This window comes from Oncorhynchus nerka, linkage group LG14 (genome assembly GCF_034236695.1).
Source record: "Oncorhynchus nerka isolate Pitt River linkage group LG14, Oner_Uvic_2.0, whole genome shotgun sequence".
NCBI lineage: Eukaryota > Metazoa > Chordata > Actinopteri > Salmoniformes > Salmonidae > Oncorhynchus > Oncorhynchus nerka.
In genome coordinates, this window is record NC_088409.1 from 19143105 (window position 1) to 19287283 (window position 144179).

The 144179-nt window shown below is 43.3% G+C and overlaps 5 protein-coding genes across 9 annotated transcripts; 3 read left to right on the forward strand and 2 right to left on the reverse strand.

Moving 5' to 3' along the window:
* The first annotated feature begins 572 nt into the window (after window positions 1-572).
* On the forward strand, window positions 573-72904 carry LOC115119385 (sodium bicarbonate cotransporter 3-like). 3 transcript variants are annotated; one of them, XR_010465730.1, is made up of 25 exons: window positions 573-743; window positions 26857-26938; window positions 34061-34207; window positions 34398-34536; window positions 34628-34788; window positions 34889-35077; window positions 41454-41563; window positions 46007-46164; window positions 46340-46427; window positions 46559-46705; window positions 46878-46978; window positions 48224-48398; window positions 48525-48658; window positions 53168-53413; window positions 54065-54170; window positions 54364-54525; window positions 54692-54805; window positions 60915-61076; window positions 66675-67047; window positions 67309-67377; window positions 67731-67904; window positions 68097-68228; window positions 68313-68395; window positions 69193-69300; window positions 70157-72904. XR_010465730.1 is itself a non-coding variant. In XM_065027681.1 (25 exons), the coding sequence occupies exons 1-25, from the start codon at window positions 597-599 to the stop codon at window positions 70236-70238; spliced, it is 3468 nt and encodes a 1155-aa protein (XP_064883753.1). In that variant the 5' UTR covers window positions 573-596; the 3' UTR covers window positions 70239-72904. The 3 variants fall into 3 exon arrangements, 1 of the variants encoding a protein (XP_064883753.1); XM_065027681.1 differs by having other exon boundaries at window positions 66796-67047; XR_010465731.1 differs by lacking the exon at window positions 573-743 and adding an exon at window positions 6026-6332.
* A 12358-nt stretch (window positions 72905-85262) lies between these two features.
* On the forward strand, window positions 85263-87981 carry LOC115115877 (IgGFc-binding protein). Its single transcript, XM_029644357.2, has 2 exons — window positions 85263-86940; window positions 87079-87981. Exons 1-2 carry the CDS (start codon window positions 85881-85883, stop codon window positions 87501-87503), a joined length of 1485 nt encoding a protein of 494 aa, XP_029500217.2. The 5' UTR covers window positions 85263-85880; the 3' UTR covers window positions 87504-87981.
* Window positions 87918-90053, reverse strand: si:dkey-11p23.7 (V-set and Ig domain-containing protein). Its single transcript, XM_029644358.2, has 3 exons — window positions 89928-90053; window positions 89134-89529; window positions 87918-88944 (listed from the first exon to the last, which is right to left on the reverse strand). Exons 1-3 carry the CDS (start codon window positions 89980-89982, stop codon window positions 88523-88525), a joined length of 873 nt encoding a protein of 290 aa, XP_029500218.1. The 5' UTR covers window positions 89983-90053; the 3' UTR covers window positions 87918-88522.
* A 5351-nt stretch (window positions 90054-95404) lies between these two features.
* Window positions 95405-107941, forward strand: siglec15l (sialic acid binding Ig-like lectin 15, like). 3 transcript variants are annotated; one of them, XM_065027683.1, is made up of 9 exons: window positions 95405-95539; window positions 96115-96510; window positions 96614-96967; window positions 97063-97131; window positions 97693-97737; window positions 97827-97925; window positions 98033-98071; window positions 98240-98308; window positions 107853-107941. In XM_065027683.1, exons 1-8 carry the CDS (start codon window positions 95497-95499, stop codon window positions 98269-98271), a joined length of 1077 nt encoding a protein of 358 aa, XP_064883755.1. In that variant the 5' UTR covers window positions 95405-95496; the 3' UTR covers window positions 98272-98308; window positions 107853-107941. The 3 variants fall into 3 exon arrangements, with proteins under 3 accessions (XP_064883755.1, XP_064883754.1, XP_064883756.1); XM_065027682.1 differs by lacking the exon at window positions 107853-107941 and adding an exon at window positions 101545-101881; XM_065027684.1 differs by lacking the exon at window positions 107853-107941 and adding an exon at window positions 100497-101213.
* Window positions 107942-120702: 12761 nt separating this feature from the next.
* cmtm6 (CKLF-like MARVEL transmembrane domain containing 6) lies at window positions 120703-133327 on the reverse strand. Its single transcript, XM_065027685.1, has 5 exons — window positions 133190-133327; window positions 132653-132782; window positions 124586-124762; window positions 122656-122754; window positions 120703-122465 (listed from the first exon to the last, which is right to left on the reverse strand). Exons 2-5 carry the CDS (start codon window positions 132773-132775, stop codon window positions 122301-122303), a joined length of 564 nt encoding a protein of 187 aa, XP_064883757.1. The 5' UTR covers window positions 132776-132782; window positions 133190-133327; the 3' UTR covers window positions 120703-122300.
* Window positions 133328-144179: the final 10852 nt, after the last annotated feature.

Consider the following 144179-nt stretch of genomic DNA (forward strand, 5'->3'; position numbering starts at 1 on the left):
ATAGGTAGGTAAAGATATAAAACAACAGTAAAAAATACAGGCTATATACAGTAGCGAGGCTAAAAAGTAGCGAGGCTACATACAGACACCGGTTAGTCAGATTGAGGTAGTATGTACATGTAGATATGGTGAAAGTGACATTACTTGTAATGTATATAAGAAAACCAATATGAGTTCACTATTTTGCTTACCTTCAGATAAACTCATGGGCCAAAAGGATTGACAGTAAAACCAGAGATAGGCTATATAGCTAAATCAATAGCCTTGGCATGGCTTTGGTAAAACAATGCTTTTGACCAAACAAGAAGACCATTTGTGGTTATTTGCTGGCAGAATTCCATTAATCTGTTGAAAGTTCACAGATACAGCATCATACCTTTGGCGCAAAGTAATGGCCAGACAATCAACACAGCATCCTTGCTCTTTCACCAGCCCCTCCGGAATAGGCGTGTCGTACACGCCCATTTCTCTTTTCTACTCTTATCATTGGTCAAAGGAAACCGGCTGCTTGGATATGAAAGGAGAACATAAACTGTCAATCAAAATAGGGCGGGTTATGCTCTGTATGTAAAAATCTCTACGTTAGGTTAGTGAAAATGCCAGTCAGTCGAGTTAGTGTCGGTGACACGTCAAAAAAGGTTATTTCGGTATTCGATATTCAAATTCTCCCAGAGGATAGGGGACAGAAATTTGGACAAATGGAAGAAGAGGCCAGTGAACAGATGCGACCCCTCTTGACATCCGTAAGTAACAAGTCGTGGTCACGTTTTTTGTTTTGTTCACCTTTTTTAAAGTTTCTGGAAATTACTTGTTAGCTTGGTGGCTAGCGGTTCATTTGAGGGCGCATTTCTCAAGAGAAAGGAATGGGTACGAAATGGGGGTGGGGGTTCATTTATGCTTTGCTACCAAGGCATATCGAGATGGAAGTGACAATAAACATGTAGTTAGCTAACTTACAATAGGAAACAACTTCATTGCTGTTACTTAATACGTGGTATAAACGTGAGACATAGGTATGCACATATGTTTTCCTTTGTAACTGTTGTTGGGTACCATGTGTGTGCCAGGAAGTAGCCTATATGTCGTCGGTCTCTCTAGTGATGATTCAGAGGGTGTTGAAACTGAGAGGAAAACCTTTTATTGTTAAGAGGACGTGCGCCCGCCCGGGGTGGTCAGAGGGTATCACCTCGTGGACTCTCAATGTCTCATGTCTCCCCCTCTCTACCGTAGCTACAGGACGTTTACTGTAGCTAAAACTTCTTATGGTACATTTCAATGATTAAATCCACAGTTTCATCACTATTGGATCCCTGATCCCTTATTTTATTGAAGATACTGAGATCTCTTGAATAGCAGTTTACCATTGTGTCACACGGGGGGTATTTCCCTGTTCTCCTGACATTCGAGTTTCAGCAGTGTCATATTCATGAATCGTTTTCTGTTGCAAAAACGTTTTGCTAGTGTGCCCTAACGAATAAGACCCTGACGATTGTGCAGTTGGGAGAGATGGTAGTCCATATCCGGGCCAGAACTTTGTTGAGCTGACTGGACCACATATGCGAGCCTCAAATGGATCATTGTCTGTGCCCTTCTTTTCTGTCCCCTCAATATCAAGGCTCAACATTTCCCAAACTCTGTCATGAGTCTGTCTGTCTGTGTGTGGTCATGAAGTTAACCTACCAAATACTATCTAGATTTACAGTTTTCTAACAGGGAACTAGTATTCCTTTAAGTCCTCTCCCTCTCGCTCAGCCTGTGTATGTTTATTGCTTGGCTGTATCACAAACTGATGTTGACATTCATAAAGCCTCTCATAGAACAACACATATAACATCTCCTTAACCTGTGTTTGCAACAGACCCTTCGGCGTTTATCCACAAACCCTCCAAAAACGCCATTAAATTCCCTTATAGGCTATGTTGAACAAACCAATGGCAGAGTTAGTTCCCACAGAAAGATGCAATAACCATTTTTCTAAGTACAGCCACATATGGGCTCTTTTTTTGGGCTATAGCCCACCTGGTAACATAACCCCACTTGTACTAAGTAAGCCTAGGCCTAGATTATTTCACCTTTATTTAACCAGGTAGGCAAGTTGAGAACAAGTTCTCATTTACAATTGCGACCTGGCCAAGATAAAGCAAAGCAGTTTGACAGATACAACGACACAGAGTTACACATGGAGTAAAACAAACATAGTCAATAATACAGTATAAACAAGTCTATATACAATGTGAGCAAATGAGGTGAGAAGGGAGGTAAAGGCAAAAAAGGCCATGGTGGCAAAGTAAATACAATATAGCAAGTAAAACACTGGAATGGTAGTTTTGCAATTATAGGGTCTGATGCAGAACAGGACCAGACTTGTTATAAACTTACAAATAGTCAACACTTGAGTAAAAAATACATAAAACAACATGTTTTATTTTCACATACAAGGTGCAATTGCAGTGAATTGTGTTACCAGGGTCAGCCATAGTAGTATGGCACCCTGGAGCAAATGTAGGTTAAGTGCCTTGCTCAAGGGCACGTCCGACAGATTTTTCATCTTGTTGGCTCGGGTATTTGAACTAGCGAGCTTTTCGGTTGTGGGACCAACCCTCTAAACGCTAGGCTAGCTGAGTGGGTGTGGTGGAAAATTATAATCCCATTTCCAACACTTTGCCATGTGAATGATGCAGCACCTTTCTTAGAGTATATATTCACCTGGTTTGAATATAGTATGCTATTGGTACAGTAGGCTGTTGTATGGGTGGCAGGTAGCCTAGTGGTTAGAGCGTTGGGCTAGTAACCGAAGGGTTGCTAGATTGAATTCCCAATAAAAATCTGTCGTTCTGCCCCTGAACAAGGCAGTTAACCCACTGTTCCTAGGCTGTCATTGTAAATAAGAATTTGTTCTTAACTGACTTTCCTAGTTAAATGAAGGTTAAATAAAAAACATTGCAGACATAGATAGTAAAACAATGCTGTAGAGTACAGGTAGTTGGTGAATAAGTATAGAAATCCACTGTGTTCTGCCTTCATGGTGATGCTTTCTGATTATGTTTGTGGGATGCTTCCTGGCTGTGTAGACTCTAGAGCGTCAAATCTTTCTTATTGCGTGTGGACCCTGACCTCTAAACAAAACACAATAACATGACAGCGTGTAGGGCATGTTATGTAGTATCACGGTGATTGTCTTTAAAGTTTGAAGTGCTCAATGCTGTCACGTGTAAGACAAGGTTCCATTACAGACACTGTCTGGACTAGACATTGAATTATCAGACTAACTCTGAGATTTGAAGTAGTCCATCTCTTGACATTGTTGATATGCTGACTAGTTACTAGCTAATTACCAGGCACAAGGCTGATTTATTGTAGTGGGCATAATCTGTGAATGCTAATCCTATACTACAAAATTGACCTTTTACACCTCTGCTTTGGGTCAAAGGTGTTGATGTAAGTGGGCACATGTCTAGCCCTTTCTAAAGGGAGCTTTGACACCAGGAAGCATCATTGTGTCTGTCTGGAGACTCAGCAGCTCTGGTGCTGGCAGGGCTGAGCAGACAAAGGCAGGGGTAAAGCCGGCTGACTGACACAGGCACATACTGGGAACGTCAGAACTCACTCCCACACACTGGGACTGGTGGACACAGTCATGAGCTCAGCAGGTTGAGGCCTACTGCAGTCTGGTACCCTGGGCTCTGGGACTGGGACCTCCCCTTGCAGCTTGTGGCTGCTAACAGGATAATAGCAAGGACCTCCCCCCTCCTGGTTCAGCTACACTCCTGACTGCACTGGAGCTGCTCTATTCGTCACCATGAGAGAGAGAGAGAGAGAGAGAACAGCGAGCCAGAAGCCTACCATTTGTGCATAAACTGTCATAACATAGGCTACACGCTCAGTCACAGACAAGTCATATTAGGGGTCAAGTCCTCTGTACTGAAAATGTATGCCATGAACCATTTGATAAGCATTTGTGTTCTTAGTCCACACTTCCATGTCAAGGAGCTAGCGAAATGTGAATGAGTTCTTAGTCCTGTGTGGAAATGGAATGATCATGACATCACCTGTTTACCATTTGAACAATTTGTTTTCCAAGCCTTCCAAGTTCCAACCCCTTCTGTGAGGACAGCCAGGGGTTCATGAACTTTGATTTCTTGTCCAGTCTTTTCTGCCTGAGAGCTTTCAGGAAGGACAGTAGAGCAGGGCTATCCAACCTTGTTCCTGGAGAGCTACCCTCCTGTATGTTTTTGCTCCAACCCTGTTCCTGGAGGGCTACCCTCCTGTAGGTTTTTGCTCCAACCCTGTTCCTGGAGGGCTACCCTCCTGTAGGTTTTTGCTCCAACCCTGTTCCTGGAGGGCTACCCTCCTGTAGGTTTTTGCTCCAACCCTGTTCCTGGAGGGCTACCCTCCTGTATGTTTTTGCTCCAACCCTGTTCCTGGAGGGCTACCCTCCTGTAGGTTTTTGCTCCAACCCTGTTCCTGGAGGGCTACCCTCCTGTATGTTTTTGCTCCAACCCTGTTCCTGGAGGGCTACCCTCCTGTAGGTTTTTGCTCCAACCCTGTTCCTGGAGGGCTACCCTCCTGTAGGTTTTTGCTCCAACCCCAGTTGTAACTACATTTACATTTAAGTCATTTAGCAGACGCTCTTATCCAGAGCGACTTACAAATTGGTGCGTTCACCTTAAGACATCCAGTGGAACAGCCACTTTACAATAGTGCATCTAAATCTTTTAAGGGGGGTGAGAAGGATTACTTTATCCTATCCTAGGTATTCCTGAAAGAGGTGGGGTTTCAGGTGTCTCCGGAAGGTGGTGATTGACTCCGCTGTCCTGGCGTCGTGAGGGAGTTTGTTCCACCATTGGGGGGCCAGAGCAGCGAACAGTTTTGACTGGGCTGCGCAGGAACTGTACTTCCTCAGTGGTAGGGAGGCGAAACTAACTAACTAACCTGATTCCTCTAATCAACCAGCTAATTATTAGAATCTCAGGTGCGCTAGATTAGGGTTGGAGAGCCCTGCTTTAGAGAACTTAACTGAGACAAATCAAAACCAAACGTTAGTCTACTAAAAGGTAATTTGTGTAAAAAAATAAAAAGCTTTTTCAGAAAAGTGAATGCACAGAATGATTTCTACAATTACATCTATCTTATCAGATGTAAATTGTCTCTAATGGAATTTCTCTGACTCACACAGACATGCCTCATTCAGGATGTCGCTGTGATCGGAGGCCCCTTGACCTGTTATCACACTGTAGTAGAGGGCTGAAGGGGACATGTTTGTCTTTTCAACGTCTATTGAGTTACGCCTGGTGTATTAAGGTTAGGCTATGTTTCCCACGGTGGAGGCTGATCTCCATTTGTCTCATTTGGTTTTTCATCTGACTGTTTTCACTTCCCTGTTGAGTACAGTGAGTCATGCAAATGAGTCTTACTGACTTCCCTCTCTCGCAGACGGCATACAAACACTTAGAACAGAGTGGGAGATCGGTAGCAATTGTATGGTTTTCTGTACGACTCATCAGCAAGTTACCGAACCTGCTAGAAGATGATTCACAGTATTTCTATTTTAATCAATTTTTTTGATGTGTTGGCAGTGTTTAGACAGGCAGCTAATTCTGACCTTTTTTTCCACTAATTGGTCTTTTGACTAATCAGATCAGCTCTGAAAACATGTGAAAAGATCTGTGATCGGTCAAAAGTGAATAAAATATCAGAATTGGGCTGCCTGTGATATCTTTTGCTCCTTTCAAAACACCAAAAAGAGCCGTTTCTGACTCTTTTTTTTTCTGCATCGTGTTGAACATCTCCCTCACACGTACTGTGTGTCTCTGCCGGTCGGTATTACCGTCCCTGCTATCAGGAACTGAATAATTAAGCTATTGAGACTGGACCCTGAGGAACTCCATCCCCCTCCCCTCTCTCTCGTGCGTTCTCTCCCTTTGACTTCCAAAGCCCCCCCTCTTTTCATCTACCTCTTTTTAATGGCCAACCCCCACCTTTATCTCTCCCTCTTTCTGGTGTGCCAGACCGACAGCGATTGGTTGACGGGGGACATTAGTAAATCATAGAGCCTGACTGGATTGGTTGCTGAGCGAGCAGCCGGTTAATAGTGTGCATCGGTCTGTCCCCTTTTTTCCATGCACCTCTCACTCTTTCTTTCTCCACCTCTTCTTCGCACTTGTGGGATGGTCTTTGGGAGATACATGGCTATCTGGAGATGCATAGATTCTGAAACGCACTGTGGAAGCTTAAAACCTAGGATACCCCTCCAGTAAGAACAGAAGTTACCCTGCCTGCAGTGATTCTTCCCAGTTATGGAGAAGGGGGAAGGAGAGCATGTGCTGCAGACGGTAAGTCTGTTTACATCTGTGAGGAGAGATGAAGAGCAATCGGGGGAGACAGGAAGTAAGAGGGGAAGATTAACAAGACGGAAAATAGTTTCTATTCAGCGTTTGGTAGGTTTTGCTACATCCTTGAGTCTGTTTCACTACCTTTTTTTAAATTTCACATTTTATACTCTGTGTGTGTCCTCACAAGGATAGTAAAACAAGGACATTTTTTTTTCAGTCCCTATGAGGGAAAATGCTAATTTAGGGTTAGGCATAGTGTTAAAGGTTAGTTAGGCATAGATTTAGGGCAAAAATGATTTTGGATGGGAATCAATTCTTTGATCCCCACAAGGATAGCAATACCAAACTGTGTGGCCTCAATGTATTACTTTATAGGTCTAGATTGCAATCTACAAGTAGCCAGGGGTTTAGTGGGTTCATGTTGCGTTTGTATCCATTTCTTTTCAGCTGGTTGTCCTAAAATGGAACAGGGGATTGAATGAGAACAAGAGAAGCAGTTTGAGGAACTTGGTTGGTTTACTGACTAGCGTGATACACCACTTGTTTCACTGTGAATGGTTCAATGTGAGAGTTTGAGGATATTACAGTAGAGATGACAGGTTGTGTGTTTGTGCTTGCCATTTGTTCATATTCTGATATCTCAGATGGCTTGGTGGTGATGGGGTTTTTCTTTGCATGCCTGTATATCATTATCCTGATCAAAACTAGATTAAGTGGCGGGTTCACAGAACGTTCAGATTAGGCATCAGGAGACTGTCATCAGAAAATGGAAGGGATAAGGACACCTAGTCAGTTGCACAACTGAATGCATTCAACCGAAATGTGTCTTCAGCATTTATCAGAGAGGTGAGGGGGAGCTGCCTTAATCAACGCCCATGTCATCAGCGCCCGGGGAGCAGTTGTTGGTTAATTGCCTTGCTCAAGGGCAAAACAGCAGATTTTTTTCCCAGTTTGCTGGCTCAGGGATTCAAACCAGCAACCTTTCTGTTACTGGCCCAACGCTCTTAACCATCAGCGTAGCAGTAGAGTAGAACGACTTTCCTGTTTTTTTCTGCTGTTATTTTTATCAGAGGGGTTTAGACCTACAGTTTTGTGTATAGGCCTCTTCAGTGTAATTGCGATATGGGTGTGTGTAGGCCTATGAGTCGTATATCACCCAGGCCTACCCAGAGCGGATTAAGTGTCAGCAATAGCAGCACCGGTGGGTTGTAGCCTGGAGACAGAGCTAAAGAAAGCCCCATGGGTTGTCCTCCTGACTACTTAACTGAAACAGAATAGAGGGATGTTACAGGGGCCAGTATCTCATTCATAGGATGTTACATACACTTTATAATCTCTCATTCGTATGGCACTACATACACTCATAATCTCTCATTCATAGGGCGCTGCATTCTCTCATTCATAGGGCGCTACATTCACTCATTCATAGGGCGCTACATTCACTCATTCATAGGGCGCTACATTCTCTCATTCATAGGGCGCTACATTCTCTCATTCATAGGGCGCTACATTCTCTCATTCATAGGGCGCTGCATTCTCTCATTCATAGGGCGCTACATTCTCTCAATCATAGGGCGCTACATTCACTCATTCATAGGGCGCTACATTCACTCATTCATAGGGTGCTACATTCACTCATTCATAGGGTGCTACATTCACTCATTCATAGGGTGCTACATTCACTCATTCATAGGGTGCTACATTCACTCATTCATAGGGCGCTACATTCACTCATTCATAGGGCGCTACATTCACTCATTCATAGGGCGCTACATTCTCTCATTCATAGGGCGCTACATTCTCTCATTCATAGGGCGCTACATTCTCTCATTCATAGGGCGCTACATTCACTCATTCATAGGGCGCTACATACACTCATAATCTCTCATTCATAGGGCGCTACATACACTCATAATCTCTCATTCATAGGGCGCTACATTCTCTCATTCATAGGGCGCTACATTCTCTCATTCATAGGGCGCTACATTCTCTCATTCATAGGGCGCTACATTCTCTCATTCATAGGGCGCTACATACACTCATTCATAGGGCGCTACATACACTCATAAGCTCTCATTCATAGGGCGCTACATACACCTCTCAGCACGAGGGACTTTACATAATATACGGGAACCAATGGGCACTAAAGTGACATTCATAGCAGCACATCAAATTTGGTGTCAAGTGGAAGCTGAGTAATTTATTAAGGTATACATTAATTGTTTGGCCATTTTCCATCCTGAAAATGTGGAATAGGCAAAGGATCTGATTTCTGGTGAAACAGTTGGAAAATGGGTCTTAGAAAACATCTTCCAGGAAGTCTTAAAAAGGTATTAAAATACTGTGTTGCATTCAAAAACTATTCAGACCCCTTGACTTTTTCCACATTTTGTTACGTTACAGCCTTATTCTAAAATGGATTAAATATATATATTTGTATCATCAATTTACACACTACTACATACTGACAAAGCAAAAACAGGTTTTTTGAAGTTCTTGCAAATGTATTCAGACCCTTTGCTATGAGACTTGAAATTGAGCTCATGTGCATCCTGTTTCCATTGATACATTTTTTTATTTAACCTTTATTTAACTAGGCATCATCCTTGATGTTTCTACAACTTGATTGGAGTCCACCTGTGGTAAATTCAATTGATTGGACATGATTTGGAAAGGCGCGCACACACCTGGTGTGTTTGCATACACACACACAGACAGAAGTATGTGGACACAACCCTTCAAATAAGTTGATTTGGCTATTTCAGCCACACCTGTTGCTGACGTGTGTATAAAATTGAGCACACAGCCATTAATTTCTCCATAGGCAAACATTGGCAATAGAATTGCCTTATTGAAGACCTCACTGACTTTCAACGTGGAACCGTCATAAGATGTCACCTTTCCAACAAGTCAGTTTGTTAAATTTTTGCCTTGCTAGAGCTGCCCTGGTCAACTGTAAGTGCTGTTATTGTGAAGTGGAAACGCCAAAGGAGCAACAATGTCTCAGCCGTGAAGTGGTAGGCCACACAAGCTCACAGAACGGGACCGCCGAGTGCTTAAGCACGTAGCGCATAAAAATCGTCTGTCCTCAGTTGCAACACTCACTACCGAGTTCCAAACTGCCTCTGGAAGCAACGTCTGCACAAGAACTGTTCCTCAGGAGCTTTATGAAATTGGTTTCCATGGCCAAGCACGAGCTAGCATGATCCCATTGTAGCATGTATTTGCATATTTCCGTTAGGGAGCGCCTCTGAAGCACGCGTGTGCACAGACTCAATTCGACCTTGCACTCCAATACGATGCCATTTTTTTATTACTTTGGCAAAGCGACAAGTCTATACAACTTAGTGCATTTTGTAACAGATTTTGGTTTTGGCAACAGAAAATGGTATTGTGATCGGATGTTTCATCAATGAGAATCTGCATACTGGCAGCCCAGTTTCACCTAGTTCCATCCTCTCCCACTACCTGCAACTGGACTTCCTCTCACTAACATTTGATGAGAAATGTTCTAAACGGATGCTTCAGCCTTATAGCCCCTGTGACATGTCTGTGGTTCCCCTTCTGTCTGTGCTGATGGTGTGTGTGGTTGCAGTCATGTCTTTACACGCAGGGGAGAGCGCATACATTTGCACATCCATATAATGGGAGTGAATTTGCTCGTTCCATATAATGTGGTAACGATGAGTCTCCTGGGCTAGACTTTTCAGTGTATTTTTGCATTCCAGTTAAACATTTACCTGCTCTGCTGCAGTCTACCATTGAAGACTAGACGTGTAAATGTCATGCTCTTTGTATTTGAACAATATGATTGGCTGTTCATTTCAAGCTCCAGCGAGTCACAACTTCTCGAGCAGTCGGCGTCTTGATTAGTACATGAGTACATTTCTCTACACTCACAATAACATCTGCAAACCATGTGTATGAACCAATAACATTTGAGTTGATGCCTTCACACAGCACATGCGTGCTCTCCAGAGCAAAAGAAGTGCCCATCAATCTACTAGCTGAGTTTATTTATTTTAAGGAAAGTGATTTACAAAAGTAAACCTTCAATAGTGAACATACTAGCGATACACTTGCCACTGAGTCTGCAAAAAGGAAGTTACAAAAAGACACCTAGCATTCGTCTTGGCTAGCCTACTGTCGACCTGTGGCGACATCTCTTCTGGAACATCTGTATTAAAGGGGTAGCGTCCTATTTTCAAATCTTCTCAATTACACTTCAGAAACAAATGCATGCAATTACTTCAATGCAATTATAAAGAATAGAGTAATGATTTGCATTGCTAAATTATACTACACAGCTTTTTAATACAGGTCTTAATAATCCCCAAAAGCCCAGTAATAGCTGTAATATAGAGAACATGCCAACCTACAGGCCCTGCATGACCTCAATGTATTGAACTACACCATGTCCAGGACAGTAGATGTTCTGTTCGGGACAGTAGATGTTCTGTTCGGGACAGTAGATGTTTGGCCAACAGGGGAAAAGTAAACGGCTGTTTACAGTGCTTTGATTGAAGAACAGCAAGCTTGACTAGTTTATAAAAGGTGACGAATTAACTGATTTAAAGTTGATCTTGTGTATATCCCTGCCATTTATAAATCCTATAACATAGTTCTATATCTATGGTATTGCATCGGGACAAGTCAACTAAACATCTTGTTTTTATTATCGATATGAAGTCCATTAGGACTTACCAGGCAGTGACGTTTAAAGTGAGTGACTCGTCAGTATCCTAACAAATTGCATTGTTAAGAGCGCTGCTCATTTGTCTCCCTAATTTGCATACTGGTATGCTTTTTTGAGATGTATGTTCAGATAAATTATGAAACATTAGATGGTGTATCCTCCTCACTGCAGGAACAATAGGCTAGTGGAGAAATGGCCTCACTCTAGTCCAAATCATAATAACATCAAATGTATTAAATGGTTTTAAAAGTGAATGATACCTAAATGGTATTTTCTAAGATTCATTATAGGTCTATTAATTTGTGTCAACAATGGAGTCGTCGACTGCTGCTTTCCGCTGCCCATGTTTAACACCTGTTTCATTCTCCAATCAGACCTGTATTGAAGATGGCTGGGAATTTTCTAAAAACCTGTTTTCGCTGTGTGTGTGTGTCTCTGTGTGAATATATAATCAACATTTGGAAAGTCGAGGGGTTTGAATACTTTCCGAATGCACAGTATATCCACCAATCCCCCACATGTCAATTACTAATGCTGACTAACTTTCACACAAAATACCCACCCCCAACAGACACCCATTAGTCACCCACACCAACCCCTCCTTACTAATAACTCTGCTTTTCTCCAATTTAGACTTCACAATCAACTAATCCTCCATAATACAGAGAACTACAGTAGAAGATGTAGCCTACTTGTAACACACCAACTATGACAACAAAACACAGACCATGTTTATGCCTAGCTCCAGTATATTTATTTTCCCATCATGGAGTCATGGAAAGATTTAGCAAAGGTGACTTACACTAGTTCCTTGTGCTGAGCTTGATGTTGATTCTGTTGTTGATGGGATTGGACTATATAAATAGAACACACAGTGCATTTGGAAAATATTCAGACCCCTTCACTTTAGCCAGATTTTGTTACATTACAGCCCATCTAAGATGGTTTAAATCTTTAAAAATATTCCTCAATCTATACACAATGCCCAATAATAACAAAGTGAAAACAGGTTTTTAGAAATGTTTGCAAATGTATTAAAAATATGAAGGATACCTTATTTACATAAGTATTTAGACCCTTTGCTATGTGACTCAAAATTGAGCTCTGGTGCATCCTGTTTCCATTGATCATCCTTGAGATGTTTCTACAACTTCATTGGAGTCAACCTGTGGTAAATTCAATTGGTTGGACATGATTTGGAACGGCGCACTCACACGTCTATATAAGGTCCCACAGATGACAGCGCATGTCAGAGCATTAAACTAAGCAATGAGGTTGACTGAATTGTCCGTAGACCTCCGAGTCAGGATTGTATCGAGGCATAGATCTGAGGAAGGGTACCTAAACATTTCTGCAGCATTGAAGGTCACCAAGAACACAGTGGCCTCCATCATTCTTAAATGAAAGAAGTTTGGAACCACCAAGACTCTTCCTAGAGCTGGCTGTTCAGCCAAACTGAGCAATCTGGGGAGAAGGGCCTTGGTCGGGGAGGTGACCACGAACCCGATGGTCACTCTGAAGGAGCTCTAGAGTTCCTCTGTGGGGATAAGAGAACCTTCCAGAAGGACAACCATCTCTGCAGCACTCCACCAATCAGGACTTTATGGTAGAGTGGCCAGACCGAAGCCACTCTTCAGTAAAAGGCACATAAAAGCCTGCCTAGAATTTGCCAAAAGTCACTTAAAGGACTCTGACCATGCGAAACAAGATTCTCTGGTCTGATGAAATCAAGATGTGACGCTTGGCATTCAGGCCAAAGAGTTCAATCTGGAGGAAACCAGGCACCCTTCTTCACCTGCGGTGAAGCGTAGTGGCAGCATCATGCTGTGGGGCTGTTTTCAAATCAAACAAACTAGTCAGGCTTATGGAGGTAATATGTACATGTAGGTATTGTTAAAGTTACTATGCATATATGATGAACAGAGTAGCAGAAGTGTAAAAAGAGGGGTTGGTGGGTGGTGGGACACAATGCAGATAGCCCGGTTAGCCAATGTGCGGGAGCACTGGTTGGTTGGGCCAATTAGGTAGTATGTACATGAATGTATAGTTAAAGTGACTGCATATAAGATAAACAGAGTAGCAGCAGCGTAAAAGAGGGCCTGGGGGAGGCACACAATGCAAATAGTCGGGGTAACGGCAGGGACTTCAGCGGCAGGGACTGGGAAACTAGTTAGGATCTGGGAAACTAGTTAGGATCTGGGAAACTAGTTAGGATCTGGGAAACTAGTTAGGATCTGGGAAACTAGTTAGGATCGAGGGAAACTTACCTTACAAAAGCTTACCTTGGAAGAGTTCCATTGTTGGATAGCCAGCTAGCTAACATAGCTCCTGTCTTTGTTTGTTTGAGTAGGCTTAACTAGCTAACTGCATTCGCTAGCTAACAAAATGAAAATGCAACAAAATATAGCTAGCTTACTCTCTCTTGCTTCTCCTTCATTTTTGAAGACATTCATTTGTTCAAATGTCAAACTACTGTCTTAATCTCTACTTGAGTCAACTGCTCACCTCCATTTTATGCACTGCTATGCTAGCTAGCTGTAGGCTATGCTTTCAGTTCTAAATTCTTTCTCTGATCCTTCGATTGGATGAACAACATGTCAGTTCATGCTGCTAGCACTCTGATGGGTTGGAGGATGTCTTCCGGAAGTTGTCACGATTACTGTGCAAGAACCATGAGCCTCCTAGGTGTTGTATTGAAGTCAATGTACCCAGAGGGGGATGGAAGCTAGCTGTCCTCTGGCTACACCATGGCACTACCCCAGAGTGCTGTTGAGGCTACTGTAGCCCTTCATTCACGTCATTTTGTGACGTGAATACATTTAGTATAGTTTTATCTAAAAAGGATAACTTAATGTTTCACTTTTTATTCTATCTTGACCCAAAACGTATAGCAGGTGAATAGCGTGCTATTGTCATGCTTAAGTTCAAGGTCAGAATACTCATAGAAAAAAGTGCATTAAATAGGGAATTGCATTCCATTTAAGCGCACTTCAGGTCGGAATCGGGCCCTAACGGAATGACTGCAATTGAATTGGCTACAATGGAAATTCATAGTAGTCACAAACCAACTGTGGGTCACCTGCCAACTGTCCTCCCTTCCACTGGCATACTGTTATGTTAAGCTCATAACTTTTTTTTCTGTCACTTGGTGTGAAAAACAGTCTGGACAACCTAACTCTCTCTCATTAATGCCACCTCTCCCAGCTCTTATTGACACCTACCCATAAGCCCCCCTTTCCATTCAATGTAACCAGCCGTCTCACCCACTGCGGACCGATGTCAATGGACGTTGAAAAGTTAATTTTTATTTTATTTGGTCAGTCTGAATCAATCATAGATATCTGTTTTACATGTTTATACAGTAGTGTACAATTTACTGTACTGAACTACACGGTGTACAAAACATTATGAACACCTGCTCTTTCCATGAGACTGACCAGGTGAATCCAGGTGAAAGCTATGATCCCTTATTGATGTCACTTATTAAATCCACGTCAATCAGTGTAGAGGGGGAGGAGACTGGTTTAAATATTTTTGTTAAGCCTTGAGACAATTGAGACGTGGCTTGTGTATGTGTGCCATTGAGAGTGTGAATGGCCAAGACCAAATATTTAAGTGCCTTTGAATGGGGTATGGTAGTAGGTGTCAGGCGCACCAGTTTGTGTCAAGAACTGCAAGGTTGCTGGGTATTTCACGCTCAATAGTTTCATGTTTGTATTAACAATGGTCCACCACCCAAAGGACATTCAGCCAATTTGACACAACTGTGGGAAGCTTTGGAGTCAACAGGGGCCAGCATCCCTGTGGAAAGCTTTGGACACCTCGTAGAGTCCATTCCCCAACTAACTGTTCTGAGGGCAAAAAGGGTGTGCAACTCAATATTATGGATGTGTTCTTAATGTTTTGTACACTAAGGTGTGTATACTGTACTGAACTATGCTGTGCTGTAGTGTAATGGCCAAACTTAGCCGTCTATGATTGGTACAGATTTGGGCCGGAACAACCAAATTTGGTCTTGTTTGGGGGCAGAGTTTATTAGAATAATAGTGTGTACAGTAATACCTAAACATGCTAAGGAGGATACTACATGTTTCTACCTTTTGGGGTACCTATTAATGATACATCACCATGAAGAGAATGGCAATTTATAATTATACATTTCTGTATAGTATAGATCAGGGACTGATCATTCTGTTCTTTCATTCTGTTGCCGGGTGTTATTCCACTTCACTTACTGTAGTTGAAACTCAATGTATCATCATAGCTGATAGCCCATTCTTTCTGCAGACATCTTTGAATATGAATTCTGAGGGGATATTTAATGTGAGTTTCTGGAAAACGTGGTAAAAATAAAGATTTTACTGTCATTCTGTTACCGCCCATTTGCACTTTTTTTTCTCTCACTGTGTTTTTGTCAAATTGTCAGTGGAGATTAGGGATGTACAGGTATTCTTATCAAACCGTTCGGTCCGCGCTGTGAACCCGAATTAATACATTATTTTTTTGTTTATTAATAAGTACATTGAGTAAATCTGAGCTCAAATTGTTTCAGGCTCTTCCATTAAAACAACTAGAGCCTATATGCATGTTGTAATCAAAATTCTAATCTTAATTGGCGCATTTCAAACTGTCCTTTTGTGAAGCGCAGTTGGGGACTAGTTCTGTATGATGAGTGGTGGGGTCAATTTAAACCTGAATCCTCCAGTTTGGGAACATTTTGGCTGTAAACGTTAAAGGTAAAATAATAAAGTTAACCGTATCTCACCACGCTCAACAAGAATAGCCTAGCTGCCAACACTTCATATGTTGACAAATGTATGCCTACATCATCACCCCAGTACACTGGAGCAAGACGGAAAAGGAAATAAACCACAACACAACATCGCTTCCCTTCTGTATTCAAGCAGCCCTTGGCAGCTGACTGACCAGGCTAAATAAATTAGAAGAGCCATAGGTAGGCTATGTTTATGTTGTCCACGGTTTATAGCTGTGAATATGCACCCATTCTTGGTGTTTGAGAATGGGGTGTTTCAGCACCTTGTTGACCAACTTCCTTTCTGCAAACTGGTAGGCCTAGTACCCTCTCTGTATAAGCAAGCCAAAGTTTTCAATGAATTGGCTAATGCATCGTGTGTTGCGCTTACTTAACAGTGACAGCCCATCACATTACCCGGAAAGGGTGCTTATCTGGCACTAATGGAGGCAGTGACATGGTGCATTTTGTAACCAAGATGGAAAATGAGAATACGACTGGGGGAAAAATACACTTAAATGGCGCCGGACAAGAAGGTAGACGTTTTACGTGCCCCCAACGTGTTTTTTTTTTTATATATAATTTTATTTGCGTTTAACTTATTTTTAAAAAACTTATTTTGTACATAATGTTGCTGCTACCGTCTCTTATGACCGAAAATACCTTTTGGCCATCAGGACTGAGATTACTCAACACTGACTAGCAGAATCCTTTTTTTCCTTTAACGAGTCTGACGATATATTGCTTTCTTGGGAACAGACCCAGATCCCCGTGATTTGTATGAAGAATAGGCAGAGAAAAAGGGGCCAGAGGGCGGGCTGCCTTCTGAGAATAAACTAAACCCCCACTTCCTTCCATTCTGCTAGCAAATGTGCAATCTTTGGACAATAAAATGGATGACCTAAGCAGGAGATTAAGCTACCAACGGAACATTCAAAACTGTAATATCTTATGCTTCACAGAGTCGTGGCTGAACGACGACACTATCAACATACAGCTGGCTGGTTAAAAGCTGCAGGATAGAACAGCGGCGTCTGGTAAGACCAGGGGCGACAGACTATTTTTGTAAATAACAGCTGGTGCACGATATCTAAGGAAGTCTCAAGCTATTGCTCGCCTGAGGTAGAGTATCTCATAATAAGCTATAGACCATACTATCTACCTAGACTTTTCATCTGCATTTTTCGGAGCTGACATACCACCACAGTCCGAGGCTTTGAATGAGCTGTATTCCGCCATAAGCAAACAAGAGAACGCTCACCCAGACGTGGCGCTCCTAGTAGTCGGGGACTTTAATGCAGGGAAATTTAAATATGTTTTAACAAATTTCTATTAGCATATTAAATGTGCAACCAGAGGGAAAACAACTCGGGACCACCTTTACTACAGAGACACAGACGAAGCTCGCTCTCCATTTGGAAAATCTGACCATTATTCTATCATCCTGATTGCTGCTTACAAGCAAAAATTAAAGCCGGAAGCACCAGTGACTAGATCAATAAAAAAGTGGTCAGATGAAGCAGATGCTAAACTACAGGACTGTTTTGCTAGCACAGACTGGAATATGTTCTGGGATTCCTCCGATGGCATTGAGTACCACGTCAGTCATTGGCTTCATCAATAAGTGCATCGACGACGTTGTCCCGACAGTGACCGTACGTACATACCAGAAGCCATGGATTACAAGGAACATCCGCACTGAGCTAAAGGCTAAAGCTGCCGCTTTCAAGGAGCGGGACTCTAATCCGGAAACTTATAAGAAATCCTGCTATGCCCTCCGACAAACCATCAAACAGGCAAAGTGTCAATATAGGATTAAGATCAACTCGTACCTCACCGGCTCTGACGTTCGTCGGATGTGGCAGAGCTTGCAAACCATTAGACTACAAAGGGAGGCACAGCTGAGCGCTGCCCGGTGATACGAGCCTACCAGACGATAAATGTGAGTAAGACCTTTCAACAGGTCAACGTTCACAAGGCCGCAGGGCCAGACGGATTACCAGGATGTGTACTGCACGCATGCGCTGATCAACTGGCAAGTGTCTTCACTGTCATTTTCAACCTCTTCCTGTCCGAGTCTGTAATACCAACATGTTTTAAGCAGACCACCATAGTGCCTGTGCCCAAGAACGCTAAGGTAACCTGCCTAAATGACTACCGACCCATAGCACTCACATCTGTAGCCATGAAGTGCTTTGAAAGGCTGGTCATGGCTCACGTCAACACCATCATCCCAGAAACCCTAAGCCCTCTCCAATTTGCATACCGCCCCTACAGAACCACAATCTCAATCTCTATTGCACTCAACATTGCCATTTCCCACCTGGACAAAAGGAACACCTATGTGAGAATGATATTCATTGACTGCAGCTCAGCGTTCAACACCATAGTGCCCTCAAAGCTCATCACTAAACTAAGGACTCTGGGACTAAACACCACTCTCTGCAACTCGATCCTGGACTTCCTGACGGGCCGCCCCCAGGTGGTAAGGGTAGGAAACAAGGATCAGCATGGCGGATGTGTTAACACAGGCCCCTCACTGGTGCGTGCTCAGTCCCCTCCTGTACTCCCTTTTCAATCATGACTGCACGACTCCAACACCATCATTAAGTTTGCCCGATGACACAACAGTGGTAGGCCTGATCAACGACGAGACGGCCTATAGGGAGGAGGTCAGAGACCTGGCCGTGTTGTGCCAGGACAACAACCTCTCCCTCAACGTGATCAAGACAAAGGAGATGACAACAGGAAAAACAGGACCGAGCACGCCCCCATTCTCAACGACGGTGCTGCAGTAGAGCAGGTTGAGAGATTCAAGTTCCTTGGTGTCCACGTCACCAACAAACTAACATGGTCCAAGCACACCAAGACAGTCGTGAAGAGGGCACGACAAAACCTATTCCCCCTCAGGAGACTGAAAAGATTTCGCATGGGTCCTCAGATCCTCAAAAGGTTCTACAGCTGCACCATCAAGAGCTGGTTGTAATCACTGCCTGGTATGGCAACTGCTCGGCCTCCGACCACAACGCACTACAGAGGGTAGTGCAAACGGCCCAGTACATCACTGAGGCCAAGCTCCCTGCCATCCAGGACCTATATACCAGGCAGTGTCAGAGAAAGTTCCTAAAAATGGTCAAAGACTCCAGCCACCCTAGTCATAGAACAGTCTATCTGCTAAAGCACGGAAAGTGGTACTGGAGCGCCAAGTCTAGCCCCTAGCCATAAGACTCCTCCACACCTAATCAAATGGCTATTCGCGTTTCCCCCTCTTTTACACCGTTGCTATACTCTGTTGTTATCATCTATGCATAGTCATTTTAATAACTCTACCTTCATGTACATATTACCTCAACTAACCGTTGTCTCCGCACATTGACTCTGTACCGGTACCCCCCTGTATATAGTCTCGCTATTGTTGTTTTACTGCTGCTCTTTAATTACTTGTTACTTTTGTTTCTTATTCTTCTTTTAAACTGCATTGTTGGTTAGGGACTCGTAAGTACGCATTTGTTCGGTGCATGTGACTAGTAAAATTAGATTCGAATGGCCCTCCAACTGGTAATTACTAGTGTGAAACTCGTCTTTAATCCGGAGCACCCACTTACATACATTTTTGTCATTTAGCAGGAGCTCTTATCCAGAGCAACTTACACTAGTTGACTCCATACATTTTTCTCCCACATGGTGACCTCTGATGTCACCCAGTAAGGAAATGGCCTCTAACAGCATTTTTGGCAGTTAAGTAGATTGCTTTTTATTTTTTTATAGTTTGGTTACAATCATAATAGCTGTAGTTTATGGTTGACGCAGCTTGTTAGCCAACCAGCTTTCTCAACCAGTTCAAATGACATGAATGCATTCAGCTGGTATTTACAACATCACAACTGATAAATTCCCCACCTCCCACATGGTTACAAACGCAGCATCACAGTGGAAACTTGAGGCCCAACATAACAGTCCTGTCACAAGAGACAATGCCAAGAACATTGTGTATGGCATTTCATTTTCCTGCTGTACTGAAACCGATCCAAACCGTGACCCCCAAAACCACAATACGTACCGAACCATGGGTTTGGTGAACCGTTTACAGCCCTTATTGGAAATTGTTAAAAGTAGTCCTTGTGCATAGAGTTGTATGGTTTGTTTAACTTTACAATCAATTTCATTTTTTGGCATACTTTTAAAGTAACATCCGAGTCTGTGTCACTATTACCGTGGCATTACCCAGACCCAGACGTGTCAGCCCTCCAGACATTATTCCCAGAAGAATGCTCTGCTTCCTGGGCCCTCGCCCTCCCATGGATTGTCTGACTGTTTGTTTTGTGCCACCATGGAGCCTAAAAATGTTTTTTTTTTTGTGAGATATTTAAAACCGTTGAATAGAGTCGCCTGTCTTGATAATCAAAGCCATCTGTTTCCTTCTACATTGTGTTATATAAAATAAAAATTTTTTTTTTATTTAACCTTCATTTAGCTAGGCAAGTCGGTTAAGAACAAATTCTTATTTACAATGACTGCCTACCTCGGCCAAACCTGGACAACGTTGGGCCAATTGTGTGCCGCGCTATGGAACTCCCAATCACAGCCGGATGTGATGCAGCCTGGATTCGAACCAGGGACTACAGTGACTCCTCTTGCACTGCGATGCAGTGCCTTGGACGGCTCTGTGTTTGGAGGATGGCAGATGTCAGCGTCGGGTCACAGGGCACTTGAGGACACTTTGGATTCTGACGGTAGCTCACTGTAGCTTATTGCTTTCACTTTCCTCCTAGGGTTGGGTGGTATCCAGATGTCCATACCTTCATGCCATGCCTGTGCCATCCCGGGATATATGGTATTACTGGTAGTGCACACAAGGGGCGTTATTTAAAAAATGTACGTAGAAAAAGACCCAAAACGTCACCAGAATGCTATAAGTACTAAGGAATTCTTATAGAGGATGCTAGGTAAGTGCTAATGAGCGCATGCAAACATTTACTACTAGGACAGACAACCCAGCTCATAAAGTTATGCAAGTATCTCAAAACACAGTTTTCAGCATGCACAAAACAAATGTTAGGGAGCAGGGATCTTAATCCCGGAGGAGATGTTCTCTGCTGCTCTTACCAAGAAGCTTGATCTTGCAAGCTAACATGTTAGCCACTTAGCTAACATTAGCAAGTTAGCCAATTAGCTAACATTAGCACGTTAGCAACGCCCAGCTGGAGAGAATTTATTTGGCACATATTAGTTAACTTCATAGTTATATATTGCACCAGTCAGTTTGGTCACACCTACTCATTCCAGGGTTTTTCTTTATTTATACTATTTTCTACATTGTAGAATAATAGTGAAGACAAGCTATGAAAAACATGTGGAATCATGTAGTAACCAAAAAAAGTGTTAAACTAAATATATTTGAGATTCTTCAAAGTAGCAACCCGTTGCCGTGATGACAGCTCTCCATATGTGTTATTTCATACTTGTGATGTCTTCTATTATTCTACAATGTAGAATAGTAAAAATAATGAAACATCCTTGAATGAGTAGTTGTCCAAACTTGACTGGCGGGATGTGTTTAGGCTGATTGACAGACCCACTTTTTTATTTGACTGGCTCGCTGGTGTTTCTTAGTTTACAGTGCCTTCAGAAAGTATTCAGACCCCTTTTTCAACATTCTGTTACAGCCTAATTCTAAATTGATTAAATAGTTTTTTCCCTCATCAATCTACACACAATACCCCATAATGACAAAGCAAAAACAAGTATTTAGATGTTTTAGTTAATTTTTAATAATTTATCAACCACATTTACATAAGTATTCATACCCTTTACTCAGTACTTTGGAGCACCTTTGGCAGTGATTACAGCCTTGTCTTCTTGGGTATGACACTACAAGTTGGCACACCTGTATTTTGTGAGTTTCTCCCATTCTTCTGGATGGGGAGCGTTCCTGCACAGCTATTTTTCAGGTCTCTCCAGAGATGTTAAAGTTCAGGCTCTGGCTGGGCCACTCAAGGACATTCAGAGACTTGTTCCGAAGCCACTCCTGCGTTGTCTTGGCTGTGTGCTTAGGGGTCATTGTCCTGTTGAAAGGTGAACCTTCTCCCCAGTCTGAGATCCTGAGTGCTGTGGAGCAGATTTTCATCAACGATCTCTCTGTACTTTGCTCCGTTCATCTTTCTCAAATCATCAAATTTTATTGGTCACCTATATATAGTTAGCAGATGTTCATGCGAGTGTAGCGAAATGCTTGTGCTTCTCGTTCCGACAATGCAGTTATCTCTAACAAGTAATCTAACAATTCCCCAACTACCTAATACACTCATCTAAAGGGGTGAATGAGAATATGAACATATAAGTATATGGATGAGCGATGGCCGAGCGGCATGGGCAAGGTGCAGTAGTTGGTATAAAATATGGTATATACATGTGATATGAGTAATGTAAACATTATTTAAAGTGGCATTGTTTAAAGTGACTAGTGATCCATTAAAGTGTCCAGTGATTGGGTCTCAATGTAGGCAGCAGCCTCTGAGTTCGGGATTGCTGTTTAGAAGTCTGATGACTTTGCTATAGAATATCGATCCTGACTAGTTTCTGTCTCTGCTGCTGAAAACCACCCCCACAGCATGATGCTGCCACCATCTTTCACCGTAGGGATGGTACCAGGTTTCCTCCAGACGTGACACTTGGCATTCAGGCCACAGAGTTCAATCTTGGTTTCATCAGACCAGAGAATCTTGTTTCTCATGGTGAGTCCTTTAGGTGCCTTTTGGCAAACTCAAAGCGGGCCGTCGTGCCTTTCTGAGGAGTGGCTTCCGTCTGGTCACTCTGCCATAAAGTCCTGATTGGTGGAGTGCTGCAGAGATGGTTGTCCTTCTGGAATCCCATCTCAACAGAGGAATTCTAGAGCTCTGCCAGAGTGACCATCGGGTTCTTGGTCACCTCCCTGACCAAAGCCCTTCTCCCCTGATTGCTCAGTTTGGCTGGGTGGGCAGCTCTAGGAAGAATCTTGGTGGTTCCAAACGTCTTCAATTTAAGAATGGAGGCCACTGTCTTCTTGGGGATCTTCAATGCTGCAGAAATATTTTGTTACCCTTCCCGAGATCTGTGCCTTGACACAATCCTGTCTCGAAGCTCTTCCGACAATTCCTTCGACCGCATGGCTTGGTTTTTGCTTTGACATGCACTGCCAACTGTGGGACCTTTATATAGACAGACGTGTGCTTTCCAAATCATGTCCAATCCACTGAAGTTGTAGAAATATCTCAAGGATGATTAATGAAAACCGGATGCACCTGAGCTCAATTTCGAGTCTCATAGCAAAGGGCCTAATACTTATGTAAAATAAGGTATTTCCTTTATTTCTAAAAACCTGTTTTCTCTTTGTCATGATGGGGTATTGTGTGTAAATTGCTGAGAAAAAAACTGAATTTAATCCATTTTAGAGTAAGGCTCTAACGTAACAAAATGTGGGTTAAGTCAAGGTGTCTGAATACTTTCCGAATGCGCTGTACATAAGTGCACACATTTTTTTATTCTGGCTAGTGGTCTAGCAAACTAGCATAAAACACCCTAAATATCCCTCCACGTTGGATTTGATATGTACAAAACAGTTAACAATATCCCATGTACAAATGCTTCAAGTGCAACAATCTATCTTCCCGACGAATGTCTTACATTTTGGGTGCAGAAACCTACATTTAGTATAACCTAATGTTCCAAATCCCATGTAGCCTAGCTTTTTAACCTCTAGTGACTCCCCATCCCGGGTCCGGGAGCGTAATCGACTGACACTAATTAGCATAACGCAACGGACATAAATATTCCTATTCATGAAAATCACAAGTGAAATCTATTGACACAGCTTAGCCTTTTGTTAATCACCCTGTCATTACCTAATGTTCCAAATCCCATGTAGCCTAGCTTTTTAACTGTAAAATAATTATGGATTGATTTTATTAGCACCCCAAATGTGGCACGTGGACTGATTTACATCTGACCGGCTGCCCCCCGTGCCCCACATGCTGTTTTTAATTTGTGTGGGTGCCCCCCACCCTTTTAAAGCAGCTCTCAGGACACACCCACAGCTAAAAATATATTTGGACCACACTCCTGAAAGCAGATGCAAATTGTGAACGCGTGTACTTACACACATTCAAGGACTATTTGGACACCCATCCAGACTGTCTGCTCAGACCTGTAGGACTATTTGGACACCCACCCAGACTGTCTGCTCAGACCTGTAGGACTATTTGGACACCCATCCAGACTGTCTGCTCAGACCTGCAGGACTATTTGGGCACCCATCCAGACTGTCTGCTCAGACCTGCAGGACTATTTGGGCACCCACCCAGACTGTCTGCTCAGACCTGCAGGACTATTTGGGCACCCACCCAGACTGTCTGCAGACCCACCCCCAGACTGTCTGCTCAGACCCTGACAGGACTCCAGACTGTCTTTATTTGGCACCCACCCAGACTGTCTGCTCAGACCTGCAGGACTAGCGTTTGCCACCTCGATTCCCCCACTCCAACCACCCATTCCCACCCAGACTGTCTGCTCAGACCTGACTATTTGCGTTCACTGCCACCTCGATCCCCCACTCCAACCACCCATTCACCATCCAGTGATTACAGCAGGACTTGGGTGCTCTTTTGTTGGAGGGGGTTCCACCACTCTGCGGAGTCTGCCAGCCATGGACTTCTGGGGTGATATTGTCAATTTGAAGACCACCACAGCAGCCAAAGCTCCATGTGTGTTCTGGTCTGTATTGGGAATAGGCATGTGCTTTTTTTCATAGCAGTGTGGTTTTTAATACTGTTTAGTTTGAGAGTCTATTACTGTACCAGTGATGGAAGAGGTAGGAACCCAAATAACAAGCAAACTATCTCCAAAAGTTAAGCCCACTGAATTAATCTGAAACCATTTAGCCTTTTAGCTATTTCAGTAGAAGCAGCACTTGCTAAATGGGTAGTTCTCTAGAAGTTCCTTCCATATTGTTTAACTAGCAGGCCCAGCAACCGTACTAGCTAAATCAATAACTTTCCCTTCATGAACATATTGCTTTATGTTCTAATGCAGCACATTCAAGCTGCCGTGGGGCAGACGTTCAGAGTGGTCGTCTAGGTAGTGGTGGTATTCTAGGTAGGCTCCTACTGACTGGATTGTTAGTGCTTTCCAGAGCAGTAGCACTGACTGGACCACATGGCTGATTTCATCATCAGGAGGTAGCCTATCTGTTTAACCCTTTGTGTCTAATTATATTTACGAGGCACACCTTGGTTCTAGAAAAAAGCTTGGCAGCCATTTTTAAACTCTGAACTCTGCTGTAGTGCCCTGAAATAGTGCACCACGCCTAGAATAGCCATGAAAATTACAGGTCAGTCAGTGGAATCTATCATATGTGACAGGAGGCTGATCTGCCTAGAAAGTTAGCAAAATGTTGTCAACTGCCACTTAGTTTAATATCTGTCTGTTGAGTTGGTCTCTAATAAATAGACCTAGAGTTTACTTCAATGAGTTCAATAAGTAGTAGACTAAACCCAACAGGTTGGACTTCTCTTGGGTTCATAGCTGTTACAGAACAATTGTCCCTTGTTAGGAGGAGAATGCAGAGTGATGTAGAGACCAAGAGGGAATGCAAGCTGGAGAGCTGGATAACACAACTTGTAAAGTATAAGTAACTCAAATCTAAACACTCTGTCTGTGTTGTGTGGCTAAGGCAGCCTGTCTTTGGACTCGGGGCGTGCTGGCTTGTGCCCAACACAAATATTTACCTCTGCGCTTACCCCCGCAGGTGGTGTCCAGCAGCCTAGGCTTTATTCAGCAGGGACATCCCTCTGAGTCATTCCCCTTGGCTATAGCGTTCAAAGGCCTTTCTCCTGTTTAGGCCGATACCGTAGGATACACTGTCTCTTATAATGAATCTAACCTCAGGCGTAAGAGAAACACCTGAAACTATATCCCCCTACATACTGGTCTGTCAGGAGGTTCTCTTCTGCACTGTTCAACCAATCCAGTAAATATGGAGGAGTTAAGATGGAGTGTCACCTCGTTAATGTCCAAAAGCTGAAGTCTCGTCACAGGCTCTTTTTCCAGTTCCCCTGAAAAGCAGTGATAATGGCATCTCCCATATCAACTGAACCATGACAGTTTGGAGTTGTTCTTGTACATGGTATAGTTGTATGGAAAATGCAGGGTCTTTCCCATGACTGTTTAAGAGCCGATCAGAATATAGCTATGATTTCTTTGTTGGGTCCAGTCTTGAAGCAGATGAAGCTCTACTATTCTACTATTGCCTGTGTGGTCTTAGTGAGATGGCTGGATTAAGTAGTCCTATTGAATTTGACTGCTGTGTTAAAAGGTGTAACCTAATAGGAAGTGGAAGACCAAGAACAGGAAGTAAACTTCACACAGCTCCAACTGTCACCCAATGTGACCTGTATTACTCTCTTCCATTGTGTATCTCTGGTGCTGTGCTGCGTCGTCAATAGGAGTGACTACGTAGGCCCACTTTTTAAAGTACCTCATTATTTCGTTCCTACCCACTAGTGTCTAGGTTGTTGTACAATTCTTTCAATGCTTAAAGATGCACTATGAAATCACTCCGCCATTTCCTGGTTGCTAAAATTCTAATAGTTTGCCTAATTTCAGTTTGTGATAAAACAAGCAAGTATAGTGTAGAGAATCATTGTACCATCTAAACTGCTGTGAAATATATATTTTCCATAACCAGAAGTATTGTTTGCAGCTGGTTTGCAGCTGGTGTGCAAAACCGAAAGCAAAAGATGCAAAAATGAACACTGAAGAACGGGAAGCATGGAGCACGTAGACAATATCTACCGCTTCTTAGACTAGACTTTTAGTGAGTGACAGATCGATAACTCACATTTCTATGTGAATTTTTGTCAGGTCTGTCAAACAGTTACATATTGCAGCTTTTAAAACAACTTGCTCTTTGGGAACTATGAAGATTTAGGCTATTGACTGAATAAATGTCCTTTCTCTCTGCATCTCCACCATATGTACATTCTGTTCTCTTTGTTTTGTTTCAATCTGCCCAATGAATTTGTATTTCTCCTTGTCTCCAGGGGAACGATGATGAGGCGGTGGTGGACCTGGGGAAGACTAGCTCCTCCATTCACACCAACTTTGAGAAAGAGGAGCTAGAGAGTAAGTCTGATTTTAGTATTTATATATACACACAAAGTATCACATGGGCCCGGATCCTACTCATGTTGACAGTATACACGGAGCAGTATCAAGGAGGCCCATGTGTAATGGCATTGTATGGCCATAGGACAGAGGGGATTCTACAAATGGATGCTCTCACTCTCACACACACACACACACACGTGTTTTTACTCATGCGCTGTAATGTCGTGAGAAATTCAGTCACGTTTGTCTGGCTTGGTCTGGTGATTGAGGTATGCATTGCTTCCACCCACATTCCACTGAGCTCTGACTGCAGGGGAAAAGCCCTGGCACAATTTCCAGACTTTATAGGATCCACAATGGAATTCTTAACAATTTATCTTCCACACACACACACACACACACACACACACAAGCTGTAGCTGCATCCCCTCCCAAGAAACTGTGTTTGAGGAGACCAGGCTTTGTGAGGTGAACTTGAACACTAATAACTTGTAACCCCTGGTTAATGAGCTAGAGAACCGTGTAACTTGGAACCCTGGTAACTTTGAACCCTGGTTAATGAGGTAGAGAACAGTGTAACTTGGAACCCTGGTTAATGAGGTAGAGAACAGTGTAACTTGGAACCCTGGTTAATGAGGTAGAGAACAGTGTAACTTGGAACCCTGGTTAATGAGGTAGAGAACAGTGTAACTTGGAACCCTGGTTAATGAGCTAGAGCACAGTGTAACCCTGGTTAATGAGCTAGAGCACAGTGTAACCCTGGTTAATGAGCTAGAGCACAGTGTAACCCTGGTTAATGAGCTAGAGCACAGTGTAACCCTGGTTAATGAGCTAGAGCACAGTGTAACCCTGGTTAATGAGGTAGAGCACAGTGTAACCCTGGTTAATGAGGTAGAGCACAGTGTAACCCTGGTTAATGAGCTAGAGCACAGTGTAACCCTGGTTAATGAGCTAGAGCACAGTGTAACCCTGGTTAATGAGGTAGAGCACAGTGTAACCCTGGTTAATGAGGTAGAGCACAGTGTAACCTTGGTTAATGAGGTAGAGCACAGTGTAACCCTGGTTAATGAGGTAGAGCACAGTGTAACCCTGGTTAATGAGGTAGAGCACAGTGTAACCCTGGTTAATGAGGTAGAGCACAGTGTAATTTGGAACCCTGGTTAATGAGGTAGAGAAGAGTGTGAGAATGTAATGTGTTAAGCTGCCCCACCCCCACCCTGGTTCTAGCTCTAACAGCATTACTGAGGATTAGCCTGCAGCTCTAGCCTCCACTAATTTAATAGAGCCTTCTCTTTCACTCCCCCCTTCATTCTTTCTCTCACTCATTCACTCATTCTCTCTAGAACACTACCACTCATTCACATAATCACACGGTTGGTACAGGCAGACCCAACCTCCATGTTCCCCTTCCGCTTCTCTGTCCCTCCTCTCTCCTAACCTCCATACTTCTCTAAAGTAATATTTACTTGTGTTTTGTTATACATCATGATCAATGTTCCCCCTAAGCTGTGTGTGGGTGCTCCACTCCCCAGGACTGCCTTGCAGAAGAAATACCAGCCCGCGCAGAGGCTCACGAGACTTCACTCTGCTAGTTTCCCTGTTAGTTTACACCAATGTTCCCCTTAAGCTGTGTGTGGGTGCTCCACTCCCCAGGACTGCCTTGCAGAAGAAATACCAGCCCGCGCAGAGGCTCACGAGACTTCACTCTGCTAGTTTCCCTGTTAGTTTACACCAATGTTCCCCTTAAGCTGTGTGTGGGTGCTCCACTCCCCAGGACTGCCTTGCAGAAGAAATACCAGCCCGCGCAGAGGCTCACGAGATTGAACTTCACTCTGCTAGTTTCCCTGTTAGTTTACACCAATGTTTCCCTCTACTGTAGGAATTGTGACCAAATCGACATTTTTAAATGCAACATAATGAAATAAACCGAACTATGCAAGACCGTCTGAGATTGTTCAAAGATCAAAGCGAAGAGCCGCATGTAGCCACGTGTGCACATTTGTTCATGTCCTTTGCTAATTAGTGCATTATTAGCCCAGTTGTAGCAATGTCTGCTGAGCAATGGGTAGTGATAAGTGATTGCTTCCTACAAGAGCACAAAACATACACTTCTAGCCATCTAGGGGCGGCAGGGTAGCCTAGTGGTTAGAGCGTTGGACTAGTAACCGAAAGGTTGCAAGTTCGAATCCCCGAGCTGACAAGGTACAAATCTGTCGTTTTGCCCCTGAACAGGCAGTTAACCCACTGTTCCTAGGCCGTCATTGAAAATAAGAATTTGTTCTTAACTGACTTGCCTAGTAAAATAAAAAAATTAAATCTTTGAAAAGCCAGTCAGGTAAAGAGCTTTTTTTATATCTTAAAGGGGCAGTGATGTATTTTGAGAAGGGCTTGAATAAGCAACGTAGTCAATAGGCAGATGGTAGCATACATTTTTTGTCTGACTCTCTGTGATAATGGTATGCAAATAATGATTTGTAAAGTGGTTTCCTCATCAAAAAGCACAATAAAACATTTTCGGTCACCTCCTCGTCTGAAGGACAAGTTGTTAAACAGGTTAATTTCCAACGCTGCACAAGTCTCATGGAATGTAGGCTGACATAGAACACCACACAGTGGCTGCTACTGTAGGCTGACATAGAACACCACACAGTGGCTGCTACTGTAGGCTGACATAGAACACCACACAGTGGCTGCTACTGTAGGCTGACATGGAACACCACACAGTGGCTCCTACTGTAGGCTGACATGGAACACCACACAGTGGCTGCTACTGTAGGCTGACATGGAACACCACACAGTGGCTGCTACTGTAGGCTGACATGGAACACCACACAGTGGCTCCTACTGTAGGCTGACATGGAACACCACAGTGGCTCCTACTGTAGGCTGACATGGAACACCACACAGTGGCTCCTACTGTAGGCTGACATAGAACACCACACAGTGGCTGCTACTGTAGGCTGACATAGAACACCACACAGTGGCTGCTACTGTAGGCTGACATAGAACACCACACAGTGGCTGCTACTGTAGGCTGACATGGAACACCACACAGTGGCTGCTACTGTAGGCTGACATGGAACACCACACAGTGGCTCCTACTGTAGGCTGACATGGAACACCACAGTGGCTGCTACTGTAGGCTGACATGGAACACCACACAGTGGCTGCTACTGTAGGCTGACATAGAACACCACACAGTGGCTGCTACTGTAGGCTGACATAGAACACCACACAGTGGCTGCTACTGTAGGCTGACATAGAACACCACACAGTGGCTGCTACTGTAGGCTGACATAGAACACCACACAGTGGCTGCTACTGTAGGCTGACATGGAACACCACACAGTGGCTGCTACTGTAGGCTGACATGGAACACCACACAGTGGCTGCTACTGTAGGCTGACATGGAACACCACACAGTGGCTCCTACTGTAGGCTGACATGGAACACCACAGTGGCTGCTACTGTAGGCTGACATGGAACACCACACAGTGGCTGCTACTGTAGGCTGACATAGAACACCACACAGTGGCTGCTACTGTAGGCTGACATAGAACACCACACAGTGGCTGCTACTGTAGGCTGACATAGAACACCACACAGTGGCTGCTACTGTAGGCTGACATAGAACACCACACAGTGGCTGCTACTGTAGGCTGCCATAGAACACCACACAGTGGCTGCTACTGTAGGCTGCCATAGAACACCACACAGTGACTGCTACTGAAGGCTGTATTGTAGAACACCACACAGTGACTGCTACTGTAGGCTGACGTAGAACACCACACTGTGGCTGCTACTGTAGGCTGTCGTAGAACACCACACTGTGGCTGCTACTGTAGGCTGTCGTAGAACACCACACAGTGGCTGCTACTGTAGGCTGTCGTAGAACACCACACAGTGGCTGCTACTGTAGGCTGACATAGAACACCACACAGTGACTGCTACTGAAGGCTGTATTGTAGAACACCACACAGTGGCTGCTACTGTAGGCTGGAACAACTATTTCAAAAGCTATTTCTATGTTAAAATGTTATGGGATGCATTTTCCCCATAATTCTAGGGCACTGTGACGATGGTCCTATGTACTCTGTCACATAAATCTAAAACCTTTGATAAAGGACTAGACATGGTTTATGAGAAGGACATTTATTGATGATAATGTTGGGCAGTGATGTTCTTTTTGTTGGTCGATCATCCGTGAATGAGAAGTAACAAGAGTTTTTAGTTTGGCGCACCAGGAATTGGTTTTTATTTTCTCCAGTTTTTTTATATATTTTTTTAATATAGGTTCTTTCTGGTCATACATTTTGGTGATACCAAGTTGTAGATACGATGTGATATTGTTTACTAATTAAAATGTGAAGGTAGATGGTCAGAAATGTGTATGATTACCTTGTATGTCCTCGTTTTGAAGAGGGTTCTGTTCATAGTTAATGAATGGTACGGGTGGCGCGGTAGGAGCTTAAACCCGGGGGACGCACATTTTTATATACTGATAGTATTTATGCTATGAGGCGGTGTTTCCCAGCCCGGGTCCTCCAGGACCCCCAACAGTAAACGTTGTTGTAACCCTAGACAAACGCCTCATTCAGCTCTTTGAGGGCTTGATGATTAGTTGACTAGTTGAATCAAGTGTGTTTGTCCGGTGTTATAATAAAAAAGTGTACTGTTGGGGGTAGTGGAGGACCGGGGTTGGTAAACACTGCTCTAAAGCATGGGTTTATCATAGTTACTGAGGTGTGCTGGTATAACTACATATGTTTATTATCTGACCGTGTATGTATGGCACTGTATTTAATGTGCTCTGAATGTCAATTGACCAGATACGTGTAAAGGTTTCCGTTTAGTTGCATCATGGGTATTGTGATACAGGCTGTATCACAACTGGCCGTGATTGGGAGTCCCATCGGGTGGTGCACAATTGTCCCAGCATCGTCCGGGTTTGGCCAGGGTAGTGTTCTTGCCTAGTTAAATAAAGGTTCCACCTAAGAAGCCTGTCCTCTCATTGTTTGTGGGACAGGACAGGGGACAGGTCAGCATGCTGCTGGGTTTTGTTTGAAGAGCTCTATTTGATCCAGTTTATTATTTTCTAAATACTTGTACATTTGGTCGGCTGTTATTATCTTCACTTGCAAATAGAAAGTGTCATTCTGGGCAAGAAATAATGTTCTTCCTTGTTGCCTCCTCACTGTAAAATCCTACCGCCGGTCTCACAGCCACTCTGGTAGGACTACATTATGATTGAATGGCCACGGTAGCCTACTTGGCCACGGTTAAAACTAACTTAAAGCGGGTACAGCCTCCGTGTTCACAGTAAACTCAAAACGTTCACGTTTGTGCTCAGCATAACTGAAATTTGTTCAGTGGCGGAAATAATTTGAGGCAGTGAACATTGATCATGAGCCTGCCTACAGGCCTAGTCTAACAAGTCAGACGATTGTTTCTGAAAAGTGAAAGACCGGAAATAGTGAGTTTTGGTCTCTAACTACTGGTTGTCTATAGTGGGAGGTAACAGGTGGGAGGTAACGTCAAACTGTATTGGTCACGTAGACCAGGTTTAGACTAACAGTGAAATGTTTAATTACAGGCCCTTCCTAACCACACAGAGAAAATAATAATAGAAAAGTAAAATACGTAATAATAAATCCACAATGAGTAACGATAACTTGTTTATATTCAAGAGGCAGCAGTTGTGAGTAGATATGCACGGGTACGGGGTAGGCCTACATAGTCATTGATGTGCACTGTGTCTCAGTGGAGACATTGGCAGCCTGCAGGAGACCTGACCCCAGCCAGCGGCAGGGTATTGGAGACCATTGTTTAACTACTGGCTGTGTGTGTGTGTGTGGCCCAGGGACTCCTCCTACTGCGCAGAACGTTACAGCTGACAACCCAGAGGTGCTAATGGAAACCACAGAGGAAAACCTCTGAATGTTATTTATTCATAGGAACGCCCAGAGATACAATAAAGATGTTAGCTGGAAGCCTGGAACAATAACGATTTTAGTTATATTATTAGGGCTGTTGTGTGTCTCTGTCATCCATGTAAATGGAACTAAGTACTTTTAGACAGGAAACCCTGCAGGGGTATCAGCTGAGTATCACAGACCTTTTTTAGCTGATCCAGACACCAGAGAGGAACTGGGGAGGGGGGGTAGGTAATGTTTCTCTCTATGCTATGCTTCCTATGCTAGGCTCACAGCTCACCTTTAAGCGTGGCACCCACAGCATGGGACACTTCATCTAGGGAGGTCACAACTGAAGTATGCAGAGATTTATTACTGCTAAAAACTCCCCGTGGCTCATAATAGGGAAAGCATTGGAAGACACAGCTTCCCACTCACAAATACTATGTTTTTAGTGTGATTTTAAAAAATTAAAAAAAGTTTTTAAATTGTAATATATTTTCCCCTCATTGAGCTTAGGCTATGACATTACATGTATGTGACAGGGCGTGATGAAGACCCACCATGCTGTAGTCCTCACCTCCCTCCTGGTCCATTTATCTGCTCTGTCCAGACTGACGTCAGTAGTATGCCATCCAGAACGGTTTAACGGTCCCAGCTCTCAAAAGATAGTGTGTTTATAAGCACAAAGAGCAGGCTACATGTCCTTCTCCTTTTTGAGCCTTCTCTCCTTTCCCCATGTCCTGACAACGAGCAGTGAGTAGAGAGCAGTGGGTCTTGGGCAGTGACGTCCTTTCTATCCATTCTTAGCTGCTGTCAGAACGGCACAGAACTCGTCCATTCATTTAACGCTTCTGGTATGGCCACTTGACACGTCAGAAATTGAGAGGAGGATAAGAGGGAAGGGTTACCATTGTGTGTGACGTACGTAAACAACAGACAGGAAGACTTGTGTAGGGGGGGGGCACAGTCTGTGATGGTAACTCCAGGGTGGCTGCAGTGTATGAAAACAACTGCATTTTTCTCATGCCATTTTGGGCCTGTAAAGAAAGTGGATCTAAAGATTGTAAAATGCTGAAATCAGACCATATGTATTACCAAGAACCGTATTGACAATTCAGATTTTTAAATGCACAGTGTATATATCCAGCCCAACTGCAGATAAGACTATTATACATGGTAGACCGTGATTGACCATGCCTCTCTCTCTCTACCCTGTTCCCAGGTCACAGAGCAGTCTATGTGGGTGTCCATGTTCCTCTGGGCAGAGAGACCAAACGGAGGCACCACCGCAGCCACCGCGGCCACAGACACCACCGCAAGAGGAGAGACCGCTCGGACCATGAAGATGGACGAGAGTCTCCTTCCTATGGTAGCTAAGACCAGTTCACTCTCCCACCTCAACATCTGCTTCATTCACTGTCCTCAGATCAGCTCTATTGCCAGATCTCCATTCTCCAGCCCTGTTTCCTATACCAAACCTTTTACTGTCCTTTTTCCACTAATATTCCCCTTGGTTGTACTACATTACCCATCTTCCACCTGTACCCCCTGTGTTTCAGACACCCCGTCCCAGCGTGTCCAGTTCATCCTGGGGACAGAGGATGATGATGAAGAGCACATGCCCCACGACCTGTTCACTGAGCTGGACGAGCTGTTCTTCCGGGACGGACACGTCTACGAGTGGAGGGAGACAGCCAGGCATGACGCACACCCTTCCTCACTACTCCTAGTGGATGTTTCCTCATCCAACCACATAATCAGCTCCTTTCATCTGTGTGTGTGTGTGTAGGTGGTTAAAGTTTGAGGAAGACGTGGAGGATGGAGGGGAGCGTTGGAGTAAGCCCTATGTAGCCACGCTGTCTCTCCACAGCCTCTTCGAGCTCCGCAGCTGCATCCTCAACGGCACTGTCATGTTGGACATGAGAGCTAACACCATTGAGGAGATCGCAGGTGAGTGTGTATGTATGTCTCTGCAGACATTTTACTGTGTGTGTGTGTCTGAAAGTGGAATGTGTTGAGTAAAGCATGCAGTCTACCCTGTACCCCATAGACATGGTGATAGACAGCATGGTGGCGTCAGCTCAGCTGGAGGAGGAGTTGAGGCAGAAGGTGAGGGAGGCCATGTTGAAGAGACACCACCACCAGAACGAGAAGAAGCTCAGCAACCGCATCCCTCTGGTGCGCTCCTTCGCTGACATCGGCAAGAAACAATCTGACCCACACCTGCTTGAGAGAAACGGTGAGGGCCCTCGCTGCACCTCTCCTTTTGCCTCTTCTGCTCTTCATCCCCTCATTTCAGCTCTTCTACAAAATAATGGTTTATTTACACCCCTTTTTGTTGTGTTTTGACAGATTGAATGAATGTACTATGCACATGTTGTTTTATGAAGTGGGTTGGGTCATTCAAAGAGGTGTCAATTGGCTGAGGTAACTGAGTGACAAGACGATGAGCAAGATCTGATCGGTGCATGAGCCTTACTGGCATGTGATTTTTCCCATCATGACTGTTCTTGAACACTGCAGTGAAGTCTGAGAGTTTGTTTTGTGTGCTGGATTGTGTTTTCTCCTGGAAAGATGTTTTTGTGATAAGGATTTTGTGTTGAAATGTTGTAATAGGCTAATAGTTAATAACTTAAAACCAAAGTAAATCTGTGCACATGCCATCATATGTAGCAATTAAATCACAGTTGAAGATTATTGGTCAGCTTCCCCTTGCTTGTGATTGGTCCGTTTGAGTGACCTATAGTATATCCTTATTAAAGTGTGATGTAACCACGGCATTTATTGTGTTTTTGTAACATTTTTGCAAAAGGTTGCTAAACAGTGTTTTTGTGTGTGTTCTGAACATGTTCGCTGCTGTTTGTGGGCAGTTGGCATTATGATAGATGTTAATTGATCTTGACTTAATCTCTCCTGGTTTACTGCGGCTCCATGTACGTTGTGCAAATGTTCCCTGTGACGTTTTGGGATGTACTGAATATGCCCCTGCTCTTTGTCTTTGACTTCCACTAACAAGACACTTCCAAGGCCTGGGCTTCGCAGCATGAAGAGCATTGTTCCCAACACACATTTAGTATTCTTACCCTTCCTGATGTATTTTTCCTCTCCCTCTTATCTTTTCCATCCTGTCTTCTCTGCTTTCCCAACTACCCTTGTCCCCTCCCATAGGAAGTCTATCCACCTCCCGCCCCTCCCTCCTCAAGGGAGTCCAGGGGGTCTCAGTTCCTCAGTCGCTTCCTGCTCAACGCCAGCACCCCCTCCTCCCCCCTTAGCACCCCCCAGAACACCCATCCCGTAGCCAGATGCAGATCCCCCACCCCTCCTTGCCTGTCCCCCACCCCTCCTCTGACTGACCCAGACCCACCCCTCCCTGCCTGTCCCCCACCCCTACTCTGATTGACCGGTGAGGGTAGGAGCTGGAGTATCCCCAGTGTGGAGGTCCATGCTTCAGATGGGGAGGAACTGAAGCTCCGGTCCGGTCTAGTCAAGGACCACAAGGAGGAGTCTGGGGTGCAGACCCTGCCTGTCTGGTGCAGCTCCTCCCCCCACCTCCAGCAGGTTAAATATCCTGCAAATAGCATGAACCCCCCCCCCCCTCCACACCTTCTTCACCTTACATAATCTGACCTCTCTCGGTCCTTAACATTGTATGTGTCTGTGTGCGTGATGACTTGTGAAGCACTTAAAGAGTACATTTCATCAACATAAACCAGATGTTTTAGACTTAGTGAAACACGTCAATTCTGGTCTTCATTTCCACGTTTGGTTGCGAAAGGGCTATATTTTGATTTACTATTAATCTCATTCCCCCCAGCGGTTACATCACACCTTGAGAAGGTTCCTCTACATCTCAAGCGAGCAGTTCGGTATGAAATGCACTCCCTTCTGGATGTGCTTGGTGGTACCACCTCGTGGCTTACTATAAAAACGGGTGACCGCACGCCTTATTTGGCAATGGTCTTGGTAAGTGGAGTGTGCCAATATATATTTTGCATGACGCTTCCTTGACCAGACTACTGGCGTTACACAAAATTCTAAAGGCAGGAAGGCACATGACCAAATTCAACGTTTTTGCTTACCGTTTCATGCATCTTTTACGAAGAAAAAAAACATGGAGGCTATGAGGATTATACATTTATTTGTAGCTACATCCATCGTTACAAGAAATAGATGGCTCATAGTTCAATGGTTTTGAGTTCTAATCCCACATGGGACAGTTGAAGTTGGAAGTTTACATACACTTAGGTTGGAGTCATTAAAACTAGTTTTTCAAACAGTCCACACATTTCTTAACAAACTATAGTTTTGGAAAGTCTGTTAGGACATTACTTTTTGCATGTAATTTTTCCAACAATTGTTTAAACACAGATTATTTCACTTATAATTCACTACCACAATTCCAGTGGGTCAGAAGTTTACAGTGCCGTGCGAAAGTATTCGGCCCCCGTGAACTTTGTGACATTTTGCCACATTTCAGGCTTCAAACATAAAGATATAAAACTGTATTTTTTTGTGAAGAATCAACAACAAGTGGGACACAATCATGAAGTGGAACGACATTTATTGGATATTTCAAACTTTTTTAACAAATCAAAAACTGAAAAGTTGGGCGTGCAAAATTATTCAGCCACCTTAAGTTAATACTTTGTAGCGCCACTTTTTGCTGCGATTACAGCTGTAAGTCGCTTGGGGTATGTCTCTATCAGTTTTGCACATCGAGAGACTGACATTTTTTCCCATTCCTCCTTGCAAAACAGCTCGAGCTCAGTGAGGTTGGATGGAGAGCATTTGTGAACAGCAGTTTTCAGTTCTTTCCACAGATTCTCGATTGGATTCAGGTCTGGACTTTGACTTGGCCATTCTAACACCTGGATATGTTTATTTTTGAACCATTCCATTGTAGATTTTGCTTTATGTTTTGGATCATTGTCTTGTTGGAAGACAAATCTCCGTCCCAGTCTCAGGTCTTTTGCAGACTCCATCAGGTTTTCTTCCAGAATGGTCCTGTATTTGGCTCCATCCATCCAGCTTCCCATCAATTTTAACCATCTTCCCTGTCACTGCTGAAGAAAAGCAGGCCCAAACCATGATGCCGCCACCACCATGTTTGACAGTGGGGATGGTGTGTTTAGGGTGATGAGCTGTGTTGCTTTTACGCCAAACATAACATTTCGCATTGTTGCCAAAAAGTTCAATTTTGGTTTCATCTGACCAGAGCACCTTCTTCCACATGTTTGGTGTCTCCCAGGTGGCTTGTGGCAAACTTTAAACGACACTTTTTATGGATATCTTTAAGAAATGGCTTTCTTCTTGCCACTCTTCCATAAAGGCCAGATTTGTGCAATATACGACTGATTGTTGTCCTATGGACAGAGTCTCCCACCTCAGCTGTAGATCTCTGCAGTTCATCCAGAGTGATCATGGGCCTCTTGGCTGCATCTCTGATCAGTCTTCTCCTTGTATGAGCTGAAAGTTTAGAGGGACGGCCAGGTCTTGGTAGATTTGCAGTGGTCTGATACTCCTTCCATTTCAATATTATCGCTTGCACAGTGCTCCTTGGGATGTTTAAAGCTTGGGAAATCTTTTTGTATCCAAATCCGGCTTTAAACTTCTTCACAACAGTATCTCGGACCTGCCTGGTGTGTTCCTTGTTCTTCATGATGCTCTCTGCGCTTTTAACGGACCTCAGACTATCACAGTGCAGGTGCATTTATACGGAGACTTGATTACACACAGGTGGATTGTATTTATCATCATTAGTCATTTAGGTCAACATTGGATCATTCAGAGATCCTCACTGAACTTCTGGAGAGAGTTTGCTGCACTGAAAGTAAAGGGGCTGAATAATTTTGCACGCCCAATTTTTCAGTTTTTGATTTGTGCAAGGCACTGTACAGGCACTAAGTTGACTGTGCCTTTAAACAGATTGGGAAATTCCAGAAAATGATGTCATGGCTTTAGAAGCATCTGAAGGGTTAATTGGCATAATTTGAGTCAATTGGAGGTGTACCTGTGGATGTATTTCAAGGCCTACCTTCAAACTCAGTGCCTCTTTGCTTGACATCATGGGAAAATCAAAAGAAATCAGCCAAGAAGACCTCCACAAGTCTGGTTCATCCTTGGGGGCAATTTCTAAATGCCTGAAGGTACCACGTTCATCTGTACAAACAATAGTATGCAAGTATAAACACCATGGGATCATACTGCTCGGGAAGGAAGGGAAGTTCTGTCTCCTAGAGATGAACATACTTTGGTGCTAAAAGTGCAAATCAATCCCAGAACAACAGCAAAGGACCTTGTGAAGATGCTGGAGGAAACGGGTACAAAAGTATCTATATCCACAGTAAAACAAGTCCTATATCGACATAACCTGAGAGGCCGCTTAGCAAGGAAGGAGGAAGAAGCCACTGCTCCAAAACCGCCATAGAAAAACCAGACTACGGTTTGCAACAGCACATAGGGACAAAGATTGAACTTTTTGGAGAAATGTCCTCTGGTCTGATGAAACAAAAATAGACTGTTAATGACCATTTATGTTTGGAGGAAAAGGGGGGAGTCTTGCAAGCCGACGAACACCATCCCAACAGTGAAGCACAGGGGTGGCAGCATCATGTTGTGGGGGTGCTTTGCTGCAGGAGGGACTGGTGCACTTCACAAAATAGATGGCAACATGAGGGAGGAAAATTGTGGATATATTGAAGCAACATCTCAAGACATCAGTCAGGAAGTTAAATCTTGTTTTCAAATGGGGCTTCCAAATGGACAATGACCACAAGCATACTTCCAAAGTTGTGGCAAAATGGCAACAAAGTCAAGGTATTGGAGTGGCCATCACAAAGCCCTGCCCTCAATCCTATAGAAGATGTGTGGGCAGAACTGAAAAAGCGTGTGCGAGCAAGGAGGCCTACAAACCTGACTCAGTTACACCAGCTCTGTCAGGAGGAATGGGCCAAAATTCACCCAACTTATTGTGGGAAGCTTGTGGAAGGCTACCCAAAACGTTTGACCCAAGTTAAAGGCAATGCTACCAAATACTAATTGAGTGTATGTAAACTTCTGACATACTGGGAATGTGATGAAAGAAATAAAAGCTGAAATAAATCATTCTCTCTACTATTATTCTGACATTTCACATTCTTAAAATAAAGTGACGATCCTAACTGACCTAAGACGGGACATTTTTACTTGGATTAAATGTCAGGAATTGTGAAACTGAGTTTAAATGTATTTGGCTTAGGTGTATGTAAACAGCCAACTTCAACTGTATATGGATGGATGGATGGATGGATGGATAGATAAACATTTTTATTTACAATATTCATCATGTGCCCACACACTTGTAATTCTGAAAAGTGAACACATACCTGTGAGAGGGGTGGCCCTGGTAGTAGTTGTAGGTTTTTATACAGTACCCAAGACTATTGAGTTAATTTGACCAAGAGCTATAGCATGAATACTGCAATGTGGGTTGGATTGAAATGAGCCCCTAATCTTCATTATCAAGGGGATGACTCACTTTTTTCTCCAACACAATACTGCAATAAATGTTAGTCCACATTTCATTTTTTTGCACCACATTGGGGATTTTAATTTACACTGGCAGTAGATGTCAGGAACTCATCACCTTTCCACTGAGAGTTAACTGTCCAGAGCCATATTTGCTTGAGATGCACATCATTTTATTATCAGCACGTGACAGTGGACTTCTAAGAATGCTTTAGTGTTGGGATCAGGTACTACCACAAAAATGTATATTTATGAGCAATTTCCCCGCTACCCACAACTTCTCACCTGAAAATGTGAGCAGTTTGGGCAAGGGTAGAGTTGAGCGTTACCCTTATACGAAGTTTGGTAACTGTTTACATTAAGTTGGCCCTATGTTATTGTAATCAGGCACTATTACCCCTGTTACCACTGTCTAATAAATTATATCAGGGTTTAATGTGAGGCGTGCTCGGGTTTCACCCCCATATGCACACAGACGCTGCACAGTATTACACAGAGTGAGTTCCATAGCAAGTCCTAGTTTCAATTGGCAAGGTTCATAGACCGTGAGATGATTGGTCAAAATACGTTTTTACAGCAAGAGGCTGAGGCCATGACGTGTGTAAATACCAACACGTGAGTGTGTTCTGTTTTTCCCAGCTTTAAATGTGCTGTCTTATTGGACCATATGGTGTATCTTGGCTGACTGGTTCAGTAAGAAGCAGGGGATTGACAGGCAGGGCCCCATTGGTGCACATTCCACCACTAATCTCCCTCTGAAACCTTTCTGTCCAACTTCAGCCTCCGTAGGGTCGGTCCTGTAAACACAGAGGATGCCTATGGGTGTCTATTGACCCCCCCCACTGTTTAGTTATTTCTCCCATCTCTGATTACTTTGTTGTGATACGTGGAGTTTCTCACCCAGCATGTACAGAGCAGCTGCATGTCTGAACAAACTCTCAAACTCACGGAGTCACACATGCATAGCCCCCCCGCTCTCCTTCTCAGACACATATTGTGTACGTCTACAAATTGTACCAATTCCCCATTCATATCGGCCATACAAACAGTTAATTTTTTACTGTTCAATTGACCACTGGTTTCTTCTACCCCTTCCACCCCTTGGGCAGGCCTCCTGGCATCCCCCCAGTCAGCTCCTGGGAACTTGGAGAACAGTAAACCGAGTGAGAGCCGCATCAACGGAGGAAGCAGAGAGAACAGCACTGTGGACTTCAGCAAGGTAACGTCTCTCCTCCCACTGCTGAGCAGTGTGTAGACCCACGGTCACGAGGACAGACAAGTAGAGCTCTGCTACCTGACCCGGGCCCGACATTATACATTGGGTCAGGGCCGAGTAGGGCCTTTTTTTATCAATATCTAGGGAACAGGCAGGGCTCGTGTATCACTAAATTGATCACAAACATTTTGAAGCTGAGCCATTTGCTCATGCTCTGCTGCGCAATAGTCATATCTGACAACGATCATAACATGGTGTCAGAAGTGCTTCAACATCGTCAAATATAAAACAGAGATTATTTCACAGAAAATAATGTTCCTTGAGTTTTGTTAGTGACAAAGTAGTTAACTGCTCTGTCATGTCTCGTCATTGAGCAGAGCAGCCCTAGCAGAGCCGTTGCTATGGATACTCGCTCAGAGCCGCCATGAGTAGAGTGCATGCAGAGCGAGCTGCGCGCAGGGTGAGACTGACAGAGCAGCTAATGGATTTACTAATGGAGGAAGTTATTTTTGGTTTCGGTCAGGGACGGGGCTTTCATTTGGTTGAAGCAATCGGGCCTGGGTAGGACCTGAACGTCACAGCATAGGTAGGGCTCGGGCTTAAAATTCATGCCCATGCAGGGCTCTACAGGGAAGTCAATATGGCAGCCGCTGGCTTCAAAGCCTCTGATTGGCCAATACATAGCATCAGAAATCCAGGGTTTATACAGTGCATTCAATAAGATTTCAGATCCCTTGAAATTTTCCACATTTTGTTACGTTACAACCTTATTCTACAATTATTATTTTTTTATCCCTCAATCTACACACAATACCCCATAATGACAAAGCAAAAACAGGTTTTTAGAAATAAAATAACTGAAATCACATTTTACTTAAGTATTCAGACCCTTTACTCTGTACTTTGTTAAAGCGCTTTTGGCATTGATTATAGCCTCAAGTCTTCTTGGGTATGACACTGCATATCCTGTCAAGCTCTATTTTCAGGTCTCTCCAGAGATGTTCGATCGGGTTCAAATCAGGGCTCTGGGTGGGCCACTCAAGGACATTCAGAGACTTCTCCCGAAGCCACTCCTGCATTGTCTTGGCTGTGTGCTTAGGGTCGTTGTCCTGTTGGAAGGTGAACCGTCACCCCAGTTCAAGGTCCAGAGCGCTTTGGAGCAGGTTTTCATCAAAGATCTCTTTCCTTCGATCCCGACTAGTCACCCAGTCCCTGCTGCTGAAAAACATCCCCACGGCATGATGCTGCCACTCATGCTTGACCGTAGGGGATGGTTCCAGGTTTCTTCCAGACGTGACACTTGGCATTCAGGCCAAAGAGTTCAATCTTGGTTTCATCAGACCAGAGAATCTTGTTTATCTTTGTCCTTTAGTTGTCTTTTGGCAAACTCCAAGCAGACTGTGATGCCTTTCACTGAGGAGTGGCTTCTGTCTGGCCACTCTACGATAAAGGCCTGATTGGTGGAGTGCTGCAGACATGGGAGAACCTTCCAGAAGGACAACCATCTCCACAGAGGAACTCTGGAGCTCTGTCAGGGTGACCATCGGGTTCTTGGTCACCTCCTTGACCAAGGCCCCCCCCCCGATTGCTCAGTTTTGGCCGGACAGCCAGCTCTAGGAAGAGTCTTGGTTCCAAACTCCTTCCATTTAAGAATGATGGAGGCCACTGTGTTCTTGGACCTTCAATGCTGCAGAAATTATTTGGTAAACTTCCCAAGATCTGTGTCTCGACACAATCCTGTCTCGGAGCTCTATAGACAATTTCTTCCACCTCATGGCTTGGTTTTTGCTCTGACATGCACTGCCAACTGTGAGACCTTCTATAGACAGGTGTTTGCCTTTCCAAATCATGTCCAATCAATTGAATTTACCACAGGTGGCCTCCAATCAAGTTGTAGAAACATTTCAAAGATGAATTTCTAAAAACATGTTTTCGCTTGGTCATTATGGGGTATTGTGTGTAGATTGAGGTAAATAATGAATTGAACGTGACAAGTGGAAAAAGTCAAAGGGTCAGATATACAATGCATTCTGAAAGTATTCAATGTCATTTGAAGTAACACATGCTGGATACTGAACACAGTGACTGGTTTCCGCTCCTTGGGGGACTGATGGGTATGAGAACAGTGTATTAAGAGGATGATATTATAATAAGAGGTGACATCATGGATCCAGATTGGACCCTAGCTGAGTGATCTGAGCGTATGGTGTGATCTGAATTAAGTTGTGCCCCTGTTTGTCCTGCTCTCAGCATGCTTGCCACTGTAGTTGTGGTTCCTGGGGCGGGGGTGCCAGGAGGCCTGCAGTAAGTCCTCTCTCCTGTCAATCACTGGCCCTGGCCAATCAGTGCTGTTGTGTTGATCCATGAGACTGTTGTTCCGTGACGTGACTGTACATAACATGTTACCTGCCAGTGCCGTGTGTGTGACCGTAGTGTTGTGACTGTGTTGATCTGTCTGTAGTGGTCCGACCGTGGTTCAGAGAATCTGATGTTTTCATTATCTTTTTTTGTGCAGCAGTACGGCTGTCAGCAGAACAGCAACCACACATATTCTATGTGATTTATTATTTATTGGGTGTCCTGTTTGAGGTCATCGCTTCTGACGGAAGCATCCATAGTACAGTGTAAGTGGGTAGTGTCCATGGTGTAGGGGTAGTGGGTAGCGTCCACGGTGTAGGGGTAGTGGGTAGCGTCCACGGTGTAGGGGTAGTGGGTAGCGTCCACGGTGTAGGGGTAGTGGGTAGTGTCCATGGTGTAGGGGTAGTGGGTAGTGTCCACGGTGTAGGGGTAGTGGGTAGTGTCCACGGTGTAGGGGTAGTGGGTAGTGTCCACGGTGTAGGGGTAGTGGGTAGTGTCCACGGTGTATGGGTAGTGGGTAGTGTCCACGGTGTAGGGGTAGTGGGTAGTGTCCACGGTGTAGGGGTAGTGGGTAGTGTCCACGGTGTAGGGGTAGTGGGTAGTGTCCACGGTGTAGGGGTAGTGGGTAGTGTCCACGGTGTAGTGGGTAGTGTCCACGGTGTAGGGGTAGTGGGTAGTGTCCACGGTGTAGGGGTAGTGTCCACGGTGTAGGGGTAGTGGGTAGTGTGTAGGGGTAGTGGGTAGGGTCCACGGGGTAGCGGGTAGGGGTAGCGGGTAGCGTCCACGAGGTAGTGGGTAGGGTCCATAATGTAGAAGATAAGGTACCCCGTCTCCTTGCCTGGTACATGTGATTGTAGGTGTACACGCGCTGGTTCTTTTTGGGGGGGGTAGTTCAACCCTCAAACTACCCATCTATACACACATTCTCAGTAACTGACCATGTTACCAAAACACACCTTATATTTTCCACAGTTTATAACAGTTGAGAATTTTGTAGAAATTTGGCAAACACATAATGTAGGGTTGGTACACGAGGTAGTGGGTAGGGTCCATAATGTAGAAGATAAGGTACCCCGTCTCCTTGCCTGGTACATGTGATTGTAGGTGTACACGCGCTGGTTCTTTTTGGGGAGGCCTTAAATAACAGTTGAGAATTTTGTAGAAATTTGGCAAACACATAATGTAGGGTTGGTACGGCCTTAAATCTTGGAAAAGTCTTGGAATTTTACAACGTTTTCCAGTCCTGGAAAAGTTTAGAAAATGGTCAGATCTGAAAAGAATACTTTTTCCCCCGTGTATTTGATTTGGGCACATATTCTTTACCAATCACATCAAAATCAACTTCAGTGCATCTGTGTGTCATCACCTGCATGTGTACCAGTGGGCCATTGCTCAAGGAGAGGCCTATAAAATATGATAGAGAACAGAGTAGGTAGCCAATTCAAATCTTGTATCCTGGCTAGTTCTCTCTCTCCCTCTAGTTAACTGTTCAGTGTTTCCTCTATGCGTTCCCCCTATATGATCTTTGATATATTGAATGAGCTAATTATTGGACAAAGCCAGAGCAACATTTCCACCACGCATGTTTTACATCCAGGGAGGTCAACCGTTCTCCAGGAGAGCTAATGAGTGTAGGCTTTTATTCCATTATTTTAGTCCTCTAACAAAACATTTTAGAAATGAGTTGCTCAACCGGACCTTGATAAACTGACTGCAACGTGTTTGAACAGGGCTGTATTAAAAGCCTGCACACCCATCAGCTCTCCAGACTGAGGGTTGACCACATGTGTTTATACAGTTGCCTAACAGGGATTCTACTTTGTGGGGGGTTAAGTGCCTTTCACAACGACAGGAGATGGTAGACTACATGGGATCAGCCTCCAGCCTCCAAGTGTTGATACCACATTTCTGCCAAAAAATATATACTTCTATTTAAACACCCAGTTGTTGTCATGGGAATTTAGTTTAAAGTCCTGAAATTCAATCTGTCTAAATGTCTATGAACCCTGCATGGCCAATACAATTCAACTTCAGGAACATCCAAGCATGTATACTTCCTGTTTAACCCTGTGACCTTCAACCTCCCAGGTGGACATGAACTTCATGAAGAAGATCCCACCTGGGGCGGAGGCGTCCAACGTGCTGGTGGGAGAGGTGGAATTCCTGGAGCGACCAATCATAGCATTCATCAGGCTGTCCCCCGCCGTGCTGCTCACTGGTCTCACTGAGGTGCCCGTACCCACCAGGTAAGTGTGTACACACACTTATCTGAATCGCATGACAGGCATTTAGTTAGTTTGACTGTGAAGGAGTTATTGCAATAGACAACCATTTTTGAAAAACATATTGTGTGTTGAGGGGGACGTGCGGTGGTGTGTGCTTGGATGGACTCTGATTCTATCCTGCTCTCCTATTGGTCAGGTTCCTGTTCCTGCTGCTGGGTCCGTTTGGGAAGGGTCCTCAGTACCACGAGATCGGCCGCTCCATCGCCACGCTGATGACAGACGAGGTGAGGAGCACTACAACACAGCTCTGGATTGGTCCAATTTCAACCTTGGCCAATCACCAATTGGTCCCATGCTGTGGCGTCAGAAGCAGCAACATGTCGTTTGAGAGACTGCTGTTGTCGTCCTGTGCCAGGTCTTCCATGATGTAGCGTACAAGGCCAAAGACCGGAACGATCTGCTGTCGGGGATAGATGAGTTTCTGGACCAGGTGACCGTCCTACCCCCAGGAGAGTGGGACCCTACGATACGAATCGAGCCCCCCAAGAGTGTCCCATCTCAGGTGAGGGATCTGGACCAAGATGTTGGTTGGCTGCTATTGAACGTGTGAGACATGCTGATGGGTAATATTGTAAGAGAACCGCTGTGGACACGGTGTGTGTACAGTACGGATGGTTAGAATGTTGAGGGCTGTGCAGTAACCTGGCCTGTGGGGGGCTTTTCTCTCTACACAGGACAAGAGGAAGATGCCCTCATTGCCCAACGGCTCTGCCCATAATGAGTCCTTCAAGGAAGACCAGCACCAAGCAGGACCAGAGCTACAGAGGACAGGGAGGTGGGTCTCTCTCACACAAACACACACAATGGGTTTTCTTTAAGTCCCTTTTGATGAAAAGGAGCTGCCAGACTGAGTGGTCACCTTGGCAGCTCATTATAAAAGCATTATAAACATGAAGAGAGCTGTTCACTAGAGGTCTGGAAAGTCTTTCATGAGTCTGATGTAGAAGCTGAAGAGGTCTACTGCAGCCTTTCATCTAGCAGCACTTCACCAGTACCTCACAACCCCCCACACACCGTCTACACGGTACCCCACACTCACCGTCTACACACCGCTACCCCACACACACACACACCGTCTACACACCGCTACCCCACACACACACACACCGTCTACACACCGCTACCCCACACACCGTCTACACACCGCTACCCCACACACACACCGTCTACACTCCGCTACCCCACACACACACAGTCTACACACCGCTACCCCACACACACACAGTCTACACACCGGTACCCCACACACACAGTCTACACACCGGTACCCCACACACACACACAGTCTACACACCGGTACCCCACACACACACACCGTCTACACACCGGTACCCCACACACACACACCGTCTACACACCGGTACCCCACACACACACCGTCTACACACCGGTACCCCACACACACCGTCTACACACCGCTACCACACACACACACCGTCTACACACCATTCACTCTCCAATAATACTGAAACCACACCATAGTGTATTTCTAGTTCATGAGAAAGACCAAAAATATACTAGATTTCTTTCTTACTTTTACTAGTCTTCAATTGTAGGTTATTTCATGGTAACTACTAAGTATAGTTGTATATTATTGAGCAGCAGTTACTGTGTAATGTTGAGTAATGACATTCTGCTCAGTGAAGAAGTTAGTTAATAACTATGGCATTAAGGGTGACATCACTTTAAAGAGTCTATGCAGGCTTTAGACATGCTGTTCTTGACCCCTCTCTGAAACATGACCTGAAGTGGCCTGTACAGGAGGTGTGTCTGTGTGACAATTATTTATGTCCCCTCAGCTGGCACGGTTTCCATTGCTGGCTATATTCCAACTGCCTACTACATTTAGTCTGTCCAGTTTTTTGAGTTGGCTCTGATTTAGAGTTGTCCCCAATACTAAAGGTGCAGAGATGATATCACATCTCTCTAGCAATTAAACTATTATTAAAACTCCCTCACTGGCTTCCCTGCTCTCTGATGTCCTCCCTCCTTCCCTCCCTCCCTCTCTCTCCTCTGTCAGGATCTTTGGGGGCCTGGTGATGGATGTAAGGAGGAAAGCTCCGTTCCTGTGGAGCGATATTAGGGATGCTCTGAGCCTGCAGTGCCTGGCCTCTGTGCTGTTCCTCTACTGCGCCTGCATGTCCCCTGTCATCACTTTCGGAGGCCTGCTGGGCGAGGCCACCAAGGGAAACATCGTGAGTGATGTCACCAGAAACTAATGGGAGATATTGTATTTGTCTACAGTTATTGATGACTTTGTGATAAAAATGTTTAATTGCTCACCGTCTTTGCCTAATCTCCCCTCACTCTCACTCACCCAGAGTGCGATCGAGTCGTTGTTCGGGGCGTCTCTGACGGGCGTGGCCTTCTCCATGTTTGCGGGCCAGCCACTCACCATCCTGGGCAGCACCGGACCAGTCCTGGTCTTTGAGAAGATCCTCTTCAAGTTCTGCAGGTGAGTGTGCAGGCTACTGCTGTAGCAGTGTCCCAACTGTCTCAAACACCTCCTCAGGGTTCGTATTGTCATGAAAGTCCTGGAATTTTATTTAACATTTATTTAACCTCCTCGTGCCTTTTTGCACACAATGTATATAGACTCCCCTTTTTTTTCTACTGTGTTATTGACTTGTTAATTGTTTACTCCATGTGTAACTCTGTGTTGTCTGTTCACACTGCTATGCTTTATCTTGGCCAGGTCGCAGTTGCAAATGAGAACTTGTTCTCAACTAGCCAACCTGGTTAAATAAAGGTGAAATAAATAAAAATTAAAAAACTAGGTAAGTAAGTTAAGAACAAATTCTTATTTACATTGATGACCTACCCCTGGCCAAACCCTAACCCGGACGACGCTGGGCCAATTGGGCACCGGCCTGTGGGATTCCCAATAACGTCCGGTTGTGATACAGCATGGAATCGAACCAGGTTCTGTAGTGACGCCTCTACCACTGAGATGCAGTGCCTTGGACTGCTACGCCACTCAGGAGCCTAATAAAAGTTGGAAAAGTTTTAGAAAATGATAAATTCCCAAAACGTTTTCGAAATGTCATGGAAATTCATTTAATAATTTCTGTTAATGTAATTTTTTAGGCACCGTTAAAATATTTGATCAATAAAATAAAAATCTACATATCAGCCAGGATCGGAATGACACTAGCGTATCGGTGTTTGCGAGCATCATCTGCGTAGTGCTATAGACTAGTGGGCCGTTGCTCAAGAAGAGCGAGACAGTCGGGACATTACAGCAGCAGGTAGGCCTAGCCTACTAAATATGATAGAACAAATGAACTAGGTAGCTAATGCAAAACATGTCTTTTATCCTCTAGTTAACTGTTTAGCTATTATTAGCATGTATGAATTATCTCCCCAAAAACTTTCCACCGATACTCGTGATTAAGGCCATACAAAGTTGATTTAACTTTTTTGAACAATTCATAATTCATTTAAACGATTCCAGTTTGGCTAAATAAATGATTCACTTTGCTATTGTATTAGTTGGGATTCGGTTCAATCGTGGTGAATTGGATCGTGTGAATCAAAGTAATTATTTGTGAATAGTGAATATTAATTTTAGGGAAAAAATTCTATGTAGCCTTTTTTTTCCCTGTTGATTTGGGCATCCAATGTATGAGACATTACAACTCAATAGATACCAGTCAGCCTGCAAAGTAAACACTTCTAAGATAAATATGACTGAACAGTTGAATAAAATATTTGTAGCCTACCATAGCCTTTTGATATATTGAATTAACGATTTCAAAAGGCATAACATTTATTTGGTGGTAATGTTGCAATGTTTTATTTAAGGGAGGTCAACCATCCTCCAGGATAGCTAATGAGAGTGCAGGCTTTTATTACAGTCCCCCTCTAACAAACCATTAGAAATGAGATGCTCCATCGGACCTTGATAAACTGGCTCGGATGTGTTTGAGCAGGGCTTGATCAAAAGCCTGCACTACCAGTAGCTCGCTTGTCCTAAGGGTTGACTACATGTTTTATACAGTTTCCTAATAGGTATTCTAAACTCAGCAAAAAAATTAACGTCCTCTAACTGTTAACTGGGTTTATTTTCAGCAAACTTAACGTGTAAATATTTGTATGAACATAACAAGATTTAACAACTGAGACATAAACTGAACAAGTTCCACAGACATGGAATAATGTCCACCATGAATGGGGGGGGGGGGGGAAGAATCAAAACTAACAGTCAGTATCTGCTGCATTAAGTACTGCAGTGAATCTCCTCATGAGCTGCGCCAGATTTGCCCGTTTTTGCTGTGAGATGTTACCCCACTCTTCCACCAAGGCACCTGCAAGTTCCCAGACTTTTCTGGGGGGGAATGGCCCTAGCCCTCACCCTCCGATCCAACAGGTCCCAGACGTGCTCAATGGGATTGAGATCCGGGCTCTTCGCTGGCCATGGCAGAACACTGACATTCCTGTCTTGCAGGAAATCACGCACAGAACGAGCAGTATAGCTGGTGGCATTGTCATGCTGGAGGGTCATGTCAGGATGAGCCTGCAGGAAGGGTACCACATGAGGGAGGAGGATGTCTTTCCTGTAACGCAGATTGCCTGCAATGACAACCGGCTCAGTCTGATGATGCTGTTACACACCGCCCCAGAACATGACTGCCCTTCCACCTCCAAATCACCAAGTCCTCGGTGTAACGCTATTCCTTCGACGATAAACGCCAATTCGACCATCACCCCTGGTGAGACAAAACCGCGACTCGTCATATGAAGAGCACTTTTTGCCAGTCCTGTCTGGTCCAGGGACGGTGGGTTTGTACCCATAGGTGCCATTGTTGCCGGTGAGGTCTGTTGAGGACCTGCCTAACAACAGGCCTACAAGCCCTCAGTCCAGCTTCTCTCAGCCTATTGCAGACAGTCTGAGCACTGATTGAGGGATTGTACGTTCCTGGTGTAACTCGGGCAGTTGTTGTTGCCATCCTGCACCTGTCCCGCAGGTGTGATGTTCGGAAATACCGATCCTGTGCAGGTGTTGTGGTCTGCCACTGCGAGGACGATCAGCTGTCTGTCCTGTCCTGTAGCGCTGTCTTAGGTGTCTCACAGTACGGACATTGCAATTTATTTCCCTGGCCACATCTGCAGTCCTCATGCCTCCTTGCAGCATGCTTAAGGAACATTCACACAGATCTTTCTTTTGGTGATTTTCAGAGTCAGTAGAAAGGCCTCTTTCGTGTCCTAAGTTTTCATAACTGTGACATTAATTGCCTATTGTCTGTAAGCTGTTAGTGTCTTAACGACCGTTCCACAGGTGCATGTTCGTTAATTGTTTATGGTTCATTGATCAAGCATGCGAAACAGGGTTTAAACCCTTTACAATGAAGATATGTGAAGTTATTTGGATTTCTACGAATTATCTTTGAAAGACCCGGTCCTGAAAAGGGGACGTGTCTTTTTTTGCTAAGTTAAGGCCTTGCTTAACTACAGGAGATGGTACATTTTTTATTTATTTTTTTATTTCACCTTTATTTAACCAGGTAGGCTAGTTGAGAACAAGTTCTCATTTGCAACTGCGACCTGGCCAAGATAAAGCATAGCAGTGTGAACAGACAACACAGAGTTACACATGGAGTAAACAATTAACAAGTCAATAACACAGTAGGAAAAAAAGGGGGGTGGGTCTATATCTGTCAGATCTGGAAATGGTGTTACTATAGCGCCATCTGCTGGTAAAGAGAAGACTGACACCTACACTCAACTGAAACAGAAGTGACCATCGTCTGTAATCAATTTGTGGTGTGTTATGGTATTAGCCCCAAGTACTCAATGAGAAAAGATCATGCCAGGGGTTAAGATAAATTATCTACTGGACAATAACTGATCTTCCCACTGGAGGTAAGAGGTATAAGCTAAAATCCCAGTCTAATATGCAGAATATTTTATTTTTTAATATATTTTTTAACGTTATTTTACCAGGTAAGTTGACTGAGAACACGTTCTCATTTACAGCAACGACCTGTGGAATAGTTACAGGGGAGAGGAGGGGGCTGAAGGAGCCAATTGTAAGCTGGGGATGATTAGGTGGTCATGATGGTAACGCCACACAACAGATGATGCTTTCTCACCTTTCAGTGCCTGCAGCTCTTTCTCCATGGATTCCATTCTCTCTTTCATAGCTAGAAACATGGAGAATACACAGCACTTTCACTGTAGTAACATCTATCTTTATACACAGCCCCACTCTCTCTTCCACTGCACATACACAGTGGCAATTCAGGCTTACACACACACACACACACACACACACACACAACCTAAATTGTCACAGCATAATGTTTTCCAGGTCCATCTTACCGAGCACGCTGGCTATTAGGTCAGACTTGGCCTTCAGCTCTGCCACAGTGTCCATGATCTGTCTGAACATGGGGGGGATTTCCTGGTCCCCCCAGGTGGGCTGAGCTGTGACCAACAGAGACAGGCAGGCCAGGGCCAGCAGTGGAAGGCTGCAGGGTGCCATTATCGCTCGCCTCTGTGTGTGTGATCAACAGGGTCGCAGAGAGAAGAGGAAGAATGTAACACGGCTCACACTCTCCTTAGCTCTTATAGAGACAGACACCCACTCTCTGTCATACATACACCCACACACACAGAGATGTTGCAAGCAAACAGGGATTCCCGGAGTCATTGCTTTTTCTAAACCTAGTTCTTCAATAAGGTAAATAGTGTATCTCCCATCCCCCCCCCAGTCTGGAAATCCAGACCTTGTGTACCTGGTCAGGGTCCAACAGGTGACCTGATCTAGTATTGCTTTTCAGGATGAGGGTTGTTGCTTATTCAGTTTTAGGATTCCTACTTCTGTAAGTTTGAAATGATTTCTCATTTTGTGACATATCGGGGTTGCATAGGACCAATGCCAGTACTTTAAGTTGTCCATATACATTTAGTATTGTGTGTGTGTTGTCTCCCTAACCCTCTGTCCCCATCTCCCCTTGTCCAGTGACTACGACCTGTCCTACCTGTCCTTGAGGACCAGCATCGGCCTGTGGACGGCCTTCCTGTGCCTCGTCCTGGTTGCCACGGACGCCAGCTCCCTGGTCTGTTACATCACCCGCTTCACGGAGGAAGCCTTCGCAGCGCTCATCTGCATCATCTTCATCTACGAGGCCCTGGAGAAGCTGGTTCACTTGGGGGAACTCTACCCCATCAACATGAACAACAAGCTGGACAACCTCACCTTCTACATGTAAGAACGCTGAGCTACGACCTTCTACATGTAAGAACGCTAAGCTACGACCTTCTACGTGTTAGAACGCTGAGCTACGACCTACGTGTTAGAACGCTGAGCTACGACCTTCTACTTGTAAGAACGCTAAGCTACGACCTTCTACGTGTTAGAACGCTAAGCTACGACCTTCTACGTGTTAGAGCGCTGAGCTACGACCTTCTACGTGTTAGAGCGCTGAGCTACGACCTTCTACGTGTTAGAACGCTGAGCTACGACCTTCTACGTGTTAGAACGCGGAGCTACGACCTTCTACGTGTTAGAACGCTGAGCTACGACCTTCTACGTGTTAGAACGCTGAGCTACGACCTTCTACATAGTTTAAAGGAAGTGTACTCTGCACATCCAAATTACCTCAGGTGTTTTGGTTAGGTCAGTTGTAGTAGGTGTTTTGGTTAGGTCAGTTGTAGTGGGCGTTTTGGTTAGGTCAGTTGTAGTGGGCGTTTTGGTTAGGTCAGTTGTAGTGGGCGTTTTGGTTAGGTCAGTTGTAGTGGGCGTTTTGGTTAGGTCAGTTGTAGTGGGCGTTTTGGTTAGGTCAGTTGTAGTGGGCGTTTTGGTTAGGTCAGTTGTAGTAGGTGAACGGTGTCGGTTAATGTTTAGTCTCTGTCTCAGATGTCAATGTTCTCCGCCGGTTAACGCCACGCCTGAGATCCAGCAGGTCTGGAACCACAGCGGGGTCACACCAGAATCCATATCTTGGACCCAACTGGATGTCAATGTAAGTTGTGTGTGTTTTTATGCGTGTCTGCTTGCATGTGTGTGCTTATGGGGCGTCCATGGTACCTTCTTATTGTTGTAATCTGTCTCGTACTGGTTTTCCATTTCAATAGTAAAATGACATTGATTTCATGCATGGACATGAAGTTGATTTTGACAACCCTCAACTGTCCTTCCCCCGGTCTGTGTTGTAGGAGTGTTCTAGGCTGCGTGGGGAGTTTATTGGGCCAGCTTGTGGCCACCATGGTCCCTACATCCCTGACGTCCTCTTCTGGTCCGTCATCCTCTTCTTCACTACCTTCTTCCTCTCCTCCTTCCTCAAGCAGTTCAAGACCAAGCTCTACTTTCCCACCAAGGTTTGGCATTAGAGTAGGAGTGATGTGTCTGTCAGGGTTATGTACTAGTGAGTTTAGGTCCTACCACTCTGCTCTCTCCCTTGGTTTGATCCTCTATACGTGAACCTTTACCTCTTTTCTTTTCAGCTGTGCACTCCTTCTCACTCTCTGTCCTTCTGTGTTCCAGGTACGGTCGACCATCAGTGACTTCGCGGTCTTCCTGACCATCATGATCATGGTCCTGGTGGACTACCTGGTGGGCATTCCCTCCCCCAAACTGAATGTGCCTGACCGCTTTCAGGTATGGATTGGTTTCAAACAGTTAACTCTGAATTTCGTTTAGTTTGGGCCTTTAAATTGTTTAACATTTTTTTTAAAGTCTAAATGATTATATCCGAATACATTATTATTATTGTTATTGTGTTGAGTGACACGAAATACAATGGACATTATGCGAGAATTGTAAAAATCTGTTTGACTCAATGTCAATAATGTGGTCATCAAAATACATATTAAATCATTTGGAAACATTAACGTGGCAATCACAATACTGAATGTGACATTGCGGGGTATAGTGCCATGCTAAGGATGTTCAAAGACCTTTTTGTGAAACCCGCGACATCGGTGTGTTCATATTTGCTCTTGGCGGAAGGTATTCCTCAACCGATCAGAGTACGATCGATGTGACATTGGAAAGTCCTGAGGTTGTTTCATGGTCATCAGACGTCTTTTCACTGAAATATCAGGTGAAACGTTTTTCCCTCACTTCTGTCATTCAGGTGTTTTCAGAGAAACAAAAAAAAAACACAGCCAGTTACAAAGTAGAGCTTCATAGCTACGTTCATGGGTTGTCAGGGATTGGTCCAAATGCCCGTTTCGCCACCCCCACTTCCATGATGGGTGCTAGCTGTGTGGGAGTGGCTGACACAGTTCGCTGAGGTAATAACCCAGGTGAGAGGCAGCGTTGCTCTGCAGTGGCTGACACAGTTCGCTGAGGTAATAACCCAGGTGAGAGGCAGCGTTGCTCTGCAGTGGCTGACACAGTTCGCTGAGGTAATAACCCAGGTGAGAGGCAGCGTTGCTCTGCAGTGGCTGACACAGTTCGCTGAGGTAATAACCCAGGTGAGAGGCAGCGTTGCTCTGCAGTGGCTGACACAGTTCGCTGAGGTAATAACCCAGGTGAGAGGCAGCGTTGCTCTGCAGTGGCTGTAATGTGCCAGCGGGGAATTTTGTGATGGATGGTTTTTATTCTTTCAAGTATAAACTACCAGAATTCAGTGGCAACAGCCTTACAATCAATTAGAAACAGGCTTAGTTCACTGTTATTTAGCTATGACTAGGCTAATAATTTGCTGCAGTTCATCCTCTCATCACCAAAGTAACTGAACATCAAAAATAACATGACTATTTAACCTAACTCCATTGTAGGCCTACCTTTTTTAAAAGTAAGCTATGTTATTACGCTAGTAGCCTTCTGTGTTACAGTTCAGTGTGTGTGATAAAGTACTGTCAAAAGTTATCATTTCATAAATGTTTTCAAATTGTTACTAAGTTTTGCATAAAGCATTAAAATGTGTTAATAATATGACCACCTTACCTGAAAACATTTTGGATAATTTGCTTAATACAGCATTTTAATTGAATCGATTTGACTTGTATTTGAATCATCTCAGTGTTCTCCATCAGTCCTGAAAGTTCCTTAACAGTAGCTAGGTTTCCATCCAATTAGCCACATAAAACCAATCTGCGTATTTTCCCAGCAGTGGTATTTTCACCAAACAGCGTGTGATGACGTAGTGCACACAAACTGATCTTTTTCGTGTACTGAATAAAAAAATCTAAAGTTCAATTTATTTCCATCGCATTGTCAACTCTACAAAAACTGTTGCGTAAAATAGCAAATGTGCTTACTCTGGTCTTGGCACCTGCGCTCCAGCTAACAGCTCTGATACAGTTGGGGAAGGCGATGTGGGGAGGCTAGTCTACATTTATAGATTCTGTAGAAGAACTAGTTTTTATTTGCAAGCGGCAGTCAAGGATTGACCATCATGTCGGCAGAATAAGACCCTCTATTTATTGGAAAGGAGCATAAAGGTCATCACTGAAGTTCATCAGAATGTATTTCATCTGTAGCCTAATAAACTGCATGTTTTCCTGAGTTGTAGTGGGAGGATAACACACCATCTCATCGAGACTCCCAAGTTTACTTTGATATGATGGTTATTATATCAATATTTGTGTATAAAGGCATTTCCACCACCATTACTTGCATAATTAATTTTAGACACAAAATGATCCCACCATGTCAAACGAACAGATTATCTGTCAGCATTTATAAAATTGTACTGAAGCGTCCTGTTTCCATGGCAGCTGTCATGGTAATTATTTTCAGACGTACTCTTTACTCGCATAAAACCTGTGGATGGAAATGTGGTTAATTTGACAAGCCTGAGACATTGAACAAAACGTGTTGAATCTAAGAATCCAGACAGGTGGTTTGTTGCCATTATTGACTAGGGATTAACATCGACCTGGCCAACATTTTTTACCTTTTCCGATAACTTGAAAATAAGATCTCAGCAATGGTCAGTCCTATCCTCATGAAATAGTGTTCTGTATAACGTTTCATTTAGTCCCCTAACACCCTACTATGATACTGTACATCAGATTGACAACAGAATCTCTCAGGTATGTGCCAAGTTCACTAAACTAGAACAGGCAGGAGGAGCCTGTGTCTTTGTGCTGATCTGGGTCAGAGTAGTTTGTTTAATGTATTTGTGTTGGGACTCGAACAAACCTTGACACTCTGAATAGATAAAGAATGTCCTATATAGATAAGATAACGAACCATGTCCTGATTATCAATGGATTTGATTGAATGAGATCAGGGTATGGAAAATATGAACTCATTTATTTAGTCAACTTCCAGTTATAAAGAGAGAAACCTGGATAGCACTGCCCTATTTTAGAGTATTATCAACCTACTATTTGAAACACTGGTTTACTGTGTGTTGTGACCTACTGGTTTACTGTGTGTGTTGTGACCTACTGGTTTACTGTGTGTGTTGTGACCTACTGGTTTACTGTGTGTGTTGTGACCTACTGGTTTACTGTATATGTTGTGACCTACTGGTTCACTGTATGTGTTGTGACCTACTGGTTTACTGTGTGTGTTGTGACCTACTGGTTCACTGTATATGTTGTGACCTACTGGTTCACTGTATATGTTGTGACCTACTGGTTTACTGTGTGTGTTGTGACCTACTGGTTTACTGTGTGTGTTGTGACCTACTGGTTTACTGTGTGTGTTGTGACCTACTGGTTTACTGTGTGTGTTGTGACGTTCTGGTTTACTGTGGGTGTTGTGACCTACTGGTTTACTGTGGGTGTTGTGACCTACTGGTTTACTGTGGGTGTTGTGACGTTCTGGTTTACTGTGTGTGTTGTGACCTACTGGTTTACTGTATGTGTTGTGATGTTCTGGTTTACTGTGTGTGTTGTGACGTTCTGGTTTACTGTGTGTGTTGTGACCTACTGGTTTACTGTATATGTTGTGACCTACTGGTTCACTGTATATGTTGTGACCTACTGGTTTACTGTGTGTGTTGTGACGTTCTGGTTCACTGTGTGTGTTGTGACGTTCTGGTTCACTGTGTGTGTTGTGACCTACTGGTTTACTGTGTGTGTTGTGACCTACTGGTTTACTGTGTGTGTTGTGACGTTCTGGTTTACTGTGGGTGTTGTAACCTACTGGTTTACTGTGGGTGTTGTGACCTACTGGTTTACTGTGGGTGTTGTGACCTACTGGTTTACTGTGGGTGTTGTGACGTTCTGGTTTACTGTGTGTGTTGTGACCTACTGGTTTACTGTGTGTGTTGTGACGTTCTGGTTTACTGTGTGTGTTGTGACGTTCTGGTTTACTGTGTGTGTTGTGACCTACTGGTTTACTGTGTGTGTTGTGACCTACTGGTTTACTGTGTGTGTTGTGACGTTCTGGTTTACTGTGTGTGTTGTGACGTTCTGGTTTACTGTGTGTGTTGTGACCTACTGGTTTACTGTGTGTGTTGTGACCTACTGGTTTACTGTGTGTGTTGTGACCTACTGGTTTACTGTATGTGTTGTGACATTCTGGTTTACTGTGTGTGTTGTGACCTACTGGTTTACCTACTGGTTTACTGTGTGTGTTGTGACGTTCTGGTTTACTGTGTGTGTTGTGACCTACTGGTTTACTGTGTGTGTTGTGACCTACTGGTTTACTGTGTGTGTTGTGACCTACTGGTTTACTGTGTGTGTTGTGACCTACTGGTTTACGTTCTGGTTTACTGTGTGTGTTGTGACTGGTTTACTGGTTTACTGTGTGTGTTGTGACCTACTGGTTTACTGTGTGTGTTGTGACCTACTGGTTTACTGTGTGTGTTGTGACCTACTGGTTTACTGTGTGTGTTGTGACCTACTGGTTTACTGTGTGTGTTGTGACCTACTGGTTTACTGTGTGTGTTGTGACCTACTGGTTTACTGTGTGTGTTGTGACATTCTGGTTTACTGTGTGTGTTGTGACCTACTGGTTTACTGTGTGTGTTGTGACCTACTGGTTTACTGTGTGTGTTGTGACCTACTGGTTTACTGTGTGTGTTGTGACCTACTGGTTTACTGTGTGTGTTGTGACATTCTGGTTTACTGTGTGTGTTGTGACATTCTGGTTTACTGTGTGTGTTGTGACATTCTGGTTTACTGTGTGTGTTGTGACCTACTGGTTTACTGTGTGTGTTGTGACCTACTGGTTTACTGTGTGTGTTGTGACCTACTGGTTTACTGTGTGTGTTGTGACCTACTGGTTTACTGTGTGTGTTGTGACCTACTGGTTTACTGTGTGTGTTGTGACATTCTGGTTTACTGTGTGTGTTGTGACATTCTGGTTTACTGTGTGTGTTGTGACATTCTGGTTTACTGTGTGTGTTGTGACCTACTGGTTTACTGTGTGTGTTGTGACCTACTGGTTTACTGTGTGTGTTGTGACCTACTGGTTTACTGTGTGTGTTGTGACCTACTGGTTTACTGTGTGTGTTGTGACCTACTGGTTTACTGTGTGTGTTGTGACCTACTGGTTTACTGTGTGTGTTGTGACGTTCTGGTTTACTGTGTGTGTTGTGACCTACTGGTTTACTGTGTGTGTTGTGACGTTCTGGTTTACTGTGTGTGTTGTGACGTTCTGGTTTACTGTGTGTGTTGTGACGTTCTGGTTTACTGTGTGTGTTGTGACGTTCTGGTTTACTGTGTGTGTTGTGACCTACTGGTTTACTGTGTGTGTTGTGACCTACTGGTTTACTGTGTGTGTTGTGACTAGAGGTCGACCGATTATTGGAGGACCAAAAAAGCCGCTACCGATTAATCGGACGGTTTTAAATAAACAAATAAAAATAATATTTTTTTTTTTAAACAATGTATTTGTAATGATGACAATTACAACAATACTGAATTAACACTTATTTTAACTTAATATAATACATCAATAAAATCAATTTAGCCTCAAGTAGATAATGAAACATGTTCAATTTGGTTTAAATGATGCAAGAAAAAAGTGTTGGAGAAGAAAGTAAAAGTGCAATATGTGCTATGTAAGAAAGCTGATATTTCAGTTCCTTGCTCAGAACATGAGAACATATGAAAGCTGGTGGTTCCTTTTAACATGAGTCTTCAACATTCCCAGGTAAGACGTTTTAGGTTGTAGTTATTATAGGACTATTTCCCTCTATACCATTTGTATTTCATTAACCTTTGACTATTGGATGTTCTTATAGGCACTATAGTATTGCCAGTGTAACAGTATAGCTTCCGTCCCTCTCCTCGCTCTTCCCTGGGCTCGAACCAGCAACACAACGACAACAGCCACCACATCGAAGCAGCGTTACCCATGCAGAGCAACACAGGACACGCTAGATAATATCTAGTAATATCATCAACCATGTGTAGTTGAGTAGTGATTATGATTTGTTTTTTTTTAAGAAAAGTTTAATGCTAGCTAGCAACTTACCTTGGCTTACTGCATTTGCGTAACAGGCAGTCTCCTTGTGGAGTGCAACGAGATAGAGGCAGGTCGTTATTGCGTTGGACTAGTTAACTGTAAGGTTGCAAGATTGGATCCCCGGGGCCGACAAGGTGAATCTGTCTTTCTGCCCCTGAACGGGGCAGTTAACCCACCGTTCCTAGGCCGTTATTGAAAATAAGAATGTGTTGTTAACTGACTTGCCTAGTTAAATAAAGGTGTAAAAAAAAAAAAATCAGATTGTTATGAACTTGAAATCGGCCCCAATTAATCGGCCATTCCGATTAATCGGTCGACCTCTAGTTGTGACCTTCTGGTTTACTGTGTGTATTGTGACGTTCTTTCCTGACCGTGCCTGCTCCTCTAGCCCACGTCTGAGAACCGTGGCTGGCTGATCTCCCCGCTGGGGACCAACCCCTGGTGGACCATGCTGGCTGCAGCCATCCCTGCCCTGCTCTGCACCATCCTCATCTTCATGGACCAGCAGATCACCGCCGTTATCATCAACAGGAAGGAGCACAAACTCAAGGTGAGAGACAGACTGGAAGACTGATATCTAGAGAGAGAGGCTGTGACTTGGAGGAAGACAGGCTGATATATATATAGAGAGGCTGTGACATGGAGGAAGACAGGCTGATATATATATAGAGAGGCTGTGACATGGAGGAAGACAGGCTGATATATATACAGAGAGGTTGTGACTTGGAGGAAGACAGGCTGATTTTTCGACAGAGAGCGGTTGTGACTTGGAGGAAGACAGGCTGATATATATATAGAGAGAGAGGTTGTGACTTGGAGGAAGACAGGCTGATATATATATATATATAGAGAGAGAGGTTGTGACTTGGAGGAAGACAGGCTGATATATATATATATAGAGAGAGAGGTTGTGACATGGAGGAAGACAGGCTGATATATATATATATATACTTGGAGGAAGACAGGCTGAGAGGTTGTGACATGGAGGAAGACAGGCTGATATATATATATGGAGGAAGACAGAGAGGTTGTGACTTGGAGGAAGACAGGCTGATATATATATATATATACAGAGGTTGTGACTTGGAGGAAGACAGGCTGATATATATACAGAGAGGTTGTGACATGAGGTTGTGACATGGAGGAAGACAGGCTGATATATATATACAGAGAGGTTGTGACTTGGAGGAAGACAGGCTGATATATATATAGAGAGGTTGTGACTTGGAGAAGAAGGCTGACAGGTTGTGACTTGGAGGAAGACAGGCTGATATATATATATATAGAGAGGTTGTGATATTTGAGGAAGACAGGCTGATATATATATATAGAGAGGTTGTGACTTGGAGGAAGACAGGCTGATATATATATATAGAGAGGTTGTGACTTGGAGGAAGACAGGCTGATATATATATAGAGAGGTTGTGACTTGGAGGAAGACAGGCTGATATATATATATAGAGAGGTTGTGACTTGGAGGAAGACAGGCTGATATATATATAGAGAGGTTGTGACTTGGAGGAAGACAGGCTGATATATATATAGAGAGGTTGTGACATGGAGGAAGACAGGCTGATATATATATATATAGAGAGGTTGTGACTTGGAGGAAGACAGGCTGATATATATATATATAGAGAGGTTGTGACTTGGAGGAAGACAGGCTGATATATATATATAGAGAGGTTGTGACTTGGAGGAAGACAGGCTGATATATATATATAGGTTGTGACTTGGAGGAAGACAGGCTGATATATATATATAGAGAGGTTGTGACTTGGAGGAAGACAGGCTGATGACTTAGAGAGGTTGTGACTTGGAGGAAGACAGGCTGATATATATATATAGAGAGGTTGTGACTTGGAGGAAGACAGGCTGATATATATAGAGAGAGAGGTTGTGACTTGGAGGAAGACAGGCTGATATATATATATAGAGAGGTTGTGACTTGGAGGAAGACAGGCTGATATATATATAGAGAGGTTGTGACTTGGAGGAAGACAGGCTGATATATATATATATATAGAGAGAGGCTGTGACATGGAGGAAGACAGGCTGATATATATATATATATATAGAGAGAGGTTGTGACTTGGAGGAAGACAGGCTGATATATATAGAGAGGTTGTGACATGGAGGAAGACAGGCTGTTGTGACATGGAGGAAGACAGGCTGATATATATAGAGGAGGTTGTGACTTGGAGGAAGACAGGCTGATTTTTCGACAGAGAGCGGTTGTGACTTGGAGGAAGACAGGCTGATATATATATAGAGAGGTTGTGACTTGGAGGAAGACAGGCTGATATATATAGAGAGGTTGTGACTTGGAGGAATATATATATATAGAGAGGTTGTGACTTGGAGGAAGACAGGCTGATATATATATACAGAGAGGTTGTGACTTGGAGGAAGACAGGCTGATATATATATACAGAGAGGTGTGACTTGACTTGGAGGAAGACAGGCTGATATATATATAGAGAGGTTGTGACTTGGAGGAAGACAGGCTGATATATATATATAGAGAGGTTGTGACTTGGAGGAAGACAGGCTGATATATATACAGAGAGGTTGTGACTTGGAGGAAGACAGGCTGATATATATATATATAGAGGTTGTGACTTGGAGGAAGACAGGCTGATATATATACAGAGAGGTTGTGACTTGGAGGAAGACAGGCTGATATATATACAGAGAGGTTGTGACTTGGAGGAAGACAGGCTGATATATATACAGAGAGGTTGTGACTTGGAGGAAGACAGGCTGATATATATATATAGAGAGAAGAGGCTGTGACATGGAGGAAGACAGGCTGATATATATATATACAGAGAGGTTGTGACTTGGAGGAAGACAGGCTGATATATATATATATAGAGAGGTTGTGACTTGGAGGAAGACAGGCTGATATATATACAGAGAGGTTGTGACTTGGAGGAAGACAGGCTGATTTTTCGACAGAGAGAGGTTGTGACTTGGAGGAAGACAGGCTGATATATATAGAGAGGTTGTGACTTGGAGGAAGACAGGCTGATATATATATAGAGAGGTTGTGACTTGGAGGAAGACAGGCTGATATATATATAGAGAGGTTGTGACTTGGAGGAAGACAGGCTGATATATATATACAGAGAGGTTGTGACTTGGAGGAAGACAGGCTGATATATATATATACAGAGAGGTTGTGACTTGGAGGAAGACAGGCTGATATATATACAGAGAGGTTGTGACTTGGAGGAAGACAGGCTGATATATATAGAGAGGTTGTGACTTGGAGGAAGACAGGCTGATATATATATATAGAGAGGTTGTGACTTGGAGGAAGACAGGCTGATATATATATACAGAGAGGTTGTGACTTGGAGGAAGACAGGCTGATATATATACAGAGAGGTTGTGACTTGGAGGAAGACAGGCTGATATATATACAGAGAGGTTGTGACTTGGAGGAAGACATGATATATATATATATATAGAGAGGTTGTGACTTGGAGGAAGACAGGCTGATATATATGATATAGAGAGGTTGTGACTTGGAGGAAGACAGGCTGATATATATATAGAGAGGTTGTGACTTGGAGGAAGACAGGCTGACTTGGAGGAAGACATATATATATAGAGAGGTTGTGACTTGGAGGAAGACAGGCTGATATATATATAGGTTGTGACTTGGAGGAAGAGGAGGTTGTGACTTGGAGGAAGACAGGCTGATATATATATAGAGAGGTTGTGACTTGGAGGAAGACAGGCTGATATATATATAGAGAGGTTGTGACTTGGAGGAAGACAGGCTGATATATATATATATATAGAGAGGTTGTGACTTGGAGGAAGACAGGCTGATATATATATATATATAGAGAGGTTGTGACTTGGAGGAAGACAGGCTGATATATATACAGAGAGGTTGTGACTTGGAGGAAGACAGGCTGATATATATATATACAGAGAGGTTGTGACTTGGAGGAAGACAGGCTGATATATATATATACAGAGAGGTTGTGACTTGGAGGAAGACAGGCTGATATATATATATAGAGAGGTTGTGACTTGGAGGAAGACAGGCTGATATATATATACAGAGAGGTTGTGACTTGGAGGAAGACAGGCTGATATATATACAGAGAGGTTGTGACTTGGAGGAAGACAGGCTGATATATATATACAGAGAGGTTGTGACTTGGAGGAAGACAGGCTGATATATATATAGAGAGGTTGTGACTTGGAGGAAGACAGGCTGATATATATATAGAGAGGTTGTGACTTGGAGGAAGACAGGCTGATATATATACAGAGAGGTTGTGACTTGGAGGAAGACAGGCTGATATATATATATATAGAGAGGTTGTGACATGGAGGAAGACAGGCTGACAGAGAGGTTGTGACATGGAGGAAGACAGGCTGATATATATATACAGAGAGGCTGTGACATGGAGGAAGACAGGCTGATATATATATAGAGGTTGTGACTTGGAGGAAGACAGGCTGATATATATATAGAGAGGTTGTGACTTGGAGGAAGACAGGCTGTGACATGGAGGAAGACAGGCTGATATATATATAGAGAGGTTGTGACTTGGAGGAAGACAGGCTGATATATATATATACAGAGAGGTTGTGACTTGGAGGAAGACAGGCTGATATATATATAGAGAGGTTGTGACTTGGAGGAAGACAGGCTGATATATATATAGAGAGGTTGTGACTTGGAGGAAGACAGGCTGATATATATATATAGAGAGGTTGTGACTTGGAGGAAGACAGGCTGATATATATATAGAGAGAGAGCGGTTGTGACTTGGAGGAAGACAGGCTGATATATATAGAGGTTGTGACTTACAGGAAGACAGGCTGATCTCTATAGCGAGAGAGGTTGTGACATGGAGGAAGACAGGCTGATATATATACAGAGAGGTTGTGACAGAGGAAGACAGGCTGATATATATACAGAGAGGTTGTGACATAGAGGACAGGCTGATATATATAGAGAGAGAAAGGTTGTGATATAGAGGAAGACAGGCTGATATATATAGAGAGAGGTTGTGACATAGAGGAAGACAGGCTGATATATATATAGAGAGAGAGGTTGTGATATAGAGGAAGACAGGCTGATATATAGAGAGAGAGAGGTTGTGACAAAGTAGAAAAGTGGCACTTGCATGTTGTGTAGCAATACTAGATCAGGTCACTACATGAACCCTGACCAGGTACACAAGTTCTGGATTTCCAGACTAAGGGAGACATCTATTTACCTTACATAACTATAGAACAACTGCAATAGGTTTATACAAATCTATGATTTACTTGCAACGTGTGCGTGTGCCTTTCCAGAGAGTTGGAGGTACTAGTATCAAGGACATCTCTGTTCTGTTGTATCCTGGTTGGCCTCTCATCTGACTCTCACCCCCTCACTGGTTGGCCTCTCATCTGACTCTCACCCCTTCCCTGGTTGGCCTCTCATCTGACTCTCACCCCTTCCCTGGTTGGCCTCTCTCCTGACTGACTCTCACCCCTTCCCTGGTTGGCCTCTCATCTGACTCTCACCCCTTCCCTAGTTGGCCTCTCTCCTGACTGACTCCCACCCCTTCCCTGGTTGGCCTCTCTCCTGACTGACTCTCACCCCTTCCCTGGTTGGCCTCTCTCCTGACTGACTCTCACCCCTTCCCTGGTTGGCCTCTCTCCTGACTGACTCTCACCCCTTCCCTGGTTGGCCTCTCTCCTGACTGACTCTCACCCCTTCCCTGGTTGGCCTCTCATCTGACTCTCACCCCTTCCCTGGTTGGCCTCTCTCCTGACTGACTCTCACCCCTTCCCTGGTTGGCCTCTCATCTGACTCTCACCCCTTCTCTGGTGGCCTCTCTCCTGACTGACTCCCACCCCTTCCCTGGTTGGCCTCTCTCCTGACTGACTCCCACCCCTTCCCTGGTTGGCCTCTCTCCTGACTGACTCTCACCCCTTCCCTGGTTGGCCTCTCTCCTGACTGACTCTCACCCCTTCCCTGGTTGGCCTCTCTCCTGACTGACTCTCACCCCTTCCCTGGTTGGCCTCTCTCCTGACTGACTCTCACCCCTTCCCTGGTTGGCCTCTCATCTGACTCTCACCCCTTCCCTGGTTGGCCTCTCTCCTGACTGTCCCCCCCCATCATCAGAAAGGCTGTGGCTACCACCTGGATCTTCTGGTGGTGTCTGTGATGCTGGGGGTGTGCTCCATCATGGGCCTGCCCTGGTTGGCCTCTCTCCTGACTGACTGTCTCCCCCCCCCCCCATCAGAAAGGCTGTGGCTACCACCTGGATCTTCTGGTGGTGTCTGTGATGCTGGGGGTGTGCTCCATCATGGGCCTGCCCTGGTTTGTAGCGGCCACTGTGCTCTCCATCTCCCACGTCAACAGTCTGAAGCTGGAGTCAGAGTGCTCGGCCCCCGGGGAACAGCCCAAGTTCCTGGGGATCAGAGAGCAGAGGTTCACCAGCTTCATGATCTTCATCCTCATGGGCTGCTCTGTCTTCATGACCTCGGTGCTCAAGGTGAGATGAGACTCTGTTAGACTGGAATGATGTTCCAAATCAAGAAGAGACGCTCTTATAGGATTGCAGGCTGGTTTCTTGATCAGATCCTCATCATCCTTTCACTGTTTTGGAACATTTCTTTTTGATACCAGAGTGATGAGGAAGGGGAAGTATTATTTGGCACACCCCAGTGGTTTGTGGGTAAAGAAATTAGAAAAGGGTGAGGACTATGATTAAATGACTAAAAAGTACCTTCTGTCCCCTGTGTTGTCTTTCTAGTTCATCCCTATGCCAGTCCTCTACGGGGTGTTTCTCTACATGGGTGTGTCCTCACTCAAAGGCATCCAGGTCAGTCTGTGTGGTGTGTTATGTCATGTGGTCAGTGCGGTAGGTTTACACTGCAGTGTTGCTCCCCCCCACACTTGCACAATGGTACATTTGAACCACAGGAGGTTGGTGGCACCTAATTAAAGATATAAGAATTTGTTCTTAACTGACTTGCCTAGTTAAATAAAGGGTAAAAGAGAACAGACTAGTGGTAATGGCTGGAGGGGAATGGTATCAAACACATGGTTTCCATGGTTTCCAGGTGTTTGATGCCATTCCAATTTCTCCGTTTGGGACATTATTATGAGCCGTCCTCCCCTCAGCAGCCTCCTGTGGTCTCAACATGGCTGTGTTGTGGTTGTCCTCTCCTGTAGTTCTTTGACCGTATCAAGCTGTTCTGCATGCCAGCTAAGCACCAGCCGGACCTGATCTACCTGCGCTACGTTCCCCTGTGGAAGGTCCATGTGTTCACCCTGGTGCAGCTCACCTGCCTGGTGCTGCTGTGGGTCATCAAGGCGTCTGCCGCCGCCGTCGTCTTCCCCATGATGGTAAGAATATGGAGATGCTGTTAGTATGGCCCTAGAAAGACATTTCACAGGCCATGTCTTCCAGAAACAGAAGTCTGAACTGAAGACAGAGAATACGTCAAGCAAAGAAATGGCACAGAATTGGATTGTCAGGATGCCATTTTAATGAAGAGTTAAAAGTACAAGTCACTGATTTTATTTTGGTGTCTCTAGGTGTTGGCCCTGGTGTTTATACGGAAGCTGCTGGACCTATGTTTCACCAACAGGGAGCTGAGCTGGTTGGACGACCTGATGCCTGAGAGCAAGAAGAAGAAGGAGGACGACAAGAAGAAGAAAGCCAAGGAGGTGTGTGTCCAACTGTTCTCACAGACTACTGCAGAGAGCTGTGACAGTCCCACTGACACTTTCCCTCTGTTTCCATGGTTACAGGAGGCCCAGCGCATGCTGGATGTGGAAGAGGGCATAGCACACCCCTGCGACGGGCCGGGCATCCTCAAGACCCTCAAAGTCAGGTTAGTGGTTGGGGACAATTTTGATGCAGTATATCCATGTCCATTATACTTGGAGGAAGTCACGGCCCTTTCACCATGGCCCATCAGTGCTGTTCCTCACGGGTTCTGTAATGCATTGTGAAGCACTTTGGAGAACTATGGACTAGTATATTCATGTAACAGGGAAGAGTAACCCCTTTTGAAGCACTGACCCGTCTCTCCCAAAGCAGGTGTGACAGCAGTGTTGAGTTGGACATGCCACACGACGCAGAGGAGAGAGCAGGGGTTGGTCTCAGTCTCAGGCCTGCTCTAGTCTCACCATGCACTCCTCATACAGCTGCTCTTCCACCTGGTTGATTAACTGCCCATGACCACCTCGGACCGGTTTCATTCCACACCGCAGTTTCCTCCCCTCCGAAGGGCCTATGGAAGTGGACAGCCTTGTGGAATGAAATTACAGCCCTCGTGTTTGATTTGTTGTTGAACATGACCCCCCCCCCCCCCCCCCGACCCTCAGCTCCATAACAACCACCAGAAAAACGACCAATCACAGACTGTCCTTGCAAACAAGCGACTATTTCATCCAACTATTATATTTGAAGTAATACTAAATAGCTAATTTCCCTTAGTATTGCAATTTATAATGGTTATGATAGTTTTCTAAGGGTCCTCTGTAATACTGTATGTTGACTGCAGCCAAGCAAAGATCATTCATGAGTTTGTTTCAGAAATGAGAACCACACTGGGGGGGGGTCTTTAAATGTGTGTTTGTGTACGCCAGCTTAGGGTGGTGTGTGTTTGTGTTTGTTCCCCTGCAGTTTGGACCCCTCTATGGTAAACATTTCTGATGAAATGGCCAAAACTGCCAATTGGAAGTCTGTCTCCATGAACTCTGACAGTGCCAAAGCTCTGAAGCATAGTGGCAGGTAGCTATAACTCCTCCTCGGTATGGTTCAGATGCTCACCCTTCCTCTTCCTGTCTGGCTTCTGGGGCCAAACCCAGAAGCATGCTCCCATCCCTCTCAGAAAATCACACCCTGATAATCATTGTGACTAAATATTTCAACCAATAAATAAATACTTTTCTATTTAAATATTTTGAAAATGAATTCTGAAACTATTTAAAAATGTACATTAATTTCATGCATGTCAATATGTGTCTCAATCACATGCTTTTACGTGTGGGGGAATGTTGATGAAACCTTGTATAAGGCTATTATTGCTTACTCTTAAGACTGAGGGCCAGAGAAGGGAGCAAGTGTTCCCTTTTGGAATCCAGCCTCGTGTTTCTATGTCTCCACCTTATTGTCCTATATAGTCCAGAAGTTGAACCCATACCTTTTTGAGCTTGACAGTATATTAACCTTTGAATAACCTTTCAATGCACTAAGAGAGCGTAAAGGCTAATTATAACACTCCCACCCACAATCGCGATACTATGATGCACCAACTTGCAAATAAATAGTACTGGATGTGTGGCAAATGTCTTAGAACTGCCAATATTTTCAAATAAACCAAAGATAAGAGCATTTGGGTCCACCTGGGGTACATTCAGTCTTTCATTTAAACATTTTTGCAACCTTGCACGTTGTGTGGTGAGTGGGTTCATACTCGCTGTATTGGGTTGTCATTTTTACAATGAGTTTGAAGGATTTAACTTACTAAAATTCAAGTTTAATTCATTAATTTTAAACAGCTATATTTAGATATAATTAAAAGATTTCTATGAATGAACTGAATTTTGGTGGTGGTGATGATGATGGTGTTATTCTCTGTTCCCAGCCAGACGAAGGTGTCCTGTGTGAAGATAAACTTGGAGAATGACCAGGGGGAGAAGTATGGGGATGCTGAGACCTCCTTATGAAGGAGGGACGGGAGGAGCAGGGAGGGTGCCACTTCAGCCTCTAGCCCACCAGGTGGCGTTGTCCTGTCCTCCCACACAGCAGGGGGCAGTGTCCTTCATGGCCCTGTCCGTTGCCCTAACAGCTGCTACCATACCAATGCCAAGGGGGCACACAAAGACACAACCACTTCTACTTAGCCATGTTTCTTTAGTTCTTATTGTGAAATTAGTCCAAGGGAAATTTGTCTTTTAATTTTATCATCGTTTTAAGGTGAAAAAACGTTAACTTTAGATTCAGGTGTGCCTTTTTTAAGGAACCACTTGGTCTTCTTGGAATGACTTTCATCAGGCTTTTTACCAACATATCCATAGTCTCTGTGATATGGTGTACAGTCTGTCCTCGTAACACTTACTTCGAGGGCAATGCATTATGAATGCATGTAGTGGCCTCTATCGCCCTTAGTGCATTATATTAGAAGAGTTGCTGTAAACATTTGAAACTTGTCAAGACTGTCCCCAGGTGGTTTCTAGGAAGCAGTAGGCCTAACAGCAGTCCAAGCACCCCGGGTGGCTTGACCACAACGACGGCTACTACTCACAGCACTCTATCTGGCTCACTCTGAACAATAGACACTTTCTGTTTGAGAAAGCAGGTGATGCTCAACAAAAGGTCCAAATACATTTGGAGCACATATTAGATTTAATCGTGCGTGTGTGTGTGTGCACATGGGTGTGTGTGTACAAGTGTAAGAAACTTAAGAGCAGCTTAAGATGTCTTTTCACAATATCAGTCATGTGTACGATGTGCTGTTGATTCAGATTATCAGTCACAGTAGGTTGAAAGACTGCGTATGTTCTGTCAAAGTGAACATGACAGACTACAGCATAGCCCATAGTTTGCAGAATATTTCTTGAATTAATTGGCAAACATCTCTTACTAATCTTAAACAATCCCAAATTGGAAACGGTCTATAATAAGATAACGTTTCAAAAACAAAATGTTCTCACATTTCTCGATTGAGCGGTCTTGTTATTTTGGAGTAATGGTGAGGGTATTGCCTGCAGTGTCCATACATACATAATGGTGAGGGTATTGCCTGCAGTGTCCATACATACATAATGGTGAGGGTATTGCCTGCAGTGTCCATACATACATAATGGTGAGGGTATTGCCTGCAGTGTCCATACATACATAATGGTGAGGGTATTGCCTGCAGTGTCCATACATACATAATGGTGAGGGTATTGCCTGCAGTGTCCATACATACATAATGGTGAGGGTATTGCCTGCAGTGTCCATACATACATAATGGTGAGGGTATTGCCTGCAGTGTCCATACATACATAATGGTGGACTTGAAAGGAAGAAAATATGTATAGATTAAGTCTATGGAGGCTTCTGAAACTGATGCCTTCTTTAGGGCAGGTTTAAAGCTGTTCAATAGTGTTACTGTACATGGCTGTGGTAGCCTGGGTTTAATCTAGTGTAGTGCACCTGCACCAAGGAAGTCTTACCAGAGCTGTAGCCTCCCCTTGGTTATGATGACGAGGGGAAACCCACTTTTATCCATTTAAACGGTTTACATCCAATGGAATATTTTCTGTTATGGGGTATATATTTTAGATTGTCTATATATATATTTTTTATCATTATTATCTATATCATTACAAAATGTAATGCATTTAATTTATTTTGAGTGTGTCAACATTGCAGAGTTTGGGGGGGAGAAGGGAGCAGTGTCGTTGTTTGTTGCTGGCCGGTAATTAATGTTCTTTATTTCCTGTCTTTATATCTGTGCACTTCAGATACGCCTGCCGCACAACGAGAGGGTTGGGCAGGCTATATGTACCTTTTTATATACATGTATCTATTTAGATCAGTCTCAGGAACCAATGGGCTCAATGAGGCCCTTGTCTCTCACCGTCTCTGTCAGTCTTTCTTTCTCCCCGTCACTCTCTTTCTGTGTCTTTTGTCTCTCTCTCGGCCTCTCCCTCTCTGTGTTGTCTCTCTCCCTCTTTCTCTCTGTGTTGTCTCCCTCTCTCTGTTGTCTCTCTCCCTCTCTGTGTTCTCTCTCTCTCCCTCTCTGTGTTCTCTCTCCCTCTCTCTGTGTTCTCCCTCTCTGTGTTCTCCCTCTCTCTGTGTTCTCTCTCTCCCTCTCTGTGTTGTCTCTCTCTCCCTCTCTGTGTTCTCTCTCTCTGTGTTTCTCTCTCTCCCTCTCTGTGTTGTCTCTCTCTCCCTCTCTGTGTTCTCTCTCTCTGTGTTGTCTCTCTCTCCCTCTCTGTGTTCTCTCTCTCTCTCTGTGTTGTTCTCTCTCTCTGTGTTGTCTCTCTCTCCCTCTCTGTGTTCTCTCTCTCTCTCTCTGTGTTCTCTCTCTCCCTCTCTGTGTTCTCCCTCTCTCTGTGTTCTCTCTCTCCCTCTCTGTGTTCTCTCTCTCCCTCTGTGTTCTCTCTCTCTGTGTTGTCTCTCTCTCCCTCTCTGTGTTCTCTCTCTCCCTCTCTGTGTTCTCTCTCTCTCTCTCTGTGTTCTCTCTCTCTCTGTGTTGTCTCTCTCTGTGTTGTCTCTTTCTGTGTTGTCTCCCTCTCTCTCTCTGTGTTGTCTCTCTCTCTGTGTTGTCTCTCTCCCTTTCTCTGTCTCTGTGTTGTCTCCCTCTCTCTCTCTGTGTTGTCTCTCTCTCTCTCTCTGTGTTGTCTCCTCTCTCTGTTCCCTCTCTGTGTTGTCTCCCTCTCTCTCTCTGTGTTGTCTCCCTCTCCCTCTCTGTGTTGTCTCTCTCTCTCTCTGTGTTGTCTCTCTCTCTGTGTTGTCTCTCTCCCTTTCTCTCTCTTTCTGTGTTGTCTCCCTCTCTCTCTGTTCTCTGTCTCTGTGTTGTCTCTCTCTGTCTCTGTGTTGTCTCTCTCTGTCTCTGTGTGTTGTCTCTCACTTTCACTCTGTTGCTCACTGACTGACTCCTTCATTGTCAATCCACTTGTGTTGCTAGAAGATGTTGCTGTGTGTTTCTCTGCCCCTCCCTTTCAGCTGTAAACCCTTTTGACCTATTTGACACTGGACAACACTGTGATAGGTGGGTTTCTCTGTGCTCTTCTTTTATTGGCTATTCTGTTGTAGGCAGTCTTGTAAAGAAAAATTCTTAATTAATTTTGTCCCGTGGATTTAGTGTTAATGAATAGCAATGCTTTTGGTTGATTATCCAATATGTATACTGTTACAGGAGTCCTACTGGGAAAGGCATCAGTCTGCTGTTCATGGCTCTGTGATTGAGTTTAATTCATGAGTTTGAATTATGTGATTTGAATTAGTTTTATTTAAATCTATAGTGTTATACAAATATGGAATGAAGGTTATGAAACATTGGGTGTAAGTCGTACGGGGGGCAAGAATTTGTTTTGACTTCAATAAAGAGGAGACTCTTCAAGTTCAATAACTGACTGACCGCTTCCATCTGAACACCTTGATGAAAACAAACAGTCTTCTGTTTTAGCAGCTGTTTTGTCCTCTGGGTCAATTATGGGCCCCATACTATGAATGTTGGAAATTAACGTACGTTCTCGTTCCTTCTGACTTTGTGCTTACCAGTGGTGTAAAAATACTTTTAAATATTACTTAAGTCATTTTTTGGGGTATCTGTACTTTTCTTTACTAGTTATATTTTTGACAACTTTTACTTCACTACATTCCTAAAGAAAATAATGTACTTTTTACTCCATACATTTTCCCTGACACCCAAAAGTACTTGCTACATTTTGAATGCTTAGCAGAACAGAAAAGGGTTAAATGCACGCACTTATCAAGAGAACATCCCTACTGCCTCTGATCTGGTGGACTCACTAAACACATTCTTAATTAGTAAATGATGTCTGAGTGTTGGCGTGTGGCCTGGCTATCCGTAAATTTAAAAAACAAGAATTGTACCGTCTGGTTTACTTTAATATAAGGAATTTTAAATTAGTCTTACTTTTGCTTTGATACTTAAATATATTTGAGCAATTACATTTACTTTTGATACTTAAGTATATTTTAAAACCAAAATTTAAACTTTTACTCAAGTAGTATTTTACTAGGTGACTTTTACTTGTCATTTTCTATTAAGGTAACTTTACTTTTACTCAAGTATGACATTTGGGTACTTTTTCCCATCATTGGCATTGCCTTGGTGTGCATTATCTCTTGGTAGTTGAGTACTTAAGCAGGCTGGGACTAGGAAACGTGGCCTACTGGGGAGCTTGTTAAGAGCAGTCCAAGGTGCATTTTCTCCGTATCTAACCTGCGCTGTACAACAATAGAACACAGAATAAACTGTCATAGTGCTGCTATGTGAAACTCCTAAACCAGTGACGATCACTGAGGACAGGCGATCTTTCAGCACCGTGTGACTAGACATTTCAGTCCCCTATAAAGTGGCTTGGATTGGCCTAATGTTGCCATTCAGTTTGATATCAGTGAAGTTTTTAATGAATTGTTCTTAAACTGTACAATGAATGGTATCTGTACTATTCTTATGAGGTTGGGATGGCGGGAACCGGGGGATAATGCAAATGCACCCTTGAATTTTTTTGTAATGGAAATGAAGTTGTTGAAGGAAAGCAATAAAGGTTACTACATTGTAGCTGTGTTGGTTGGCCTCCATCTTTGACAAGTTGTTGTAGCTACATTGCTTGGTGATGAACAGATAGTATTGTATCACTGATCTGCTAGTACACTAAAATACATACATACAAAACATACAGCTCACACTACAGACTGAAAGTCACTATTTTGATTTAAAGGGGCAATCTGCTGTTGCTTTATCCATTTTTAGACTTTAAATTCATTTCCATTGAGTCTTGAAGAATATACAGTGCGTTCAGAAAGTATTCAGACCCCTTGACTTTTTCCACATTTTGTTACATTACAGCCTTATTCTAAAATGGATTAAATTGTTTTTTTCCCCTCAATCTACACACAATGCCCCATAATGACAATGCAACAACAGGTTTAGAAATGTTTGCAAATGTATTACCAATAAAGAAAACTAACCACATTATACAATAGTATTTAGACCCTTTACTCAGTACTTTGTTGAAGCACCTTTGGCAGTGATTACCGCCTCGAGTCTTCTTGGGTATGACTCTACAAGCTTGGCACACCTGTATTTGGGGAGTTTCTCCCATTCTTCTCAAGCTCTGTCAAGTTGGATGAGGAGCGTTGCTGCACAGCTATTTTCAGGTCTCCAGAGATGTTAGATCGGGTTCAAATCCAGACACTGGCTGGGCCACTCAAGGACCTTGAGACTTGTCCCGAAGCCACTTCACTACAGGAAAAGGAGGACCGAGCACGCCCCATTCTCATCGACAGGGCTGTAGTGGAGCAGGTTGAGAGCTTCAAATTCCTTGGTGTCCACAACAACAAACTAGAATGGTCCAAACACACCAAGACAGTTGTGAAGAGGGCACGACAAAGCCTATTCACCCTCGGGGAAACAAAAGATTTTGCATGGGTCCTGAAATCCTCAAAAGTTCTACAGCTGCAACATCGAGAGCATCACTGCCTGGTACAGCAATTGCTCGGCCTCTGATCGCAAGGCACTACAGAGGGTAGTGTGTACGGCCCAGTACATCACTGGGGAAAAGCTGCCTGCCACCCAGGACCTCTACACCAGGCGGTGTCAGAGGAAGGCCCTAAAACAATTCTAAGACCCCAGCCATAGACTGTTCTTTCTACTACCCATGCGGTACCAGAGTGCCAAGTCTAGGACAAAAAGGCTTCTCAACAGTTTTTACCCCCAAGCCATAAGACTCCTGAACAGGTAACCAAATAGTTACATGGACTATGCATTGTGTGCCACCCCCCAAACCCTCTTTTACGATGCTGCTACTCTCTGTTTATTATATATGCATAGTCACTAACTATACATTCATGTACATACTACCTCAATTGGCTAACTGGGCTATCTGCATTGTCCCGCCAACCCCTCTTTTACGCTACTGCTACTCTCTGTTCATCATATATGCATAGTCCCTTTAACCATATCTACATGTACATACTACCTCAATCAGCCTGACTAACTGGTGTCTGTATGTAGCCTTGCTACTTTTATAGCCTCGCTACTGTGTATAGCCTGTCTTTTTACTGCTGTTTTATTTCTTTAACTACCTATTGTTCACCTAATACCCTTTTTTGCACTATTGGTTAGAGCCAGTAAGTAAGCATTTCACTGTAAGGTTGTATTTGGCGCATGTGACAAACTTTGATTTGATTTGCATTGTCTTGGCTGTGTGCCTGGGGTTGTTGTCCTGTTGGAAGGTGAACCTTCACCCCGTTCTGAGGTCCTGGGCGCTCTGGAGCAGGTTTTCATCAAGGATCTCTCTCTGTACTTTGTTCTGTTCATCTTTCCCTCAATTGTGACTAGTCTCTGTCCCTCCTGCTGAAAAGCAAACCCACAGCATGATGCTGCCACCACTATGCTTCACTGTAAGGATTGGTATTGCCCAGGTGATGAGCGGTGCCTAGTTTCCTCCAGACGTGATGCTTCATTAGACCAGAGAATCTTGTTTCTCGTAGTCGGACTCCTTTAGGTGCCTTTTGGCAAACTCCAAGCGGACTGTCATGCCTTTTACTGAGGAGTGTCTTCTGTCTGGCCACTCTAGCTTGATTAGTGGAGTGCTGCAGAAATGGTTGTCCTTCTGGAAGTGGTTGTCCTTCCTCTCCACAGAGGAACTCTGGAGCTCTATCAGAGTCACCATCGGGTTCTTGGTCACCTCCCTGAACAAGGCCCTTCTCCCCTGATTGCTCAGTTTGGTCTGGCGGCTGGCTCTAGAAAGAGTCTTGGTGGTTCCAAACTTCTTCCATTTAAGAATGATAGATGCCACTGTGTTCTTGGGGGACCTTCAATGCTGCAGAAATATTTTGGTACCCTTCCCCAGATCTGTGCATCGACACAATCCTGTCTCGGAAACTCTAGGGACAATTCCTTCAACCTCATGGCTTGGTGTTTGCTCTGACTTTTTATTTTTTATTTTTTTTTACCTTTATTTAACTAGGCAAGTCAGTTAAGAACAAATTCTTATTTTCAATGACAGCCTAGGAACAGTGGGTTATAACTGCCTGTTCAGGGGCAGAACGACAGATTTGTACCTTGTCAGCTCAGGGATTTGAACGTGCAATCTTTCAGTTACTAGTCCAACACTCTAACCACTAGGCTACCCTGCCGACATGCACTGTCATCTGTGGGACATTTATATAGACAGGTGTGTGTGTGTGTGTGTGCCTTTCCAAATCATGTCCAATTAATTGAATTTACAGTACCACAGGTGGACTCCAAGTTGTAGAGACATCTAAAGGATGATTAATGGAAACAGGATGCACCTGAGCTCAATTTTGAGTCTCATAGCAAAGGGTCTAAATACTTATGTAATTAAGGTATTTGTTTTTTATTTTTATTACATTTGCAAAAATGTCTACAAAACTGTTATCGCTTTGTCATTATGGATTTAAAAAATGGAATCAATTTTAGAATAAGTCTAACAAAATGTGTAAAAAATGAAGGGATCTGAATGCACTGTAACTTATAAATGCCTCAGAAAAATAAGAGGTCAAATCATGACATCCGTGATCTTCAGATCGGGAAGTTGGCGCTCTAGAAAGAGGCCCTACTTCCCGAGTTGGAATTCCAAGTTGAATGACCTTTCAAATCGATATTTCCCCGATGGAGCCCATTTTTTTTCCCCCAGAGTTCCCTGTTTTGAATGTGGCATTCATCATTTTATTATTTTAAATGTTTTACTTTTAAATATATCCATTGAGTCTTGAAGAATATAACTTATAAATACTTTGAGCTTAGTTAACCTGACGTTCCCCATCCGAACCCAAAAGCTTGTTTTAATTCCTTAGTAAACCATTTAAATGTAACCATGTTATAGCCTCAAAACATGGTAAAATTATTATTTTGATGTCATGGATGGTCAGTACTGGTATCATTGCTCTCTCCATTTGAGTGGTAACATTTATCCAGCCCCACCCCCTCAGTGGCAGGTGTCTGCTTTGTTATTGTTGGAGCTGCAGATTGCCACTTTAAAAGGAAGCAGCAGTCGGTGTTGAGTCCCTCTATTCTAGTGACTACATCTGGTTCCCTTATCAATACCAAATAGGCTTCTCTGCACAAACTCAGATTTAAGTGTTCAGATATTTCAGATGACTATTCAGTTTGGTTTGTGCTTCTATGGAAATCGTGTGCGCGATGATTTGAAAGCTCATTTACTATTCAAAGTGATTGTTTTTGGTACACACACACACACGTTTGGTGTTGATGATAAGAAACCCTTTAAAATAAAGCCCAATCACCCCCACCCCCTATATTATAAACTGGTTGGTTTGAGCCCTGAATGCTGATTTGTCTGAAAGCCATGGTATACCACAGGTATGACACCACTTTTATTTTTACATCTAATTACGTTGGTAGCCAGTTAATAATAGCAATAAGGCACCTCGGGGGTTTGTGGTACATATCCAATCTACCACGGCTAAGGGCCATATCCAGGCGCTCTGCGTGGCCATGTAGCATTTATATTAGGGGTCGACTGATTATGATTTTTCAACGCCGATACCGATTTATTGGAGGACCAAAAAAAGCCGATGCCGATTTTTATATATATATTTGTAATAATGACAATTACAACAATACTGTATGAACACTTATTTTAACTTAATATAATACGTAAATAAAATATATTTAGTCTCAAATAAATAATAAAACATGCTCAATTTGTTTTAAATATTGAATATTCCCAGTAAAGACGTTTTAGGTTGTAGTTAATATAGGAATTATGACGCGTCGACTATTTCTCTCTATACCATTTGTATTTCATATCTTTGACTATTGGATGTTCTAATAGGCACTTGAGTATTACCAGCCTAATCTCAGGAGTTGATAGGGTTGAAGTCATACACCGCGCTGTCAAGCATTGCTAAGAGCTGCTGACAAACGCAGTGAGTTTGAATGAACGTTTACGAGCCTGCTGCTGCCTACCACCGCTCAGTCAGACTGCTCTATCAAATATCAAATCATATACTTAATTATAATACAATAAACACAGAAATACGAGCCTTTGGGCATTAATATGGTCAAATCCGGAAACTATCATTTAGTGAAATACGGAACCGTTCCGTATTTTATCGAACGGGTTGCAACCCTAAGTCTAAATATTGCTGTTACATTACACAACCTTCAATGTTATGTCATAATTATGTCGAATTATGGCAAATTAGTTCGCAACGAGCCAGGCGGCCCAAACTGTTCCGTATACCCTGACTCTGCATGCAATAAACGCAAGAGAAGTGACACAATTTCCCTAGTTAATATTGCCTGCTAACATTCATTTATTTTAACTAAATATGCAGGTTTAAAAATATATACTTCTGTGTATTGATTTTAAGAAAGGCATTGATGTTTATGGTTAAGTACATTCCTGCAATGATTGTGCTTTTTTTGCGAATGCGCTTTTGTTAAAACATCACCTGTTTGGCAAAGTAGGCTGTGATTCGATGATAAATTAACAGGCGTCGTAGATGATAAATTAACAGGCGTCGTAGATGATAAATTGATTATATGCAACGCAGGACAAGCTAGTTAATCTAGTAATATCATCAACCATGTGTAGTTAACTAGTGATTGTGAAGATTGATTGTTTTTTTTACAAGGTAAGTTTAATGCTAGCTCGCAATTTACCTTGGCTTCTTGCTGCACTCGCGTAACAGATGCTCAGCCTGCCACGCAGTTTCCTCGTGGAATGCAATGTAATCGGCCATAATCATTAATCGGTTGACCTCTATTTCATATTACAACCAATGGCCATGTACCACACACCCCTCGGGCCTTATTGCTTTAATATACTTCAACCTGGTAGACTAGAGGCCAAAAAAGACAGTTGTGCCATGCACGATGCAGACAATGTTTTACAAACATTTTAAAGAACTGGGGTCGACTCCTTTTTCATTCATTTAAAATCATTTCAAACTGAATTTCAACATTACTTTCAAAAATATACAATTCAACATCAGAGTGCTGACATGTAGTAACATGGCAACAAGCTATTAAATGGAATTGGATGTGTCATAGTGCAGGTGCTATGACCATTTACTTAACCTTTTCCTTTGTCACATTTCACCCTCGCCCTCCCAGTCTTCCAGGCCTCTGTCTGCTTCTATGCAAAGAGTTGTCAAATGTCAAGAGTTTGACTGTCAAATGTGTCAGTGTTTCCAAGGAGGAAAAAGCAAGCCAGAGTCTAACTAGAGTCAGTTAACTGAGGGAAGGTGAAGAGAGTGTTTCTGCCCCAAGGTAAGAGGATACGGACTGTCTTTAAGCTTCTACAAATGTAGCATATCAATGTTTGATAGCTTTTTTTAAATGACTCAATCTTATTAAATAATTATTCTGTATAAATCTGTAATAATGCTTAAATAAAAACAAACAAAGGCAATACATGGAAAGTAATGAACAAGAGTGGTGTTAATGAAAAATGTATTTCTGAAGAGATCCCCAGGGCCGGCTCTAGGCATAAGCAACATAAGCGGGTACTTAGGGGCCCCGAACTCAGTCGGGGTCTCAACTTACTGTTGAGAGTTAGAATAGTAGAATACACAAGGTGCAAACTTGAAATTTGTTTGTGCATCAGTAGTTTATCACTTGTTTTGTCATTCACTGACAGTCACTCAATTAGCCATGTCAGGTAACAATTTTAGATTGGAAAGTTGGTCTAGCCAGTTATCTAAACTTGTAGTAATCATGGCCGAATACCAACCAGGCACGCAGGGCACATTCTCAGGGGTCCTGACCACCAGGGGGCCCCATTGATTTTGTTAGTCACTCTCACTCAGATATCATTAACATGGCATAAGTCGTGGGAAAATGTGTAGAATTGTATGAAATTAGCTTTAAAACTGAAAACAATTTTATCTCCACCCTAAGGTAAAATGGGAAGAATTGCAGGAAATGTGCTTTAAAACTACAAAATGTTTCTCATCCCCATGGCAAAATGTGTAGAATTGCAGGAAATGTACTTTAAAGCGTACATGTTTCTCCGGCATCAAAAGGGGGGCCATGAACTATTTTGCTCAATTGGAGATACCCAAATATACACAGTGTACAAGTAGTAGGACATGCAGCCAAATTGACATAATTGTGGGAAGTGTTGTAATCAACATAGTCCAGCATCCCTGTGGAATGCTTTTGACATCTTGTAGAGTCCATGCCTGTCGAAGTGAGGCTGTTCTGAGGGCAAAGGGGGTGCAACTCAATATAAGGAGGGTGTTTCTAATGTTTTGTACACTCAGTGTATTTACTGTTTTAACTTTAGTAAAAATCTGTATAATTGTCTGAGGAGTAAGGCTGGAATTCACTTGTCACAGATTTAGGCTCAATCGTTTTCACTCAAAGTATTTATGCTATTGCCTATTTATGTTGAAACTAGCCTTATCCATCAACTGGCTTTCTCAAATGACAGGACCTGTCAGAGATGCAAATGACTTCCTGTCCTCAAAGACCTGCCATGGCAACAACAGGAGTTGGCCTGTAGGCCTCCTGTTTCCAATGTTGTCTTTGCCAACTGGTCAAATTTGGGCTAAGGGAAATTGGTTGATATGTAAACAACCCACAGTGTGCCTAACCAAAGCTGCTACCTAAACAACCACAACCAACGGCCACATAAATATTAGATGACAGGACTGTTTTGCTATGTTTCTGAAATTGTAACAAATTAAACTATTTGCCTTCACAGCCCCGTTACCTGCCAACCTCGACGACCCATCTGACACCACCCCTGCTCCCTTCTGGCTTTAGCGGCCATGGCCCTCGTCACCACCATGGGAGTGGTGCCAGTCATTCTCCTGGTCCTGGCAGCCTTTGACTCAGGTGAACCAATCCCATACAGTATCTCTCTACATGACTGTGACCTGTTTTAGGACATTTTACAAAGTTACTCTGTCATTAGAGATGCTGTAAATGCTGAAGAAAATACAAACTGGGTTCATCTCAATAAATACATCTCATCATCTCCTTTGAAAAAGTGATTGAACAGGGTGGAAGCAAATTCATCCACCATATAGCTTTCAGCTATCCTGTCAATATACAGTACCAGTCCAAAGTTTAGACACACCTACTCATTCAAGGGTTTTTCTTCATTTTTACTATTTTCTACATTGTAGAATAATAGTGAAGACAATAAAACTATTAAATAACACATGGCATTGTGCAGTAACCAAAAATGTGTTAAACAAATCCAAATATATTTGAGATTTGAGATTCTTCAAAGTAGCCACCCTTTGCCTTGATGACAGCTTTGCACACTCTTGGCATTCTCTCAATCAGCTTCACTTGGAATGCTTTTCCTACATATGCTGAGCACTTGTTGGCTGCTTTTCCTTCTCTCTGTGGTCCAACTCATCCCAAACCATCTCAATTGGGTTGAGGATGGGTGATTGTGGAGGCCAGGTCATCTGATGCAGCACTACATCACTCTCCTTATTGGTCAAATAGCCATTACACAGCCTGGAGGTGTGTTGGGTCATTGTTCTGTTGAAAAACAAATGATAGTCCCTCTAAGCGCAAACCAGATGGGATGGTATATCGTTGCAGAATGCTGTGGTAGCCATGCTCGTTAAGTGTGCCTTGAATTCTAAATGAATCACTGACCGTGTCAGCAGCAAAGCACCCCCACACCATCACACCTCCTCCTCCATGCTTCACGGTGGGAACTACACATGCAGAGATCTGTTCACCTACTCTGCATCTCACAAAGACACGACGGTTGGAAACAAAAATCTCACATTTGGACTCATCAGACCAAAGGACACTGGGACTAAACACCTCCCTATGCAACTGGATCCTGGACATCCTGATGGGCCGCCCCCAGATGGTAAGGGTAAGCAACAACATGTCTGCCACACTGATCCTCAACACTGGAGCCCCTCAGGGGTGCGCGCTTAGTCCCCTCCTGTACTCCCTGTTCACCCATAACTGCATGGCCAAACACGACTCCAACACCATCATTACGTTTGCTGACGACACAACAGTGGTAGGCCTGATTACCAACAGAATGAGACTGCCTATAGGGAGGAGGTCAGAGATGTGGCAATGTGGTGCCAGGACAACAACCTCTCCCTCAATGTGAGCAAGACAAAGGAGCTGGTCGTGGACTACAGGAATAGGCGGGCTGAACAGGCCCCAATTAACATCAACAGAGCTGAAGTGGAGCGGGTCGAGAGTTAAGTTCCTTGGTGTCCACATCACCAACAAACTATCATGGTCCAAACACACCAAGACAGTTGTGAAGAGGGCACAACAACACCTTTTCCCCCCCAGGAGACTGAAAATATTTGCCATGGGTCCCCAGATCCTCAAAACGTTCTACAGCTGCACCATCGAGAGCATCCTGACCAGTTGAATCACCGCCTGGTATGGCAACTGCTCGTCATTTGACCATAAGGCGCTACAGAGGGTATTGCGTACGGCCCAGTACATCACTGGGGCCAAGCTTTCTTCCATCCAGGACCTATATACTAGGCGGTGTCAGAGGAAAGCCCCAGTCACCCAAGTCATAGACTGTTCGCACGGCAAGCGGTACCGGAGCGCCAAGTCTAGGACCAAAATGCTCCTTAACAGCTTCTACCCCTCAAGCCATAAAACTGCTGAACAATGAATCAAATGGCCACCCGGACTATTTACATTGACACTCCCCTTGGTACCGGTACCCCCTGTAAAAAGCCTCATTATTGTTATTTCTTTGTGTTATTTTTTACTTTAGTTTATTTGGTAAATATTTTCTTAACTATTTCTTGAACTGCATTGTTTGTTAAGGGCTTTGAATGAATAAGTAAGTATTTCACAGTTCCTGTTGTATTTGGCACATATGACGAAATAAAGTTTATTTTCCACTGGTCTAATGTCCATTGTTCATGTTTCTTGCCCCAAGCAAGTCTCTTGTTATTATTGGTGTCCTTTAGTAGTGGTTTCTTTGCAGCAATTCGATCATGAAGGCCTCATTCACGCAGTCTCCTCTGAACAGTTGATGTTGAGATGTGTCTGTTACTTGAACTCTGTGAAGCGTTTATTTGGGCTGCAATTTCTGAGGCTGGTAAATCTAATAAACTCTGCAGCAGAGGTAACTCTGGGTCTTTCTTTTTTTCTCCCCAATTTCGTGGTATCCAATTGTTGTAGTAGCTACTATCTTGTCTCATCGCTACAACTCCCGTACGGGCTCGGGAGAGACGAAGGTTGAAAGTCATGCATCCTCCGATACACGATCCAACCAGCCATACTGCTTCTTAACACAACGCGCATCCAACCCGGAAGCCAGCCGCACCAATGTGTCGGAGGGTACACCATGCACCTGGCAACCTTGGCTAGCGCTCACTGCACCCGGCCCGCCACAGGAGTCGCTGGTGCGTGATGAGACAAGGACATCCCTACCGACCAAGCCCTCCCTAACCCAGACGACGCTAAGCCAATTGTGCGTCGCCCCACGGACCTCCCGGTTACGACAGAGCCTGGGCGCGAACCCAGGGACTCTGATGGCACAGCTGGCACTGCAGTACAGCGCCCTTAACCACTGCGCCACCCGGGAGGCTGGGTCTTACTTTCCTGTGCCGGTCCTCACGAGAGCCAGTTTCATCATAGCGGTTGATGGTTTTTACGACTGCTCTTGAAGAAACTATCAAAGTTATTGACATTTTCCGTATTGACTGACCTTCATGTCTTAAAGTAATGATGGACTGTCGTTTCTCTTTGCTTATTTGAGCTGTTCTTGCCATAATATGGACTTGGTCTTTTACCAAATAGGGCAATCTTCTGTATACCAACCCTACCTTGTCACAACACAACTGATTGGCTAAAACGCATTAAGAAGGAAAGAAATTCCATGAAGCACACCTGTTAATTGAAATGCTTTCCAGGTGACTGCCTCATGAAGCTGGTTGAGAGAATGCCAAGAGTGTGCAAAGCTGTCATCAAGGCAAATGGTGGCTACTTTGAAGAATCTCAAATAATATGAAATATATTTTGATTTGTTTAACACTTTTTTTTGGTCATTACATTATTCCATATGTGTTATTTCATAGTTTTGATGTCTTCACTATTAGAAAATAAACCCTTGAATGAGTACAGTAGGTGTGTCCAAACTTTTGACTGGTGCTGTAGCTTTCACCTATCCTGTCCTTTCAGATGACTGGAGAAGAAGGAAAGGAAGCCACTTTACACTATTGAGATGAGCCTGTTGTGTTGAATGAAAGGAAAACAGGCTGATCAGGCCTGTAGTATGTCCCCCTCTGCTGGTATGACACTAGTAGTATTGGAGCGTTCTCCACCTCTATCATCAACAACACATAGTCACCTAAAATACAATTTCCTTTATTAGTTCAACAATATGGAACACAGACTCTTAAGTCTATCGACATGTTTGGGTATTTTTGTTGATTAAATCATCTCATCCTGGAGCAGAATTGTTTTGTTTGCATATGAAAATGGATGTTTTAGCAGTTTCTACCCCTCTTTAGTGTCCACAGCAAACTCTTTTCCTAATAGCTTTGGCAAAGAGTTCATCACTGCATTCCTGGAGAACATCGCCTTTTACCATCCCACTCAGCCTTACAACAGAATTGTAATCACAGCACTACACAGTGACACCACGGTAATTGTGAAAATGAGGGAACTGGGTTCCACAGATACCAGGAACCTGAATGCAGCACAGGAAGTTGTGATTCAGACAAGTGCAGAACTCAAGAGGTCAAAGTTCTCTAACAACACAATCCATGTGACCAGCAACAAAGACATCAGTGTCCTTGCCATCAGCCAAAGAGGTGAAAGCATCCAGGCCACGGTAGTCCCACCGGTGGAGAGCTTGGGTACAGAGTACCATGTCCCCCCTATACCTGAGATGAAGCATCCTCAGCCTCAAATAGACCCAGGGAACCATTTGTTTAGGCTCATCATCATAAACAATAAAGAAACTAACGAGGTCACCATCTCAGGGCCAGCAGGTGAGAACGAGACTGTCTCACTCCAGCCGTTCCAACTGGTTCAACTCGGGCTCAATAGATCGCTGCCAGAGCCACACGTATTGGCCGACCACCCCGTGGCGGTTCTGTACAGCCACCCATGTGCTGCCACAACTAACTGCACCTGTAGTTTTCTGTTCAGCCCTCTGTACCCCGTCACAGCTTGGGGGTCAGAATACCTCGTGCACCCCTCTTTGGAGAATGGAGCTTTGAATGAAACTACCTTCCTGCTGACGACCAACCAAAGTGTGAGTTTACTCAGCGAACCCCCCACAGAGCCCCTCCAACTGCAGTCTTCCCACGAGCTGCCCTTCTATCCCTTCCTCCCTGGTGGCTCCTCCCTGGTCAAGACCTCCAGTCTTGTCTCCCTGACCCTCCACAGGCCAGGCCTACTCCTCAGCCTCATCCCAACGCATAGCTTCTCCACCTGCTACCTCCTCCACTCCCTCAACGCCATGAGGAACCAGGCCCTGTTAGTAGCCCCCACAGCCCAGACAGAGGGGGTGCATCAGGGGAACACAGCCCTGGATGTCACATGGACTCCCATGATGGGGACTGAGTACTCCTGGGCACTCATTGACTTTGGAACAGAATACAGGAGGCATGTCATCTGGCATAGTTCCTCCAAAATGGCTGCTTACTACTTGGGAGAGACAAACGGCATGGTTTTTGGGAATCCGGCTGCCAGCATCAGCACAGATCCAGGTATGGGGTTGTAGAGGTTTCATAGTGTTGTATTGCTGTGAATTATGCATATCATTCATGTCTGTTGTATGCCAGTTTTTTATAGGAATATATTGATTGCTCTCTCGTGTGCGTGCACTTGTGCGTTTGTATGCACAGATTCTAAGGGCTGTTTGCTGAGGCCAGAGGTTGTGACACTTGGGGATGAGCAGGGTGGCTGGCCCGAGTCTCTGAAGTACTGCCAAGATCAGGGCTACAGTCTGGTCAGCCTGAACACAGAAGAGTTTCTACTTCACGTGACCAATAAACTGAGGGAGTCTGAGACCCAGATTCAGGGACAGACGCAGGGTCAGGTGTGGATAGGCCTCCGTCGGAGCTCACTGACAGGGCAGTGGTACTGGCTGAGCAAGGCTGCTGTGTCCTTCAGTCACTGGGCCCAGGGCGAGCCAGGGACCCCCATACAGGGCCAGTGTGCCATGATGACACTGGACCCCCAGGGAAACTATACCTGGAGCGACCAGAGCTGCTGTGAAGCTCTCCCAGCCGTCTGCTACAGAGAGCCACTACACTTCCCCCTCCAGTAGAGCTCTATACATGACCACGTCTCTTTCTGTAGTACCCTTCAGACATTATACGCACTAGATTCAAGCCCCTTTGTGAAGGGCATTTCATAAGATATATTCTCTAAACAGCTGTACTGTATGTCTCAATCCAGAATGATTGAAACCGACTGATGTCTCTGATCTAGGACTTCTTGACAAATAAGACTGTTTCTACTTGTTATTCATATTATAGGTCCAAACCTGATTGTATCAAATCAATGAAATATTATCTACTGTAGTCTTGTGTAAAGTCTTTGATAAGATGTAACATATGAATTGAAATACTGAGGAGTTAACTAGATAAATGTTTTCCTTTTGCAAATGATATAGACAGGTTGGTTGATTAGCTGCAAAACCGACACTTGTGCAATTATGGGGCGAAACACCTGGTTGGCTTAGACTATTGACAACATGTAAACTATATTTAATCTCAATGTTTATAAATAAAAATACATTTGCACAATGAGCACTTGTCTCTCAAATACATTGTTACAGTTATTGGTTAGCTAGATTAGCATAGATGTGAAATCAATCAAAATTCCTCAACAAGACAAGGTATCAAGAACGAGATAAAAACCTGCTGAAACGAGACACCTGGAGTACTATTCCCCACATGGCAGCGTCTTGTTATTACCTTAAATTACATTAAATGTGGCATATTTGTAGAACAAGCTATGCTTGTGCTCTATTCTTTAAACCACCACAACCATAATAAATATACCATCCTCACCTTTAAATGTACAGAGGTTTTGTGTGTAGCCCCCATTTTGAGGCTTGACATAGTTAGATGATCACAACATTTCAACCAATCAGTTAGATTCATAAACAATAAACTAATGATTTACACTCTATTCATTACATATAAACCCTTGGTAGGGAATGCGGTGGGATCGAATTATATACAAATAGGTCCATAATGTATTATTTATTGAAGACAAATGGAAAAATGTATGAGAAGTTAAAACATTTGGATTAGTGTGTATGCATATGCAAACAGTGTATCATTTGAACCAGCATCTGAGCCATGCTGGGCCTCCTCCCTGCGGCAGCCAGACTACCACCCCCAGCAGCAGGAGCACCTTGAACCCCAGGGAGAGGGAGAGCAGGAGCAGCAGCGGAGGGGCCTCCCCAGAGACCTGCACCTGCCTGGGGGGCAGCATGTACAGGGTGGCCTGGTCCTTCCCCAGGGGGTTGGAGGCACTACATGTGTACTGCTGCCCAGGGAGGACATCCCGGAGCTGACTGGTGGTGTAATGTTGCTCGAGGGACTCCTGGGAGAGGGGAGAGATGTCGGAGCCTTCCATGAGCTGGTCAGGCCCCAGCCACTGGACGTCAGGTAGGGGAGAGCCCTGGACACGACACTGAGCCCTGTAGCCAGCTTCCTCACTGCCCTCCACTGACAGGCCCAGGATTCGTGGGGCAGCTAACCATGAAAGGCAAACACAGACACCCCAAATCATTACAATCATGTCCATGAAATACGCATAAATCCATCTACAATTAGACAAAGACAAACCCATACAGAGTTGACATTAGATCGCTTTCAAGGTCTAAAACAAACTGTGTAGTACTACATTCTACAGTGTACTCATCATATACAGAATCCCCCTACCCTCCACTCTAAGCCGTGTGCCCATCTTATCCTCGTAGCTGGCGTGTGCGTGTCCGGGGACCTCCACACGGCAGTAGTAGCGTCCGTTGTCCTGCAGGGCGGCACTGTTGATGCGCAAGGAGAGGTCGTGCTCTCGGGGATTCCCCTCCAGGCGATAACGCTGGTCCTGCTGAGGGCCTGGCTGGCAGGTCCTGGCCCCAGTGGGAGAGGAGCAGTGGTAGAGCACCGTAGAGCCCTGGCCGTGGCCCAGCCGCCACACCACCTGCAGGGAGGAGTGCAGCGTGTGGTGGGGGTGGGTGAAGGAGCAAGGCAGCACCACTGGGTAGCCCTCCATGGCACGCACCTCCGCCTGAACCTTCATAGACCAGCCGTCATCGTTCGAAGCAGCGCCCAGGACTGGATGTGTCATAATATATGCTATTAATGCTCAGGACAAATGGAGAACTGGAGCTGATATATGATACAAACTTTATCACTGTGCAATTTAAAGTATGTTTAATCAAACTTCAACTATGGTATAAAAACACATTTTGAAAACAGGAATTGTTCCGGAGTCCTGTAAGCAAAATGTCAATCTGGTAGTGGTGTCCAAATCGGTCATGCTTTGAAAATGAGGAAGGATCAACAGACTTTAGAAAAAGTTCACTTTGATCTAACTTTGCTTTCTGTTTTCCATTTGCTTCTGAAAAAAGCAGTGCAAAATGATATCTCTGAATAGTGTGACCCCACAGTTTGTCTGACAAATATTTGATCCACATATGGTGTAGTCGTGAGTCCATCTGTAGCTTACTTACCTTCCATGAAACACAATAGGAGATTCACCATTCTGCAGAGTGACCGGGTGTCCATGCTGAGACTGCTGTGTTAAGGATAGAGTATGCAGGGAGGATTCTATGTTTGTCTCCTCACCTGACTCACTGTTTCTCAGACACTGTCCCGTGACTGCCAGTCATTCCAGTACAGATCATATGAGATTCTATAGCGTATTTCCCTCATCTAACACACTATCCTACACACAAAGTATTCACAACACTTGACTTTTTCACCATTTTGTTGTTACAAAGTGGGATTAAAATGGATTTAGTTGTTGGTCAACGATCGACACAAAATACTTGTCATAACGTTGGCTTGGGGGTAGGTTTATGACAGTCATAAATACCTCTTCCCCCCCTTTTTCCTCTCTCTACCCTGCTGATGTTACATTTGCAAACACCTTGGTTAACATAGAGGGAACATCAGAAGTTGGGAGGAAATTAACTATATTCTGGTAATCCGACCAATTGAACATATGCGGTGGTACTTTAATGAATATGTCAGTTCGGTTGTCATCTGAGACATTCTCATCAATGATAAGATAACATAAACTCTACTGTGGAAAGTCTACACATCAGAGTTATCGGATTCACATGTAATTGTTGTTCAATTTAAATGTTTGAATATGAAATTATTCATGATGGGATGAAATGTGATTGTAGCTTCTAAAATGTGAGATTTGGGTTTTCATAAGGTGCTCAATCAGTGGCCCGCCCCTGTGAAGGGACATGGGCTATAAAACTTTTCAAACACGTCCTCCTCTCCCTTCCCATATAAAACCTTGACGACAATGTAACCTCCTGTTCCGAGGATGACAATCCGATGTCAGAATGGTTCAGATAATAACTACAGAACGAAGCCAACATCGGTGTGAGCTTTGGTTGAGAATGGTATGAACTTTGAACTCTTATTCACTACAGAAGTGACCTCCTAGCCATGTAAATGGTTAGCAACAGCCGCTGCAAACAAGGAAGGAACAGACAGAGTATCCCACAACGACGTTATTACAGCCTTTTTTTAAATCTTTATTTAACTAGGCAAGTCAGTTAAGAACAAAATCTTATTTTCAATGACTGCCTAGGAACAGTGGGTTAACTGCCTGTTCAGGGGCAGAACGACAGATTCGTACCTTGTCAGCTTGCAACATTCCGGTTACTAGTCCAACGCTCTAACCACTAGGCTACCCTGCCGCCTTCCATCTACCACCAACCTACCGAAGCTCAGCTCAGAGTAAATATTTATTGCATTTTCCTTTTCCAAATGGGTGGTAATTTAGAATGCATAAGATACTGTATTTACGATAGCACAGCTTCTCCCTGTGTCCCTCAGTCTTCCTGCTCTTTCACTCAAACCCAGCCCCTTTTCTTTTGTGTAACCAGCTGTCATATCTCTTCCACCCTCTAGGGACGTTTTCCTTTATGACGTAATTTGTAATCAAGTTATGATTATTTATGTGTATATGTAATTTTTGTGATTAGTTAGGTATTTAGTAAATAAATAATTAAACCCAATATTGTATTGCTGATTCAACTTGTTAGCCAGGGTTCATGCAGATAACCAAGAATTTACAACTTTCAGATGAGACTGAATTAAGGTGACGCTTAATATTGACTGCTATTGATGTAAAATATTACTAGGTCTTTAAGAGTTTATTCGGAAGATAACGGTTCTATAAATATTATTATGTGGTGATTTACATGATTAGCTCAATCAGGTAATATTAATTACGGAGAAATTATTTCATAGAATTGCATGTCATATCACTTAATCCGGCATAGCCATGTCAAAGTGGAAGAATAATGTATGAAAAAAATGTATTCATAAAAATAAATAAACACTAATATATCTTGATCTGATAAGTATTCAAGCTATTACAGTTGTGAGTTTTTCTGGGTTTGAGTCTTTCTAAGAGCTTTGCACCCCTGGATTGAACAATATGTCCACATTTTTGTATTTAAAAAAAAATCTTTAAGTTCTGTCAAGTTGGTTGTTGATCATTGCTAGACAGCCATTTTCAAGTCGCCATACATTTTCAAGCCTATTTCAGTCCAAACTTTAACTAGGCCACTCAGTAACATTCAATGTCGTCTTGGTAAGCAACTCCAGTGTACATTTTGTCTTGTTTGAGTTTATTGTCCTGCTGAAAGGTGAATTTGTCTCCCAGTGTCTGGTGGAAAGGAGTTTAGAAAGGATTTTGCCTGTGTTTAACTCTCTTCATTTTGTTTTTATCATAAAAACTTCCTTGTCCTCATAACGTGATGCAGCCACCACCATGATTGAAAATATGAGGAGTGGTACTCCGTAATGGGTTGTGTTGGATTTTCCCCAAAATAATACTTTGTATTCAGGACAAAGTCAATTTCTTTGGCACATTTTTTTGCTGTTTTACTTTAGTACCTTACTGCAAATCGGATGCATGTTTTTGAAATATTTTTAATGTGTACAGGCTTCCTTTTCACTCTGTCAATTAGGTTAGTATTGAGGAGTAACTACAATGTTGTTGATCCATCCTCAGTTTTCTCCTATCAAATAGTTTTCTCCTATTTTATTATTATCTATTTGTTTACCTTTATTTAACTAGGCAAGTCCGTTAAGAACAAATTCTTATTTACAATGACGGCCTACACCGGCCAAACCATGACATCGCTGGGACAATTGTGTGCTGCCCTGTGGGACTCCCAATTATGGGTCACTTTAATAATGTATACATACTGCTTTACTAATTTCACGTGTATATACTGTATTCTATTCTACTCTATTTTAGTCTATGCCACTCTGACATTGCTCGTCTTAATATTTATATATTTCTTAATTCCATTATTTTACTTTTAGATTTGTAGTTGTAAATGAGAACTTGTTCTCAACTGGTCTACCTGGTGAAATAAAACAATTTGTGTGTATTGTTGTGAATTCTTAGATACTACTGCACTGTTGGAACACAAGCATTTTGCTACATCCACAATAACATCGGCTAAATATGTGCATGTGACCAATACTATTTTATTTTATTTGATGTAAACTCTGTTTTAAAATCCCCATTGGCCTCATGGTGAAATCCATGAGCGGTTTCCTTCCTCTCTGGCGACTGAGTTAGGAAGGACGTCTGTATCTTTTGTAGTAACTGGGTGTATTGGTACACCATCCAAAGTGTAATTAATAACTTCACCATGCTTTTTATTTATACCCATCTACCAATAGGTGCCCATCTTTGCAAGGCATTGGAAAACCTCCCTGGTCATTGTGGTTGAATCTGTTTGAAATTCACGGCTCAACTGAGTGAACTTACAGAGTATGTGTGGGTTACAGAGATCAGGTAGTCATTCAGAAATCACATTTTTACTCCTGAATTTATTTAGGCTTGTCATAACAAAGGAATTGAACACTTATTGACTCAAGATATTTCAGCTTTTCATTTAAAAAAAATACTGAACAAAAATATAAGATTTTACAGAATTACAGTTCATATAAGGGAATTGGTCAATTGAAATAAATTCATTAAACACTAATCTATGGATTTCACATGACTGGGAATACAGATACTGTATGCATCTGTTGGTCACAGATACCTTAAATAAAAACTAGGGGCGTGGATCACAAAACCAGTCAGTATCTGGCCTTGACCACTTGCCTCATGCAGCACGACACATCTCCTTCACGTAGAGTTGTTCAGGTTGTTGATTGTGGCCTGTGGAATGATGTCCCACTCCTCTTCCATGGCTGTGCCAAGTTACTGGATATTGGCGGGAACTGGAACATGCTGTCTAACATGTCGATCCAGAGTATCTCAAACATGGTCAATGGATGACATAACCCCACCACCACCATGGGCACTCTGATTCTAACAGGGATGCCTGCCCATACCATAACCCCACCACCACCATGGGGCACTCTGTTCACTAACAGGGATGCCTGCCCATACCATAACCCCACCACCACCATGGGGCCTACCCATACCCACCAACCCACCACCACTCAGGTGAGTATGGAAGAACTGGGAAATGTTCAGCTTCCAGGAATTGTGTACAGATCCTTGCAACATGGGGCAGTGCATTATCATGCTGGAACATGAGGTGATGGCAGATTATGAATGGCACAACAATGAGCCTCAGGATCTCATCACAGTATCTCTGTGCATTCAAATTGACATCAATAAAATACAATTGTATTCTCCGTCCATAGCTTATGCCTGCCCATACCATAACCCCACCACCACCATGGGGCTCTGTTCACTAACAGGGATGCCTGCCCATACCATAACCCCACCACCATGGGGCACTGTTCATAACAGGGATGGGCACCATAACCCCACCACCACCATGGGGCTCTGTTCACTAACAGGGATGCCTGCCCATACCATAACCCCACCACCACCATGGGGCTCTGTTCACTAACAGGGATGCCTGCCCATACCATAACCCCACCACCACCATGGGGCTCTGTTCACTAACAGGGATGCCTGCCCATACCATAACCCCACCACCACCATGGGGCACTCTGTTCACTAACAGGGATGCCTGCCCATACCATAACCCCACCACCACCATGGGGCTCTGTTCACTAACAGGGATGCCTGCCCATACCATAACCCCACCACCACCATGGGGCTCTGTTCACTAACAGGGATGCCTGCCCATACCATAACCCCACCACCACCATGGGGCTCTGTTCACTAACAGGGATGCCTGCCCATACCATAACCCCATCACCACCATGGGGCACTCTGTTCACTAACAGGGATGCCTGCCCATACCATAACCCCACCACCACCATGGGGCACTGTTCACTAACAGGGATGCCTGCCCATACCATAACCCCACCACCACCATGGGGCTCTGTTCACTAACAGGGATGCCTGCCCATACCATAACCCCACCACCACCATGGGGCTCTGTTCACTAACAGGGATGCCTGCCCATACCATAACCCCACCACCACCATGGGGCTCTGTTCACTAACAGGGATCTGCCCATACCATAACCCCACCACCACCATGGGGCTCTGTTCACTAACAGGGATGCCTGCCCATACCATAACCCCACCACCACCATGGGGCTCTGTTCACTAACAGGGATGCCTGCCCATACCATAACCCCACCACCACCATGGGGCACTCTGTTCACTAACAGGGATGCCTGCCCATACCATAACCCCACCACCACCATGGGCACTCTGTTCACTAACAGGGATGTAAACACATTTGTGCGTATGGAACATTTCTGTGATCTTTGATTGCGTCTCATGAAACATGGGAACAACACATTATATATTACGTTTTATATTGTTGTTCAGTGTAATTTGTTAAAAAAACATCTTAAATTCACATAATAGGCCTAAAGAAATAATACACTTCCATTGTTAATGCACTTATGCTCAGCCAAGCCCTCACTTGTTTCACAGTAAACACTAAACAGGAAATGGCTATTCTCATGTGGTACATTTCACAACTGTTTCCTGATTTGAGGCATTGTGTTGGTAGAACTTCTTCTCCGTGACTTGACTTTCTTTCTCCTCAGTGCTAAAGGGATATGTATATATTTGATTACCTTTAGGATGGTGCAGGCTCAACTCTTCTCTCTCTTCTCTGTCATTACAGGTAGGCCAAACTCCAGTTTTAGCTATTTCTATTCAGATTCAGTTTTGGTGAAACATTCCTATTTAAGCTTTAGCATTCTTGAATAATTTGGGAATAAAGGAATTATCCCTCTTTAGTGTTGTAATATTCATGAGTATGTGTTTATACAGTATCATAAGAGATGATTTGTTGATCCTTTTTTAAATGTTTTTTAACCTTTACCTAACTAGGCAAGTCAGTTAAGAACAAATTCTTATTTTCAATGACAGCCTAGGAACAGTGGGTTAACTGCCTGTTCAGGGGCAGACCGACTTGTACCTTGTCAGCTCAAGGATATGAACTTGCAACCTTTCGGTTTCTAGTCTAACGCTCTAACCACTAGGCTACCCTGCCACCCCATCCTTTGGGTAGTGACGTGTGTGTTTAAATAAAGTACAATAGAGTACAATAGATAAAGTACAATAGATTGCCAGTTGAACCAATTAGAATACAAGTTAAAAAAAATACTTGAGACCATCAGAAAAAACAAACATGAAATATCCTTAATATGATTGATTTCTCTTTCTCTAATTGTGAACTAATATTCCTCCCACTAGGCACCTTCTCACAATCATGGTCCATGACAGTTCCCCCTGTAGTGAACAGCACCATAGGAGGAGATGTGGTCCTACCCTGCTCCTTCACCCACCCCAAGCAACAAGACTACTCCAAAGGCATCACAGTTCAGTGGATCACCAGACAATTCCATGATACGCCCTTCTTCCAATGCAAGGTGAAAAATGTTACCACGGGTGGAATGAATGAATGCTCCGTTCCAGAGTCATACCAACGCTTCTCAGTCAAAGGAGACCCTAAGCAGAGGGATCTCTCTCTCCTCATCAGAGATCTGGCGGTCACAGACAATGGAGTTTACTTCTGCAGAGTAGAGCTGGACTATTACTGGGGTGATGGGAAGTGGCAGACTGCCAGCGGCACACAGCTCAATATCATTGGTAAAGGTCTCACTACGTTGTCAGCAATAAGGGTCTGGTGGTCTAGGAATATGAAACTCTTTACCACAATGATACTCATGCAAGGTTTGTGCTTTGTCCCTAGCTAAGGCCCAGATTCTCAGCCTGTCTTGGGTAGAGGCGTCCCTCGGACCAGGCAACGGGAGCCTCAGGTGTGTAGTTGAGGGGAACCCCCCATCAACCATCACCTGGTTCTCCTCCTCTAAGGGCAACATAGACCCAGGTGTCAGCACCATAGGAACCCACCCATTTCAGTGGACCAGTTCAATCCCCTACTTCACCCAGGAAGTGTACACCTGCAGGGCAGAGAATAGCCTGGGGAGGGCAGAGAGACGGTTCCCCCCTGGACCCACTGCGCTGACCGTAGCCCTCTCTGTGTGTGGGGTCCTGCTTCTGCTGCTGCTCCTTGGCGTGGCTTTATTTTACCTGAGAAAAAGAGGTAGGTGATCTCTGTAAGAAAATAAATACTAGTTAAGATATTATATTTTTGGCGTATTTACAGATTCATATACTGTCTCTGGTCTTTTCCAAAAGGATACCTGAGATTCTGCAATTCAGAAAAGATTAAGCAGCAATCTGAGTTGTGCACAGATCCTGCTATAGGTAAGGGGTCTTACTCTTTTCTAGACAATATGAGTCTTTGAATAGTATTTCTGATCAGTAATAATTTTTCCTCAGATGAAAGGGCAGAGTGTGAGTTAAAAGCCAGTTTAAGTGGAAGGCTATTCAGTACATTTTTGTCATTTAGCAGATGCTCTATCCAGAGCAACTTACAGGAGCAATTAGGGTTAAGTGCCTCGCTCAAGGGCACATCGGCAGATGTTTCACCTAGTTTGCTCAGGGATTGGAACTGGCCCAACACTCTTAACCCGCTAGACTACCTGCTGCCCTGTTATTCACTATCTCCACACATATGCTTCCCTATGTATCACTCCATCAACTTCTCTTGTCTACGGCCCACTCATTGTCTGTGTATTCTACACCCTCTTCTCCCGTATCCTTCAATCCCTGCCTAGTGTCCCAACTACACCTCTGTAGAAGTGGGCAAAAAGATCAGGTCCAGTGTCGAGTCTGAGCATAGCTCTTCATGTCCTCTCATTCAGTTATAAACTTTGTGCGTCACAGCAGTTTACATTTGTACATTTTACTTCCCTGTTTCTAAAGCTATGGTCAGTGAATCCTCTATCTACGCCAATGTCTCAGAAATGGGTGAGTGGACAAGACCGGGAAGGATTTGCTGATGGTTCAGATCTGTAATGTGTCACACAGTTTCTTACTGTCGTTCTCTACACAAACAGAAAGCCCACAGTCATTGTATAAACATAATTCACCAGAAGATGGCGACATGGAGCTAAATCTGGTATACTCAGACGTTCATCTGAACACCACCACTCAATGTAAGTATTCAATTATTGCAATTTTGGCCCATGAATTCCATAGGTTTACCACCAAGTACCAGAACCAGCTCAGATAAGCTTGTGAAATTGCCCTCTTTTCTTTTAAGCACCCCAAAGAAGCTCTCGTGTCCCAATACCAGATGAAGGTGAATTATTTTTAGTGTTTTTCTTGAAGTGACACAAGAAAGTCTAAGATTGCATAATACAGCTGAGACAGCACTGTCCTTAACATGACATAACATGATATAAACGCCAACCCTTCACTTTTCATTGTCATTCCATTATTCTGATGATGCTGTCCATTGTCATTTCAGGTGTCCACTATGCTATTGTGAAGCTGGGGTGAACTGCCGAGGTGCAGCAGAGAGAATGTAACTCTGGAGGTATGTCATAATGAAACTGACCTCCCTCATTCTGACAGACATTTTTCAAAAGTAATCAACGAGAGTTTAGCAGTCAATCTTATTGAAATTGTTCACAACATTGGGGCAACTTGGTATATTCCGTTTTTATATTGTTATTCTTATGGAGGTGCAATTACATAATTGCCCTACAAGTGTTATTGTAACTGTAGTGTTATTGTAACTGTAGTGTTATTGTAACTGTAGTGTTATTGTAATGTTATTGTAACTGTAGTGTTATTGTAACTGTATTGTTATTGTAACTGTATTGTTATTGTAACTGTATTGTTATTGTAACTGTAGTGTTATTGTAACTGTATTGTTATTGTAACTGTAGTGTTATTGTAACTGTAGTGTTATTGTAACTGTATTGTTATTGTAACTGTAGTGTTATTGTAACTGTAGTGTTATTGTAACTGTAGTGTTATTGTAACTGTAGTGTTATTGTAACTGTAGTGTTATTGTAACTGTAGTGTTATTGTAACTGTAGTGTTATTGTAACTGTAGTGTTATTGTAACTGTAGTGTTATTGTAACTGTAGTGTTATTGTAACTGTAGTGTTATTGTAACTGTAGTGTTATTGTAACTGTAGTGTTATTGTAACTGTATTGTTATTGTAACTGTAGTGTTATTGTAACTGTAGTGTTATTGTAACTGTAGTGTTATTGTAACTGTAGTGTTATTGTAACTGTAGTGTTATTGTAACTGTAGTGTTATTGTAACTGTAGTGTTATTGTAACTGTATTGTTATTGTAACTGTAGTGTTATTGTAACTGTAGTGTTATTGTAACTGTAGTGTTATTGTAACTGTAGTGTTATTGTAACTGTAGTGTTATTGTAACTGTAGTGTTATTGTAACTGTAGTGTTATTGTAACTGTAGTGTTATTGTAACTGTAGTGTTATTGTAACTGTAGTGTTATTGTAACTGTAGTGTTATTGTAACTGTAGTGTTATTGTAACTGTAGTGTTATTGTAACTGTAGTGTTATTGTAACTGTAGTGTTATTGTAACTGTAGTGTTATTGTAACTGTAGTGTTATTGTAACTGTAGTGTTATTGTAACTGTAGTGTTATTGTAACTGTAACTGTAGTGTTATTGTAACTGTAGTGTTATTGTAACTGTAGTTATTGTTATTGTTAACTGTAGTGTGTAACTGTAGTGTTGTAACTGTAGTGTTATTGTAACTGTAGTGTTATTGTAACTGTATTGTTATTGTAACTGTAGTGTTATTGTAACTGTAGTGTTATTGTAACTGTTATTGTAACTGTTATTGTAACTGTAGTGTTATTGTAACTGTAGTGTTATTGTAACTGTAGTGTTATTGTAACTGTTATTGTAACTGTAGTGTTATTGTAACTGTTATTGTGTTATTGTAACTGTAACTGTAGTGTTATTGTAACTGTAGTGTTATTGTAACTGTAGTGTTATTGTAACTGTTATTGTAACTGTTATTGTAACTGTAGTGTTATTGTAGTGTTATTGTAACTGTAGTGTTATTGTTATTGTTATTGTAACTGTAGTGTTATTGTAACTGTAGTGTTATTGTAACTGTAGTGTTATTGTAACTGTAGTGTTATTGTAACTGTAGTGTTATTGTAACTGTAGTGTTATTGTAACTGTATTGTTATTGTAACTGTATTGTTATTGTAACTGTATTGTTATTGTAACTGTTATTGTAACTGTATTGTTATTGTAACTGTGTATTGTTATTGTAACTGTAGTGTTATTGTAACTGTATTGTTATTGTAACTGTAGTGTTATTGTAACTGTAGTGTTATTGTAACTGTAGTGTTATTGTAGTGTTATTGTAACTGTATTGTTATTGTAACTGTAGTGTTATTGTAACTGTAGTGTTATTGTAACTGTATTGTTATTGTAACTGTAGTGTTATTGTAACTGTATTGTTATTGTAACTGTAGTGTTATTGTAACTGTAGTGTTATTGTAACTGTAGTGTTATTGTAACTGTATTGTTATTGTAACTGTAGTGTTATTGTAACTGTAGTGTTATTGTAACTGTATTGTTATTGTAACTGTAGTGTTATTGTAACTGTAGTGTTATTGTAACTGTAGTGTTATTGTAACTGTAGTGTTATTGTAACTGTAGTGTTATTGTAACTGTAGTGTTATTGTAACGTTCCTTTTAAACACACGTCACATGAACCCAAAGAAGAACTCCAGCGCGGTCATTCGCCTCAGCCACCACAGAAGCAGCTGATGCTATCTGGGCCAAACTTCAGTGTATCTCTGGTTGAGTGTGGTCATCCACCAGCTCTGCAAGGAACTCTGTCATCGAACTACTGAAGGGGTTTCTCATATTTGTAAGGGGTGTGTACTGGCGGCAGAGAAGTCAGACGCAGGAGAGCAAGGACTGGGTTTCCAAACGGCGCAGTTCAAAAAACATTTTAACTACCGGAAAACAGAACAATCAAATAATGGGTACATAACCCGACTCACACCAGTACAGACGTGCACAAGCACTTACAATAAACAATCTGACAAGGACATGAGGGGGAACAGAGGGTTAAAAACACAACATGTAATTGATGGGATTGGGAACCAGGTGTGATGGAAGACAAAACCAAAGGAAAATGAAAAGAGGATCAGCGATGGCTAGAAGGTCGGTGACTTCGACCGCCGAACGCCGCCTGAACAAGGAGAGGGACCAACTTCAGCGGAAGTCGTGACAATATTGGTGTATAATAATCATAATAATACATAGTATTTATATAGCATTTTTCAAGGACGCAAAGTCGCTTGGGTCCATGTCCATGTTCTTACCATGTGGTGCATCACTAAACGAAACGAAACGTCCCTGTAGGACCACGAAGCAGAAAGAGTGTGGTGCATCACTAAACGAAACTAAACGTCCCTGTAGAACCACGAAGCAGAAAGAGTGTGGTGCATTTGTACATGTAAATGTATTGGTTTCCTTTGGCTGCAGTGTTTCTGGTGTTCTCAAAGTGTCACGGAGGATCTAGTTCCTCTGGACCACATGCAGAGAGTAACTCATTCAGGTTCTTAAGTTTGTACAGCTGATGCATAAGACTGTGGCTCGCCATGGTAATGTCCTTTTAGGGTGTGGTTTGGTTCCCATATCTGGCTTCACTTGCTTATATAGAGACTAGGCCTACTGGTATGCATAGCCAGAGTGTGTGTGTGCGCGCGCCTTTATGCGGTAAGGTTTTCTAAGCACTCTTTCCCATTCTGCTCTGTAGCAGTCCCTGGAAGTGGTGACAGAGAAGAGCATCCTGCCCTCGTCTCCATGGTAACAGCTGTTTATGGATGGAGGGTGACAGAAACAAAACCCTACTGCTGCAAAGCATCGAAATATGAAAAACTCCTTCCTGATGGGGTTCAGTCTTATTTCATCGCTATCCATTTTGTTATGTAGCTTGATTGACATGGGCCTAACATCTGGGCCTAGTTTGTTATTTTTTGTAAGTGTCTGTGGGTGCCTAGGAACAGTGGGTTAACTGCCTTGTTCTGTGTGAGAATGACATAATGATGATGTTTAAAGCATGTAGATGTAAATAATACACTACACTGAAACTATTTTAGCATGGCCTGGGGTAGTCCCATTAGTGCAGTCCCCTTGGGATAGGATGGTGGGCCTATAGTTTAACACCTGTTGACACCACATGGTTACCAATTCAATGCAAAACCTACATTAGGTCTGACAAAGTAATGTGAGCTTCTTGCTTGCTTGCAATGTGGGTGTAAAAATGGTTAAATGAACCTGGGACAAATTCAATTCAGCTGTCGATATAGTACGGAGGTCGAATAGGTATGGGTCTATGGTGCAGGCTACAATGATATAGGGCCTAAAGTGTCTTTAACAATAGTAGGAACACGTTTGATGAACTTCAAACATATTCAGATTGATAGCTACATGCTTAATCATCTTCTACAGATCAACTTCAACCATCATGTGAACACTATTTAGGTGGAGACTGTAAATGCTTCATCATTTACATCCATAACACACGCGGTAATGCTGCCAGTAGCATGCGGCTAGAAATGAGACCCAATCGTGCGTGAGACTATACGTGTTTTGATGGCGCTTTCTCTTCCAGCCAGGCATTTTATGTCCATGGGCGAGTTCGTTTTTCTTTACCCGGTGTCTTACACATTTTAGTCCATTCCATTGGTCCTTAAATAAATTCACCACTCGCCTGGGGCCATGCAAAACGAACTGGCCCATTGAGTAAAAGCAACATTGTAACGGTTGAAGTTGAAAAATGCTACTGTTTCCTGGGAACCCCACCCCAACTGAATCTCACCCTCAATGAAGTAGGGTTTCCACGAGTTACCACAGCCGCAAAGTCTAACTTGGCTATCGTAAAAAATGTAACTTGCAATTGTGCTTTTTGGTCTTATTTTAAGGTTACGGTTAGGCATAAGGTTAGGATTAGGTTTAAAATCACATTTTAAGAAGATTTGTAGAAACAGGCGGGGTTTATGACTTTGTGGCGGTGGTAACTAGTAACGACCATGAAGTAGACGAAGCACAGTAGTAGCAGCTGCCTGTGTTTCTTGGGCCACGGTAAACTGTAGTCTAGACTATTTACACTGTATTTTATTTATTTATACATATCAAAATGTCTCACACTGTTGTTACTACCACCACCACGACGAGATCGTCTTCGGGCGAAGGATTCTTGAATTTGGGCTATACTCGCTCTGTACAAGGATTACTGAAAATCGCCCAAGTGGTAAGAGTTTTTTATCAGATATTTATACTGATGTTGTGCACAGAATTATACATATTTTTTAAACTTTTTTATTTTTAATGTTGGGTTTGGGTTGTATTTTATATTGCTTACTGTCTGCTGTCTTCGTGATCTTTAATCCAAAATGTGGAGAATGCACTCAAAAATTGAGGATAAAGGGGAGCGAGGTGCGTAACAGAAACTCTGATTCATTCGTATACTACTAGCAGTAGTGGAAAAAGTACCCAATTGTTGTAAAAGTAAAGATACCTTAATAGAAAATGACTCAAGAAAAAGTGAAATTTACCCAGTAATATATTATTTGAGTAAAAGTCTAAAAGTATTTGGTTTCAACTATACTTAAGTATCAAAACCTAATGTAACTGCTATAATATACTTAAGATTCAAAAGTAAAAGTCTAAATCATTTAAAATTCCTTATATTATGCAATCCACACGGCATCATTTTCATGTTTTCTTTATTTGCTCTAACACTCAGACATAATTTATAAACGATGCATGTGTTGAGTCAAGTCTGCCAGATCAGAGGCCATGGGGATGACCAGGGATGTTCTCTTGATAAGTGTGTGAATTAGACCATTTTCCTGTCGTGCTAAGCATTCAAAATGTAACGAGTACTTTTGGGTGTCAGGGAAAATGTATGGAGTGAAAAGTACATTATTTTCTTTAGGAATGTAGTGAAGTAAAAGCTGTCAAAAATATAAATAGTAAAGTACAGATACCCCAAAAAACTACTTAGGTAGTACTTTAAAGTATTTTTACTTAAGTACTTTACACCACTGTCTACTAGGTGGCTTTCTCTGACGGTTAGGCTACGACTAGGCTACTTTACAAAACATTAACATGCAAACATGAATTAGGCCTATACCAGTGGGAACCAATAGCCTTTATAACAGGAATTAGGCCTATACCAGTGGGAACCAATAGCCTTTATAACAGGAATTAGGCCTATACCAGTGGGAACCAATAGCCTTTATAACAGGAATTAGGCCTATACCAGTGGGAACCAATAGCCTTTATAACAGGAATTAGGCCGATACCAGTGGAAACCAATAGCCTTTATAACCTGAATTAGGCCTATACCAGTGGGAACCAATAGCCTTTATAACAGGAATTAGGCCTATACCAGTGGGAACCAATAGCCTTTATAACAGGAATTAGGCCTATACCAGTGGGAACCAATAGCCTTTATAACAGGAATTAGGCCTATACCAGTGGGAACCAATAGCCTTTATAACCTGAATTAGGCCTATACCAGTGGGAACCAATAGCCTTTATAACCTGAATTAGGCCTATACCAGTGGGAACCAATAGCCTTTATAACAGGAATTAGGCCTATACCAGTGGGAACCAATAGCCTTTATAACCTGAATCAGGCCTATACCAGTGGGAACCAATAGCCTTTATAACAGGAATTAGGCCTATACCAGTGGGAACCAATAGCCTTTATAACAGGAATTAGGCCTATACCAGTGGGAACCAATAGCCTTTATAACAGGAATTAGGCCTATCAACCTTGACGGCCCACTCATTGTCTGTCTATTCTACACCCTCTTCTCCCATATCCTTCAATCCCTGCCTGGGAACCAATAGCCTTTATAACCTGATTCATTAGGCCTATACCAGTGGGAACCAATAGCCTTTATAACCTGAATTAGGCCTATACCAGTGGAAACCAATAGCCTTTATAACCTGAATTAGGCCTATACCAGTGGAAACCAATAGCCTTTATAACCTGAATTAGGCCTATACCAGTGGAAACCAATAGCCTTTATAACCTGAATTAGGCCTATACCAGTGGGAACAATAGCCTTTATAACCTGAATTAGGCCTATACCAGTGGAAACCAATAGCCTTTATAAAAACTACAAGTTTAGTGGACTACTAAAATATTTTAAGTGACTGAGACTAGAATCTACACTGGGAGCCCCCCCCCCCTCCAAAGATTGAGCTGTGCATTAACTCTCCATGAGGCTAAATGTCAGGTGGGCAGGTGATACCGGCCACAGTCAGATCAACATCCAGTTTTGATTGAGATGTCCAGTAATTGTTTAAAATAGTGGAAGTCTTGGCAGATTATAATTTAGTTGTTGATTTGTGTAATGGAGGAACTTGTCCCATTGTGTGTGGTGACGTCATATTGCTGTCTACCTTCAAATAAATGAATGTTTATCATCATCTCTCAGAATGTCAGATTTTCGTAATTAATGACACTTTATTACACCTTCATAACGAAGGTTGTGAAATCAGGGCTTCAGGAAAATCAGGGAAATCACATCTTCATAACAACGGTTGTGAAATCAGGGGAGAACAAACGTTGTCTGTTCTCCCCTCTTTATATTTGTGTTTGGCACAGTAGAATACAGTGGGGTTGCATCTTAATCTTCACTACATTTCTGTTACATTCTTGCTTATTTATAGTCATCACAGGAATGATGGTGGTGTTTCAGAGGAAAAACGGAGGAAGCTGGTTTTGGGTGTTATTTCCTGTTTACAGAAGTGTTTAGTGGCTAATGGCTTTCAGCCTCTCCCTTGTGGTTTAATAATGTCAATGTTGTTCCATATACCTGCAACTGCCCTACAATATGAAGCAATAAAGCATGTTTAACGGCATGTGAACGGGAAAATTGTGAACCTTGAACATTAGCCATGTGAGAGCTGGGTTGTGTTGAAAACTAGATTCTGGATCTGGACCAACTTACTGTTACCAGACTTTTTATTTATTTTATTTCACCTCTATTTAACCAGGTAGGCCAGTTGATAACAAGTTCTCATTTACAACTGCGGCCTGGCCAAGATAAAGCAAAGCAGTGTGACAGAAAAAACAACACAGAGGTACACATAGAATAAAAAGCGTACAGTCAATAACCCAGTAGATAAAAGAAAGTCTATATACAGTGTGAGGAGGTAGGCAATAAATAGGCCATGGTAGCAAAGTAATTACAATTTAGCAGATTAACACTGGAGTGATAAATGAGCAGATGATGATGTGCAGGTAGAGATACTGGTGTGCAAAAGAGCAGAAAAAGAAATAAAAACAATATGGGGATGAGGTAGGTAGATTGGGTGGGCTATTTACAGATGGACTATGTACAGTTGCAGCGATCGGTTAGCTGCTCAGATAGCTGATGCTTAAAGTTAGTGAGGGAAATATAAGTCTCCAGCTTCACTTATAGATGACCTGGAGCCAGTGGGTCTGGCGACGAATATGTAGCGAGGGCCAACTAAAGCATACAGGTCGTAATGGTGGGAGGTTTAAGGGGCTTTGGTCATAAAAATGATGGCACTGTGATAGACTACATCCAGTTTGTTGAGTAGATTATTGGAAGCTATTATTGGAATGAGAGTTTACAGTCTAGCCAGACACCTAGGTATTTGTAGTTGTCCACATATTCTAGGTCAGAACCGTCCAGGGTAGTGATGCTAGTCGGGTGGGCGGGTGTGGGCAGCGAACGGTTGAAAAGCATGCATTTGGTTTTACTAGCGTTTAAGAGCAGTTGGAGGCCATGGAAGGAGTGTAGTATGGCATTGAAGCTTGTTTAGAGGTTAGTTAACACAGTGTCCAAAGAAGGGCCAGAAGTATACAGAATGGCAGCGTCTGCGTACAGGTGGATCAGGGAATCACCCACAGCAAGAGCGACATCATTGATATATACAGAGAAAAGAGTCAGCCCGAGAATTGAACCCTGTGGTACCCCCATAGAGACTGCCAGAGGTCCGGACAACAGGCCCTCCGATTTGACACACTGAACTCTGTCTGCGAAGTAGTTGGTGAACCAGGCACGGCAGTCATTTGAGAAACCAAGGCTATTGAGTCTGCTGATAAGAATACAGTGAATGACAGAGTCGAAAGCCTTGGCCAGGTCGATGAAGACAGCTGCACAGTACTGTCTTTTATCGATGGCGGTTATGATATCGTTTAGTACCTTGAGCGTGGCTGAGGTACACCCGTGACCGGCTCGGAAACCAGATTGCACAGCGGAGAAGGTACGGTGGGATTCGAAATGGTCAGTGACTGTTTATTAACTTGGCTTTCGAAGACTTTAGATAGGCAGGGCAGGATGGATATAGGCCTATAACAGTTTGGGTCTAGAGTGTCACCCTCTTTGAAGAGGGGGGTGACCGCGGCAGCTTTCCAATCTTTAGGAATCACGGACAATACGGAAGAGAGGTTGAACAGACTGGTAATATGGGTTGCAACAATGGTGGCGGTCAATTTTAGAAAGAGAGGGTCCAGATTGTCTAGCCCAGCTGATTTGTATGGGTCCCGGTTTTGCAGCTCTTTCAGAACATCTGCTATCTGGATTTGGGTGAAGGAGAAGCTGGGGAGGCTTGGGCAAGTAGCTGCGGGGGGTGCGGAGCTGTTGGCCGGGGTTGGGGTAGCCAGGAGGAAAGCATGGCCAGCAGTATAGAAATGCTTATTGAAATGTTATATTATCATGGATTTATCGGTGGTGACCGTGTTACATAGCCTCAGTGCAGTGTGCAACTGGGAGGAGGTGCTCTTATTCTCCATGGACTTTACAATGTCCCAAAACCTTTTGGAGTTAGAGCTACAGGATGCACATTTCTGTTTGAAAGAGCTGGCCTTTGCTTTCCTGACTGACTGCGTGTATTGGTTCCTGACTTCCCTGAACAGTTGCATATCACGGGGACTATTCAATGCTATTGCAGTCCGCTATTGCAGACTAAGATACATTTTTAACATAGGAGTTGATATGGTGCCAATATGCTCCACGATTGGAATCATACTGGGACATGGAAACACATTGTTATTTGTCTGTGTGTTTGCAGGTAGCACTCCTGATTGCGTTCCTGTGTGTACATTGTGCACGAGGTTGGACTGATTACTCAGCCTTTCGGTACTTTGAGGTGGTGACGCTATGGTTCCTCATAGCCTTCCTCATCTTCTACCTCATGTATGTGTTCAGACTGCAGAGTAAGATCCCCTGTATCAACTGGACAATGACGGTGAGTGGCCCTGCAAATGACACACACACACACACACACACACACACACACACACACACACACACACACACACACACACACACACACACACACACACACACACACACACACACACACACACACACACACACACACACACACACACACACACACACACACACACACACACACACACACACACACACACACACACACTTACATTGTTTACATGTTAGTTATTTAGCAGACTTTCTTATCCAGAGAGACTTACAGTAGTGTGCATAATATTTTAAACTTTCTCTGTACTTTTTCCACAGACACGCGTTCCAGCACTTATCTATACCATTCATTGTTTCAGGAGTTACTGCATTATGGCGTTGGGACCATCCTGGTCTTCATTGCCTCTATTGTTGCAGCTGTTAAGAGTGGAGGTGTGTCTGAACTCGAAGCTGGTTCGGTGAGTAACATAGCAGATGCTTTCCTGTTTTCTGGTGCTCCATTCCAAAGCTGAAGAATGTTAATTATTTTTTATCTATCCTAGTATCTCAGCATTTAGCTGAAGATAATTGAGAGGCCCTGTTTGCAAAAATGAAACCTTATATCTAAGCTCTCCATAGTTTATTTCTGTTTGTTATGTGGTGAGTGTGTGGGATTTCACTTTAAAGCAGGCCAAATGGCTATTAAAGGGGAGTGGAAACACTAGGCTTTACAACACCAGCTAACTGGAACTGTAAATCACCATATTGGCATTGTTGCATCACTGGCAGGATTTCCCTTTAAAGCAGGCCAAATGGCTATTAAAGGGGAGTGGAAACACTAGGCTTTAGAACACCAGCTAACTGGAACTGTAAATCACCATATTGGGATTGTTGCATCACTGGCAGGATTTCCCTTTAAAGCAGGCCAAATGGCTATTAAAGGGGAGTGGAAAAACTAGGCTTTAGAACACCAGCTAACTGGAACTGTAAATCACCATATTGGCATTGTTGCATCACTGGCAGGATTTCCCTTTAAAGCAGGCCAAATGGCTATTAAAGGGGAGTGGAAACACTCGGCTTTAGAACACCAGCTAACTGGAACTGTAAATCACCATATTGGCATTGTTGCATCACTGGTAGGATTTCCCAAAAAAGGCCGAATTTGAAAACTGTCTGAAAATTTGCTGGTTTCAAACCATATCCAAAGGTTTTATACATATTTTGAAAGCTGAGAAACAGCCCTTAAATTATATTACATACAATAGCACCACATCAATCAAATGGTAATCAGTTAAGAACAATCTGATACGAAAATCTGTTTTTTTCCCCCCCAAACAACTGCTAATCAGAATAGTAATATGTTCTACTATGATTGAGTTCCAGACGTTTTAGTGAATGGTGGTATTTTTCTAGAATTCTATGGAATGTTCTGTTATCAGACCCTTTCTTATATGGATTGTATATTAAACACAAATGTGAACCAAAACATATTACAAATGGCATTTAGTCTTACATATGATGAGGAAAGACATACACAAGTAATATAATATGAATAAATCAAGAACTTTATTGAAAAACTGAGGGGAATACATCGTCTCACTCAAGCCTGAAAACAAAGTGCAAGTCCACATCGAAAATTGGAATGACAAAATATGATAAGAATAAGTAATATAATAACAATAATTGGCTTTGACAACTTCAATTTCTTCTGCACATACATTCCACTGGGTTTATAGCCTTATACAGGAAGAGTCAGAATGGGAACAAATTAAAAGCATGCAAGAGAGGTGAAATGACCAGCCAGTAGTTCAGATTGTCACTGAAGACTAGGAGTCCCTTTACTAGTTAGTGTATGTCTGCAATGAGTCACACTCACTGGAGTACCACAACCTAAAATAATGGATCCCCCTACAATGCATAACTACTTGCCCTTGCATTCTGGTGCAACACAAACAAACCACGTCATAATCTCCTTTCTATCTTTCCTGTAAAAAAAATCCAACCATTTCTAGAGTTGTCCTCCAGTACAATGAAGTTCACCTAGGCTGTGAGAGTGAGGGTGTGGTTGTCCCTTGGACTGTCTGTAGCCTAAGCAGCATGTTGTCCAGTCTCTACAGCCCCTATCTCCCTTGGCCCTGTCTGCAGCCTAAGCAGCATGTTGTCCAGTCTCTACAGCCCCTATCTCCCTTGGCCCTGTCTGCAGCATGTTGTCCAGTCTCTACAGCCCCTATCTCCCTTGGCCCTGTCTGCAGCATGTTGTCCAGTCTCTACAGCAACTATCTCCCTTGGCCCTGTCTGCAGCATGTTGTCCAGTCTCTACAGCCCCTATCTCCCTTGGCTCTGTCTGCAGCATGTTGTCCAGTCTCTACAGCCCCTATCTCCCTTGGCCCTGTCTGCAGCCTAAGCAGCATGGTGTCCAGTCTCTACAGCCCCTATCTCCCTTGGCCCTGTCTGCAGCCTAAGCAGCATATTGTCCAGTCTCTACAGCCCCTATCTCCCTTGGCCCTGTCTGCAGCATGTTGTCCAGTCTCTACAGCCCCTATCTCCCTTGGCCCTGTCTGCAGCCTAAGCAGCATGTTGTCCAGTCTCTACAGCCCCTATCTCCCTTGGCCCTGTCTGCAGCATGTTGTCCAGTCTCTACAGCCCCTATCTCCCTTGGCCCTGTCTGCAGCATGTTGTCCAGTCTCTACAGCCCCTATCTCCCTTGGCCCTGTCTGCAGCATGTTGTCCAGTCTCTACAGCCCCTATCTCCCTTGGCCCTGTCTGCAGCCTAAGCAGCATGTTGTCCAGTCTCTACAGCCCCTATCTCCCTTGGCCCTGTCTGCAGCATGTTGTCCAGTCTCTACAGCCCCTATCTCCCTTGGCCCTGTCTGCAGCCTAAGCAGCATGTTGTCCAGTCTCTACAGCCCCTATCTCCCTTGGCCCTGTCTGCAGCATGTTGTCCAGTCTCTACAGCCCCTATCTCCCTTGGCCCTGTCTGCAGCCTAAGCAGCATGTTGTCCAGTCTCTACATCCCCTATCTCCCTTGGCCCTGTCTGCAGCATGTTGTCCAGTCTCTACATCCCCTATCACCCTTGGCCCTGTCTGCAGCATGTTGTCCAGTCTCTACAGCCCCTATCTCCCTTGGACTGTCTGTAGCCTAAGCAGCATATTGTCCAGTCTCTACAGCCCCTATCTCCCTTGGACTGTCTGCAGCCTAAGCAGCATGTTGTCCAGTCTCTACAGCCCCTATCTCCCTTGGCCCTGTCTGTAGCCTAAGCAGCATGGTGTCCAGTCTCTACAGCCCCTATCTCCCTTGGACTGTCTGCAGCATAAGCAGCATGTTGTCCAGTCTCTACAGCCCCTATTTCCCTTGGCCCTGTCTGTAGCCTAAGCAGCATGGTGTCCAGTCTCTACAGCCCCTATCTCCCTTGGCCCTGTCTGCAACCTAAGCAGCATGTTGTTCAGTCTCTACAGCCCCTATCTCCCTTGGCCCTGTCTGCAGCATGTTGTCCAGTCTCTACAGCCCCTATCTCCCTTGGCCCTGTCTGCAGCATGTTGTCCAGTCTCTACAGCCCCTATTTCCCTTGGCCATGTCTGTAGCCTAAGCAGCATGTTGTCCAGTCTCTACAGCCCCTATCTCCCTTGGCCCTGTCTGCAGCCTAAGCAGCATATTGTCCAGTCTCTACAGCCCCTATCTCCCTTGGCCCTGTCTGCAGCCTAAGCAGCATGTTGTCCAGTCTCTACAGCCCCTATCTCCCTTGGCCCTGTCTGCAGCATGTTGTCCAGTCTCTACAGCCCCTATCTCCCTTGGCCCTGTCTGCAGCATGTTGTCCAGTCTCTACAGCCCCTATCTCCCTTGGCCCTGTCTGCAGCATGTTGTCCAGTCTCTACAGCCCCTATCTCCCTTGGCCCTGTCTGTAGCCTAAGCAGCATGTTGTCCAGTCTCTACAGCCCCTATCTCCCTTGTCCCTGTCTGCAGCATGTTGTCCAGTCTCTACAGCCCCTATCTCCCTTGGCCCTGTCTGCAGCCTAAGCAGCATGTTGTCCAGTCTCTACAGCCCCTATCTCCCTTGGCCCTGTCTGCAGCCTAAGCAGCATGTTGTCCAGTCTCTACATCCCCTATCTCCCTTGGCCCTGTCTGCAGCATGTTGTCCAGTCTCTACATCCCCTATCACCCTTGGCCCTGTCTGCAGCATGTTGTCCAGTCTCCTTGGACTGTCTGCAGCCCCTCCATCTCCCTTGGCCCTGTCTGTAGCCTAAGCAGCATATTGTCCAGTCTCTACAGCCCCTATCTCCCTTGGACTGTCTGCAGCCTAAGCAGCATGTTGTCCAGTCTCTACAGCCCCTATCTCCCTTGGACTGTCTGCAGCCTAAGCAGCATGTTGTCCAGTCTCTACAGCCCCTATCTCCCTTGGCCCTGTCTGTAGCCTAAGCAGCATGGTGTCCAGTCTCTACAGCCCCTATCTCCCTTGGACTGTCTGCAGCCTAAGCAGCATGTTGTCCAGTCTCTACAGCCCTTATTTCCCTTGGCCCTGTCTGTAGCCTAAGCAGCATGGTGTCCAGTCTCTACAGCCCCTATCTCCCTTGGCCCTGTCTGCAGCCTAAGCAGCATGTTGTTCAGTCTCTACAGCCCCTATCTCCCTTGGCCCTGTCTGCAGCATGTTGTCCAGTCTCTATAGCCCCTATCTCCCTTGGCCCTGTCTGCAGCCTAAGCAGCATGTTGTCCAGTCTCTATCTTCCTTGACACTGTCTAGCTAGCTAGCTGCAAATTCAGTCAGACACTAGCCAGTTGATTTGAGCTCTTAGCTAATGCCAATGACAAATGCTCTTCAAATTGCCAATATGAGCATTTTATTTTTTACAGTTAGTGAACACAACATTAACATGGAAAAGGACAAGAGAAGAGCTAGCTAAATCAACAAAATAGCTTGCTAGTTGCCTCAGCTTGGCTGACTGTCTAGTCGGCTTGTTATCAAATAAATGTAATTTCACAGCCTCATCTTATCAATCAAAAAAAAAACTCTAAAATGTAAATGTTATAAATAGCAACATAAAAATGCATTCTATACAGTTTCTTGCCTTAATATTGTTGTCCTCTCAATGACAAAGCTATCAAAGTTGTGAGAAACTTTTCAGGTCCAGTGGAGACAAGGCGTTTCCTGATGTCAGCATTGGCGTCAGTCGTTACTATAGCAATTCAAGATGGTGCTACTCGAATAAACATTGTTCAATATCAAAATCCCAATTGAATGTTAAATGCACATGTTTAGTATTAGTTGATGGAATACATCTCTTAACTTTACTTCCTCGTGTTTCCATTCACCTTTAAGGAGTTCATCCCATCCTGTCAAGTACAGTTTTGAGATCTAAAAAGTCAGTTAATAATCATTCTCCTAAAATGGTCTTTTCCTCTTTCACTTGTAACCAGCTTGGGGACTTACAGCTGTCCCCTCAATGCTTGACAGATGACCAACGTGTAGGGTTTTTATAATGAGGCATCTTTCTTGTTGACCTTTACAGGCATTTGGCTTCATCGCCACATTCCTACTGGCTGTCAGCATATGGACATCCTATAAGGTCACATGTGGTTCCCAGCCAACCAGTAAGTCTGAAATTCTTTGAAATCCTTATTGGGTTTTCCTTCAATTGCTTAGCGACATGTACCGAGCCTCTGAAAGACAGACGCTCAACTGAAAAGGAATTCAATTATAACCTGTAATCATATCATGAAATAGATGCATATTTGCTACAGTGGAGCTTTCTTTTGCAACGCAGATCAGGAGTTAATTCCGTTCCATTTCCTGTGCTGCCGGCTATTACGTAGTGCTGTTACAAGGGCTAGGAAGTGCTTTTTGTTCTTAGTTGACTAAACTTTGGTTAACTAGTGTTTCCTCTTTCCCCATCACTCTTCCTCTATCTCGAACTGTAGGTGCTTCTGTGTAAAACGGATCTATCATTTCTTCCCCTGAAGTACCAAGATGACTTCATTGTCAGTGTTCTGTGCGACAGTAACTTCTTACCCCAACAACTGGCCCGGGGCCCATTAAACAATCAGAACTTCAGCTTAGCCCGAGACTGGTTTCACTTCAGGATAGTTACAAGTTAGCCAGTTAACTTTGTTAAACACTCTATTTTGTACAGTTTACAAAGAATGCTTAAAGTAATTTCTCCTTCTTTGAGATACACCATCCTGATGACCGGTCAGTTGTTAGGGATAAGAAGTCACCTGTGTGTGCTTTGAAGAGCAGGCAGCTGTTGTTTCATATAAGTGCCTCCAGAGTGTTTAAACTAAGGGCTAGGCTGAGAGCCAGACCAAACCACCCCTCCATCTTGAATGGTCGCTATTTGAATGCTTTGAAATCAAGAGGACATAAGCTGTTTTTCAGTGTTGCCCTGAAGCTTTTTAGAGTTAGATATGTCAATGCCACCCCTGTTTACATTATTTATGAGAGCACATTTTTATGATGATAGTTTTGTGCTTTTATGTTCACGTATGTCTGTCACAGTATTATAGGCTGCTTATGAGAAGAATATAATCATAAAAAGGTCAACCTTTATACAGCCTCACACTATCACGTGTATTTAAACATCTCTTCTTTATCTGATGTGTTTGAGTTTGTATATGGGTTTATATTCCAAACATGCTTTTGGTTGACTGAAGTAAAAGGGAAACCCTACAGCACCCATGTCTCTGAATCCTTGTTTGTTGAAAAGAAGACATTGAGACCAGTGGAGGCTCCTTAGAAGAGGAAGGGGAGGACCATCCTCAGTGAATTTCATAAAAATAGTGAAGCATCAAGTTATCCTTTTTAGATAAAAACTATACATATATTCACGTCATCCCAAATGGTGGATGGATTAAAACGCACTGTTTTGCAACGAAGGTCTACAGTAGCCTCAACAGCACTCTGTAGGGTAGCACCATGATATAGCCGGAGGACAGCTAGTTTCCATCCTCTGGGTACATTGACTTTAATACAAAAGGAGGCTCGTGGTTCTCACCCCCTTCCATAGAATTACATATTAATTATTTCAATTTCTGGAGGAAGACCTCCAATATATCAGAGCTCTTGCAGCATGAACTGACATGTTGACCACCCAATCAAAGGATAAGAGTATGAATGCAAGCATAAACTACAGCGATCTAGCACTGCTGTGAGTAGTTGACTCAAAGAGAAAGACAATGGTTGAGCAGTTTTGAAAAATTCAATTCTTAAATAAAGGAGACGCAAGAGCGAGCTAGCTATATTTCATCTTTTTTTTCACTTACTTAGCTAGCGAATGCAGCTAGCTAGTTTAGCCTACTCAAACACCCGGCTCAAACAGAGAGAAGTGCTGTGTTACCTAGCTGGCAATCCAACACTGGAACTCTTCCAAGTCAAGGTAAGCTTTTGGTTTTATTAATTTATTGCCACTGTGGCCCGCAGGTGTAACTGTTAAACTGTTCTGCATGATTGTAGCAGGTTTACTAATGTGTTAAGTACTTTACAGAACTGCTAGAACTAAGTAAAAATACTAATAAGTGTTTTTTGGGGGTATCTTTGCTTTAATATTTATATTTTTGACAACTTTTACTTCACTACATACTTAAAGACAATTTTGTACTTTTTACTCTATACATTTTCCCTGACACCCAAAAGTACTTGTTACATTTTGAATGCTTAGCAGGACAGGAAAACTGCCCAATTCACACACTTATCAAGAGAACATCCCTGGTCATCCCTAATGCCTCTGATCTGGCGGACCTGATCTGGCGGACTTGACTAAACACATGCCTCATTTATAAATTATGTCTGAGTGTTAGAGCATGCCCCTGGTTATCAGTACATTTTTTTAAAACATGAAAACTGATGCCGTCTGGTTTGCTTCATAAGGTATTTGAAATGATTTATACTTTTACTTTTGATACTTAATCTTAGGGATCAAATGTGGTATTCATGTGGTGTATTTATCATGTAGTAGCCTAAACCTATCAATGTTACATTGAGCAGGGTGAATGGAAAATTAATGACAGTCATCCAATATGCTGTAATAGAAAAAAGGCCATGCTCATAAAAAACAATTGCGTCCTCCCTCATCTTAAACGGCACCGACCGCCACTGGTTGAGAAGTTGTTGAACATAAAGCGTAGATACGAATAGTATAACCGGATCCTTGACTTACATGCGCATTACTGTTTCTTATTGTATACTGTGTGTGTATATCCACTACCATTCAAACGTTTTCAAAGAAAAAGCCATATCTCAGACTGGCCAATAAAAGATTAAGATGGGGAAAAGAACACGGAAACTGGACAGAGATATGGCTTTTTCTTTGCAACTCTGCCTAGAAGGCCAGCATCCCGGAGTCGCCTCTTCACTGTTGACGTTGAGACTGGTGTTTTGCGGGTACTATTTAATGAAGCTTGCCAGTTGAGGACTTGTGAGGCGTCTTTCTCAAACTAGACAATCTAATGTACTTGTCCTCTTGCTCAGTTATGCACCGAGGCCTACCACTCCTCTTTCTATTCTGGTTAGAGCTTTTCTGTGAAGGGAGTAGTAGAGATGGCGCTGTTCTGTGAAGGGAGTAGTAGAGATGGCGCTGTTCTGTGAAGGGAGTAGTAGAGATGGCGCTGTTCTGTGAAGGGAGTAGTAGACAGTGTTGTACGAGATCTTCAGTTTCTTGGCAATATCTCGCATGGAATAGCCTTCATTTCTCAGAACAAGAATAGACTGACGAGTCTCAGAAGAAAGGTCTTTGTTTCTGTAATTGAACCCACAAATGCTGATTCTCGAGATACTCAAATATTCTAAAGGCCAGTTTTATTTCTTCTTTAATCAGAACAACAGTTTTCAGCTCTGCTAACATAATCGCAAAAGGGTTTTCTAATGATCAATTAGCCTTTTAAAATGATAACCTTGGATTAGCTAACACAATGTGCCAATGAAACATAAAGTGATGGTTGCTGATAATGTGATGTGATTTTAATGGACAATAAAATGGGTTTTTCTTTCAAAAACAAGGGCATTTCTAAGTGACCACAAACTTTTGAACAATAGTGTATCTATAACCAATGCCCCTTCCCCTATTCAAGTGTACAAAATCCCCAGCTGAAAATGTCCATACTCTTCCATTAATGACCTGGGAAAGGTCCAAGACATTCCTGTGTTGCCGGGTGGGACATGGCCTAAACACAGGGAAATACTGATTAGTACCTCCTCCTCACTATTCCTGGTGGAGGCAAGGGAATTCACTTTAAAGTACACACTCTTAGAAAAGGGGTTCTGCAGCTGTCCCCATAGGAGGACCCCTTTTGGTTCCAGGTAGAACTCTTTTGGGTTACATGTAGAACCCTCTGTGGAAAGGGTTGTACACTTTTTAAAAAAGAGGCTGGATGGTATTATTACATTTATGTTGTTGACAAAATCATGTTGTCTTCCCGTGTTTCAGGCTTATGTATGTGTTAATGTAAATGGAGGAGATATTCTTGATATTTAAAAAAAAAACTGCTGCCCAAACTTTTTTGGTCTCGTGACGATCTGATATCAACCTACTCTATTGGTGCAGAGAGGCCTGTTACAGAGAGACCTGCCAGGAATATGGCAGCAGAGACATTATGTATGAGAATCAGAGATATCAGTACCACTACCCCCATGCAATATGGTGTCCATTGTTGGCCTGTTGATCAAACCCTCCATGAAAGCTCTGTTTGGTTTCAGCTACATACACGTCAGGAGAAGCCTAGTCCAGTCTGAGAAGGGAGAAGGAAAGGCGGATGGGAGGGAGGAAGCAGTGGAAGAAGTGAGATGTCTGTGGAAACGTTGTTTGGGTTTGAGATGGGAGGCTAGTAGGGAGAACATTACTCACACTGTGCTGCCTCCAGCAGCCCTGCTCTCCCTGGGGCCCCATTTGTTTACTTTCAGCAGCCCAAAGTAGCAGCTTCATGTTCACCAACTGCATTTATTCTGACATGCTGTTCTATAGCTCCATCTGCCTCACAATATAAGCTGAGGAAATAAAGTCATGTTATTCAGTTTCATTAGTGGAGGTCATTTACATAAGCATGAGCTGGGGATAAAATTCATGGCATGACTTTGGTCTCAACCCACCCATATAATACAGAATCTCTGAGCTGACTAAGTGAAAAATCTGTCAATGTGCCCTTGAGCAAGGCACTTAATCCTAATTGCTCCTGTAAGTCGTTCTGGGTAAGAGCGTCTGCTAAATTGCTAAAATGAAAAAATTAAGTAAAAGGACAGTATATTGACTTTTTTTAATACAAAAATTAAAACTGCATTAAAATGATAAGCTTTGTGAACATTTTATTAATATCTTTAAAGTGGTTAAAAAAGGTTTATATTATGGTTCGCATTCCCTAAAGCAATTCCTGTTGAACTACTGATGGTTTTGTTGTGAATAACATGTGCCCCCTTGTGGACTAACTGAATTCACACGTAGGTTGAGGGGTTGGACCAGCACAACACTACTATCTCTGATACAGTAGAATTATTACAAGGGCTAAATAACAGATTATATATAGATATATATAGAGCTAGATAGATATAGTGAGATATATATATGTATATATACACACATATATATATATGTAGAGAGAGAGGTGTGTGTGTATATATATATATATATATATATATATATAGAGAGAGAGATGTGTGTGAGTATATATATATAGAGATATATACACACATATATATATATATGAGATATATATATACACACACACATCTCTCTCTATATATATATATATATATACAGTGGGGCAAAAAAGGATTTAGTCAGCCACCAATTGTGCAAGCTCTCCCACTTAAAGATGAGAGAGGCCTGTAATTTTCATCATAGGTACACTTCAACTATGACAGATAAAATGAGGAAAAGAAATCCAGAAAATCACATTGTAGGATTTTTTATGAATTTAATTTGCAAATTATGGTGGAAAATAAGTATTTGGTCAATAACAAAAGTTTATCTCAATACTTTGTTATATACCCTTTGTTGGCAATGACAGAGGTCAAACATTTTCTGTAAATCTTCACAAGGTTTTCACACACTGTTGCTGGTATTTTGGCCCATTCCTCCATGCAGATCTCCTCTAGAGCAGTGATGTTTTGGGGCTGTTGCTGGGCAACATGGACTTTCAACTCCCTCCAAAGATTTTCTATGGGGTTGAGATCTGGAGACTGGCTGGGCCACTCCAGGACCTTGAAATGCTTCTTACGAAGCCACTCCTTCGTTGCCCGGGCGGTGTGTTTGGGATCATTGTCATGCTGAAAGACCTAGCCACGCTTCATCTTTAATATATATATATATATATATATATATATAGATAGATGTATATAGATATAGATAGATGTATATAGATAGATGTATAGAGATATAGAGATAGATATATATATAGAGAGAGATATATAGATAGATATATAGATAGAGATATATAGAGATAGAGATATATACAGATATAAGCTCTTAACCAGTAATCCCATGAAACTAAATACTTCAGAAAAGTGATGGCATTTATTGCATGATGAATTATTGACACAGAAGACGTTTTTTAAATGACAAAAATGAAGGCATAAAACATTGGCGCAAAACATTGAGTAGATATTGCTATCTATGAATATTACTAGTCAGTATAAAGGCACGGGTTTAGATAAGGGCTATGTATATGCCCAATTCCAAGTCAAACCTTCAACCCTTACACCAAGTTATTTCATGTACTGTGTATCTGATAGGATTAGGAATAGGGCACTAGTATCACATTGCTTTCATCGACAACACCACATGAACAACATTACCCTTTTACAGTATTTGTCCTGAGAAAACACTTATTGTACTGTACTTGGATGGGAATGTCTTGCTTATAAGGGAATTGTCAGTCAGGGGTCACTAAATATAACAGCAGTCGCTTCAATACTTATGTCTTATTCCAACACTAGAAAAAAGGCGTATTATAGATGTCTACCCTATTACTTTCTACTATCACCTAAGACATTTCAGATCAGCTGTTGGATGAATCCAGCATATCATTGATTTCACTGTTGATTGACTTCGATTACATTTTTTAAAGAAATGTTTTAAGAAATCTGGATTTCTGACCCTAACCATGCTACTTATCAAGTAAGTAATTCATTGGCCAATCAAATGTCTATGAACTTTTTTGGGGAAAAGAGGTGTCCATCAGTACAATCCCAGGATATTCTCTGAAACGAACATTTCAAAACTATTCATCTACAACCTGGGAGTTAAAGGTAGAGTCAGCGAAATGACGTTGCACAAGCAACACTGCAAGACTTCACTCTCACACAGTCACTATATCTGCACAGGTTCACTTAAACCTCTTACAATGTGGTAGCCACGGGAACAAAACAGAGGAGAAGTTTACACTCGCACGCCAACGCTCTTAGTTGTGGAAATTGACCCACTATGCTGTTCACTTTGTGCATCTACGTCATATCGCTGACCTTAACTTTAAGTTAGCTGTTGACTAAAACATGAATATTGAGGTCTCATTCTAACCTGAAATTAACTAAATTCATTACACACAAGGTCACCTGACTGAACAGAAGAAAAACTGAAAGATAAAATCCATCCAGGACAATAAATAGTTCAATCTTCCAAAACCCTGACCCCTCCCTCCCTCCCTGACCCCTCCCTCCCTCCCTCCCTGACCCCTCCCTCCCTCCCTCCCTCCCTCCCTGAACCCTCCAAGTTACTTCTGAAATAAAGAAAAACACATACAATTAAAATACATAAACTGTGATTGAAAAAGCATTTAAAAACATTACAGATATAGTCAGTTTCATTGATTGCTATATTTAAAATGAATCTATATGGTATGAACGCCAATAAGGAACGTGGAGTTGGCCTCATATAGAAATACTGGGGAGCTTGCTTGCATGGACTGAAATTTTAAAACCATAGAAATCAATGACTTGGGGATACTTGTGAGAAATAGGTCTAAAATAAAATGACAGACATAGGGGCCCATTAAAACATATATATCATATTTCTGTAGAAACGTTTCTGGCTTCACTGTTCCCTTTCCTTACTTAAGAGTTTGCATTGAATCATATTGTCCTTCCTTAAAACTGGCTAATAAATGATGTCGACTTTTAAAACGATTTCTTCCAGTTAAATAATGTAACTGTACTTGGGTTTGACTGTAAATAACTGGATAAATATTGTTCTTCAACTCCCAAACCATTTTTTAGAGAGAGATTAGATACAGCATTTTGCATAGCTGGAGCCATCTTGATAAGAGGCAATTGCAAGTACAGATATGTGCTCATCCCAGTAACACTGAGAAATGCAGTAATGACAGTCAGTGGTAAGGCAATACAGTGATCTTAAAATCTCATAATAGTCTATTCCAGGACTCTCCAACCCTGTCACTGGAGAGACACCCTCCTGTAGGTTCACACTCCAACCCCGTTCCTGGAGAGTAACCCTCCTGTAGGTTCACACTCCAACCCCGTTCCTGGAGAGATACCCTCCTGTAGGTTCACACTCCAACCCCGTTCCTGGAGAGATACCCTCCTGTAGGTTCAAACTCCAACCCCGTTCCTGGAGAGATACCCTCCTGTAGGTTCACACTCCAACCCCGTTCCTGGAGAGATACCCTCCTGTAGGTTCACACTCCAACCCCGTTCCTGGAGAGATACCCTCCTGTAGGTTCACACTCCAACCCCGTTCCTGGAGAGATACCCTCCTGTAGGTTCACACTCCAACCCTAATCTAACACACCTGATTTTAATAATTACATGGTTATAAACTGAACCAGATTAGTTACAACTGGGGTTGGAGTGAAAAGCTACAGGAGGATAGATCTCCAGGAACAGGGTTGGAGTGAAAAGCTACAGGAGGATAGATCTCCAGGAACAGGGTTGGAGTGAAAAGCTACAGGAGGATAGCTCTCCAGGAACAGGGTTGGAGTGAAAAGCTACAGGAGGATAGATCTCCAGGAACAGGGTTGGAGTGAAAAGCTACAGGAGGATAGCTCTCCAGGAACAGGGTTGGAGTGAAAAGCTACAGGAGGATAGATCTCCAGGAACAGGGTTGGAGAGCCTTGGTCTATTTTTATCAATGAGTGGTCCCATTCCCAAGCAGGTCCATGGTCCAAGGAAACAGAATGTATACAACACAGACCATGTCTCCTACAAAAATGGTCCCACTGCTGAGAATAAAAGCTCTGAATAAGATGTTAAAACTACTGGAGAGGTCTTCCCTTCCTTTAAGCAGATATAAGGTGGCCCTCTGATAGTCTTAGTGTGTTGCGTGTTTGTGTGTGTAAATGTGGGAGAAAGAGATACCAGGGTTACACTCGTTAGGTATCCTGGGCCTAGTCTGCTTCGTTCTGTTCCCTGTTGAGTTTCTCAGCCTCTGCCACAGGAGCCCCGCCGTTGCTTGCAGCTTGCTGCTTGGTCTTTTTAAAAGGAAAACCCCTGGTCTTCACAAACCAGACAGCATCCGCCAGGAATGCCACAGTGGCCAGGAAGCCAAATGCCTGAAAATAAATAGTAATAAGTTATTACTACGTATTAACATTAGTAAAACATATTGTAACAAACAAACAAAAAGGTTCTCCTTTCAATCTAAACCCAGCTTGGTTTGGGCTCATATTTTGTCTTCATTTGAAAAAACAGTAACCAGGACCCTGAGGTATGAGGACAGTCTGAGTAAAGATGTTCATTTACCACAGCAGCATTTTCCAGGTCAGTTCCACCATTATCTGAGGCAAACACAATGGAGGCGATGAGGAAGAATGCAGCCATCAAAGCTGTGTACACAAAGTCCTGCAAGAGATAAGTCAGCATGGTTATATACACCAGCATACATTTAAATGGGAATACAAGTATCCTCACACACACACACAAAGTCCTGTAAGAGATAAGTCAGCATGGTTATATACACCAGCATACATTTAAATGGGAATTACAAGTATCCTCACACACACACAAAGTCCTGTAAGAGATAAGTCAGCATGGTTATATACACCAGCATACATTTAAATGGGAATACAAGTATCCTCACACACAAAGTCCTGTAAGAGATAAGTCAGCATGGTTATATACACCAGCATACATTTAAATGGGAATTACAAGTATCCTCACACACAAAGTCCTGTAAGAGACAAGTCAGCATGGTTATATACACCAGCATACATTTAAATGGGAATACAAGTATCCTCACACACAAAGTCCTGTAAGAGACAAGTCAGCATGGTTATATACACCAGCATACATTTAAATGGGAATACAAGTAGCCTCACACACAAAGTCCTGTAAGAGACAAGTCAGCATGGTTATATACACCAGCATACATTTAAATGGGAATACAAGTAGCCTCACACACACACAAAGTCCTGCAAGAGACAAGTCAGCATGGTTATATACACCAGCATACATTTAAATGGGAATACAAGTAGCCTCACACACACACAAAGTCCTGTAAGAGACAAGTCAGCATGGTTATATACACCAGCATACATTTAAATGGGAATACAAGTAGCCTCACACACACACAAAGTCCTGCAAGAGACAAGTCAGCATGGTTATATACACCAGCATACATTTAAATGGGAATACAAGTATCCTCACACACACACAAAGTCCTGTAAGAGACAAGTCAGCATGGTTATATACACCAGCATACATTTAAATGGGAATACAAGTAGCCTCACACACACACAAAGTCCTGCAAGAGACAAGTCAGCATGGTTATATACACCAGCATACATTTAAATGGGAATACAAGTAGCCTCACACACAAAGTCCTGTAAGAGATAAGTCAGCATGGTTATATACACCAGCATACATTTAAATGGGAATACAAGTATCCTCACACACAAAGTCCTGTAAGAGATAAGTCAGCATGGTTATATACACCAGCATACATTTAAATGGGAATTACAAGTATCCTCACACACACACAAAGTCCTGTAAGAGATAAGTCAGCATGGTTATATACACCAGCATACATTTAAATGGGAATACAAGTATCCTCACACACAAAGTCCTGTAAGAGATAAGTCAGCATGGTTATATACACCAGCATACATTTAAATGGGAATTACAAGTATCCTCACACACACACAAAGTCCTGTAAGAGATAAGTCAGCATGGTTATATACACCAGCATACATTTAAATGGGAATACAAGTATCCTCACACACACACAAAGTCCTGTAATAGATAAGTCAGCATGGTTATATACACCAGCATACATTTAAATGGGAATACAAGTAGCCTCACACACAAAGTCCTGTAATAGATAAGTCAGCATGGTTATATACACCAGCATACATTTAAATGGGAATACAAGTATCCTCACACACAAAGTCCTGCAAGAGACAAGTCAGCATGGTTATATACACCAGCATACATTTAAATGGGAAAACAAGTATCCTCACACACACACAAAGTCCTGTAAGAGACAAGTCAGCATGGTTATATACACCAGCATACATTTAAATGGGAAAACAAGTATCCTCACACACACACACCGTCTTATGAATGATAAACATACAAATGTTAGGCAGGTCAGTGGGCCTCATTTATCATCATATGTGTATATTCATACACACACACACACACACACACACACACACACACACAGAGTACTCACCAGGGAGGGCCAGCAGCTGATGCCCACTCTCTTGTGCAGGGTGGTAGCGAGGAGGATGAGGAGGAGAGCTGTGAAGAGGAAGGCTGTGCAGCTGACAAACTCAAAGAAGTACAGCGGAGAGCAGCTCATACAGTTCGTCACTACCTCTTCAAGAATGAAGGCCACAAACGACAGGAGCTGAGGACACACAAGTCAAAACTAACTGATCATGTACTACCCCAGTCTCAACAACAGATGGCACTGTAGTACTACCAGAGCTAAATATATATATTTTTTTAAACCTTTATTTAACTAGGCAAGTCAGTTAAGAACAAATTCTTATTTTCAATAACAGCCCAGGAACAGTGGGTTAACTGCCTGTTCAGGGGCAGAACCACAGATTTGTAACTTGTCAGCTCGGGGATTTGAACTTGCAACCTTCCGGTTACTAGTCCAATGCTCTAACCACTAGGCTACCCTGTCGCTTACCCTAAATGGGAAGTTGTGTTTTTTGTCTCAGATATAAAACAGGTTAGAGGTAATTTAGTGTCGTCAAACATGCTTGAGTACTGATGAACTCAAGATTTTGTCTTCTGATGCTATATTTATATGTTGTGCCAATATAGTGACATCAGTAGAATTGACTGAAGAATTGAGTGACTATCATAGCCCTATGTAAATTAGGGTATATGTAAATGTCTAAATATTTCATGCGTTGTTCAGAGTTTGGCTTGGAGGAAGGGACAACTCTTTAATGTAATCTTCACAATGAGAGGATTCTTCTGGTGTGACCATCACAGTGTTCTTAAAAGCTCATGACAGCGTGATGAAGCACCACATACTGGCTCTATTCATACCACACCACACACAAAATAGCTGTTTCATGTTGCCATTAGAACGGTGACCAACTAAAGGATCCACCCCTTTACAACACCCACAGACCCCATTTTGATTTCTCAATAGCCACTACTAATAAATATTCCTAAGAAAGGCCACAAGGCCAGCAAAAACACACTTTAACTGACTCATGCGGTTCCTGCTTTTTGTTTTCGTTTCCTTATCGATTGTTTGGAAGGAACAGGCCAGACAGCATACTGCTCTGAGGATCTGTCCCCACGCCAGACAGCATACTGCTCTGAGGATCTGTCCCCACGCCAGACAGCATACTGCTCTGAGGAACTGTCCCCACGCCAGACAGCATACTGCTCTGAGGATCTGTCCCCACGCCGGACAGCATACTGCTCTGAGGATCTGTCCCCACGCCAGACAGCATACTGCTCTGAGGATCTGTCCCCACGCCGGACAGCATACTGCTCTGAGGATCTGTCCCCACGCCAGACAGCATACTGCTCTGAGGATCTGTCCCCACGCCGGACAGCATACTGCTCTGAGGATCTGTCCCCACGCCGGACAGCATACTGCTCTGAGGATCTGTCCCCACGCCAGACAGCATACTGCTCTGAGGATCTGTCCCCACGCCAGACAGCATACTGCTCTGAGGATCTGTCCCCATGCCAGACAGCATACTGCTCTGAGGATCTGTCCCCACGCCAGACAGCATACTGCTCTGAGGATCTGTCCCCACGCCAGACAGCATACTGCTCTGAGGATCTGTCCCCACGCCAGACAGCATACTGCTCTGAGGATCTGTCCCCACGCCAGACTGCATACTGCTCTGAGGATCTGTCCCCATGCCAGACAGCATACTGCTCTGAGGATCTGTCCCCACGCCAGACTGCATACTGCTCTGAGGATCTGTCCCCATGCCAGACAGCATACTGCTCTGAGGATCTGTCCCCACGCCAGACAGCATACTGCTCTGAGGATCTGTCCCCACGCCAGACAGCATACTGCTCTGAGGATCTGTCCCCATGCCAGACAGCATACTGCTCTGAGGATCTGTCCCCATGCCAGACAGCATACTGCTCTGAGGATCTGTCCCCACGCCAGACTGCATACTGCTCTGAGGATCTGTCCCCATGCCAGACAGCATACTGCTCTGAGGATCTGTCCCCACGCCAGACTGCATACTGCTCTGAGGATCTGTCCCCATGCCAGACAGCATACTGCTCTGAGGATCTGTCCCCACGCCAGACAGCATACTGCTCTGAGGATCTGTCCCCATGCCAGACAGCATACTGCTCTGAGGATCTGTCCTCACACTATTCAGCTAGACAGTGATAAATGGCTACCGAAAACTAAACGATAGACAGCAAACATGTTCTCACTGTAATACGGTGCTGAGCATAATGTGCCATATGTGGCTAAACTGTACAGTATGTAGGCCTTTGTTCCATATTACAAGGTAAAATGCACCATGGTCTGTTTCCCCCCGGCCATAGTGTTAATGAAGCCACAGCTCTATATCTGCAGCTTCATTACATGACCAGACAGTCTGACGTCAACGCTGTAATAAAGACTGGGCCTCCTACTCAAGAGGACATCTTCTGCAGCACCTTTAACACTTCCTTTACAGTCTGTTGTGTGTGTGTGTGTGTTTAACTATTCTTGTGGGGACCAGTTAAATAAAGGTTCAACCAAATATTACCCACAAGAAGAGTAAATAAACAACCATTTTGACCAATTGGGGACATTGTTTGTCCCCACAAGGTCAAATGCTATTTCTAGGGGGTTTATGGTTGAGGTTAGAAATAGTGTTCAGGTTAGAATACGTTAAGCGTTAGGAGCTAGGGTTAGGTTTTTGGGATAAGGTTAGGGTATGAGTACAGGTTAGGGAAAATGGGATTTTGAATAGCACTGAATTGTGTGCTCTCCACAAGGTTAGCTGTGCAAGACTGTGTGTGCTCTCCACAAGGTTAGCTGTGCAAGACTGTGTGTGCTCTCCACAAGGTTAGCTGTGCAAGACTGTGTGTGCTCTCCACAATGTTAGCTGTGCAAGACTGTGTGCTCTCCACAATGTTAGCTGTGCAAGACTGTGTGTGTTCCCACAAGGTTAGCTGTGCAAGACTGTGTGTGCTCTCCACAATGTTAGCTGTGCAAGACTGTGTGTGCTCTCCACAATGTTAGCTGTGCAAAACTGTGTTGCTCTCCACAATGTTAGCTGTGCAAGACTGTGTGTGCTCTCCACAATGTTAGCTGTGCAAGACTGTGTGCTCTCCACAATGTTAGCTGTGCAAGACTGTGTGTGTTCCCACAAGGTTAGCTGTGCAAGACTGTGTGTGCTCTCCACAATGTTCTATGAACACACAACTCTAGCAAAGCGTTGTGTTGCAAGAGAAAGAGCAGAGAGCTAAAAAGCATTCGATTTGAGGGTTCTTTGTGGCTTTAAGCGGAAAATGCTTTAAATTACATTAAAATCCACAGACATTTATGTCCAATGAGCTTGCCAAGCATTCTTGCAATGTTGATCATATTTGGAGGAATCCATCGTTTCTCTCACACACAGTAAGAAGGTCAAACAGCAAGGCTTAAAATAACCCTGGTAATGACATTTTGCATCTGGCTGCTAATTTCATTTGCAGTGCACTGCTAGATGGTATTGGTAACACCTGACTCTGATTAGCTTGACTAAGGACCCAGTGATCTGAGGAAGACAGAGCCGTGTCATCACTGTCTGTCTCCAGACTGCAGTTCCACAAGAGACAAACTCTGAACCAACTCAGATTTCCTGCTTCAGAAGGAGATGAAATTCATTTTTTTTAATTGCCTGAACTAAGAGCTCAATCACAAACTATGGCAACTAGTAAACCTCGACCTCTAACCTGCTTACTCACAGGCCAACCTAATAGTACAAGAGGTGCCCTCACCCAAACAAGCCCTCCCTCTGCAGGGAAAGAGTTTGTTTCAAGATCTTGTTAACTGGGGAGAAATACAAGATAGCAGCCATAAACCATGTGATTTGAATTCAATTGAAGATCACATTTCACTGCAGTTAGGAAGGCAGTCAAATAGTTGAAGCCTTGACATTGGGGTCTAGGAATAAGAGTAAGCCATTCATGATATCCAGTTCAAATGTAGACATGTCACAGCTCTGCCACTTGTGATGACCAGTGGGACACAGAAAGGGGTCAAACATGAGTCAACAGCAGTCTGCTGTAGTAGCCTCATCCAATTCAACAGCAGTCTGCTGTAGTAGCCTCATCCAATTCAACAGCAGTCTGCTGTAGTAGCCTCATCCAATTCAACAGCAGTCTGCTGTAGTAGCCTCATCCAATTCAACAGCAGTCTGCTGTAGTAGCCTCATCCAATTCAACAGCAGTCTGCTGTAGTAGCATCATCCAATTCAACAGCAGTCTGCTGTAGTAGCCTCATCCAATTCAACAGCAGTCTGCTGTAGTAGCCTCCTGTGGTGTCAGGAAAATAACCTCACACTCAACGTCAACAAAACTAAGGAGATGATTGTGGACTTCAGGAAACAGCAGAGGGAACACCCCCCTATCCACATCGATGGAACAGTAGTGGAGAGGGTAGCAAGTTTTAAGTTCCTCGGCATACACATCACAGACAAACTGAATTGGTCCACTCACACTGACAGCGTCGTGAAGAAGGCGCAGCAGCGCCTCTTCAACCTCAGGAGGCTGAAGAAATTCGGCTTGTCACCAAAAGCACTCACAAACTTCTACAGATGCACAATCGAGAGCATCCTGGCGGGCTGTATCACCGCCTGGTACGGCAACTGCTCCGCCTTCAACCGTAAGGCACTCCAGAGGGTAGTGAGGTCTGCACAACGCATCACCGGGGGCAAATTACCTGCCCTCCAGGACACCTACACCACCCGATGTTACAGGAAGGCCATAAAGATCATCAAGGACATCAACCACCCGAACCACTGCCTGTTCACCCCGCTATCATCCAGAAGGCGAGGTCAGTACAGGTGCATCAAAGCTGGGACCGAGAGACTGAAAAACAGCTTCTATCTCAAGGCCATCAGACTGTTAAACAGCCACCACTAACATTGAGTGGCTGTTGCCAACACACTGTCATTGACACTGACCCAACTCCAGCCACTTTAATAATGGGAATTGATGGGAAATGATGTAAATATATCACTAGCCACTTTAAACAATGCTACCTTATATAATGTTACTTACCCTACATTATTCATCTCATATGCATACGTATATCCTGTACTCTACATCATCGACTGCATCCTTATGTAATACATGTATCACTAGCCACTTTAACTATGCCACTTTGTTTACTTTCTCATATGTATATACTGTACTCGATACCATCTACTGTATGCTGCTCTGTACCATCACTCATTCATATATCCTTATGTACATATTCTTTATCCCCTTACACTGTGTATAAGACAGTAGTTTTGGAATTGTTAGTTAGATTACTTGTTGGTTATCACTGCATTGTCGGAACTAGAAGCACAAGCATTTCGCTACACTCGCATTAACATCTGCTAACCATGTGTATGTGACAAATAAAATTTGATTTGATTTGATTTGTATCCTCATCCAATTCAACAGCAGTCTGCTGTAGTAGCCTCATCCAATTCAACAGCAGTCTGCTGTAGTATCCTCATCCAATTCAACAGCAGTCTGCTGTAGTATCCTCATCCAATTCAACAGCAGTCTGCTGTAGTATCCTCATCCAATTCAACAGCAGTCTGCTGTAGTAGCCTCACCCAATTCAACAGCAGTCTGCTGTAGTATCCTCATCCAATTCAACAGCAGTCTGCTGTAGTATCCTCATCCAATTCAACAGCAGTCTGCTGTAGTATCCTCACCCAATTCAACAGCAGTCTGCTGTAGTATCCTCACCCAATTCAACAGCAGTCTGCTGTAGTATCCTCATCCAATTCAACAGCAGTCTGCTGTAGTATCCTCATCCAATTCAACAGCAGTCTGCTGTAGTATCCTCATCCAATTCAACAGCAGTCTGCTGTAGTATCCTCATCCAATTCAACAGCAGTCTGCTGTAGTATCCTCATCCAATTCAACAGCAGTCTGCTGTAGTATCCTCATCCAATTCAACAGCAGTCTGCTGTAGTATCCTCATCCAATTCAACAGCAGTCTGCTGTAGTATCCTCATCCAATTCAACAGAATTCCAAGCTGTAGTAGCCTCACCCAATTCAACAGAATTCCAAGCTGTAGTAGCCTCGCCCAATTCAACAGAATTCCAAGCTGTAGTAGCCTCGCCCAATTCAACAGAATTCCAAGCTGTAGTAGCCTCGCCCAATTCAACAGAATTGCTTTTAAAAGACACCCCCACACCGAACATATGCGCACCACACACACACACTGACTTAAGCACGGCTGCTCTTTCACATAGGCAAACACGGAGGCATTTCAATTGTCTAAAATGGTTTCCGACCCAGTCTCCTCTTTAATATGTGAGCTAGGTGATATGTCCAACTGTCCAATTGGAGTGCTGTTCTAGACAGGCTATATAGAGCTAAAGATATAGGATCTGATGTCAGCTACCCTCAACTGGTTACAGCAGCTCCATAGTGACTGATTTGGACTCTGAAATCTGAAAAACAACTTAGCTGTCTTAGGCCTGACGATCAGTTAAAGGTTCCTGAGGGTCGTCTATATGCTGACAAATACCCCAGGCCATCATGAAGGGGATGTGGGAGGACTGGTGGTGGTCTGATGGGTACATCATCGCTGTTGCAACTGTTCTATAGAATGGTCTGACTTTCACATTTCAAGGAATAATCAAGAAAAACAGCTGACAATGGTCACACCCTAAGAAAGACAAAGGTTATGGTTTACAAACTGGCCTGTTAATTGTGGGATAGAAAACCCCCAGTTTCTGGGAGCCGGATCCAGTTACATACAAAACAATGGTAGCATTTGAAAATCTGCATATTCTATTTATTACACGACCATCCACTTACAAGGAACGTGGTATCATAACTGGCAAGGGAGATAGTATGTAAAATGTCCAAGTATAAACACCTAACTTGTTCATCTGGTCTTATATCTGGAGCACAAAGTAAACATGTGATGACACCACTAGATAAAAGTCATATTGTCACCAGAGTTGATCTAACCCTGTTTTACTACTTGGTGCCATCAGAACAGACAGACAGGTAGGAAGACAACCTTCTGGTCTCTCCTCTGAAATACACAGAGCAAAAATATATGTTACTGAGTTACAGTTTATATAATGGAATCAGTCAATTTAAATAAATGCATTAGGGCCTAATCTATGGATTTCACTTGACTGGGAATACAGATATGCAGCTGTTGGTCACAGATACTTTTTTTAAAGGTAAGGGTGTGGATCAGAAAACCAGTCAGTATCTGGTGTGACCACAATCCAGAGCATCCCAATCGTGCTCAATGGGTCTGGCCATTGTATAACTGGGACATTTTCAGCTTGCAGGAATTATGTACAGATCCTTGCGACATGGGGCCGTGCATTATCATACTAAAACATGAGGTGATGGAGGATTAATGGCACGACAATGGGCCTCCAGATCTCGTCCCGGTGTCTCTCTGCACTCAAATTGCCTTAGATAAAGTGCAATTGTGTTCATGGCCCACAGCTTATGCCTGCCCATACCATAACCCCCCACCACGGGGCACTCTGTTCACAACGTTGACATCAGCAAACCGCTCGCCCACACAACGCCATATACAGGGTCTGTGGTTTTGAGGCCGGTTGGACGTACTGCCAAATTCTCTAAAACGATGTTGAACATTCAATTCTCTAGCTACATTCCTGCAGTCAGGAATGTCCACCAGAGTCAGTCAGCATGCCAATTGCAAACTCCCTCAGAACTTGAGACATCTGTGCGATTGTGTTGTGTTACAAAACTGCACATTTTAGAGTGGCCTTTTTCCCCCAGCACAAGGTACACCTGTGTTATGACCGTGCCGTTTAACCAGCTTTTTGATATGCCACACCTGTCAGGTGGATCAATTATCTTGGCAAAGAAATGCTCACTAAAAGGGAGGTAAACAAATTTGTGCCAAACATGTTAGAGAAATAAGCTTTTTGTGCATAAGGAAAATGTCTGGGATCTTTTATTTCAGCTCATGAAACATGGGGCCAACACTTTACATTTGTTTGTTCAATGTTATGCTTGGATTAAGACTTGCCCAACACAGTGGAAAATTAACAGTATCATAACAAGAACTATGACAAGAATATGACTTACCACTTCCACCACCTTTATCAAACATCTGACTTTATCCAAATTATCTGTTGGTACAATTAACCACTTTTTGGATTTGGTCTCTGAAACTGTTGTTGGACTGTAGACTGGTTCCGCGGCAGCCATGGTGTGACTGAAACGAATAGATTTGAAGAAAAAAAGTACAACTTCAATAAGACTGCAACTATGTACTTCATGTTACAGTGTAGGCCTTTCATTTATTAACAGTATCAGACCCGCGGCAAACTACAGAGCGAAAGCGAAAGCGTGGCATTTTGTTAACTTCAAAATTCACAATGGAAGAAATAAATTGCTGTTAAATGTAGGGTAGCCTGTCACTGGACATTTTACAAGTATCGACTGATACTGACTCAATGTAATCGAAAATTCATCGCCTCCGTACTCAACTCCATCGGGTATCTTGGCTAGGGTAGACTGCATCAAACACTCACATATGTGAGAACATACAGCTAATAAAGATTAAATCAAATTGAAAGGGGAAACTAATAAAGGCTAAAAAAGTATAAACGATGGACTCACGCGTCAAGTTTGGAGCAACCAACTGAATAGGTATGCGTTGGCGATAGATATCGTATTTCCACGACTTTCCAATGCAATGCCCTTTGTTGTTGCGTTCTTGTTTAAAACCTAGATCGACACTTCCGCAAATGAACGGCTTGTCTACACCCCTGTCGTTTAACAGAAGAGTATGGGGGGTGACAAGTGCCAGAATTAAGCTTAGGCAACTGTACCACCGTGTGGCTGTTGCCTACCATTGAACGTCTGACTGACATTACATGATACCAACGCCTTACTAACGTCTGCGTGACGCCTACATGTAACTAACATGTCGTCAGGATATATAGTATTTCACATTGTAATACATTACCCCTACATGACATTGTATTATAGGATATATACATATTTTACATTGTAATAAACTACCCCTACATGCCATTCTGTGCTGGAGCTATGGGTTTATTTTTCCACTGACACTAGGCCTACACATTCACACTCAAACTGAATTGAATGGGGAATGCATAAGTACTTTTCATTGAAGAAGGGAAACGAGGTACAACATACAACTTTGATCAAAGGCCTAAAATCATGCCTGACAAGGCCAATGAAATAACGGTATCCTAATATAGTCTGGATACTGGAGTAGCCTATTCTACAATAATGTAACTGTATATACTAGTATTATTTATCAAATTGATCAATGAAATTGTAAATGTGGGTGAGTACGCTACTTCAATCAGCCTCACTGCAGCTGTTTTACCCACCACCCACACTGTTCTCTCTCCACAAGCAACCACATCCTCTTCTCCTGTTCAACTCATTTGCCGCCACACTGGAAAGGACTGTACATACAGTATCAGTCCAAAGTTTGGACACACCTACTCATTCAAGGGTTTTTCTTTATATTAATATTTTCTACATTGTATAATAATAGTGAAGACATCAAAACTATGAAATAACACACATGGAATCATATAGTAACCAAAAAAGTGTTAAACAAGTAGCCACCCTTTGCCTTGATGAAAGCTTTGCACACTCTTGGCATTTTCTCAACCAGCTTCATAAGGTAGTCACATGGAATGCAATTCAATTAACAGGTGTGCCTTGTAAAAAGTAATTTTGGGAATTTCTTTCCTTCTTAATGTGTTTGAGCCACTTAGTTGTGTTTTTTTATGGCAAGAACAGCTCAAATAAGCAAAGAGAAATGGCAGCCCATCATTACTTTAAGACATGAAGGTCAGTCAATACGGGACATTTCAAGAATTCTTAAAGTTTCTTCACGTGCAGTCGCAAAAACCATCAAACGCTATGATGAAACTAACTCTCATGAGGACCGCCACAGAAAAGGAAGACCCAGAGTTAGCTTTGCTGCAGAGGATAAGGTCATTAGCGTTGCCAGCCTCAGAAATTGCAGCCCAAATAAATGCTTCACAAAGTTCAAGTAACAGACACATCTCAACATCAACTGTTCAGAGGAGACTGCAGGAATCAGGCCTTCATGGTCGAATTGCTGCAAAGAAACTACTACTAAAGGACACCAATAAGAAGAAGAGACTTCATTCCATGTGTTATTTCATAGTTTTGATGACTTCACTATTAATCTACAATGTAGAACATTGTTTAAAAAATGAAAACCCTTGAATGAGTAGGTGTGTCCAAACTTTGGACTTGTACTGTACATACCCCTGTGCCCTACTCCTTGCAACATGATCCATCCAAGGCCTCAACTGTGCGTGTGAGAGTGTGTGTGTGTGTGTGTGGATGGAGTGTTAGGGAAGATTCAGAATTTGTTGGTAACATATGTAAGATGTTTAATATTCATCAAATGTGTGTAAGTTATTTCTCATCAGAATGGTATTTTTGTATAATACTGTGGCGAGGTTGCAGTTCTGTTCTATGTCAAAACTAAGTTGCATGTGCCACAGAGAGGGGAGAGGTCAAAGTGTCATCATGTGTAAACATATATTTTACTCCCTACCTTTTTCTAGTGGGGAAAGGAGGGTGGCAGTGTCTGGAATCATTCTCATGCTCCCTTTTATCTTAACCTATAGCCTCACTCTCCTCTCAGTGAGCTTGTCCAGGTTTGGTTGTATTTAGAGTTGGTTGTATCTAAATGACCATTTGATTTATGCCTGTTGATATGGAGGATTGGTTTATGGTTCTGGGGTTTGAGAAAGGAGACCAAGCTGAACGATGAATTATGTCTATGCTGTCTGACTATGTGTGTTCTTTGCTATTAAAGGATCTCAGTTGCATTGTAAGGGGGCTCTCAGAGAATTCATTGAGAGACACTGAATTTATCTGAGAGTCACAGGATTGTGATAGAGCTCATATAATTAAAGATGGACTTTTATAACTAACTCTGACTTGTGTGTGTGGTTTGCTCCCATGATTTGGTAAATAGAGGAAATTTCCACGACAGGAGTTCCAAGAAAAGACATGAGAAGATGGCAAAGGAGATAGTGATGAGAGTGAGAGCATACCGTGTGAAAATAAATACCCCTTGGGATCTAAAATGAGGGGTGCCTCTTGTGTCTCCTTTTTGTCCATTTGAGGATACTACAGTCACCCCTAGTGGAAGATCTTGGAACACTGCTATTTAATTCTGAGCAGAGGTTGCCGAAAACATTCAAAGTTGCATGTTATCTTGAATACCAGGCAGATGTTTGAGTACAGAATTAAATTGTGTAAATTTAGGCTAAACTTGTTGAGTACACTCTTTTAGAAAGGGGTTCCAACTGGGATCTTTCGCAGTCACCAAAAGAGAACCCTTTTTGGTTATAGGTAGAAGTATTTTTGGTTCCATGTAGACCTGCTTTGGAATGGAGCCCAAAAGGGTTATACCAAGGCACAAAAGGGTTTCTACCTGGAACCCAAAAGGGTTATACCTAGGCACAGAAGGGTTTCTACCTGGAACCCAAAAGGGTTATACCTAGGCACAGAAGGGTTTCTACCTGGAACCAAAAAGGGTTATACCTAGGCACAGAAGGGTTTCTACCTGGAACCCAAAAGGGTTATACCTAGGCACAGAAGGGTTTCTACCTGGAACCCAAAAGGGTTATACCTAGGCACAGAAGGGTTTCTACATGGAACCCAAAAGGGTTATACCTAGGCACAGAAGGGTTTCTACATGGAACCCAAAAGGGTTATACCTAGGCACAGAAGGGTTTCTACCTGGAACCAAAAAGGGTTATCCTATGGGGACAGTGGAAGAATCCTTTTAGGTTGTAGATATCACCTTTTTGAGTGCAGGCCTGTATTGCAGTAGTGGTTCTGTTTTTTTGTACAAATAAATGCAACAGGCCCTGTGTGTCTCTGGAGGATCTAGCAAGATAGTGAATGAATGCATCACCTACTCAGTATGACTATAATGAACATGCCTAATCTGCACCATTATGCAATTATTAAGAGACTAGATACACATAGATAATCCTGGCGACCAATGTTCCAGCATTAATGAATTGAGGCAAGCAGATCAGAGAGGTCAAGGTGGTACCCAATAATATGCTACAGTATGTGTATAGTGTAAATAACAACTACCAATAGACCTTCTAAATTAGAATCATTTAGTCAATCAAATAATGACTCTGTAAACAAGGAATGAAGTTACTCTATTTAACTAATAGCATGAAATAATTGACACAAAAAATGACAGTGTAATGAAATACATTATACATGACATAATAACACAGAGTATATGACCATCACCAATAGGCTAAAACAACGTGGTAACACGTGTCTTCAGTTCAGAATAGAGGCTCGAAGAGAAAACACAATGTGTGTCTGATACACACAGGAGCTTGGTAGCAAGTTCTCAAATTATGAACAAATTCACTGTCCTTTAAACCAAATTCAAGCAGAAACTGATACCCAACCTGAATGAACATTTCTTTGCACTTTTGACTGCTTAAAACAAAAGACAGGAAGACAGCCAGATTCAAATCTAATCAACTCAATGTAAATGATAGGAGTGCATCCTTGTGTCGCTCCCTCTTTAAACTATACGCTGCCCGACGAACAAAACAACACTCCCTGTAACAATACATCCCATAGCACTTACACTACAATAAAATATATACACATGTGTAGCTCTTTGTGAACTCTTGAAAAATTCAAACATGGCAATTCAATTAACATAGTAACATTAATTTCGTTGATTCACCTTTTCATCTGTCTTCACACCTCTCCTGGCGTCAGTGACCCCAGGACTTCCATGGGAACACCAGCCAGTCAGGAGTATTATCACCATCTCATCTTTCCACTACAGTAGTCATTTATGGAAAACAAATAAAACATTAACGGGCCTGTCATGCCAAATAGTGTTTCCCTGCAAAAAAAGGTCTTTGGGTTTCAAGGACTTCACTGCCGAAACATTGCAGAGAATACTGGCTGAAGATGCTTTACTTTCTCAGGCCCCAGAGCCTGCAGGGATGGGTGTTGGCAGTTGAATCTGACTAAAGGATTATGTTGGGTTTTGTTTTTGTTTACTTTGTTAAGTATTTGGGCTGATATACAGCCAGGGCAGTGGATGGCAGCATGAGCCTGTGACACTTGTTTGCAAACCGCCATAGTATCAAAGAAGAAGACTCCGTATGTAGTTTGACAAATGTTTTCTTTACCATATATTTGTCTTTATATAACAAAATATTAAATAGGGGGAAAAATTAAGCTGCTTTTGGATTGAAATTGTTAGCTACTGTAACGTTACTTATTTACTTACATCAGCCTCCCTAGTCAGCTAGCCAGACAGATTTGTTTAGCTAACGTTAACTAGCTAGCTAACTGTTTTTGTAGCTTTCTGTTTGTATGTAGCTTGCACTTTAATGGCATCCCTCAAGGAGATGTTATTTTATCTTTCCAACCAGGTGAAGTACTATGAAGGCACCACTGATCTCGACAAGAGGCGCAACATTCGTAGGAGGCAAAAATTCACTATTCAGGGTAACGTAAAGTGGTTAACTTCTATTACATAACTGGAAGGATTTAGCTATGAACAACCATTTTTCAACAACCATTTTCCATCTAGAAGTTGCTAGTTATACATTTAGTTAAATGTCTGTCATATTGAGGTATCTAGCTATAAGTTAACCCTGATCAATCAAATGGTTTTACCAATTATGGTCATTCCAACTGCCCTTAACTAGGTGTCTTTGCTAGACAGAGATGGGGAGAGGGATAAATACAGGATGAGAGTGAAAGAGAGAGGTGGGAAGAGAGTGAAAGAGAGGTGGGAAGAGAGTGAAAGACAGAGAGAGATGGGGGAGAGGGATAAATACAGGATGAGAGTGAAAGAGAGAGGTGGGAAGAGAGTGAAAGACAGAGAGAGATGGGGGAGAGGGATAAAGACAGGATGAGAGTGAAAGAGAGAGGTGGGAAGAGAGTGAAAGACAGAGAGAGATGGGGGAGAGGGATAAAGACAGGATGAGAGTGAAAGAGAGAGGTGGGCAGAGAGTGAAAGACAGAGAGAGATGGGGGAGAGGGATAAAGACAGGATGAGAGTGAAAGAGAGAGGTGGGAAGAGAGTGAAAGACAGAGAGAGATGGGGGAGAGGGATAAAGACAGGATGAGAGTGAAAGAGAGAGGTGGGAAGAGAGTGAAAGACAGAGAGAGATGGGGAGAGAGAGAAACAAAGAAAGACAGTCGTGCAAAATTACTTGGACTTGAGTATTTCAACAACTCTTGTCTTCAAACCTGTTAGGCAATCACATGTACCTATGGGGGAAGGGTGGCCAGCCACACAGGAGGATGATTTTCACTGAGATGCATGGTGGCCATTTCAGTTTGAAGCACATGTACCTATGGGGGAAGGGTGGCCAGCCACACAGGAGGATGATTTTCACTGAGATGCATGGTGGCCATTTCAGTTTGAATCACATGTACCTATGGGGGAAGGGTGGCCAGCCACACAGGAGGATGATTTTCACTGAGATGCATGGTGGCCATTTCAGTTTGAATCACATGTACTTATGGGGGAAGGGTGGCCAGCCACACAGGAGGATGATTTTCACTGAGATGCATGGTGGCCATTTCAGTTTGAAGCACATGTACCTATGGGGGAAGGGTGGCCAGCCACACAGGAGGATGATTTTCACTGAGATGCATGGTGGAGTTTGATGACCTTTGGGGGAAGGGTCACAGGAGGATGATTTTCACTGAGATGCATGGTGGCCATTTCAGTTTGAATCACATGTACCTATGGGGGAAGGGTGGCCAGCCACACAGGAGGATGATTTTCACTGAGATGCATGGTGGCCATTTCAGTTTGAATCACATGTACCTATGGGGGAAGGGTGGCCAGCCACACAGGAGGATGATTTTCACTGAGATGCATGGTGGCCATTTCAGTTTTCACATGTACCTATGGGGGATGCATGGTGGCCATTTCAGTTTGAATCACATGTACCTATGGGGGAAGGGTGGCCAGCCACACAGGAGGATGATTTTCACTGAGATGCATGGTGGCCATTTCAGTTTGAATCACATGTACCTATGGGGGAAGGGTGGCCAGCCACACAGGAGGATGATTTTCACTGAGATGCATGGTGGCCATTTCAGTTTGAATCACATGTACCTATGGGGGAAGGGTGGCCAGCCACACAGGAGGATGATTTTCACTGAGATGCATGGTGGCCATTTCAGTTTGAATCACATGTACCTATGGGGGAAGGGTGGCCAGCCACACAGGAGGATGATTTTCACTGAGATGCATGGTGGCCATTTCAGTTTGAATGGCCAGCCACACATTTTCACTGAGATGCATGGTGGCCCTATGGGGGAAGGGTGGCCAGCCACACAGGAGGATGATTTTCACTGAGATGCATGGTGGCCATTTCAGTTTGAAGCACATGACCTATGGGGGAAGGGTGGCCAGCCACACAGGAGGATGATTTTCACTGAGATGCATGGTGGCCATTTCAGTTTGGCACATGTACCTATGGGGGAAGGGTGGCCAGCCACACAGGAGGATGATTTTCACTGAGATGCATGGTGGCCATTTCAGTTTGAATCACCATGTATGGGGGAAGGGTGGCCAGCCACACAGGAGGATGATTTTCACTGAGATGCATGGTGGCCATTTCAGTTTGAATCACATGTACCTATGGGGGAAGGGTGGCCAGCCACACAGGAGGATGGGATGCATGGTGGCCATTTCAGTTTGAATCACATGTACCTATGGGGGAAGGGTGGCCAGCCACACAGGAGGATGATTTTCACTGAGATGCATGGTGGCCATTTCAGTTTGAATCACATGTACCTATGGGGGAAGGGTGGCCAGCCACACAGGAGGATGATTTTCACTGAGATGCATGGTGGCCATTTCAGTTTGAATCACATGTACCTATGGGGGAAGGGTGGCCAGCCACACAGGAGGATGATTTTCACTGAGATGCATGGTGGCCATTTCAGTTTGAATCACATGTACCTGAGATGCATGGGGAAGTTTGAATCACATGTACCTATGGGGGAAGGGTGGCCAGCCACACAGGAGGATGATTTTCACTGAGATGCATGGTGGCCATTTCAGTTTGAATCACATGTACCTAGGAGGGGAGATGGGTCAGTTTGCCAGTACCTATGGGGGAAAGGTGGCCAGCCACACAGGAGGATGATTTTCACTGAGATGCATGGTGGCCATTTCAGTTTGAATCACATGTACCTATGGGGGAAGGGTGGCCAGCCACACAGGAGGATGATTTTCACTGAGATGCATGGTGGCCATTTCAGTTTGAAGCACATGATTGCCAAAATCAACATACGCTTCTTTTTCCCCAAAATGTTTACCCCTTTTTCTCCCCAAATTCATGGTATCCAATTGTTTAGTAGGTTACGACAGAGCCTGGGCACGAACCCAGAGTCTCTAGTGGCACAGCTGGCGCTGCAGTACAGCGCCCTTAACCACTGCGCCACCCAGGAGGCAACATACGCTTCTTTTGGCATGGGATTGTCAAGGATGTGGACAGCTGGGCAAGTAAAATAACCTTTTGTTTATCGATCACGTTCTATTATATCTGAAATTATTATGATTTCAATGAATGTCATACCAGAGACAACACAATGTTTCAATTTGTCACCTTGTGCTTAAAGGTCTAGCTTGACAGGAGTTTGAGAGGGTGAAGACTAGCGTAAGAGTTGAAGCCCATCAGTTGTTTTACCATGGCACATGATCGGTAAGTGTCACAGTACAAATTTTGCCCTGATAAGTTGTTTTGTAATGGTTGCTTTATTTGACCAAAGCAGAGTTCTATAATATAGATTGTGTGTCATACCCTTACAAATATGAAAATCTGCATACTGAACAACAGATATGGGTATGAATTAAGTAATCTTCTCTCTACGACTTTCTATGTTTGGGGTGGACCTCATTGGACCCTTGACCAAATCCAGGAATGGCAACAGCTGGTGTCTGACGGCGACCGATTATTTTACCATATGGGGGGAGGCAATACCCATTAAGGTCTGTAAAGGAAGAGAATGTGCTTAACTCTAAATTCCCTTCTGTAACCCATTTAAAAAGGGTGCTTGGAACCAAACATTTAGTTTATACCCATCAAGGACAAGACTGGCGAGGCCACCTCCAAGGAGATGATGGACATCTTCAACACCTACGGTTCTCCTGAGGTCATCTTGATTGACCAAGGTCGTGAACTCTGAAACAAGGTACTATTAGTATTTGTTTTTCCATGGTACATAATCAGACATTTCAATATCTTCCATTGTCAGTAGATATCCCTTTCCTAGCCCCTCCTCTAGGTTGATGAACAGACCAACCACACCCTTAAGACTGCCATGGGCAAGTCCCTTGACGGGTTCCAGGAATGGTGGGAGGACAACCTGAAGGTCATTCTCTTTGCAATTCGAGCCCTGCTTTTAACCATAAGACATCTCCACATAAACGTATAGCCTAACGATTGCATGGTGACAGTGATTGTGTCTGTTAAACCGGTAAACAGGAAACTCAGGGGGAAAAAACTAGTTCACGTTATGATATCAGGGATTTTCAGGTCAGAGAAAGATTTTCTGAATTGGAATTCCGAGTTGGATGACCATTCAAAACTATTTTTCCCAGTCTGAGCTTGCTTTTTTCCGAGTTCCCAGTTGTCTTGAACACATGGAAGATTGCAGAGTTCTGAGTTTTTTTGAATGGCCACTAGAGAACTAGGCTACCTCTTATTTCTGAATAGGGCTACCTCCAACAAAGAAGCGCTTGTGTCTGTATTGATGCGAGAAATAGGCATATCTTCACAGTCATGGTGGCTGGCTGCGATATCAACTAGCCTAATCATTTTTTGTATTGAGGTGATATTCAATTGACAAATTGAAATTGAAATTGATTAGATTACTCTGGCAATGAAAAATATTTAGATGTAAGGCGTTCATGGTGAGATCTTTAATAATAAAGTAAACAGACACTTAAACTAACACGACGCGGAACACATGTAGACGTTTAAGGCGCTCATGGTAAGATCTTTAATAATAAAGTAAACAGACACTTAAACTAACACGACGCGGAACACATGTAGACGTTTAAGGCGCTCATGGTAAGATCTTTAATAATAAAGTAAACAGACACTTAAACTAACACGACGCGGAACACATGTAGACGTTTAAGGCTCTCATGGTAAGATATTTAATAATAAAGTAAACAGACACTTAAACTAACACGACGCGGAACACATGTAGACGTTTAAGGCGCTCATGGTAAGATCTTTAATAATAAAGTAAACAGACACTTAAACTAACACGACGCGGAACACATGTAGACATTTAAGGCGCTCATGGTGAGATCTTTAATAATAAAGTAAACAGACACTTAAACTAACACGACGCGGAACACATGTAGACGTTTAAGGCGCTCATGGTAAGATCTTTAATAATAAACTTACAAGCAAACTGACACATGACGTATCAGTGCCACATTACATGGCGTGAACACTACGTCTGTCTACATGACATATACGTGTCATGTGACATGAAAAAGTGAACACGTCAGCAGTTTGACAGTCCATGTTAATTCATGGTGGTATTTTATGGTGCTAGGAAGACATTAAGTGACTTCGTGAAAGGTATCAGCAGCTTCACAAGGCTTAATTCTGGCACTTATCACCCCCCATAGTAGAGTAGTCTAGCCTAGATAGACTACAGTCTAGTCTTCATACAGGATACTGTGACGCAACAATATTGTGAAACAAGTCAAAAGGCTTCTTCTATGCTATAATGGCATTCGCAACAATTAGATGTGCATTCCGCCACCTACTGTGAAGGTGGATAATAAGGATCCCAAAAAGGAAAACATTTGGGTAAAAATAAATAAAATATTATACAAACTATCAAAACAGAAATTAACTAAACAAAATCAACAAAACTCATTCTAATCAGGTCCCAACACAGCCTCAGAAGCCTCCGGTGAGGGCAGGACATTTCCTAGCGACAAAAGTCCTTGTAGTGCTTCTGCGGTGAAGTCTTGGAGCCCCAAAAACTTATCGGAGATCCGCTGTCAACCCTGATCCTTGACACCTCGAACTCCTTCACCCTAACAGCCACTCAAGTAAGTCCGGAGTATGATCCCCACCACAGTTGCAACATTTTCCATTCACAGATTCTTCAATATCATACTTCTTCCGTCTGCAAAAATGTAACCCGTGCCCATGTGACCGATGTGAAATGGCTAGCTAGTTAGCGGTGGTGCGCGCTAATAGCGTTTCGATCGGTGACATCACTCGCTCTGAGACCTTGAAGTAGTGGTTCCCCACGGCTTTTGTGGAGAGATGGGTAATGATGCTTCGTGAGTGACTGTGGTTGATGTGTGCAGTGGGTACCTGGTTCAAGCCCAGGTTGGGGTGAGGAGAGGGACGGAAGCTATACTGTTACACCCATATCCTTTACAATTTCCACACTGTAATGGTTTGGACACAAAAGTTCTCACCACATACCTCACATATTCAGGTAGAGTCTCCTCAAACAACAATAATATCCACAGGCTTTTCTCCTTCCTTCCATTTACCATACGGGT

Bases quoted from the DNA above. Each gene is read 5' to 3' on its own strand.
- si:dkey-11p23.7 (XM_029644358.2), bottom strand. From the start codon at position 89,982: ATGGACACCCGGTCACTCTGCAGAATGGTGAATCTCCTATTGTGTTTC. The intron at 89,530-89,927 runs GTAAGTAAGCTA...TGACACATCCAG, and splicing joins CCTATTGTGTTTCATGGAAG to TCCTGGGCGCTGCTTCGAAC. The intron at 88,945-89,133 runs GTAGGGGGATTC...TTTCATGGTTAG, and splicing joins CACACGGCTTAGAGTGGAGG to CTGCCCCACGAATCCTGGGC.
- cmtm6 (XM_065027685.1), bottom strand. From the start codon at position 132,775: ATGGCTGCCGCGGAACCAGTCTACAGTCCAACAACAGTTTCAGAGACC. The intron at 124,763-132,652 runs GTAAGTCATATT...GTGTGTCCTCAG, and splicing joins TGATAAAGGTGGTGGAAGTG to CTCCTGTCGTTTGTGGCCTT. The intron at 122,755-124,585 runs GTGAGTACTCTG...TATCTCTTGCAG, and splicing joins TCAGCTGCTGGCCCTCCCTG to GACTTTGTGTACACAGCTTT.
- LOC115115877 (XM_029644357.2), top strand. From the start codon at position 85,881: ATGAGGGAACTGGGTTCCACAGATACCAGGAACCTGAATGCAGCACAG. The intron at 86,941-87,078 runs GTATGGGGTTGT...TTGTATGCACAG, and splicing joins CAGCATCAGCACAGATCCAG to ATTCTAAGGGCTGTTTGCTG.
- siglec15l (XM_065027683.1), top strand. From the start codon at position 95,497: ATGGTGCAGGCTCAACTCTTCTCTCTCTTCTCTGTCATTACAG. The intron at 96,968-97,062 runs GTAGGTGATCTC...CTTTTCCAAAAG, and splicing joins ATTTTACCTGAGAAAAAGAG to GATACCTGAGATTCTGCAAT. The intron at 97,132-97,692 runs GTAAGGGGTCTT...CTGTTTCTAAAG, and splicing joins GTGCACAGATCCTGCTATAG to CTATGGTCAGTGAATCCTCT.
- LOC115119385 (XM_065027681.1), top strand. From the start codon at position 597: ATGCCAGTCAGTCGAGTTAGTGTCGGTGACACGTCAAAAAAGGTTATT. The intron at 67,048-67,308 runs GTGAGATGAGAC...TTGTCTTTCTAG, and splicing joins TCATGACCTCGGTGCTCAAG to TTCATCCCTATGCCAGTCCT. The intron at 68,229-68,312 runs GTGTGTGTCCAA...CCATGGTTACAG, and splicing joins AGAAGAAGAAAGCCAAGGAG to GAGGCCCAGCGCATGCTGGA.